At 45.5% G+C, this 144,179-nt stretch overlaps 6 protein-coding genes and 4 long non-coding RNA genes across 17 annotated transcripts; 4 read left to right on the top strand and 6 right to left on the bottom strand.

Annotated features, from left to right (window-relative positions):
• The first annotated feature begins 19,695 nt into the window (after positions 1-19,695).
• LOC125531502 (uncharacterized) lies at positions 19,696-29,770 on the top strand. Of its 4 annotated transcripts, XM_087522136.1 has the most exons (7): positions 20,627-20,766; positions 20,926-21,061; positions 21,160-21,246; positions 21,354-21,422; positions 21,523-21,609; positions 21,715-22,050; positions 22,197-22,392. In XM_087522136.1, the coding sequence occupies exons 2-7, from the start codon at positions 21,013-21,015 to the stop codon at positions 22,250-22,252; spliced, it is 684 nt and encodes a 227-aa protein (XP_087378262.1). In that variant the 5' UTR covers positions 20,627-20,766; positions 20,926-21,012; the 3' UTR covers positions 22,253-22,392. The 4 variants fall into 4 exon arrangements, 3 of the variants coding, with proteins under 3 accessions (XP_087378262.1, XP_087378261.1, XP_087378260.1); XM_087522135.1 differs by lacking the exon at positions 20,627-20,766 and having other exon boundaries at positions 20,864-21,061; XM_087522134.1 differs by lacking the exons at positions 20,627-20,766; positions 20,926-21,061; positions 21,160-21,246; positions 21,354-21,422; positions 21,523-21,609 and adding exons at positions 22,546-22,644; positions 22,790-23,046; positions 23,170-23,245; positions 29,306-29,770 and having other exon boundaries at positions 21,759-22,050.
• LOC147973585 (uncharacterized) lies at positions 24,821-26,124 on the bottom strand. Its single transcript, XM_087522137.1, has 4 exons — positions 25,601-26,124; positions 25,244-25,497; positions 25,065-25,140; positions 24,821-24,938 (listed from the first exon to the last, which is right to left on the bottom strand). The coding sequence occupies exons 1-4, from the start codon at positions 25,805-25,807 to the stop codon at positions 24,834-24,836; spliced, it is 642 nt and encodes a 213-aa protein (XP_087378263.1). The 5' UTR covers positions 25,808-26,124; the 3' UTR covers positions 24,821-24,833.
• Positions 25,333-37,618, top strand: LOC147973586 (uncharacterized). 2 transcript variants are annotated; one of them, XM_087522132.1, is made up of 8 exons: positions 25,333-25,455; positions 26,341-26,404; positions 26,506-26,653; positions 26,757-27,118; positions 31,733-35,115; positions 35,207-35,343; positions 35,425-35,622; positions 35,705-37,618. In XM_087522132.1, exons 5-8 carry the CDS (start codon positions 34,529-34,531, stop codon positions 37,132-37,134), a joined length of 2,352 nt encoding a protein of 783 aa, XP_087378258.1. In that variant the 5' UTR covers positions 25,333-25,455; positions 26,341-26,404; positions 26,506-26,653; positions 26,757-27,118; positions 31,733-34,528; the 3' UTR covers positions 37,135-37,618. The 2 variants fall into 2 exon arrangements, with proteins under 2 accessions (XP_087378258.1, XP_087378259.1); XM_087522133.1 differs by lacking the exon at positions 26,341-26,404.
• On the bottom strand, positions 27,225-27,796 carry LOC147973587 (uncharacterized). The gene is made up of 3 exons (XR_015602959.1): positions 27,650-27,796; positions 27,476-27,550; positions 27,225-27,357 (listed from the first exon to the last, which is right to left on the bottom strand). It is a non-coding gene; the product is annotated as an uncharacterized LOC147973587 (long non-coding RNA).
• Positions 28,032-28,649, bottom strand: LOC147973588 (uncharacterized). The gene is made up of 3 exons (XR_015602960.1): positions 28,459-28,649; positions 28,172-28,342; positions 28,032-28,091 (listed from the first exon to the last, which is right to left on the bottom strand). It is a non-coding gene; the product is annotated as an uncharacterized LOC147973588 (long non-coding RNA).
• A 7,361-nt stretch (positions 37,619-44,979) lies between the features above and the next one.
• Positions 44,980-47,226, bottom strand: LOC147973589 (uncharacterized). Its single transcript, XM_087522139.1, has 2 exons — positions 46,681-47,226; positions 44,980-46,592 (listed from the first exon to the last, which is right to left on the bottom strand). Exons 1-2 carry the CDS (start codon positions 46,900-46,902, stop codon positions 45,777-45,779), a joined length of 1,038 nt encoding a protein of 345 aa, XP_087378265.1. The 5' UTR covers positions 46,903-47,226; the 3' UTR covers positions 44,980-45,776.
• Positions 47,227-59,590: 12,364 nt separating this feature from the next.
• LOC147973590 (protein FAR1-RELATED SEQUENCE 5-like) lies at positions 59,591-62,647 on the bottom strand. Its single transcript, XM_087522138.1, has 3 exons — positions 61,087-62,647; positions 60,296-60,997; positions 59,591-60,136 (listed from the first exon to the last, which is right to left on the bottom strand). Exons 1-3 carry the CDS (start codon positions 61,306-61,308, stop codon positions 59,747-59,749), a joined length of 1,314 nt encoding a protein of 437 aa, XP_087378264.1. The 5' UTR covers positions 61,309-62,647; the 3' UTR covers positions 59,591-59,746.
• A 10,826-nt stretch (positions 62,648-73,473) lies between these two features.
• LOC147973591 (uncharacterized) lies at positions 73,474-85,193 on the bottom strand. The gene is made up of 3 exons (XR_015603667.1): positions 84,818-85,193; positions 74,400-74,467; positions 73,474-73,687 (listed from the first exon to the last, which is right to left on the bottom strand). It is a non-coding gene; the product is annotated as an uncharacterized LOC147973591 (long non-coding RNA).
• On the top strand, positions 74,497-82,583 carry LOC147973592 (uncharacterized). Its single transcript, XM_087522422.1, has 3 exons — positions 74,497-75,150; positions 75,225-75,277; positions 82,079-82,583. The coding sequence occupies exons 1-3, from the start codon at positions 75,058-75,060 to the stop codon at positions 82,581-82,583; spliced, it is 651 nt and encodes a 216-aa protein (XP_087378548.1). The 5' UTR covers positions 74,497-75,057.
• Positions 85,194-105,496: 20,303 nt separating the features above from the next.
• On the top strand, positions 105,497-109,109 carry LOC125511262 (uncharacterized). Of its 4 annotated transcripts, none has more exons than XR_015602962.1 (6): positions 105,497-105,980; positions 106,071-106,125; positions 106,576-106,645; positions 107,183-107,291; positions 108,304-108,379; positions 108,877-109,109. It is a non-coding gene; the product is annotated as an uncharacterized LOC125511262 (long non-coding RNA). The 4 variants fall into 4 exon arrangements; XR_015602963.1 differs by having other exon boundaries at positions 105,498-105,893; XR_015602961.1 differs by having other exon boundaries at positions 105,499-105,897.
• The last annotated feature ends 35,070 nt before the right edge of the window (positions 109,110-144,179 follow it).

Consider the following 144,179-nt stretch of genomic DNA (forward strand, 5'->3'; position numbering starts at 1 on the left):
GGGATCACATCATTAGAGAATTAGTTTCTAAGTACTTATGCCTCTTGCAATATCTATCTTCCCTATTTGGTGTGTACTTGCAAACCCAATGCACTCCACAAAAATTGACATGTTTATAGGAGACATTTTCATCATAACTAGTGCAATCATCATTAGTATCATAGATATTCAAAGAATTCGTACTAACAACATTGCAATCATGCTCATCATTCAAAGATTTAGTGCCAAACATTTTATAGATTTCTTCTTCTAGCACTTGAGCACAATTATCCTTTCCATCATACTCACGAAAGATATTAAAAAGGTGAAGCGTATGAGACAAACTTAATTCCATTTTTTAATTTTCTTTTATAGACTAAACTAGTGATAAAACAAGAAACTATAAGACTTGATTGCAAGATCTAAAGATATACCTTCAAGCACTCACCTCCCCGGCAACGGCGCCAGAAAAGAGCTTGATGTCTACTACACAACCTTCTTCTTGTAGACGTTGTTGGGCTTGCAAGTGCACAGGTTTGTAGGACAGTAGCAAATTTCCCTCAAGTGGATGACCTAAGGTTTATCAATCCGTAGGAGGCGTAGGATGAAGATGGTCTCTCTCAAGCAACCCTGCAACCAAATAACAAAGAGTCTCTTGTGTCCCCAACACATCCAATACAATGGTAAATTGTATAGGTGCACTAGTTCGGCGAAGAGATGGTGATACAAGTGCAAAATAGATAGTAGATATAGGTTTTTGTAAACTGAAAATATAAAAACAGCAAGGTAGCGAGTGGTAAAAGTGAACGTAAACGGTATTGCAATGATAGGAAACAAGGCCTAGGGTTCATACTTTCACTAGTGCAAGTTCTCTCAACAATAATAACATAGATAGATCATATAACGAGCCCTCAACATGCAACAAAGAGTCACTCCGAAGCCACTAATAGCGGAGAACAAACGTAGAGATTATGGTAGGGTACAAAACCACCTCAAAGTTATTCTTTCAAATCAATCCGTTGGGCTATTCCTATAAGTGTCACAAACAACCCTAGAGTTTTTACTAGAATAACACCTTAAGATACAAATCAACCAAAACCCTAATGTCACCTAGATACTCCATTGTCACCTCAAGTATCCGTGGGCATGATTATACGATATGCATCACACAATCTCAGATTTATCCAACCAACATAAAAGTACTTCAAATAGTGCCCCAAAGTTTCTACTGGAGAATCAAGAACGCGTGCCAAACCCTATGCATAGGTTCATGGGCGGAGCCCGCAAGTTGGTCACCAAAACATACATCAAGTGGCACGTGATATCCCATTGTCACCACAGATAAGCACGGCAAGACATACATCAAGTGTTAATAAAAGACTCAATCCGTTAAGATAACTTCAAAGGGGAAACTCAATTCATCACAAGAGAGTAGAGGGGGAGAAGAAACATAAGATCCAACTACAATAGCAAAGCTCGGGATACATCAAGATCGTGCCATAGAGGAACACGAGAGAGAGATCAAACACATAGCTACTGGTACATACCCTCAGCCCCGAGGGAAAACTACTCCCTCCTCGTCATGGAGAGCACCGGGATGATGAAGATGGCCAGCGGTGATGGATCCCCCCTCCGGCAGGGTACCGGAAAGGGGTCCCGATTGGTTTTTGGTGGTTCTGGAGGCTTGCGGCGGCGGAACTCCCAATCTATCTTCTGTTCTAGAAGTTTTAGCGTACGTAGGTATATATGGGTGGAGGGAGAACGTCGGTGGAGCTACGAGGGCCCCACGAGGCAGGGGGCGCGCCCAGGGGGGAGTGTTGGGGAACGTAGTAATTTCAAAAAAATTCCAACGCACACGCCAGATCATGGTGATGCATAGAAACGAGAGGGGAGAGTGTGATCTACGTACCCTTGTAGACCGAGAGCGGAAGCGTTAGCACAACGCGGTTGATGTAGTCGTACGTCTTCACGGCCCGACCGATCAAGCACCGAAACTACGGCACCTCCGAGTTCTAGCACACGTTCAGCTCGATGACGATCCCCGGACTCTGATCCAGCAAAGTGTCGGGGAAGAGTTCCGTCAGCACGACGGCATGGTGACGATCTTGATGAACTACTGTCGCAGGGCTTCGCCTAAGCACCGCTACAATATTATCGAGGACTATGGTGGAAGGGGGCACCGCACACGGTTAAGAATATGATCACGTGGATCAACTTGTGTCTAGGGGTGCCCCCTACCTCCGTATATAAAGGTTCAAAGGGGGGGTGCGGCCGGCCTAGAGGAGGGCGCACCAGGAGGAGTCCTACTCCCACCGGGAGTAGGATTCCCCCCCTTTCCTAGTTGGAATAGGATTCGGGAGGGGGGAAAGAGGAGAGAGAGAAGGAAGGGGGGGCCGCCCCCCTCTCCTTGTCCTATTCGGACTAGGGGGGAGGGGCGCGCGGCCCAGCCCTGGCCACCTCTCCTCTCTTCCACTAAGGCCCACTAAGGCCCATATACCTCCCGGGGGGTTCCGGTAACCTCCCGGTACTCCGGTAAAATCCCGATTTCACCCGGAACACTTCCGATATCCAAATATAGGCTTCCAATATATCAATCTTTATGTCTCGACCATTTCGAGACTCCTCGTCATGTCTGTGATCACATCCGGGACTCCGAACAAACTTCGGTACATCAAAATGCATAAACTCATAATATAACTGTCATCGAAACCTTAAGCGTGCGGACCCTACGGGTTCGAGAACAATGTAGACATGACCGAGACACATCTCCGGTCAATAACCAATAGCGGAACCTGGATGCTCATATTGGCTCCTACATATTCTACGAAGATCTTTTATCGGTCAGACCGCATAACAACATACGTTGTTCCCTTTGTCATCGGTATGTTACTTGCCCGAGATTCGATCGTCGGTATTTCAATACCTAGTTCAATCTCTTTACCGGCAAGTCTCTTTACTCGTTCCGTAATACATCATCTCGCAACTAACTCATTAGTTGTAATGCTTGCAAGGCTTATGTGATGTGCATTACCGAGAGGGCCCAGAGATACCTCTCCGACAATCGGAGTGACAAATCCTAATATCGAAATACGCCAACCCAACATGTACCTTTGGAGACACCTGTAGAGCACCTTTATAATCACCCAGTTACGTTGTGACATTTGGTAGCACACAAAGTGTTCCTCCGGTAAACGGGAGTTGCATAATCTCATAGTCATAGGAACATGTATAAGTCATGAAGAAAGCAATAGCAACATACTAAACGATCGGGTGCTAAGCTAATGGAAGTTGGAATAGGATTCGGGAGGGGGGAAAGAGGAGAGAGAGAAGGAAGGGGGGGGGCCGCCCCCCTCTCCTTGTCCTATTCGGACTAGGGGGGAGGGGCGCGCGGCCCAGCCCTGGCCACCTCTCCTCTCTTCCACTAAGGCCCACTAAGGCCCATATACCTCCCGGGGGGTTCCGGTAACCTCCCGGTACTCCGGTAAAATCCCGATTTCACCCGGAACACTTCCGATATCCAAATATAGGCTTCCAATATATCAATCTTTATGTCTCGACCATTTTGAGACTCCTCGTCATGTCCATGATCACATCTGGGACTCCGAACAAACTTCGGTACATCAAAATGCATAAACTCATAATATAACTGTCATCGAAACCTTAAGCGTGCGGACCCTACGGGTTCGAGAACAATGTAGACATGACCGAGACACATCTCCGGTCAATAACCAATAGCGGAACCTGGATGCTCATATTGGCTCCTACATATTCTACGAAGATCTTTTATCGGTCAGACCGCATAACAACATACGTTGTTCCCTTTGTCATCAGTATGTTACTTTCCCGAGATTCGATCGTCGGTATTTCAATACCTAGTTCAATCTCTTTACCGGCAAGTCTCTTTACTCGTTCCGTAATACATCATCTCGCAACTAACTCATTAGTTGTAATGCTTGCAAGGCTTATGTGATGTGCATTACCGAGAGGGCCCAGAGATACCTCTCCGACAATCGGAGTGACAAATCCTAATCTCGAAATACGCCAACCCAACATGTACCTTTGGAGACACCTGTAGAGCACCTTTATAATCACCCAGTTACGTTGTGACGTTTGGTAGCACACAAAGTGTTCCTCCGGTAAACGGGAGTTGCATAATCTCATAGTCATAGGAACATGTATAAGTCATGAAGAAAGCAATAGCAACATACTAAACGATCGGGTGCTAAGCTAATGGAATGGGTCATGTCAATCATATCATTCACCTAATGATGTGATCCTGTTAATCAAATAACAACTCTTTGTCCATGGTTAGGAAACATAACCATCTTTGATTAACGAGCTAGTCAAGTAGAGGCATACTAGTGACACTCTGTTTGTCTATGTATTCACACATGTATTATGTTTCCGGTTAAAACAATTCTATCATGAATAATAAACATTTATCATGATATAAGGAAATAAATAATAACTTTATTATTGCCTCTAGGGCATATTTCCTTCAGTCTCCCACTTGCACTAGAGTCAGTAATCTAGATTACACAGTAATGATTCTAACACCCATGGAGCCTTGGTGTTGATCATGTTTTGCTCGTGGAAGAGGCTTAGTCAACGGGTCTGCTACATTCAGATCCGTATGTATCTTGCAAATCTCTATGTCTCCCACCTGGACTAGATCCCGGATGGAATTGAAGCGTCTCTTGATGTGCTTGGTTCTCTTGTGAAATCTGGATTCCTTTGCCAAGGCAATTGCACTAGTATTGTCACAAAAGATTTTCATTGGACCCGATGCACTAGGTATGACACCTAGATCGGATATGAACTCCTTCATCCAGACTCCTTCATTTGCTGCTTCCGAAGCAGCTATGTATTCCGCTTCACATGTAGATCCCGCCATGACGCTTTGTTTAGAACTGCACCAACTAACAGCTCCACCGTTTAATGTAAACACGTATCCGGTTTGCGATTTAGAATCGTCCGGATCAGTGTCAAAGCTCACATCAACGTAACCATTTACAATGAGCTCTTTGTCACCTCCATAAACGAGAAACATATCCTTAGTCCTTTTTAGGTATTTCAGGATGTTCTTGACCGCTGTCCAGTGATCCACTCCTGGATTACTTTGGTACCTCCCTGCTAGACTTATAGCAAGGCACACATCAGGTCTGGTACACAGCATTGCATACATGATAGAGCCTATGGCTGAAGCATAGGGAACATCTTTCATTTTCTCCCTATCTTCTGCATTGGTCAGGGATTGAGTCTTACTCAATTTCACACCTTGTAACACAAGCAAGAACCCTTTCTTTGCTTGATCCATTTCGAATTTCTTCAAAACTTTGTCAAGGTATGTGCTTTATGAAAGTCCAATTAAGCGTCTTGATCTATCTCTATAGATCTTAATGCCTAATATGTAAGCAGCTTCACCGAGGTCTTTCATTGAAAAACTCTTATTCAAGTATCCCTTTATGCTATCCAGAAATTCTATATCATTTCCAATTAGTAATATGTCATCCACATATAATATCAGAAATGCTACAGAGCTCCCACTCACTTTCTTGTAAATACAGGCTTCTCCAAAAGTCTGTATAAAACCAAATGCTTTGATCACACTATCAAAGCGTTTATTCCAACTCCGAGAGGCTTGCACCAGCCCATAAATGGATCGCTGGAGTTTGCACACTTTGTTAGCTCCCTTTGGATCGACAAAACCTTCTGGTTGCATCATATACAACTCTTCTTCCAGAAATCCATTCAGGAATGCAGTTTTGACATCCATCTGCCAAATTTCATAATCATAAAATGCGGCAATTGCTAACATGATTCGGACAGACTTAAGCATCGCTATGGGTGAGAAGGTCTCATCGTAGTCAACCCCTTGAACTTGTCGAAAACCTTTTTCGACAAGTCGAGCTTTGTAGACAGTAATATTACCGTCAGCGTCAGTCTTCTTCTTGAAGATCCATTTATTCTCAATTGCTTGCCGATCATTGGGAAAGTCAACCAAAGTCCATACTTTGTTCTCATACATGGATCCCATCTCAGATTTCATGGCTTCAAGCCATTTTGCGGAATCTGGGCTCACCATCGCTTCTTCATAGTTCGTAGGTTCATCATGATCTAGTAGCATGACTTCCAGAACAGGATTACCGTACCACTCTGGCGTGGATCTTACTCTGGTTGATCTACGAGGTTCAGTAGTATCTTGTTCTGAAGTTTCATGATCATTATCATTAGCTTCCTCACTAATTGGTGTAGGTGTCACAGAAACAGGTTTCTGTGATGTACTACTTTCCAATAAGGGAGCAGGTACAATTACCTCGTCAAGTTCTACTTTCCTCCCACTCACTTCTTTCGAGAGAAACTCCTTCTCCAGAAAGTTTCCGAATTTAGCAACAAAAGTCTTGCCTTCGGATCTGTGATAGAAGGTGTATCCAATAGTTTCCTTTGGATATCCTATGAAGACACATTTCTCCGATTTGGGTTCGAGCTTATTAGGTTGAAGCTTTTTCACATAAGCATCGCAGCCCCAAACTTTCAGAAACGACAACTTTGGTTTCTTGCCAAACCACAGTTCATAAGGCGTCGTCTCAACGGATTTTGATGGTGCCCTATTTAACGTGAATGCGGCCGTCTCTAGAGCGTATCCCCAAAACGATAGCGGTAAATCAGTAAGAGTCATCATAGATGGCACCATATCTAGTAAAGTACGATTACGACGTTCGGACACACCATTACGCTGTGGTGTTCCGAGTGGCGTGAGTTGCGAAACTATTCCGCATTGTTTCAAATGTACACCAAACTCATAACTCAAATATTCTCCTCCACGATCAGATCGTAGAAACTTTATTTTCTTGTTACAATGATTTTCCACTTCACTCTGAAATTCTTTGAACTTTTCAAATGTTTCAGACTTGTGTTTCATTAAGTAGATATACCCATATCTGCTTAAATCATCTGTGAAGGTGAGAAAATAACGATATCCGCCACGAGCCTCAACATTCATCGGACCACATACATCTGTATGTATGATTTCCAACAAATCTGTTGCTCTCTCCATAGTACCGGAGAACGGTGTTTTTGTCATCTTACCCATGAGGCACGGTTCGCAAGTACCAAGTGATTCATAATCAAGTGGTTCCAAAAGTCCATCAGTATGGAGTTTCTTCATGCGCTTTATACCGATATGACCCAAACGGCAGTGCCACAAATAAGTTGCACTATCATTATCAACTCTGCATCTTTTGGCTTCAACACTATGAATATGTGTGTCACTACTATCGAGATTTAATAAGAATAGACCACTCTTCAAGGGTGCGCGACCATAAAAGATATTACTCATGTAAATAGAACAACCATTATTCTCTGATTTAAATGAATAACCGTCTCGCATCAAACAAGATCCAGATATAATATTCATGCTCAACGCTGGCACCAAATAACAATTATTTAGGTCTAATACTAATCCCGGTGGTAGATGTAGAGGTAGCGTGCCGACCGCGATCACATCGACTTTGGAACCATTTCCCATGCGCATCGTCATCTCGTCCTTAGCCAATCTTCGCTTAATCCGTAGTCCCTGTTTCGAGTTGGAAATATTAGCAACAGAACCAGTATCAAATACCCAGGTGCTACTGCGAGCATTAGTAAGGTACACATCAATAACATGTACATCACATATACCTTTGTTCACCTTGCCATCCTTCTTATCCGCCAAATACTTGGGGCAGTTGCGCTTCCAGTGACCAGTCTGCTTGCAGTAGAAGCACTCAGTTTCAAGCTTAGGTCCAGACTTGGGTTTCTTCTCTTGAGCAGCAACTTGCTTGCTGTTCTTCTTGAAGTTCCCCTTCTTCTTCCCTTTGCCCTTTTTTCTTGAAACTAGTGGTCTTGTTGACCATCAACACTTGATGCTCCTTCTTGATTTCTACCTCCGCAGCTTTCAGCATTGCGAAGAGCTCGGGAATAGTCTTATTCATCCCTTGCATATTATAGTTCATCACGAAGCTCTTGTAGCTTGGTGGCAGTGATTGGAGAATTCTGTCAAAGACGCAATCATCTGAAAGATTAACTCCCATTTGAATCAAGTGATTATTATACCCAGACATTTTGAGTATATGCTCACTGACAGAACTGTTCTCCTCCATCTTGCAGCTATAGAACTTATTGGAGACTTCATATCTCTCAATCCGGGCATTTTCTTGAAATATTAACTTCAACTCCTGGAACATCTCATATGCTCCATGACGTTCAAAACGTCGTTGAAGTCCCGATTCTAAGCCGTAAAGCATGGCACACTGAACTATCGAGTAATCATCAGCTTTGCTCCGCCAGTCGTTCATAACATCTGGTGTTGCTCCAGCAGCAGGCCTGGCACCCAGCGGTGCTTCCAGGACGTAATTCTTCTGTGCAGCAGTGAGGATAATCCTCAAGTTACGGACCCAGTCCGTGTAATTGCTATCATCATCTTTCAACTTTGCTTTCTCAAGGAACGCATTAAAATTCAACGGAACAACAGCACGGGCCATCTATCTACAATCATACATAAACAAGCAAGATACTATCAGGTACTAAGTTCATGATAAATTTAGGTTCAATTAATCATATTATTTAAAGAACTCCCACTTAGATAGACATCCCTCTAATCCTCTAAGTGATTACGTGATCCAAATCAACTAAACCATGTCCGACCATCACGTGAGATGGAGTAGTTTCATTGGTGAACATCACTATGTTGATCATATCTACTATATGATTCACGCTCGGCCTTTCGGTCTCCGTGTTCCGAGGCCATATCTGTATATGCTTGGCTCGTCAAGTATAACCTGAGTATTCCGCGTGTGCAACTGTTTTGCACCCGTTGTATTTGAACGTAAAGCCTATCACACCCGATCATCACGTGGTGTCTCAGCACGAAGAACTTTCGCAACGGTGCATACTCAGGGTGAACACTTCTTGATAATTAGTGAGAGATCATCTTATAATGCTACCGTCAATCAAAGCAAGATAAGATGCATAAAAGATAAACATCACATGCAATCAATATAAGTGATATGATATGGCCATCATCATCTTGTGCTTGTGATCTCCATCTTCGAAGCACCGTCGTGATCACCATCGTCACCGGCGCGACACCTTGATCTCCATCGTAGCATCGTTGTCGTCTCGCTAATCTTATGCTTCCACGACTATCGCTACCGTTTAGTGATAAAGTAAAGCATTACAGCGCGATTGCATTGCATACAATAAAGCGACAACCATATGGCTCCTGCCAGTTGCCGATAACTCGGTTACAAAACATGATCATCTCATACAATAAAATTTAGCATCATGTCTTGACCATATCACATCACAACATGCCCTGCAAAAACAAGTTAGACGTCCTCTACTTTGTTGTTGCAAGTTTTACGTGGCTGCTACGGGCTTAAGCAAGAACCAATCTTACCTAGGCATCAAAACCACAATGATAGTTTGTCAAGTAGGTGTTGTTTTAACCTTCGCAAGGACCGGGCGTAGCCACACTCGGTTCAACTAAAGTTGGAGAAACTGTCACCCGCTAGCCACCTATGTGCAAAGCACGTCGGGAGAACCGGTCTCACGTAAGCGTACGCGTAATGTCGGTCCGGGCCGCTTCGTCCAACAATACCGCCGAACCAAAGTATGACATGCTGGTAAGCAGTATGACTTATATCACCCACAACTCACTTATGTTCTACTCGTGCATATAACATCAACACATAAAATCTGGCTCTGATACCACTGTTGGGGAACGTAGTAATTTCAAAAAAAAATCTACGCACACGCAAGATCTTGGTGATGCATAGCAACGAGAGGGGAGTGTGTGATCTAGGTACCCTTGTAGACGAGAGCGGAAGCGTTAGCACAACGCGGTTGATGTAGTCGTACGTCTTCACGGCACGACCGATCAAGCACCGAAACTATGGCACCTCCGAGTTCTAGCACACGTTCAGCTCGATGACGATCCCCGGACTCCGATCCAGCAAAGTGTCGGGGAAGAGTTCCGTCAGCACGACGGCGTGGTGACGATCTTGATGAACTACTGTCGCAGGGCTTCGCCTAAGCACCGCTACAATATTATCGAGGACTATGGTGGAAGGGGGCACCGCACACGGTTAAGAATATGATCACGTGGATCAACTTGTGTCTAGGGGTGCCCCTGCCTCCGTATATAAAGATTCAAAGGGGGGGTGCGGCCGGCCTAGAGGAGGGAGCGCCAGGAGGAGTCCTACTCCCACCGGGAGTAGGATTCCCCCCCTTTCCTAGTTGGAATAGGATTCGGGAGGGGGGAAAGAGGAGAGAGAGAAGGAAGGGGGGGCGCCGCCCCCCTCTCCTTGTCCTATTCGGACTAGGGGGGAGGGGCGCGCGGCCCAGCCCTGGCCACCTCTCCTCTCTTCCACTAAGGCCCACTAAGGCCCATATACCTCCCGGGGGGTTCCGGTAACCTCCCGGTACTCCGGTAAAATCCCGATTTCACCCGGAACACTTCCGATATCCAAATATAGGCTTCCAATATATCAATCTTTATGTCTCGACCATTTCGAGACTCCTCGTCATGTCCGTGATCACATTCGGGACTCCGAACAAACTTCGGTACATCAAAATGCATAAACTCATAATATAACTGTCATCGAAACCTTAAGCGTGCGGACCCTACGGGTTCGAGAACAATGTAGACATGACCGAGACACATCACCGGTCAATAACCAATAGCGGAACCTGGATGCTCATATTGGCTCCTACATATTCTACGAAGATCTTTTATCGGTCAGACCGCATAACAACATACGTTGTTCCCTTTGTCATCGGTATGTTACTTGCCCGAGATTCGATCGTCGGTATTTCAATACCTAGTTCAATCTCTTTACCGGCAAGTCTCTTTACTCGTTCCGTAATACATCATCTCGCAACTAACTCATTAGTTGTAATGCTTGCAAGGCTTATGTGATGTGCATTACCGAGAGGGCCCAGAGATACCTCTCCGACAATCGGAGTGATAAATCCTAATCTCGAAATACGCCAACCCAACATGTACCTTTGGAGACACCTGTAGAGCACCTTTATAATCACCCAGTTACGTTGTGACGTTTGGTAGCACACAAAGTGTTCCTCCGGTAAACGGGAGTTGCATAATCTCATAGTCATAGGAACATGTATAAGTCATGAAGAAAGCAATAGCAACATACTAAACGATCGGGTGCTAAGCTAATGGAATGGGTCATGTCAATCAGATCATTCACCTAATGATGTGATCCTGTTAATCAAATAACAACTCTTTGTCCATGGTTAGGAAACATAACCATCTTTGATTAACGAGCTAGTCAAGTAGAGGCATACTAGTGACACTCTGTTTGTCTATGTATTCACACATGTATTATGTTTCCGGTTAATACAATTCTATCATGAATAATAAACATTTATCATGATATAAGGAAATAAATAATAACTTTATTATTGCCTCTAGGGCATATTTCCTTTAGGGAGGGCGCGCCCCCCACCCTCGTGAGCACCTCCCGTATCTTCTGATGTGGGGTCCAAGTCCATCAGGTGGGTTTCCTTCCAAAAATAACTTCTCCAGTTGATTTCGTTCCGTTTTGACTCCGTTTGATATTCCTTTTCCTCGAAACACTGAAATAGGCATAAAACAGCAAATCTGGGCTGGGCCTCCGGTTAATAGGCTAGTCCCAAAAGTAATATAAAAGTGGATAATAAAGCCCAATATTGCCTAAAACAGTAGATAAAGTAGCATGGAGCAATCAAAAATTATAGATACGTTGGAGACGTATCAGGCACCCTAGAACACAACAACAAACATTGTCTTTGGCATGTGCGGTGCCCCCTCCACCATAATCCACCTCGATCATATCGTTGCAGTGCTTAGGCGAAGCCCTGCACCGGTAGCTTCATCATCACCGTCATCACGTCGTCATGCTGATGACGCTCTCCCTTCACACTCAGCTGGATCAAGAGTTCGTGGGACATCACCGAGCTGAACTTGTGCAGATCGCGGAGGTGCCGTACTTTCGGTACTAGGACCGGTCGGATCGTGATGACGTACGACTACATCAACCGCGTTGTCATAACGCTTCCGCTTACAGTCTACGAGGGCACGTGGACAACACTCTCCCACTCGTTGCTATGCACAACATAGATCTTGCGTGTGCGTAGGATTTTTTTTGAAATTACTGCGTTCCCCAACATCTGGTACATTACATAAGCCAAGGACAGGCTTGTCGATAGATCATTATGACATTACTCATCATACCTCTAGGGTTTAGACCACAACATATGATCTCGAGGTAGATCAACTCTGTAATCATATACATCAAATACAATCAAAAGCAGCATGTAGGGTATTATCTCTTCGAGAGAGCCCAAAGCTGGGTAAAAGCACTGTGTCCCTCGTCTCCTGTTACCCATCGATCCTAAGACACACATCTTGGGACCCCCTACCCAAGATCTGCCAGTTTTGACACCGACAGCTGGCACTCGGGAATAATATATGTGGATACTACGTTTGCGAGTTTATTCGCCACTCGACCTCTGAGCGGGGAAGATCTTCACAACAATTTGAAGTACGTAAACAAGGAATTGGCGGGATTCTTTGTTGAGCACGTCATACCTACAGACGGAGAATACCATCGGGAACTGCAATGCGATTTTGGTAGATGTTAGGGATCGTAAAAGATGTTATATTGTATATATGCATTCTCGTGTACTATAGCGTCGAATAGATATACAAAAACTTGTTGCTCGACCAAGCACGGAGAGAGAGAGGCCACTTCTCTCTATATATGTTCATGATGATGTTGTGTAGTGGTTCCTTCGTTGCTATATGAAGTAGCTAGCGTCGAGTTGAGTGAAAAACATATATAAAATAAAAATGATAGCCCTAAATATAAAAGAATTGAATGGTAAACACAAAAAGAAAAGGTGAAACACAAAATAGAACCCGTAAACCCTCCAAAACCCTAAACCCCTCCTTAAAAAAACAAAAACCCCAGCGCCTAGCAGGTACTGACGCATGGCTGCCTTTTAGTCCCGGTTGGTGTTACCAACCGGGACTAAAGGTCCTCCTACCTGGGCGCCCACAGCGGCCACGTGGGGCTCCTTTAGCCCTCTGGAACGAGGACTGATGCCCTATTTTCTACTAGTGTTGCAAGGTACATTTGCTATGCCCTAGAGTTTCTATGAATATGGTTACTTAATATACACTGGAAACCACTATATTAATTTGTTTAGTGTGTATATGATTTAGGAATATCTACCAAGACATTCAACAATATTAATAGATATATGAACACACGCATAGATATGCAAATATATGTGTATACAATATATACTTTATGCATTATTAGAAAATTAATTTGAACAGTTGATTTCAATAAGAAAAATATTGTTTGTTACATCATACAATTTAAATTTTGCAGAATTACTTTTTTTTTAAATGATATACATTACAACTATATAACAATGAATATGTTAACTATTATTTGGAAACATTGTTATGTGGATAAATAATACTCCCTCCATAAAATAATGCATGCCACTTTTTAGGACCTATGCAAAACAAAAAACTTACATTTTGGTACGGAGGGAAATTATACTAATTAAAATTGTAATATCATACACTTAGTTTAAATATGTATAGAAGTTCAGTATGAAAAAAGATTCCTTATAAAGCATTCATGGTTTTATACAATTTTTTGTACCAGTATCAATATAGGTAAAAAAGACTTTGTTTCTGCACGCAAACATAAACTTACATTTGCGATTTTTGTAAGAGTGGTTGTTTGTATTTTTCTAAATCTTCCAACTCTGTTTCTTTTTGCGCTCGTGCACGTACTTGTGGTGAGCTATGTGTGACTTTATCTCAATCATGCACATGGGTACATTGTAGTGGGGTCACTTGGCCTTTAGATGAGCTCATAGAAGTCTTGCCTGCCTCGTTGAACGTTGTCTCCGCCCTGCGGAGAGACTATTGTTAATATAGCATTTGGGAGACACACAACCAGTCGTGTACCTTTTAAAAGAGGCACACATTGCATCAAAAACAAAATGATTTATCAATCAATCCATAACTCAAAAGAACCTTATTCATGATGGGATAACTCAAAAATAACTCGAAAGAGTTGCACACTGACATTGGCTTATCTTCAATCAATTACTTAAAAGAGGCACACTCACATTCAGGAGGATAGACAATCAATCCATAAGAGTAATGAAAGATATTTGATTAGCAAATTAATGATAGATTAATTCATTTATGGGAATAAAGGAGTAATTGTGTAACCATTTAATTTAATTGTTTGAACTTGGAGCCATCACAGAATGTTGGACTTAGAACCTAATCCACTATAAATCAAATTCATCTCATCCTCTAATTATTCATCTATCCATACACAGACAAGCACTCTAACTGTCTAATCAACACCGTCCATCAAATTAGGATGGTAAATAATCTATTGATTCCATCCGAGTCATCAAGACCAACAAGCCAGTCTTGCACGTGAGGATGATTCATTTTCGTACCGCTGAATCTTGAACAGTCTCCACTTATACTCGCTGCTTAGTGCTACCTCTTGAGCACTACGTTGGTTTTTCCCTTGAAGAGGAAAGGGGGATGCACCAAAGTAGCGTAAGTATTTCCCTCAGTTTTTGAGAACCAAGGTATCAATCCAGTAGGAGACTACACGCAAGTCGCCTCGTACCTACACAAACAAATAAGAACCTTGCAACCAACGCGATAAAGGGGTTGTCAATCGCTTCACGGCCACTTGCAAAAGTGAGATCTGATAGAGATAATAAGATAAATATTTTTGGTATTTTTTATGATAAAGATTGAAAGTAAAAATTGCAAAGTAAAATAGATTGGAAACTTATATGATGGAGAATAGACCCAGGGGCCATAGGTTTCACTAGTGGCTTCTCTCAAGATAGCATAAGTAATACGGTGGGTGAACAAATTACTGTCGAGCAATTGATAGAAAAGTGCATAATTATGAGAATATCTAGGCATGATCATGTATATAGGTATCATGTCCGCGACAAGTAGACCGAAATGATCCTGCATCTACTACTATTACTCCACACATCGACCGCTATCCAGCATGCATCTAGAGTATTAAGTTCATAAGAACAGAGTAACGCATTAGGCAAGATGACATGATGTAGAGGGATAAACTCAAGCAATATGATATAAACCCCATCTTTTTATCCTCAATGGCAACAATACAATACGTGTCGTTTCCCCTGCTGTCACTGGGATTGAGCAACGCAAGATTGAACCCAAAGCTAAGCACTTCTCCCATTGCAAGAAAGATCAATCTAGTAGGCCAAACCAAACTGATAATTCGAAGAGACTTGCAAAGATAACAAATCATACATAAAAGAATTTAAAGGAGATTCAAATATTGTTCATAGATAATCTTGATCATAAACCCACAATTCATCGGATCTCAACAAACACACCGCAAAAAGAATTACATCGAATAGATCTCCAAGAAGGTCGAGGAGAACTTTGTATTGAGATCCAAAGAGAGAGAAGAAACCATATAGCTAATAACTATGGACCCGAAGGTCTATGGTAAACTACTCACACATCATCGGAGAGGCTATGGTGTTGATGTAGAAGCCCTCCATGATGGATTCCCCCTCCGGCGGAGCGCCCGGAAAGGCCCCAAGATGGGATCTCACAGGTCAGAAGGTTGCGGCGGTGGAAATAGGGTTTCGTGGTGCTCCTGGATGTTTACGGGGTATATGGATATATATAGGAGTAAGAAGTAGGTCGGTGGAGCTGCAAGGGGCCCACGAGGGTGGGGGCGCGCCTCCCTGCCTCGTGGCCTCCTCACTTCTTTCTTGACGTCCACTCCAAGTCCCCTGGATCACGTTTGTTCCAAAAATAACTCTCCCGAAGGTTTCATTCCGTTTGGATTCCGTTTGATATTCCTTTTCTACGAAACACGGAAATAGGCAAAAAAACAGCAATTTGCACTAGGCCTTTGGTTAATAGGTTAGTCCCAAAAATAATATAAAAGTGCTTAGTAAAGCCCATTAAACATCCAAAACAGATAATATAATAGCATGGAACAATAAAAAATTATAGATACGTTGGAGACGTATGAAGCATCCCCTAGCTTAATTCCTGTTCGTCCTCGAGTAGGTAAATGATAAAAATAGAATTTTTGATGTGGAATGCTACCTAGAATAATTTTCAATGTAATTTCCTTTATTGTGGCATGAATGTTCAGATCCGAAAGATTCAAGATAAAAATTTAATATTGACATAAAAATAATAATACTTCAAGCATACTAACAAAGCAATCATGTCTTCTCAAAATAACATGGCCAAAGAAAGTTATCTCTACAAAATCATATAGTGTAGCTATGCTCTATCTTCATCACACGAAGTATTTAAATCATGCACAACCCTGGTGACAAGCCAAGCAATTGTTTCATACTTTTGATGTTCTCAAACTTTTTCAATCTTCACGCAATACATGAGCGTGAGCCATGGACATAACACTATTTTTCTATTTTAGTCGGTTTTTTATTAAAACGCGAATATTGTTTTGACACTGCAAACATGTTTTCAAATTTTAAAAGAAAGTTTGAAATTTTCAAACATTTTTAAAAATCCTGAACAAATTCTGAAATCTCCAAACAAATTTTGAAAATCTCAAACATTTTCGAAACTTCAAAATTTCCCGAAGAAATATTGAAAATCATAAACAAGTTTGGAATTTTCATTAATTATGTAGTTGCTAATTCTCTTTCTCAATGCATAATTACAAGTTTGGAACTTGGAGAGAAGCTCGATTGGTCAGCGTTGACTAACCGACATGTCGCTTGGTTCGTTGCCACATCGACCCACGGGACCCACCAGGTTAGCCGGTGATGAGTGCATATGTAGAAAAAACCCTGAAACCCGGTGTCGGCTCATTTGCACGCCCTCTGTTCTTCCCCGCACAGAGCTCTGGGAGGGGGCGATATAGAGCCGATCGGCAGTATGCGCGTGATAGCTTGTGGTCATTCTTTCCTGAAATTGGACAATAGAGGTGGTCAACGTGGTGGAGAGGAAGGCTGGGCTAGAATAAGTTGATAAATTGCCTACCGGATACAAGGAATTGAACTTGGACCAAGGCGGAGCTCATCTCGTCGGAGATGGAGAAGAAGGGTGCAGAGCAGGAATCAGAGGCTCGACTAATCCTCGATGTGTCTAAGTACCTGTGTTTTTGAGGCGTGTGCGTGCGTACTTTGCTTCTTGGGGGTATTTGTACCCCCTTCTTCCACCTCTGGACCTAATCTTTCTCAAGCTTTTCCCCACCTTTGCCAAACCCTAAAAGCTCGAGATCTCCGCCGCCTCCACCCATACACTCTGACACTTTGGGCATTGGAGGAGATTCACCCGATCTACATTCTTACCAAACCAACTTATGCTCCACCGACTCGTTCATCTTCACTAACTTGTTATTTTTTTAGCTTGGGCTCCTAGATGATTAGAGGCACATCCGGAAGCTTCCTTGATTGTGATGTGCTCTAGAGACGTCTGTAAGGTGTGGTGGTCGCCTTCAAAACCAACCTCGAGTGATTCGAGGCTCATTCATTGGGGATACTTGGGAAGTATACGTGAGATTTTGGTGGCGTTCCACAAGCTTTGGCTTCGACACCGCTGCTACTTGTTGAGCTTGCGTTGTTTTTTCCTTGAAGAGGAAAGGGTGACGTAGCACAGTAGAGATAAGTATTTACCTCAGTTAAAAACAAGGGTATCAATCCAGTAGGAGAAACGCGCAAGTCCCCAATAGATGCACTTGCACAAATAATCAAACACTTGCACCCAATGCGATAAAGGGATTGTCAATCCCTTCACGGTCACTTGCAAATGTGAGATCTGATAGAGATAGATAATACTAAACAAAAGATAAAATATTTTTGGGTTTTTTGGTTTATAGATCTGAAAATAAAAGATTACAAAATAGTAGATCGGAAACTAGTATGATGGAAAATAGACCAGGGGCCATAGGTTTCACTAGAGGCTTCTCTCTTGAAGGAAAATAATATGGTGGGTGAACAAATTACGGTCGAGCAATTGATAGAAAAGCGCAAAGTTATGATGATATCCAAGGCAATGATTATGCAATATAGGCATCATGTCTGTGTTAAGTAGACCGACTCCTACCTGCATCTACTACTATTACTCCACATATCAACCGCTATCCAGCATGCATCTAGAGTATTAAGTTCATAAAGAATGGAGTAACGCCTTACGTAAGATGACAAGATGTAGAGAATAAACTCAAGCAATATGATGAAAACCCCATATTTTTATCCTCGATGACAACAATTCAATATGTGTCTCGCTACCCCTACTTTGTCACTAGGTGAAATCACGCAAGATTGAACCCAAAGCTGAGCACCTCTCCCATTGCAAGAAAAAACAATCTAGTTGGCCAAACCAAACCGATAATTCGAAGAGAAATACAAAGATAACAATTCATGCATATAAGAATTCAGAGAAGATTCATATAATATGCATAGATAAGCTGATCATAAATCCACAATTCATTGGATCTTGACAAACACAACGCAAAATAAGATTACATTGAATAGATCTCCAAGAACATCGAGGAGAATAAGGTATTGAGAATCAAAGAGAGAGAAGAAGTCATCTAGCTACTAGCTATGGACCCGTAGGTCTGAGGTAAAATACTCACGCTTCATCGAAAGGGCAATAGAGTTGATGTAGATGCCCTCCGTGATCGAATTGCCCTCCGGCAGGATGCCGAAAAAGGCCCCAAGATGGGATCTCACCGGAACAGAAGGTTGCGGCAGGTGGAAAAGTATTTTCGTGGATGCTTCTGAGGGTTTTGGAATATTTTTGAATATATAGAAGGAAGAGCTAGGTCAGGGGGTCACTGAGGGGCCCACAAGGTAGGGGGCCCCCTAGGGCGCACCCTCCACCCTTGCCACCGCCTCATGGCTCTTCTGACTTGTACTCCAGTCCCCTGGGCGTCTTCTGGTCCAAGAAAAATCATCGTGAACTTTTATCCGTTTAGTATTCCTTTTCTGTGAATCTCAAAAACAAGGAAAAAGCAGAAACTGACAATGGGCTCTAGGTTAATAAGTTAGTCCCGAAAATAATATAAAATAACATATTATATTATTTTATTAATAGGTTAACTGCGCTCGTTATGGTGGTTGTGCTTGCTAAGTAGGAGTGGGTCAGGCTGAAACTGTACTCACTATGTGTCTGATGGATCGCGTCGAGACGCCTGTTATGCGTCTGTTTAGTTTGATAGGTAAATTAATTCAGGGGTGGCTCCCCCTACCGCTAAGCCTGTTTACCCAGCCAGTCGTTCAGAACAAAATATGTACGTGCGCACATGTCGACCTACTTTATGTAATGGCCTGCCGTACTTTTGTAATGCAGTATGGTTTGTTTGTTATCCTTGGTCACAGCAGTTTTCAAATTGTCCAGATTTTTATATCAGACGATCTTCTTTAACTTATTGTAAACCCGCTTGCAGGGCGGTAGTTATTTTAGCTTCACATTGTTCATTAAAAAAATGTTGTTTAATTTTGCAGGTACACGATTGCACCGTCGTTCTAGTCCATCCAGGTCGTGGACACGCGGCAATGCTTGCACTGATCTCTGCCCCACTTTTCAGTCATACACGACCGAAGGCACGCGGCGCTGCTCGCCTTTCACCCACGCCCCACGTTGCAACCCTGTCATCCACCCGTAGCTCGCTCCACACAACACAACCCCCCACTCAACCAGCCGCCGGCGAGAAATTTACTAGCCGATCCATCTGGCGGCGAATCCTCCCATCCAGGCGGCGGCGGCGCCACACTGGAGTCACAACACCATGGTATTCCCCCCTCTTTTCCAGATGGGATTATTCAGATCTATTCCCTGCATTTTGCTAGATTTCACATTCAAGTGGATCTAATCGCTGCCCCGCGCCCTGTCGTCCGCAGGACGAACACAGCTCTGAGTCCGGCAGCTGCGGAGCAGACGCGGATGGATCTGGCAGTGGGCAACTGGATGCAGCTCATCCGGTGCCCGCGCAAGGCCCATATGGCTCCTCATCTAGCGCCGGGGAGAGAGAGCCACCTCCGCCAACTTCACGCATATTGGTCAAGCACGCGGTGAGCGTAATCAAGACTTTTGATGAATACAAGAGATGGCTAGTAGAGCAAATTGGGTTTGGAGGGATGCTGAAGCTGCCGGACATCCAGAAACTAAATCTGAAGTGCGGCGCGTGGATAATGAGCAGAGTCAGCGTCAGTCGCAGGGAGATTAAGCTTAGGGATAATAAGGTTATCAAGTTCTACGCCGAGGATCTTTACAAGGTGTTTGGGATCCCATGTGGCCATCGTAATGTGAAAGGCAGAGATGCGAATATCAACCCTGAGGCAGTTCATTTCATAAAGACAACTTTGCAGATGAACAAAACAGGCGTCCACAGCTTGCGGGCAGCCGAAGATTTTCTTCTGCGGGACATCAATGAGAATTCAAGCAAGCTAGAGAAAGATTGTTTCCAGATTGCCTTCGTCATTTTTGTCATGGGACATGTGCTAGTGCCTACAACCAAGCATAACTACACTACTATCGATTTCTGGGGGGCAATAGCAAACACCGAGTCGATAGATCAATTCAATTGGTGTGAGTATGTTCTCCAGCATCTGCTAGCTGCAGTGAAGAAGGTCAAGAGAGATATGATGGCCAATAGTTTGTCCACTAATCTAACCGGTTGCCATTTGTTCTTCCAGGCAAGTTAACTTTTTGATCACAGCTGTCAGTATTGTTTGCAAGACCACATTACCTTTTCCATTCAGCAAGAATGACATGCATTCCCGTATTATTGCATATTTTTTGCTGGACAATCTTGATCTGGGCATCTTTAACAAGGCACACAACGTGCTCCCCAGGATAAGCGACTTTGACCCTGAATCGTTTAGCCGAATGCTGACCATGGCTCTCGATCCTATCAAAGGATCTAATTCACCCGCCACACGATGTGTGTGTGTTGTCGCGCGAGGGGTTTTAATGATTGTCCTGCAGCAGGTAAGCCATTAGCGCAGTTTTTTCAAACATATGTGAGGCATCTTTTTTGCCTGTGTAGTCACCAAATTAATGAGCTAGGTACATATCCCCTTTTACAGCATCCGCTAATTCCAAGGCAGTACGGTTTAACACGCGGGTGGCACATAGGATACATGGTCAAAGGCTTGAATTGTTTGATAATGAAGGTCTGACTATCTTCACCACCTCATGATCAGTTTCTTGCTTGTTTCCCCCATGCCAAAGGCCAATAGGCATGGTTCAATTTTTTCATCATTTTTTTCTTGTTTTGCAGCTACATCACCTGGTCCCAACCCGAAACGCCCCCACAACACGAGGGGTTTTAATGATTGTCCTGCATCAGGTAAGCCCTTAGTGCAGTATTTTTTCAAACAAAAGTGAGGCATCTTTTTCCCCTCTGTACTCACCAGATTACTGAGCTAGGTAAATATCCCCTTTTGCAGCATCCGCTAATTCCAAGTCAGTACGCTTTAGCACGCCGGTTGCACAAAGGATACATGGGCAAAGGCTTGAATTGTCTGATGACGAAGGTCTGACTATCTTAACCACCTCATGCTCAGTTTCTTGATTTTTTCCCCATGCCTAAGGCCCATAGGCATGGTTCCTGTTTTCATCATTTTTTCTCGTTTTCGCAGCTACGTCACCTGGTCTCAAATGGAAACGCCCCCACAACGTCGACGATTGCACATCTGTCAGCAAGAAGTCCTCATCAGGAGCATCGGGCGGTCTATTCAATTTTTTCAAGACTAACCTAATGGCAATAGCTCAACTCTATGCGGATCTCCCAGCCAACACACCCGCTACTGTATTCGGCCAATGTTGCACTAACTTACAGAAGCGGAAGTATGTATTCCAGCATGGTTTTGCAACTGATCCATGGGGAAAGGGAGTTGTGCAACACCCCCGCATGGTCCAACCACGGACCTCCTTGCTGCCCATTTATCGAAGCTGCCTGAACAAGATCTTCAGAGGTGAACGTCTTGGCGACCCTCGCCGTACATCTCCAACCATTTTTATTAACTGTTTTTTGTGTTGCATGCTGTTACAGTGTTCGCCCCTTTTTTTGAGCATAAGCTGATATATCATTGTTTGTTGCCTATCTTGGTAACATCATCAGGAACTACATTATTCACGCCAGCCCTAGGATTATACGCATCTCTGGGTTGGCTATGAGTCAGCAGTTAGTTGGCATGCGGGGTCTCCACCACGAGCTCATGTCTATCATCATGCGAAGGTATACACAGTCAGATCAGGAAGCCAATTCCGAATGCCCATACATGAAATGGAGGCACAACATGGAACCCGACTTCGCGGTAAATCACCCCCCCCCCCCCCCCTTTCGTGTGGTGTCAATTTGTTTAGTTCAGTCATCTCCGTTCCTGATTCCTTTTAAATAGCTATTGACGACTTTTTTTTGCCTTAGCATCCTAATTTCTTCATTTTTTACTCATTTCGGGCCATGACAGACAATTGTCCTAGCGGACCATGAATATGTGACAAACATATCCATCCAGAACCAGCTCGTTGGCAAGGAAATCCCGTACGACATAACTTCCTGCCAGATGGTACAGACCCATGCTCTTATTTTTGCAGATCGGTGTGGCCCGCTGCTCATCTTGTTTTTGCTAGATTTTTTTTACTGCATGCGCTCGCCAACAAACGAATGGTATCAGACCTCATATGTGTTTACTTCTTAATTTTGTTTGGCAGTTTTTCTTACCAGTTCCGCTGGAGGATGGCTGGATAGCACTGATGTGGGACATGATGGAGAGGAAGCTCCACGTCCTTCACCCACTCATCAGAGGTGATGGTCCTAGCGAACCAACGAAAGACAAGCTCGAGTTGGTTGCCTGGAAACTTCACCATGCGCTGTTCGACTGCCTTAACGAGTATTATGCTGGATGGCCTACGCAAGATGGCCAGTGGGTGACCAAGTACCCAGTCATAGCTAAAGAAAATTTTAGCAGGTACTTTCTCACCCTCTCTAATGGTACCCGCCACAAAAAACTACCTCCACGTTTTTGCATCCCAAAGCTTGCTGACTAAGACTTTCCCGATTTGTTGCATGCAATGTCTGAACACCAAACCAGAGATGAAACTGGCGCGTGTGTGCTCCATATCTGCCGGCACTATGATGACGTCAAGATGAAGATTCCCCTTACCAAGGTCATTTATCTATCCACGGCCACCTTGTTATTCCTGGTTTTCTTTCAGACACACATATCCACCCCCCCCCCCCCCCCCCCCCGTCATATTGATTCATGATCTTTTGCTTAGTTTATCCGCCTGATTGATTGATAGAAATCAAATGTTGTCCCTTACCCACAGTACAATGCCGACAAAACAAAAAGGCAAGCTCTACACGAGTGTGTCAAACTACAGGGGAGCTCATCGAAGCTGGCACACGAGGCTCTGTGGACGGTACTAGCACCCACTAACTCATGGCTTAGCGACACGTAGAGCGCACAAAAAATTATCTTCATGGAAATATGGTGCTGATTCGTGGGCGGAAGGATCCCCATCTTCCTTTCAAACATATCAGCGTAATATCTAGCAACATGTACCCCAGACATTTTTTCTTTTCTATCATGTTCTTAGTTTGTTTTCTCCAGTATGACTGTAAGGTTGTCGACCGACATTTGGATCATCAGTTTGCACGTAGTTGGACATGCCAAAATCTGTGTCTTTTTTCTGAGCCGATCGAGCTTTGTTGACCCATAGTTCCTACATGTCTCAGCTACAGTAGGAAGCTGAACCCCCAGGGGGAAATATCATGCGCCCCCACTCTTGGAGTTCTCCCTATGCTCCAAGCAGGAAACATCATTTTGTAAAGTTTCTAAATTTATCAAAAAATGTGATTTTTCATTAAATTTCAGGTCCAAACTCAAGATGTACTTCACTAAACAAAAAATGTAAATTCAGTATTGAATAGTTTCATCCGCTGAACTTCTGGGGACCTAATTCATGCTACATTTTTCACACTCGCCTTGTTGCTCATTGTACATTTAGAGGTCGGACCTGAAACTGTTGGGAGTGTAGCCACATTTCCTTGTAGACATTCATATTTTTCCTGAGATTTTTCTGAAACACTTTATAAATGACTTTTTTGAAGCTGGAGCATGGGGGATCACCCCATTGAGGTTGAGTAGTAGATTTTTCCCATGTTCCGCACCCCAACCCCCCTCGCTCACAAGTCAACAAGTCCCCTTCTAGTGATGTAGCATGTGTCTGAAACCTATGGCCCAAAATGTGAGCAGTTATGAGACTCTTGACGTTGGAGTGCTCCCCCTGAATTTTATCCTTGTGTCTATGCACGAACCGACGCCGCAACTATTGTAGCGGTATCCAGTTTTTGCCTTCAGAGGACGCGGGTAGTTAATTGATCAAAGAAGGATGTGGCGGCTTTCCTGATGATGATCATGGAAGACCACGGCCTTGTTCCGAATAGCGGTTAAACTCCAAGTTCGCCAACACATAGATTGATGTTCACATCGTAGGACCAACCAGGTCCACAGACAATACTATTACGGTCTACTTAGGTCTTACAAACTGGGTAGCACAATCCACAATATTTAAGATTCTGTCTTGACAACGCAACCGGGTTTTTAACACAAACCAAAATGGGGCGCCCGTTCCCCCCTTCAGACTCAGCAGCACCATGGTTGCAGACAAAATAGTTTGCCAGTCTGCAACCATTTTTTTGCAACAAGGCACCACGGAGTCCGAGTCCATCTCTCATTTTTTACTGCTCGGTTCAGTCGATGATCATGTCGTAGAGGAAGTCTGGAATCTCTCCCTTGTTGCCCTTCATGATTACAATCTCATACGCTAGCTTCATCCGCAGACTGTCGAATTGGTCCTGTGTTTTAAACCACATAAAGGAAAGGAGTTTTTCAGTTCCTTTGCTTTGTCATGCTGAACATTTTTAGCTGTTTTCATTTATTCCCTATCATGTAAAAAATGGAATGAGGTCGAAAATACAAACCTGAGTCAGCGTCGACCGGAGGTACAGACCGGTGAAATCAGTGTAGTAGTGTGTGATGTACACTCCGCTGTCTTCCCTATCAGTCAAACAAACATGCAGTTACTACATGTTGTCAACAGACCAAACTTTTTCATGCTTTACTAATGCATAATTTTCATAACAGGGTAGTGGGGGGAAACCTGCTGCAAGGCTCATGCTGCGCCACTAGTGGGTATAAGAACGTCCAGCCATCGGTGTCAACCAACCCGTTGCCGAAGAAGTTGTTGAAAAGAGAACGGAATCTACGTTGGAATTTTTTTGCACGGGCTTCATGCTTGATCTTCATCTCATCCATCACATCTGTCTCCGTAGGGTCAAGGACCATCATGGTTTTCTTGTCCTTGTCCATAAGGTACATCGCCCAACAATCCATAAATTTTGATGGGAACCACAACTGCAATTTCACGTTTTTTTTCACGCGAGCAAAAAAGTCAGAAATGTTGTTTCTGTCTAATATCCACATTACTTTTTGCATTTATATGTATTTGCAACATTACCTTTGTCAACCAATCAATCTTGTACCCCATCATTTCTGAGTTCATCACAGTGTCTATGTAATCCCAGTCAGTTTCACCATCATCTCTGCAAATCTCGTCCTGCATTTTTTTATTTTGCAGCAAGAAGGGCAGATGCATTAGTAGTGTTTTCTCGAGAACGAAAACATAGCAAACCCATATAGCTTGCCCCCATCCGCCTACCCCCATTTGAATAAATGATGGTACTTATAACAAAACACAGGTCGAACAAACCTCTGAACCCATCTTGCCACCCGTCGTATATAGCATCGTCCTTCCCACATAGCATGTGCTGTAAAGACCTGTTGACAAATCCCCCCCCGGGGGTCAGTTCATCCTTGATATCCTGCCCAGATGCGACCGCAAGAATTGGACGGTAGTGTTTAACCCATTTCTTGCAAGGTTTTCAGATTTTTAATCTCTTTCAGATAGAACCATCACTAATCCATATGTGGGAGCAAACTTTTTTCTGGCGTTTATAAAACAATGACTGCAAGCCTTTACCTTTTCAGCATTCCACCTTCACATGCTAGCATGTTACTATTAAATTTGGAGATGGCCGCAGTTGGAGGTTCCCTATGGTTCAGGCCAATTGAGGGGGGGTACTTATCCCCCCAATCTCTCCTAACAGCGACCTGCTCATTTGTGTATCCATCTTCACGTGATACATCATGTGTTTTACCCGTGGTATTCACTGTGTATTTAATCCCAAACCGGTGCAGATAGTTCTGAACTGCTTGCTGGAAACGAGAGGTTGAACCACCAGCTCCAGATGGCAACATATTGGTAGGAGCCTTCCCGTCGCCTCCATCTGCATTTCAGCCCCAAGATTACAGCAAGAAAAGCCAGAGTTGTAAAGGTAGATTAATGATATACGGTATCTTCAGGAGGCAATTACCAGCATCATCACGACGGAATGAAGGTCCAGGACGACAGTTTGTTTGCACGTCCAAGGCTCGCGGACGAGTTGTGACATGCGGTCCAAGCTCTCCTGCATCACTACGCTCGGTTGCATGCTCACGGGCTTCCACACTGGTAGGTGTTTTCTCATGGTTCGCACAGGCATGAAGATACTTGATAATTGCTTGCTGAAAGCGAGACGCTGACCCACCCTCTGGCAATGTCATCCCACTCCCAGGAGGTTGATCATCACCACCATCTACGGAAAGAAAAAGAAACAGGTGCATAAGGACAGCACGCCTGACATGGAACCCGGGTGGGCAGGATTTCTTCTCTCATTCCGCACTAGCATTTTACCTCTGCCATCATGATAAAAGGAAGGTGCAGACCGACATGATGTCTGAACATCTAGTGCGTGCGGATGGGTCGCATGCTGGACTCGAGCAAGAAGTTCCTGTCTACTGGGACGGGCATCTTCTCGGTATTCAGTACCATGCCAACCCAACAAGATTTGACCATTGAGAGGAGGGTCTTCATCTTCATCATCTCCCGGCCTTGCGCTCCCAACCATCATCGTTGCTGGAAAAAAATACTAAAGAGGTTAGCAGGTTTTCACTCTTTTCCGCAATTTATTTCTATTATAGTGTCTCGGTTAGTAACTCGCAACAGGGGAGTACCTGCTATCCATGCTACCCATCTGATGCATGTATTCAGTGCAGCAAGCATGCCCCTTAAGTTATTAAGGCCAACCAAATTGTTTTCCTCATTTAGTTCCTCTTCATGCATCGTGTAATCTATGGGCACCTGTGTTGCCACAGCCAGGAACTCATCGTCCAACTCTAGAAAAAACACCAAAGTGTTAAATGGAAAGCGAATTTTTCCTTTTTTTTTGCTTTTATGCTCAAATAAGAGACTTCTTCTTTCTAGGTCACATGGTACGAAGTTAGGCTTGCACACCTATCCCGTCCTCTTCTTCCTCCATATAATCACTTGGTTCCAGCGATGATACACCCAACAAAGCATCATCAGTTGCTGAAACACAGGAAGGAAGTCTCAACTTTTCTACATACGCCCTTTTTCGTGTGCAATGCTTTCAGCCCCGTACAGGAAAATTAACCATAGAAATCATACCTTCATCCACCGACATTTCCCTGTTGTTGTTGTCAACGTCACCCTGAAGTGTATTTCCTACACGCTCTCCATCATAAGGACCCCCTGAGCTGATGCTATCACCATCGACAGCAGGGGCGACGATGGTCAGTTGTGCATCAGTGCATGGCTGACAGTTTCCGAGTTCCACTAGTTCCTGACTCTCCCTCTCTAGATCCTCCCAATTGATCCCATCATTTTCCTCACGTTGCGGTGTATTGTTGTCGTTTCCATTCATCCGAGGTACTTCTTCTGTTCAACGAGACACATCCGTATTAGCTGAATCTTTGCTCTCGGGAAACCAAATTTTCTCACACACCCAAAACATAAGCAACACAACTGGTATGCGTTCAACAGTAGTTACCTCCAATATATCCTTCAACACCTAGTCCCGAAAGCACTGCTCTGGCCTGGTCAAATATTCCTGTAGCCAACATTTTTGTTAGTTCACTACTAAAGCCAGTACTACCCAAACCGTTGCATCAGTTGGTTCAAGTCGAGTACCTTCAAAGAGTTCTGGATTGTCCATAGCTTGCTCCACTACAGCAAGCGCAGCCGCTGCTAAGCTGCGCACACGATCCTTCCTCTCCTCGTCGTTGCCTTCATGTGGGCAGTCAACTCCAGTACAGCCAGGCCTCGCCTCTCTAGGTTTGATAACTCCATGCGATCTGGCATCTGTCAAAATAGATGCCACTTTGGTTTAAGTACCCACATAATCTTTTTGGTATATATGATACTCATTTCATAGCTTAGGGTAGTGCAAGGTATAAAAGCAGTTTAGAGGTACTCACACTCGAGGTCGGACTTTGCTTGAGCCTCAATCTCAAACAACTCTGCTCTGAGGTGCTCCCCCTGCTCCTTAGCAAAGCACGCCGGTCTTGGTTGACAGCCAAAACACATGTGTTGCTTGTACCCACTTCATTGGTGCTGTTATTCCTCATAAGCAGCCGTTGCCTGAAGCGGTTAAGGCTACGCGGACCTGCAAGTTTAAATGGTGGCGGTCAGCTTCATGTTTTTGCACATCGCAGTGTAACATTTTTCGTTTACAACTCTTTTTTCTTTTTTGTAGCAGACAACTTGCCTGTAGCACGTTCACCCGTCCCACCCCCGGGATCCGGACGCTAGTTGGTTGAGCTTCTATGCTTTCACCTGCAATTGACAGTGCCACTTGTGTTAGTCATATGCATGGGGCCAAAACCCAAACATTTTTGTTTTCACTAGTAATGATAATTGATGGTCGAAAACCTCGGATACGAACCTCTCCTGTCAGCCCTAAGGATTTGCCTTACTAGGCGAATGCTCGGATCGATTGGTTCGACATCACTGTCGCTATCCGATGAGCTTGAACTTTCGTCAGCTACCCCTTTACCTTTAGCTGCCTTTGTGTTTCTCTCCGAGCCACCTGCGTGTCCTTGGTCGCCATGCTCCTCTTGAGGTGGGCTGCAATTTTGTTGGCTGGCAGCGATGAGGGCTTCAGCTGCTCAGAGCGCATCTTGTTGACCTTTTTTGGTTCATTACAGAACAGATCATTCTTAATAGATGCACCAATCTCTTTTTATATATCTTTTTGCAACAACATTAACTAAGAGAGAACAATCTACATGCTTAACAATGTCTCCATTTACCTGCATGGCGTAGGAATCCACCAGGCTCGCCGACTACATCATGCCAGTCTTCATCCAGATGATCGAATTCATCCTGTGGTTTTGTCTGTTCAAGAAGAAAGTAAAGCTTCTCTATGAGATGGCACATGTGGGCTAGATGGCAACCTGACTAAGAAATATCTTTTTGTTACTCATGTGGAAAAGGATTTGTTTCCTTACTGGGAATATGCCTGGGTACTCCCTGATGAGGAAAATCATCGTCCTGCATATCTCTCATGTGTAAACGCTGATCCGTGGGACTGTGTTGTTCTAAGTTATATACCCCGAAGTCAATCCAGTCGAAGAACCATGGCTGTCAGATATGCAAACAAAACAGGAATCAAAATTCAGATGTTAGGATCAAGAAATGTGCGCCACAAATCATGAAAAAGAAAATATTTTTTTATGTAACTGTTACTTAATTACAAGCAGTCCCAAATGGCTGCCTCCTATTATCAGAGTCCTGACTCCAGCGGCTAAATCTTTCAGAAGTTTCTTCACTGCTGCTCTGATGATCTGAAACGCCCATTCTGCTAAATCAAACTCACCAGTGCCACCATTGCATAGCACGCACGCAAACATCTCCCAGGGGATGGATGAGTATGACTGTTTTGGACCAACACAGGTAGCAGCTGCTAACAGTGAGAATGCCATCTCGAAAACCCTGGTCTGATGCTGGTCAAGATCCAATGTTTTCAAGCTGTTAACAAGGTCACTTACAGCCTGGATTGTTAGCCCTCCATCTCTGGCATTTCTCCTACTCTCTAACCCCAGGATTGTTCTGATTCTTAATGTTAGGTTTTGTCTTTCCTTCGGTTTTAATTTAAGCAAGCTTACTGGCCGGCCATGATTTTTTAGAACCAATGTACGGACAATTGACCTGGGAGTAAAATACCTAATTTGACCATCAGGGGAATATGAAACTCATATCCTCCCACCTAAATCTACTCAGCAGCCAAGCGTAAAACCTTCTATCAGCCTCTCCACTCCACGCAGTGGTCAACAAACTAGCCATGCCTGATCTATGAACTTTGGGGTAGCACTGCAAACCCAGGCTTACGATCTGATGGCAGCTCCAAGTGCACCTGACGACTCTACCTCGAAGGACACTAGTCTCCGCAAGACGGCCTGGCGGAACGGCAGGAACAACATATCCAGCAGGCGGTGGCGTCCTCGGTACCAGTACAAGCGTATGCCGACCCATACGCTTTTTGGCATTGTTTGCGACGTACTCGTCCACGAGCACCCGCTTCCTCTTCCGCTTCGTCGTCGTTCGCATCTCCAACTCATCAGCATCCGGATCCTGCATCAGTTTGAAAATCACACTCGCATGCGTCAGCACAATGGTTCCATGAGTATCATTAGCGAGAGACTTTTCTTCTTGCCTTGTCTTCCATCCGCTTCGTCCGGCAGATTCCTTTTCCTTGGTGGGATCCGGTGGCTCCATCTCGACGATCCTACATCGGCCAATGATGGAAAGGCAGTGAGAAAAAGAATCATCCGCAAAAAGTGCTCGCTATAGATAACAAAAAGCGACCCCAAGAAAGCGAGAGCAGCGGATTAATATAAGACCGCACGGAGGAAACATCACCTTATCCAATGTCGGGTCCGGCGGATGAGAACTAGTCTCCGTCCCAAACCCCGGCCACCAGATCTTGTTCTTCTCGCAATAGTGTATTGTTCGTGCAAGCATCGGTGCGCCGGCCATTACAGGCGACCCGTTGTTCTCAACCCAAAATGAAATTGAAATGTTTTATCGTCTATATATGTCTGTGTCGTGGAGAGCAGCTGCTCACTTTTTTTTAAGCGTTCCCTCCCGGATTTAAGACATGGCTCAGCTGAGGCCAACCCTTTTTTCCTAGGGTCTCCTTCCCATGTGCCGGCGAGATATGTTCCATGTGTGCCCACATCCAGAAAGACCAGCTCGGTGCAGCAGCTGCAACTGGGGGGAGCATTTAATAAGCTCCTCCGTCCCGACCGGCAGTTTATCTTATTAATTAACCCGGTCCGTACAGTAACATACTAATTGACCTATTCGGATTTTTTTTAGGGAGGCAATAACTATCATCAGCGTCGGGGCAAAATTATTTAAGTAAATGACTCTTGTACAAGCCCACCAAAAATATTATTGATTATACAACGCCCAGACACAATCATGGAAAGCAGAAAGCAGAAAATATTATTGATTATTGATTAATCAACATCAACTCATAATCCACATGGAAAGCATAGAACACACACACACACACACAATCACATGCGCGACATGGCCACACGACGGCGATGCATGCGAAAGCAGAAAAGTCTAAGCTCACACTTAAACATCCCTAGTACAGTAGACGTGGACACGCCATGGCCTTTTATTCGACTGTACGCCGCCGTTTATTAGTGGGCTGGCTGCTAACCTCCTTCTCATCCTCAGGACCATCCTCTCCGTTGGTGTCAACTACTCCGGACGCAGACAGCACGGCGGAGCCACCATTGCTGAATGTGGACTGCTCAGGAATTGCTGGATCGTAATCACCGAATCCTTCTTCTTCTGCAACTCACTCAGCTTTCTGATCCAGCTCTTGGTTATGAGGAACCGGACGAGGCTCTTCCTGCTGGATCACATCGCCCTAAGAAAAAATCAGACAACACGCGGGGGTTGAATGTCACAACTTTTCGGGGGAAGAAAGTGAAAGAAGACGAACAGCGGGTCATCAGTTGTACTCCAAGCGCTCCTTGTTGATTCGACTCGGTTTGGCGACGACGACTGCATAAGGTGACCAATTCGTCAGGCCCCCCATCGGCGCCAATGCTGATGCAGACAGAGAAGGAAGAGGAGATTTTGCGTGACAGTAAGAAATTTACCTGCTGTCGGGGGACTAATCCACAAACACCTATGGGACCGGCAGACCGAGTCCCTTTTAGTTCGGCGGGGGCGAGGGTCGCACGAAGAGCGGATCGAGGCGAAGCACACGAGCAGTTTACCTAGGTTCGGACCGCACGGATGCGTAAAACCCTACTCCTGCTTTGTGGTTTGTATTGAGTTCTTGCTCGGGAGCGCGGAGTGCTACAGTACACCCCAGCAGCTAACGAGACCGAGCGTGAGTGTTCTCTTTTTTCCCCTCCTCTACGTTGCGCATGGGCCTCCTTTTATATGCTCAAGGGGTCACCGACAGGTGGCAACGTAGACAAGGGTAAAAAATGGAAAGGTGTTGCAGTTGGTACAGCTACCTGCTACAGTGTATCATACCTAACCCTGACGGCAGGGGACAAAGGCATTAAATGCCTGTCTGCGTCGCCTAAATAGTGCAAAAGGGACCGTCAGGGATGCCACCGCTCGCCACGATGGCAATCTTGTTAGCGCCGCTTGCCACCGCGCACCGCTGGCTGCACAGCCTCCCGCCACGTACGCCTGGAAGGGTCCCAGAGCGACACGTTGGTGGATGTGCTGGAGCGCGGACACAGAGTGGTGGCTTGCCGCGGTCGTTGTCTTGTCGCGTCCGGGAGCTTGTCGCTCACCGGGCCTTGCCGGGACGCGTGGCGCGTCGCGGCAAGTTCCTTGAGATGCCTTGGTTGGCCTTCCCGGCAAGCTCCTCTTGCCGGGGTCTTGTCTCCTTGGCTTGGATACTTTGTCCTTGAATGGCTCCAAAGGAACCACGGAGGACCTTGGCGGTCACCCAGCAAGCCTTGCCGCGGGATGCTGCGACTGCCCGTGCACAAGTTCGGGATACTAGGGTACCCCTACTCTAGTACACCGACAGGAGCCCCCGGGCCTGGGCCATACACGGTGCCGAGCGCTGTTGGGTCAGGCCCAAAACAGGGCACGGGCACGCGCGGCCTGGGTTACGCCGTATCTCTCTCCGTATCCACCGCGCCCTTCCCGAGCGGCACGCGTTGAATGCGGCGTCGTGGGATAGATCATGGGTGGTTTCTTTATTCGGAAAGGCGAAACGTCCGCCCCCTTCCTCTTTATAAGCATGGGAAACAGGGGTAGTTCGCCCATTCGCCGGTTGCTACTCCAATCTCGGAAACCTCCGCCGCTCCCTCGTCTCCCCAAAGCTGAAAGAGAGCAGCGCCTCGCCCCCCATCGCCACCAGCACCACCAACGCCGTCGACCTCCTCCACCACTTCCGCCATGGCTCCGAGAGCCGACAAAGGGAAGGTTGTGAAGTCGACCGAGGCGCAGCGGCTTGCGGCACTGCGAAAGGACCGGGCAATCTTCCTCCCCAAGCTCGCCGCGAGGGAGCTGAGGGAGAATTACTACCTCTTCTGGTCGACGGAGACGCGAGCGCATCCGCGTACGAAGGTACTTCCAGCCGCCGCTTGGAAAATGGCTCCAAACGGATATCCTTTCTTCGCCTTGTTCTTCTACTGCGGGCTCTGCCCGCCCTTCTCTGAGTTTTTCTGCGATATTATGAACACCTACGGGTTCCGCCTCCTTGACTTCACCCCCAATGCTGTTCTGACCATGGCAGTTTTCGCACATCTCTGCGAAAACTTTGTCGGAGTCTATCCCAATGTAGCCCTTTTTCGCCACTTCTTTATGCCCCGAGTAGAGAGAGGAGAGCCTTTATCCGGCGGAATCGCCTGGATCTCGAGGGCCGGCAAGAAGGACACTTATCTGGAGGGAGAGTTCCGTGGCAAGTGGGAGGAATGGAGAGCAGACTAGTGCTGGATTGTCGAGGAGAACCCGCAGCCGTTTACCGCCCGGCGCCAAGCCCCAGTAGCACGCGGCAGCGATTGGAGTGACGTGGCCCCGGAAGACGATAGGCTTAAGATTGCCGTCACCCGGATCCAACGCCTCAGGCTTGCCGGGCTCACTATGGGCGCTGTTGGCGCAGATTTTCTTCGCCGCCGCATCGCCCCCCTGCAGGAACGGGGGAGACCCGCCTGGGAATTCAAGAATGCGGTGGATATCATGAGGCTGCGTCCGGGCCTCAACTTCAACTTCACTGTTCTGGAGCTTAACGCGATGCTCCAGGAGCTGTTCAAGTACGACCCTCAACATCCCGAAGTGTTCAGGTTGCCGAAGGGTGTCGTTTCGCTGTGCAACAACTCCGCGCTCGACCGCATCCGTGCAGTGATGCCGCTGTGCGATTCGCATGGAATTGTCCCAACTTGGTAAGAGCCTGCAGACGACGTCGTGCAGGAGTTCTTTGACGGCTTGGTAGAAGTGCCGGTCCGCTCCGATGAAAAGAATAGCCTCACCCGCGACACCACCGATGCGGAGATGACACGCATCGCCACTAGGCTGGAAGAGGCGGCGGCAGCCGCAGCCGCGGGCGAATTTGGATTCACCGTGAAGGAGGCAGAGGCAGCAGAGGCGGCAAGCCGTGCCGAGCGAGAGGAGCTCGTCGGCAAGAAAGAGCTTGCCGGGCATGACGTCGAGTCGAGCGAGCCCGCCGAGGATATGAGCGGCTCGCTGGAGATCAACTCCTCTTCCTCCTCATCTTCAGGCAGCTCGCCGCAAGCAGAGCCTCCATCCCCACCAAGAAGGCGTCTCCTCAAGGCCGGGGACGTAGCGGGGCGGCGGGCGAGTGAACAGTCGCCGTGCCGCGCGACACGCTCCACCGCAGCAAGCACTGTTGTTGCGGGAGCACCTCACGCTGCTGCGGCAACTGAAGCGGGGTCCACCCGGACCACCGCTTCTGCTCCTGCCGCTTCTCACGCCGCGGCGGCAGCCGGAGCGGGGTCGTCTCAGACCACCGCCACTGTTCCCGCCAAGCAGCCAAGGGAAACTACTCCTCCGCCTCCTCGCGCCGGACGTGAGCCGGACTTCGACTTCTCCGCGTTCAGCTCTGACGAGGAAGAAGAAGAGTAAGATTCTCTTGTTGTACTTGTAGTTCTTCAATTCTTGCTGTTTTGTCTTGTATCTCATTTGCTTTACTCTGAACTTATTCCTTTTTAGGATTCTGGCCCAGAGAGCAGCGAAGAGAGCCAAGGTCCCGGTGATTGTCATCGAGGACGAACCCACCGCGACAGCAGGGGTTACGTCCGAGACAACCTTGCCGGACCCGGCAACTGTTCTCCAGAGCAGCCCCCAGCGTAAGTATATGGTTCGCTTTCCGCTGTTAGGCGCGCATGGATACTCTTTCTTTGCTGACATCTGACTGTTGGTTTGTGTAGGAGCAGAGCAGCCCCACCAGGAGCGCCCGGAGGCCGCCCCCGAAATGCCAAGGGAGAGTCCTCCGGCAAGGGAGAGGTCTCCGGCAAGGGAGAGTTCTCCGGCAAGGGAGAAGTCTCCGGCAAGGGAGAGTTCTCCGGCAAGGGACAGCACCAGCGGCCCCCCGGCGGCGGAGACCACGACTGCAGAACCCGGTACAGGTAATCTTCTCTTCAAAGCTTCCCTTGGGTTCTTCTTCTTTTTGGGTATTTGCTTGACTTTTCTCACTTTTCCGGCCATCAGACCCATCTGCTGCGGAGCCGATGGAGACCGAGGTTGCTGCCGACGACGCCGCTGCCACTGAAGAAGCAGCCGGCGATGATGATCCCGCCGGCGACGAGGCCGCCAAAGCTGCCGCCGCAGCAGCTGGCGAGGGGTCTGGCGATCGCACTGACGGCCCTGAGGCCGCAGGAGCGCCAGGCGCTACGTCGACCGCCGACCCGTCCGCCGCTGCCGCAGCGCCAGGCTCCGAAGAGCCCCAGCCAGGCGTCTACTTGAAGGTCGGCGATGGCGTCTTCATCAACCTCCCCTGGGCGTCAAGCTCCAGGGCGCCGGTCGAGGGAGAGAGCTTTGATGGAGAGGTGCTCGCCTCCGCTGGGCTGACGCTAGTTGATGCGCCGAGCAGCAGTAGTGGCGAGCTTGAGGAGGAGCGGCTGCTGCGGAAGCTGTTGTCGCTCTACCGCGCGCGGCAAGCCAAGCTGGAATCCCGCGAGGCGCTTGTCGCGAAGGCAGGAGCGGACATCGAGAAGCGCGCGGAGGAGCTCCGAGGTCTCAACCAGGAAGCTCTCCGGTCCCTGGCAGAGGAGCGGGAGCAACTCGCCGAAGAGCAGAAGGCCTTCCTCCTCGAGAAGGCCGAAGTTGAAGAGCAACAGCGGCTTGCCGCTGAGAAGCTGTCTGCGCAGGAGGGCGAGCTGGTGCAGCGGAAAGTTAACCTCGACAGCCATGAGGAGGAGCTTGCCGCGCGTGAGCAAAAATTCGGCGAAGCCCTTAAGCAAGCAGAGGATGCTGCCGCAGTTGCCGAGGCCGCCAAGAAGGAGCTGGAGACGAAGGTGGCGCAGCTGGAGGCCGATCTCAAGGCGAGTGGTGAAGAGCTTGCCGCGCTCAAGCGTGAGCGGGAGAAGGACGCCCATAGCAACTCAGAGCTGCAGGTTCGTCTCACCGAGAAGGGCAAAGAGCTTAGCGCCGCCAAGGACTCCAACGCAGATCTTGAGTTGAAGCTGACCACTTTGACCAAGACGCTGGACGGCGCCAAGGAGCAGGAGGTGGCCTTGAAGGAGAAAGTGGAGCGCTGGACGGAGGGTCTCGTGAATGCTGCCGCAGATATCGACAGGGAGCTGGCGCAGCTGGGGGTGGAGGATCTCGGGTATCCCTCTGATGAGAACCTCCAACCCAGCGCCAAGCTCACCTTGTTCTTCAAAGGCGTGGCGACGGCCCTCCAGCGGCTCCGGGAGAAGATCCCAAAGCAGCTAGCCGACGAGTCGCGCAAGATCTGCGCGGGAGCTCTTCAGAAGGTGTTGGTGAAGGTGACCTTCCGCAACCCGGGCCTCAACCTCACCAACGTCCTCAAGACCCTACCGCCGGATGCTGATCTGGAGGCGCTCAAGACCCCTGTCGCACCCATTGTGGATAAGGTGAGCGGGATCAAGAGAATTGAGGACGACCGCGTAGACTAGGCCGCCCGTTTTCTTCTTTTCTTGTCGCTGCTGGTCATGTTATGAGAACAATCTGTTAGAGCCGCGACTAGCTACCTTGTAATATAACTCTATTCCGGATAATGATTGCAATGTTATTCCCTTTACTTGATTCCTCCCTTTGTATGTTTTTGCCCTACGCTTTTAGGGAACTTGCCGGTGCAGGCACCTTAGCCGCGAGCGCTGCGTGCGGGACGTCAGCAGCCTGCTGGCGGTGCCGCTACCGACAAGAAACCTTATCGCAACTAGTCGCAGCTCACTTAAGTTGTTGAGCGGACTCGAAACAAAGTAAGGGCGCAACTAGCTATGAGTTGGTTCCTCCGCGCACAGGTTTTCCATACAAAGTGCGGTCGTTCAAGGGAGATAACTTAAAAATTAAAAAATCTGATTGCTCAAACTTTGGCAACTTAACTTTTCTGTTGTTTGCTTCCCGGTAAGGCGAAACTTTCTTGAACGACGCCTGGTCCATACCATTATCTTCTCCTTTCCCCCCGGCAAACTTGTAGGCGAGGGAACCTTCCTTTCCTTGAGAAAAAAGAAAGAGGAGAAAATAAAGATATGGAGCCTTACGGCTCGTTATTGCTTACCGGGGAGTAGGTGCTGCACAAAGTGTCAGATCACATATGCAAAAAATAGAAAGCATGAAATTGACAAGATGTGCGGAGCATATGAGCTTTACTTATGCACGGGGTCTGCGTCCGGCTTTGTACAAAGGATTACATGCAACAGCGGCAAGACTTGTACAAAAGGTGGTTGCCGGAACAGGTTCCGGCAACCGCGCCTTACGGGTAAAACTTACGAAGATGCTCAATGTTCCAGGAATTGCTCACCGGAATGCTATCTTCGGTCTCAAGGCGAACAGCGCCAGGCCTAGTGACTCGTTTCACCCGGTAAGGGCCTTCCCACTTCGACGTCAACTTGTTGGAATTCTTGCCGGACTGAACACACCGAAGAACAAGGTCGCCTTCCTCGAGACTTCTGGCGTTAACTTTGCGGCTATGGTAGCGGCGCAAAGCTTGCTGGTAGCGAGCAGCTCGTACAGCAGCCTGAAGAAGGTCTTCCTCAAGGAGTAGCGCGTCATCTTGTCGCAGCTGCTCTTGCTCAAGCTCATCATAAGCTAGCACTCGAGGGGACCCGTATACGAGTTCCGTGGGGAGAACTGCCTCTGCTCCATAGACTAGAGCGAAAGGTGTCTGGCCAGTGGCTCGATTTGGCGTCGTCCTGATCGACCAAAGAACCACCGGCAGCTCCTCGATCCAGTTTCTTCCGCACTTGTGCAGCCTGTCGAAAGTCCTAGTCTTGAGCCCACACAGCACTTCAGCATTTGCCCTCTCCGCTTGACCGTTGCTTCTCGGGTGAGCAACAGAAGCGAAGTAGACCTTGGCGCCAAGATCTTGGACGTACTGCATGAAGGTGCGGCTCGTGAATTGCGTACCGTTGTCGGTGATTATCCTGTTAGGGATCCCGAAGCGGCAAACAATCAACCTGAAGAACTTGACTGCTGACTGTGCTGTCACCTTCCTCACTGCTTCCACTTCCGGCCACTTTGTGAACTTGTCGATTGCAACGTACAAGTACTCAAAACCCCCGACTGCTCGGGGAAAGGGGCCGAGGATGTCGAGCCCCCAGACCGAAAATGGCCAGGATAAAGGGATCGTCTGGAGAGCTTGAGCTGGTTGGTGTATCTGCTTGGAATGGAACTGGCACGCTTCACACTTGGTTACTTGTGCAGTTGCATCCTGGAGGGCTGTCGGCCAAAAGAAACCTTGCCGGAATGCTTTGCCGGCAAGTGCTCTTGCGCCAATGTGGTGACCACATATGCCTCCATGTATCTCTGTCAACAGCTTTTGTCCGTCTTCCCGGTGAATACACTTCAATTTCACACCGTTGAGTCTTCTTCTGTACAGTGTGTTGTCGACAAACTGGTACATACTTGACTGCCGGGCTACTCTTTCCGCTTCTTCTTGCTCTTCGGGAAGTTCTCCTGTCTAAAGGAAACGGACAATCTGCTGTGTCCATGCTGGAGCTTGTGGCTCGACAACAAGGACTAAAGGCAAATCTGCTGCTGCGGGAACATCCGCTTCTACGGCGAGAACCTGCGGCTCTGCCGGAGCTTGACGTTCCCCGGCAAGCTTGCCGGAGCAAAACTTGTCGGGAGGTTGTGCTTCAACGGAACAAACCCTAGGGCTTGCCGAAGCAGACTGCTCCTCAGCGCTCTTGGCGTTGATCTTGGGGACCTTCTTGGCGGCGGCTTCGGGAAGCTCTGCCGGAAAATAGTCACCAGAAATCAACTTCCTCTTCTTGCTCTGTCCAGTTGATGGCGTTACAGACGGTTGAGTCAGCTTGAGCACAAAGATCCCTGGTTCCACAGGTAACTTAAGTGCGGCGCACTTTGATAGGCCATCGGCAATGGCGTTTTGAGCTCTTGGAACATGCTCCATCTGTAGGCCGTCAAAGTGCTCTTCTAGCTTTCTCACTTCGTCGACGTAGGCTTCCATCAACGGACTTTGATAGCTCTTGTTCACTTGGCGGATGACAAGCTGCGAGTCACCCCTGACAATGAGCTTCTTGATCCCAAGGTCTGCCGCGATCCTGAGACCGGCAAGCAAGCCTTCATACTCTGCAGTATTGTTTGTTGCTTGCTCCTTGGGAAAGTGCATCTGGACTACGTACTTGAGGTGCTCTCCGGTGGGTGCGACAAGCAGCACGCCAGCGCCGGCGCCTTGCAGCGAAAAGGCACCATCAATGTACATCAGCCACTCTTTGCTTGCTTCCTCGACGGGGATGCTCGTTTCTGGAATTTCTTCATCTGGTGTTGGTGTCCATTCTGCTATGAATTCTGCCAATGCTCTGCTTTGGATAGTTGAAGTACTCTCAAACTTGAGGCCAAAGCTTGACAGTTCCAGTGCCCACTCAACAATCCTGCCTGTCGCTTCTGGATTCTGTAGTATCTTCTTCAGCGGAAAACGAGTGACAACTGTGATCTCATGTGCTTGGAAGTAATGGCGCAGCTTTCTCGAGGCCATGAGAAGGCCAAAAAGCAATTTCTGCACGCCAGAGTACCTTGACCTAGCCCCTTGTAGAAGGGAACTGACAAAGTAAACTGGGCGCTGTACCATTCTCTTCTGTATCTCCTCGCGCGTCTGCGCAGATCCATCCTTGTCGGGACCAGAGCTTGTCGGGGAAGCCCCCTGCTTATCGCTGGATGCACCTGCCGTGGTTGCTGGCTCGTCATCTGCCTCCCTCTCTGCTACTAACGCAACACTAACCACTTGATTGGTTGCCGCTATATACAGCAGCAACTTCTCTTGTGGCTTAGGTGCGACAAGTGTTGGAGTGGAGGACAGGTATCTCTTCAAGTCTTGCAGCGCAGCCTCCGCTTCCGGAGTCCATTTCATTGGACCTGCCTTTTCAATATTTTGAAAAACGGCAGGGCGCGCTCAGCAGACCTAGAGATAAACCTGCTGAGAGCAGCCACGCAACCGACAAGTCTTTGTACATCCTTGACGCGCTTTGGTGCTTCAATCTGCTCAATGGCCTTGATCTTGTCGGGATTGGCTTCGATTCCCCGCTGAGACACGAAGAACCCGAGAAGCTTGCCGGAGGGGACTCCAAACACACACTTCTCGGGGTTGAGCTTGAGGCTGATCTTGCGCAGATTTGCAAAGGTCTCGTCTAAATCTTGAATCAGAGTTGCCTTGTCCTTGCTCTTGACCACTATGTCATCCATGTAGGCTTCCACATTTCTGTGTATTTGTGGCTCAAGAGCGACATGGACTACCCTTGCAAATGTTGAACCAGCATTTTTTAATCTGAAAGGCATCCGTATGAAACAGTACATGCCACATGGAGTGATGAATGCGGTCTTCTCCTCATCCTCTTCTGCCATGAAGATCTGATGGTATCCTGAGTATGCGTCAAGAAATGAAAGCAAGTCACATCCGGCCGTGGAGTCAACAATCTGGTCAATGCGCGGCAAAGGAAATGGGTCTTTGGGACAAGCTTTGTTAACATCGGTAAAGTCGATACAAAGTCTTCATTTCCCGTTCGCCTTGCGCACGACTACAGGATTGGCCAACCACGTAGGATGGAGCACTCCTCTGACAAGGCCTGCTGCTTCCAACTTCTTGATATCTTCTGCGATGAATTCTTGGCGCTCCACTGCTTGCTTCCTGACCTTCTGCTTGACGGGCCGCGCATGAGGACAAACGGCAAGATGGTGCTCAATTACTTTCCTGGGTACACCGGGGATGTCAGACGGTTGCCACGCAAACACGTCGACGTTCGCCCGCAGGAAAGCAATGAGCGCGCTTTCCTATTTAGGGTCGAGAGTGGCACTGATGGTGAAGGTACCACCAGTGCCGTCCTCCTTGGCGGACACCTTCTTGGTCTCTGGCGGAGCTGCCATTGTCTTCTTACACTTGCCGGTGGAGCTCGATGGTGCGTCCTCGACGGCAGCGCAGCACTCCGAAGAGGTGCGCTTGCCGGAGTGGGCATCAGAACTCTTGCCGGACTTGGTCTTCTTCTTCCCCCCGGGAGCTTCAACGGCAGGTGACTTGCGATCTGTTGCGGCTGCCGCTTCCCGGTAGATATTGTCGGCGCAGATAAGAGCATCCTTCTTGTCGCCAGAGATAGAGATGACGCTTATCGGGCCTGGCATCTTCAGCATGTTGTATGCGTAGTGAGAGGCTGCCATGAACTTGGCGAGTGCTGGACGGCCGAGTATCCCATTGTAAGGCAATGGAAAATCGGCAACGTCAAAAGTGACCCTCTCAGTCCTGAAGTTCACCTCGTTGCCAAATGTTACTGGCAACGTGACCTTCCCCTTCGGCTTGCTCCTTCCCGGGTTGATTCCTTGAAATGTGCCGGTCTCTTCAAGCTCGTTGTCAGGGATCTGGAGTCTCTGGAGTACAGCGGAGGAGATCAGGTTCAAGCCGGCCCCGCCGTCAACTAGCATCATAGTGACCTTGAGGTTGCGGATAGTTGGTGAAACCAACATCGGCAAGCACCCGACCGCAGTTGTGCGATCAGGGTGGTCCTCAATATCAAAGATGATAGGCGTGCTGGACCATTTCAGAAGCTTGCGTGACTCGACAGGTGGTTCCGCCGCATTGACTTCCCGCACCCACTGCTTGAGTTGGCGGTGCGAAGTATGCAGAGAAGCACCGCCGTCAACGCACAAGACCTCTGTGGCTTTCTGGAACTCCTGCTCACTGGTCTCGACATCATCCATGTCTTCGTCGTTGTCGTCATCTTCATCCTTGTCGCGGCCGCGGGGAGGTCTGTCTCCTTGCCACTGCTTGGCCTTGCCGCGGCGTCCTCCCCGGCCGACGCGCTTCTTGCCGGATTCTCCAGCGCCTCCTTGGGCCCTCTCCTTGTCGCGTTGCTCGCATTCAGCCTTTTGCTGCTGGACAAGCTGCTCGACCTTCCTGCAGCTCTGGAGGTCATGGCCCTTGGTGCGGTGGATCTTGCAGTACTGCTTGTCGGTGCCATCCTGCTTGTCGGCGACCGCCACAGTCTGACAGTTGGTGCATGCGGCGATCTCCTTGCCGGAGCTACCAGCTTTGGCTTTCTTGGCGCCACCTTCGTTGCCGGACTGCTCAATGACTAGCACATCTTTGCCTTTCTTCTTCCTGTTGTTCCGCCGCCGGTTTTTCTTTGCCGGGGCAGCATCCTCGCTGTCAGATCCTCCTGCTCCTGTATTCTCTCCGGGGAGTTTCCTCCCTTCCTCAGCACGTGCACACTTGTCGGCCAGGGCATACAGCTCACTGACGTCTCTGATCTTGCACATCGCCATCTCCTCCCTCATCCTGCGGTTACGCACGTTCTGATGGAACGTGCTGATGACCGCGGCAGGGTGGACATCTGGGATGTTGTGCTGTACACGGCTGAATCTCTGAATGTACTTGCGCAGGGGCTCTCCTTCCTTCTGGGCGAGCAGGTGAAGGCCACTCTCTTGGCCATGAGGTTTGTGGCCGCCTGTAAAGGCGCCGACAAACTGATGGCATAGGTCTGCCCAGGAGGATATGGAGTTGTCCGGCAAATGCATGAGCCAGGACCTGACGTTGGGCTTGAGCACCAGCGGGAAGTAGTTGGCAAGGATCTTGTCGTCCCGCCCCCCGGCAGCTTGCACCGCGATGGTGTAGATGCTGAGGAACTTCGACGGATGCGACTTGCCGTCGTACTTCTCTGGTACGTCTGGCTTGAAATTCTTCTTGCTGGGCCACTGGACTTGCCGCAGCTCACGAGTAAACGCAGGGCAACCTACCGCGTACGGCAAGTCGCCTGGTTCCCCTGGCGCATGCATGTCGACAGAGGGCCCAGCGCGCTGGTCTGATTGACGTCGCGCATCTCTTCGGCGCTCGATGCGAGTACGAGCGTCTTCTTGCTGTCGTTCGTGAAGAACTTGGCGCTGATCGCGACGAGCTCGTGGATCTGATGACGCGGTGGAGTCGCTGTCGAGGTGGATCCGGCGAGTCGGCGATCTTGGCCTTCGGGGCGGAGAGTGCACAGTGGTTGTACCCCCTCCGGTCTTGTCGCCACCGGCTCGTGCCTGGCTGACTTGCCGCGGCTGCAACGTGCTCGGCTGCCGTTGGGTGTCGCCGTTGGTGAAGCCGATGAGACTCTGAATGGTGGCCCTCCAGTCGTCGATCTTGTCTGCCGTTGGAGGGTAGTCCAGGAGCAGTTGAGCTCGTGCCAAAACTTCTGCTGTAGTGGCGGGTGGCGGTGGCGAACGGTGCGAGGAGCGGGATATGCTCGGACTTCTAACTATGTTAGAAGGAGCAGTATCCCGTCCAGGCGACCGTGCCTCGCTCGTGCCAGCATGTTGGCGTGCATGCTGGTCTTGAGCACTCCGAGATCCACCAGCTCGATCTTGGTCCAGCAAACGCATGGTACCGTGAGTACCATGACGCTGCCGGTCCCGCGCCTCCTGAGATGGGCGCGGTGCATGTACGGACGCCGAGGTCTTGGAGTGCGCCCGGTCGTTGTGGGAGCCGGCTACGCCGCCGATGGGCAGCACAGCCTTGTCCTTGGACCTGGCAGCACCTGAGCTCCCTCGTCGACGCCCGTTCTTCCGCCGGCGTCTGCCCCATCAGCCGTTTGCTCCGGCGGTGGTGGGTTCGGCGCGGACGGAGCAGTCGCCTCCGAAGCCTTCTTCTTCGGCGGCATGTCGATGAAGATGATGAAGATCTAGCTCGTGTGAACGCCGGATCTGGTTCACACAACCTCGACACCCCTACCTGGCGCGCCAAGGATGTCGGGGGACTAATCCACGAACACCTATGGTACCGGCGGACCGAGCCCCTATCGGTTCGGCGGGGGTGAGGGTCGCACGAAGAGCGGATCGAGGCGAAGCACACGAGTAGTTTACCCAAGTTCGGACCGCACGGATGCGTAAAACCCTACTCCTGCTTTGTGGTTTGTATTGAGTTCTTGCTCGGGAGCGCGGACTGCTACAGTACACCCCAACAGCTAACGAGACCGAGCATGAGTGTTCTCTTTTTTCCCCTCCTCTACGTTGCGCATGGGCCTCCTTTTATATGCTCAAGGGGTCACCGACAGGTGGCAACGTAGACAAGGGTAAAAAATGGAAAGGTGTTGCGGTTGGTACAGCTACCTGCTACAGTGTATCATACCTAACCCTGACGGTAGGGGACAAAGGCATTAAATGCCTGTCTGCGTCGCCTAAATAGTGCAAAAGGGACCGTCAGGGACGCCACCGCTCGCCACGATGGCAATCTTGTCAGCGCCGCTTGCCACCGCGCACCGCTGGCTGCACAGCCTCCCGCCACGTACGCCTGGAAGGGTCTCAGAGCAACACGTTGGTGGATGTGCTGGAGCGCGGACACAGAGTGGTGGCTTGCCGCGGTCGTTGTCTTGTCGCGTCCGGGAGCTTGTCGCTCACCGGGCCTTGCCGGGACGCGTGGCGCGTCGCGGCAAGTTCCTTGAGATGCCTTGGTTGGCCTTCCCGGCAAGCTCCTCTTGCCGGGGTCTTGTCTCCTTGGCTTGGATACTTTGTCCTTGAATGGCTCCAAAGGAACCACGGAGGACCTTGGCGGTCACCCGGCAAGCCTTGCCGTGGGATGCTGCGACTGCCCGTGCACAAGTTCGGGATACTAGGGTACCCCTACTCTAGTACACCGACACCTGCAGATTGGAGACGATGAACGGCACGAGCTCTTCACTGCCAATGGTTGTGCCGCTCCATGCTGGTTCAGCAGAGGAGAGCCCCATCGTATGCAGCCGGCGGCTTCGAAAATTTTGAAAGTCTGGATGGGAATGGCGCTGTGGGACTCAACTGTGTAGCACCCGAACCCTGCACCTCCTATTTATTCAGCACTTTGAGGTAGGACGCAGTTTCGTGATGCATTAGTTCCTTTTTTTGAATTTTGAATGAGAACAGGACACACATTGTCACCGCGCGCACCCTGCTTGTGTGCATGTCGTCCAGGTGTCAAAAATGTAACATGAAAATGACATCCTTTATGGGAAAAAATGCCAGTAACCTGATCTGGAATGGCTATTCTGCCAGCAGTCACAGTATCCACGATTTTCAAATTTGAATCAACAGAATAGCATGAAGCACAGATGCTGATGGAAAATTTCAGTAATTAGTTTGATCGCTACAGAAAGAAAGATTGTGCTCTCAGATACATCGCCGTACACAGGCTGTCTACACTGCTAAAAGTACAGATGTATTGCTGACCCAGTGTAAACACTCGATGGAAATCATTCAAACAAATCACTGAAACATGAGAAAGTCCGATTCCATACAACTCATGGCTCGGCACCCCAAGCGGCCTCTTGCATGTATTTCGTCGATGCCCTTCTATTCCACAGTTCTTGCATTTGCCAAGTTTCTGTGGCTTCTTCGGCGCATCCCCGCTTTCTGGGCACGTCGTCTTCTTATGACCCTCGCGACGGCATATGCTGCAGAATCTTGTCCTCTTGCTTAACCCCTCGTACGGAGCCTTCTCTCGGCTGCTTGTCGGTCTCCCAGCACCTTTATGCTTGTTTGGAGCTGCTAGTTTCTGCATTGCATTCACACTGACAGAATGACCGGGGCTCCGGCATTGTTCATTGCTCAGCGGGACAAACGCTAGTTCCCCATTTGGTCCTGGTATTGCAGGTGTATGTTCAACGAGCCGATCCTCGAAAGCCAGCCCATCCCTCTTCTCCGCAATCGCTGCCCCACTCTGTAGCACAGCGTCGAGAGCCGCGTTCACATGATCATATGATGCAACACTTGCGTCTCTCATCCTCACGACCTCCATAGCTTTCACATACAGAGTTGCATGCCTGCATGTGAATGACAGGTTTTGCGAACTGTCTTTCTGGTACTGAACCAGGTGCCCAGGCAGTACATCTCTCGCATCCCTCATCCACCGCTTCATGATGTGATGCTTCAGGATCTCCTCCATGTGAAGAATTTCCATCACCTACACGGCAAAGAAGCTAACCTGTCAACAAGCCTGCAATTTCTTGTTACTTTTTTAATAAAATCCTTGCTGGCGACTTTTTGTTTACCCTCAACGAATGGCTGCAAAGCATGCCAGTATGCTCGAACTGGCCGCATTCGCAACTGGAGATAAACATATCATCGTTTATTGTTACCTCGTACGCAACCCTGCTCCACTTCTCCCTTTTCGCTGCATTATTGTGAGTGGTGATGTATCTCCTCATCCTATCGACTTCAGTGACATTGTACGCGGTTCCTTCAACTAGGAGCTCGCCAAACTGCTCGAACATGTTCCTAGTGTATATTTTTCTCGCATGGCGTTCTATCGCGAGGTTACTTCGTCTTACCGCCCCCCTGCATCAATTGAACAAATAAAGAAGGGAAAACATAAGAAGCAGGGCACAGTTTTTTCCAGAGCTCCTCATATGAAACTTTTTCATGCATCGGAATCATTTTTTTGGCATAGCTGGCGGAAGGGCAACTTACTATCATGGTCCTCTTCTCCTCGTAGCTTTCATCGCGCTCTCTGTCAAATTGCAGCCTCATGTACTGCCTGACAAAGACATGCATTGGGCTTGCAGGGGGCATGTATGACTTCTGTTGGGGATATTACTACTGGGCGTAAACCGACCTATCTGGGCCGGGTTAACTTCGTCAGTAGTTAAGTATGTTAAAGCCCAAGAAGACAGAGGAGGGCTCAAGGCCCATGGTCGGTTCAAGGCCTGTAGCCGTAAACCAGCGTTAGTAGTTAACCTGTATTGTAAAGTTAGGAATAAGTAGAGACCAAACCGGACACATCTATGAGCTGGTATTGGGACTCCGTAAGCCGACGGGAGTCACCCGTGTATATAAGGGGATGACCCGGCGGCGGTTCAGGGACAACAGACAACAACTCGAGACATAGGCGAAGCTTGTTTGCTCCCTAGTCATCGAAACCCCATCAATTCCATAACAACTAGACGTAGGCTTTTACCTTCATCGAAGGGGCCGAACTAGTATAAACTCTCTTGCATCCTTGTGTCCGCTTTAACCCCTTCAAGCTAACCCGTCGCGATGGCTCCACGACTAAGTCCTTTCTCTAGGACACCTGCCGTGACAAAACCATGACAGTTGGCGCCCACCGTGGGGCTGTCGCACGATGGTTTCCGGTTCTTGGAGGGCCGCTTTGAAGGACTCGAGGGCTACGCTGTAGGCCGGATGACTAAGAGTCGTCGCGGTAAGCTCTACATCGACGACGAAGGCTGGGGCCCCGAGGCCGGCTCAATTGAGTACGGGTACCGGGTCCCCTTTGGTAGCATTCACATTTTCATTGGCAAGATCGGTGAACCGGGCCCTGAGCCGGACATCTACACCGACCTCGTCGAGACGGCTCAGCGTGCGCGATCCGCCCGGGTTAAACCGGCCATGAAGCGTGCCTTCGTGGGATTCATCCATGGAGGAAGTTATGAGGACGGATCGGAATTTCGTGGCGCGACCGTCGTTTGTTCCGGTGACGAATCTTCGATCGGAGAAACCGAATCTCTTTATCAGCTACAAGATGGCCGGATTGGGAGTTGTTCCGATGGAGATAGTATTCCGGACCCCTCTGATCTGCCCAACCGGGTTGGAATATTCATGGCCGGGACACAAGCAGCGCTTCATTCTTCGACAGCTGCGGCAACGATCTCCGGTTCAGCAGCGGTGACGGCTGCCGGGGCAGGAGGCCCTGGGCGCCCGCCGGCTCAGGTTCTATTAGAACTATTTGATGTGTTGGCTGTGCTTATGGCGGAAGTTAATCCGCCGGATCAGGATGTTCACAACGCGGAGATTGCAAAGGTAAAGGAACAGATCACCCAGGCCAAGGCGGATCTGGCGGCTGAGGACGCTAGGATGGCCGCAGAGCGGGCCGCTTTAGACGCACAGGCCTACAAGCTTATGTTGGACCAGAGCGCGTCGCTTGAAGTCATGAGGAGGAAGCACCGATACCGCTTACCTCCGGTTTTCGAGGCCAGAGACCTTTTCAACACTCTAGGACCAAGAGCCGGCAATCCGCTGGAGGGAAACCGAGCAGAAGCCCCTGGGATCGGTGCACCGGTTCAGCCTCGTCAGATGGACCCGCCTCGTCAAAACACCGTTGTATCTCAGGCTGCTTTAACACCTCCGGGTCACTACTCCAACCCAATGGACAATCTTGTTGCCGCTGCTGCATGGCTGGAGGCCATTCCAATTGAAGGTGACTCGCCGCAGGCAGTAGAGACGCGACGGGTCAAGGAACTTCTGAGGATAGCTTTGGCCCAACGGGAAGCGTACTCGTACAGCTGCGACCGGATCCACTCGACCCCCCGTCCAAGCAGGAGCTATAGCAGACACATGGATGAACCGGCAGTGTCGAGTAATGAACGACGTGGGGCACCCCGTGACAACAACCCGGCGGGTGGTGCTGATGACGCTCAGGGAGTGGTGGACCGGGCCCGCGCGTGAAGGGAGGCCGAGTTAGCCACACAGCATCAGGCTCGGCAGCTCACGCCGGTTCGTCCAATCACCTTGACTGAACCTGGTGTTACTTCTAGTTCTTTGGGGGTGCCTTGCCTTATCCCCGCTTTACGCAATGTGCGCCTGCCCAAGGATTTCAAAGGCCCACGCAAGGTACCAAATTACACAGCGGATCAACCTCCAGAGACATGGGTGGAGAGCTATGAGATGGCCATGGAGATGCTTGATGTGGATGACGTGGCGTGTGCGAAATACTTCACCATGATGCTCGAAGGAACGGCCTGCACTTGGTTAAAAAGCTTGCCGGCTAATTCTATCAGTTCATGGGCCCAATTACGAGCCCGGTTTATCAGCAATTTCAAAGATACCTGTAAACAGCCTATGTCGATAGTGGACTTAGCTGCATGCGTCCAGGAGGAAGGAGAATCAACGACTCATTGGGTGCGCCGGGTTTCACAAGTGTTGCACTCCTCAGACCGCATCAACACCGACACTGCAGTATTAACCCTAGAAGGCAACTGCCAGTTTGGACCCCTGAAGCTGAAGTTGGGGCGGATGAAGCGTCATTGCACCGACATGGGGACCCTCATGGCCGCTTTGGTGAAATATGCTGATTCTGATAGTACCAAGGATCCCGAATCTGATGATGACAAGACAGGGAAAGGGAAGAAGAACAACAGCTCCAAAGGTCAGCAGCATCACTGGGCAGGCAATGGTGGAGGAGGCAAGCGTAAGGCGGATGGTAACATGGATTTTGTGCCTAATACCAACGCACAGGACAATGGCCAGCGATGCAAGGGTAGGCCGAAAAATCGTAATGGAGCGCCCAACCCTAACCCAAACTGCCTAAACTATCTGCTAAGCCAGCCCTGTCCAAGACATGGGACGAAGGAGGCGCCGGCAAACCACCTTTGGAAAGATTGCTTTATTATGCAAGAGTTCAAGAATTCTAATAATTTCCGGTATGATCACGAATCTGGCGGTGGCTCGGGATCCGGGCCGGGTTATGGAGGAGGAAGTTCCGGTTCAGGATTCAATGGTAATCCGGGCGGACATAATGGTCAAAATAGTCAGAACAACCAGGGTGGTTACAACCAACAGCAGCAACAGTCAGGTTACCAGAGCAACCCAAAGCAGTTGAGTAATGGGCAGTACCATGTCTTCACCACTAGCTTGGACAAGCGAGACCGGAAAGTTCAGAGGCGGGTGGTCAACTCTGTTGAACCGGCTATACCCCGTTATCTACGTTGGTCTGAATAGCCAATCATATGGAGCAGAGAAGATCACCCTCCCCAGGTCGATAATCCGGGTCAGTTGGCTCTGGTGGTGGCGCCTCAGGTGGGAGGTTACAAGTTCACCAAGGTGCTCATGGATGGAGGGAGTAGCATTAACATCCCGTACTATGAGACCTTCCGTCGTATGGGACTAACAGATAAGAATCTCAAACCATCTAATACAGTATTCCACGGTGTAGTGCCTGGCAGATCAGCATATCCCGTTGGTAAGATAGCTCTGGAAGTGGCCTTTGGGGATGATCATGATTCCAGGTCGGAGATATTGACGTTTGAAGTGGTGAAAATCCAAAGTCCATATCATGCCCTGTTTGGGCGGCCGGCCTACGCCAAGTTTATGGCTTGGCCCTGTTATGTGTATTTCCAGCTCAAGATGCCGGGTCACAAGGGGACAATAACGGTTCACGGAAGCCGCAAAATCGCTTTGGAATGCGAGGAAGGAGATGCGGCTTATGCAGAGTCGGTTTGTGCCACCGAGGAGTTGAAGTATTATAAAGACAATGTTGATCCGGCGGACATGACTCCGTTGAAGAAGCCAACTACGGAGCATGATCCGGCCCTGAAGTTCAAATCGGCAGCAGAAACTAAGCTTGTTGACTTCGTACCTGGTGATTCGTCCAAGCAGTTCAGCATCAGTGCCAACTTGGATCCGAAATAGGAAAGCGCGCTCATCGAGTCCATCCGTGAGAATCGGGACATTTTTGCATGGAAGCCCTCTGACATGCCAGGTGTACCGAGGCAACTCGCTGAGCACACACTTAATGTGGATCCTAAATATAAACCGGTGAAACAGTTCCTCCGCCGGTTTAACGAGGAAAGACGCAAGGCAATTGGAGAAGAGGTAGCCAAGCTCTTAGCAGCTGGCTTTATTGTTGAAGTTTTTCACCCTGAGTGGCTTGCCAATCCGGTGCTGGTCCTCAAGAAAAACGGCACCTGGCGCATGTGCGTGGATTACACAGATCTTAATAAGGCTTGTCCAGCAGATCCTTTTTCTCTCCCCCGTATTGATCAAATTATTGATGCTACGGCGGGCTGTGAGCGTTTAAGTTTTTTGGATGCGTATTCTGGCTATCATCAGATCAAAATGGCAGTTAAGGACCAGGAGAAGACGGCATTTATAACTCCCTTTGGAGCCTTCTGCTATGTGTCTATGCCCTTCGGGCTCAAGAGTGCCCAAGCGACTTACCAACGGTGTGTACAAAATTGTCTTCACAAGCAGATTGGCCGTAATGTACATGCTTACGTGGATGATATCGTGGTTAAGTCCAGAGAGAAGGAGACTCTGATTGATGATTTGAAGGAAACCTTTGATAACCTGAGGACATACAAGATGATGCTTAATCCGGACAAGTGTGTCTTTGGTGTACCAGCGGGCAAGTTATTAGGCTTCTTGGGGTCCAATAGGGGAATTGAGGCTAATCCGGAGAAGATCACGGCCATCACCTCCCTCGCTAAACCGAAGTGTATCAATGATGTTCAGCGCCTGGCAGGCCGGATTGCTGCGTTAAGCCGGTTTATCAGTCGCCTCGGTGAGAAGGCAATCCCTTTATATCAGATGTTGAAAAAGACGGATCAGTTTGTCTGGAGTTCTGCTGCTGATGAAGCATTTGAGGACTTAAAACAGCAATTGGCCAATCCGCCTGTGCTCGCTGCTCCCATTGACAAGGAGCCGTTGCTGCTATATGTTGTTGCTAATGCTCGGGCGATCAGCGTGGCTATTGTGGTAGAGCGAAAGGAGGCAGGTAAGGAGCATCCGGTTCAACGTCCGGTCTATTATATCAGCGAGGTGCTCATTGAGTCCAAGCAAAGGTTTCCGCATTGGCAGAAGCTGGTGTATGGAGTTTTTATGGCAAGCCGGAAGCTTAAACAATACTTCCAAGGGCATCCAATTACAGTGGTCAGTTCTGCTCCTTTGGGAGATATCATCCAGAACCGGGAAGCAACTGGCCGGATTGCAAAGTGGGCTATAGAGCTGGGGTCGTACGGTTTGAAGTATGTGCCTCGGACAGCAGTTATGTCTCAAGCACTTGTTGATTTCATCAATGATTGGACGGAAATGCAAGCACCTGAAGAAAAGCCGGATCATACGTATTGGACCATCCATTTTGACGGATCCAGGCAATTGGAAGGCTCGGGGGCTGGAGTCGTATTAACCTCCCCACGAGGTGATAAGTTTTGTTATGTTCTCCGCTTAATGTTCCCTTGTACTAACAATGCAGCTGAGTATGAAGCCTTGCTCCATGGTCTCCGGATTGCTAAGGAGATGAATCTAAGTCGAGTTAAGTGCTTCGGTGACTCGGACCTTGTGGCTCAGCAGGTGTCTGGCACTTGGGACTCCAAGGACCCACTCATGGCAGCATATCGTCGTGAGGTGGATATTGTTGCAGGTTATTTCATAGGCTATCAGGTGGACCATGTGGACCGGCGAAAGAATGAAGCGGCGGACGCTTTAAGCCGGCTGGGCTCTCAGCGCAAACCGGTCCCGCCCAATGTTTTTCTGGATGTGCTGCACAACCCGTCGGTGAAGATCCCTGGTGAAGAGGATTTGGGTATTCCTGATCCGGAGGCTCAATTGGTGGCAGCTCTTCATGTTATTCCGGATTGGACGCTTCCTTACCTGGCGTACAAGAACCGGGGTGAGTTGCCAGAGGATGAGATTCTGACCCGGCAGATAATCCGGCGATCCAAGTCCATGGCTATCATCAACGGCGAGTTGCATCATTGCAGTGTATCAGGAGCTTTTCAACGTTGCGTGTCTCCTGAAGAAGGCCGTGAAATTTTGCGTGAGATCCACGAAGGAGATTGTGGTCACCACGCCGGTTCAAAGTCTCTGGTGGCTAAAGCGTTTTGCCATGGCTTCTATTGGTTAACTGCTCATGCTGATGCGGAGGATCTGGTCAGACGATGTGATGGTTGCCAAAGGTTTTCAAGACGTGCTCATGTACCGGCTCAAGAATTGAGAATGATTCCAATTACTTGGCCGTTTGCGACTTGGGGGCTGGATATGGTTGGGCCTTTTAAAAGGTCCAAAGATAAGAAGACCCACCTCCTGGTGGCGGTTGACAAGTTTACAAAGTGGGTGGAGGCAGAACCTGTTAGCAAGTGTGATGCGGCCATGGTGGTTCAGTTCATCAAAAAGGTGATTTTCTGGTTTGGCTTTCCACACAGTATTATCACAGATAATGGTACCAATTTGTCCAAAGGTGCTATGAAGGGGTTCTGCGAACGGGAGCACATCCGGCTTGACGTTTCATCAGTGGCACATCCACAATCCAATGGTCAAGCAGAAAGAGCTAATCAAGAGATCCTGAGAGGCATCAAGCCCCGGCTCATGGTTCCGTTGCAGAGAACGCCGGGTTGTTGGGTAGAAGAATTACCATATGTGCTATGGAGCATCAATACAACACCCAACATATCAACAGGATACACACCGTTCTTCATGGTTTATGGAGCAGAGGCGGTTCTCCCCAGTGATATCCGTCATGATTCACCTCGTGTAACGGCTTATATTGAAGCGGACAACGAGACAGCACGGCAAGATGCTTTGGACCGGTTGGATGAAGAGCGTGACATCGCAGCCGCCCGATCGGCGATTTACCAGCAGGATCTTCGTCGTTATCACAGTCGCCGGGTCAGAACCAGAACCTTTCAGGAGGGAGATTTGGTGCTTCGGCTCATCCAAGATCAGACTGGTATGCATAAGTTATCCCCACCTTGGGAGGGGCCTTTCGTGGTCAGCAAGAATCTGCACAACGGGTCATACTATCTGATCGATATTCGAGAACATAAGGACTCACGTACATTAGAGGAGGAGACCAACAGGCCGTGGAACATAGCTCATCTTCGGCCTTATTATACCTGAGCCATTGGTTCTACTTATGTACATATTACAACGATGTATATATTAACTATAATAAACCAGAACCTCAGCTAAAGCGGGGTATCTGTTCTTTTACATCATGTGTGGTTACACGGAGTTGTTTTAAAGCGGCTTCCGGTTTACCCCTTGAGTTCGCTTTGCTAAAAGCATCGTGTTATATCACTTGGAGGATTGGTCATGTCCGAACCAATACCATGCCTCTTGATAGGCGAGAGCCACAAGATCACTTGGGGACTTGGTCATGTCTGAACCAGTCATGCCTCTTGATCGGCCTAAGGCCACAGAATCACTTGGGGGCTTGGTCGAACCCGAACCATGACCATGCCATTTGGTCGGCAAAAATGCCACGGTTTCATTTGGGGACCTGGCTGACTAGAACCATAGTTACACCTAACGGGAGCTTGGTCGTGTTTGGCCATGGTAACGCCATTTGATCAGCTTAAATAAACCTTTTTTGGCAAACGGTTTTTTCATTGCTTTTGCTTTACACTTTTCTTTGAAGGTTTTTTTTGCTTTTTATTGCCTTTTTTAAACCGACAAAGTTTTTAACCAATCAATTGACGGAACACAGTTCACGTCAATCCGGAGACTATTTGCCCGGTTTGATCCTTGTTGTTAACATCCTCTTATGGAGTAACACGGTGTTTATTATAACCCGGCACGGTTTACATGGTAAACCAGCGTCATATATATATACAGGAGCTGTTATCTTCTCCAACAGTGTGGGTTTGCAAAACTCCGCTTCAAGATTGGCCAAGCCAACTTTACACTCAACGATGGCAGGTATTATGTATCTCAAAAATTTGATCATATACTTAAAATTTTGTTTTGGATGTTTTGATTTCATATATATAGACATCATATTCCGCCTGACGGTACAACCGCGGTGGCACTTGACGAATTTCTCATTTCAGAAAGTGTTTTGAAAAGTTCATTACCACAGGAAGAACAAATTATGCACGAAGGCATATCAACATCAAAGGTATCAGCTAGCCTATTACAAGGTAACATGGTGCCCATAATAATATAATTGTTTTTCACAAAGGAGAGGCAGTTTTAAAACCGGCCTCCGGTTCAAGCTTGGTCACCAGCCTGGCCTGATGGTTGTGGGTCATCCTGCGCTGCTTCAGCCTCCGTTTCTCTACCCAGTGGCTGGAAATCCACAGTTGTCCAGTCGATTCCCATTAATGCTTGAAAAACAGCTTCATCATGGATCAGCAATGACGGGTCAATATCGGGAGCGTAAGTATGCTTACGGATTGGAGGGATCAGATTTTCCGATTCATGGATTGGTGCAGCTATTCGCTTGTTCTGACTGTCATATTGCGCTTGATAATGAGACAAGTCTGCTTCCTCAGCCAACTGACAAGCTAGCGGACGTACCTCCTGGTTTATTGCTCGTAGATCCGCTTCACCAAATTCTGACCCGTCTTCCTTCAAGCTGGGATAGCCCTGAGCCGCTTCAATAGGATCAAAATCCGGCACCCAGGCTTTTGCCCGGATTAAGGCATTGATTGCACCGGTTCGAGTAGCAGATTTCTTCAGCTCTTCAACCCGGGCAGGAAGCACTGACAATTTCATCAGAGTATCTTGGATCAAAGTGGACGCCGATTTGTTATGAGACACGGTACAGATGATCCGCTGGGCACCAGTATACAATTGTTCAACCAATGTATAGGCGGCTTTCAATTTCTTCCGCACATCTGACCCCAAGTGACCAGTGCGTGTCCATGAAATACCATAAAGGGTTAATAAACCGGCGACTCTGTAAGAAGGCAGAGCCAATTCAGAAGGCAAGCTAGCTTACCAAAGATAGCAGTGGTCATGGCATGCACGTGCCGCTTTATGCTGGTCAGTTCGTCCGTCACTGGTTTTAGTGTAGCCTCGGCATCCTCTGCTCGTTTGATCAAAGCGTACTTTTCAGTGGCCCAATCCGCCCGTTTCTTCTTGAATTTCTCCTTAAGTTGTTCCATGGCGCTTAAAGCGCTGGCCAATTCCTCTTTTTCTTTGGAGGTTTCAGCCTGTTGGGTTTTCAGGTTTTCTTGAAGATCGATGACTTGGTTTTCTTTCGTCTTCAGCTCCGCCTGCATGCATACAGATATATGCTTCAACAAATCGGTATAAGGATTCAAGTACCAACCACATAACAAGTTATGCGCTTAGCACTTGGGGGCTAATGCATATTCGATCTTCATCTTTCAATTGTTTACAAAGTCCCAAGATCAATACAAGTATTCAACTTGGCACTTGGGGGCTAATGGCTATTTGATCATATATATTCTGATGCGGCAGTTTCAATTACTTAAAGTACCGGTTTAACTACGCTAAGTTGAACCGGCCCTTGGGGGCTACATCAGCGAATTTCAAAGCATCAAGATTTATATTATTAAGTCCCGGTTTGAAAGAATATTTCAAATCGGCCCTTGGGGGCTAGGAGAGTCAGCAAGAATGGAAGCATACAAGCAGGAAGGAGCATATGGAAGTTACTCATATTTATCTTTCATCATATTAACCAGACCGGCTTCATAGTCACGACTGGTATACAGCCGGTTCAGATAGCCGGAATGGATATCTTGTCAGTGATCTGACGAGCACTGACAAGCAAATTAGAGACCTCTGAATGGCGTTTCCGAACCGGACTATTCGGTAAACCGGCGGAGGTAACTACCTGGCCGCTGTGCCGGTTGTGCGACGAGCTTCATGTTGTTGGGTCTTCATAAGAAATTTAGGATCCAAATAAGCAAGAGGATGAGAAAATTTAACTTTCCGGTTTGCCTGGCGGATTTTTTGTGAAGGCAAAGTTTCTGAATCGGAAGAGAGAATAATTACCTCTGCAACATCCGCGTGGCTGGCTTCGGCATCATCCTGACAAATATCATCATCAATAAGATGCATGAAAAATAAACCAAGTGAGTCAAGCTCTACCTCAAAGTCTGGATTATCCACATCATCATCAGGGGCCGGATTAGAAGATGCAGTGGTTCTTTTCCTGTGGGCAGTCTTCTTCACAGCTTTAGTCTTTTGCCGGGTTGCTCTTTCCGGTTTGTCTGGTTTTTCTGGTTTCTCCTGCGGCAGTTTTTTGCTCCAAAACGGATCATTGCCCTGATTATGCAGACACTGATATTAAACAATGACCAGACATATCAATAACAGATTCAGCAAAGAGAAAAATCAAAGTCTTACAGCTGGCGGTTTGTTGGTGGCACAGAAGGGAAGCAGGCCGGTTCTAGCGCAGACGTGTTCCGGTTCATTCAGCATCTTATTCACAGCCTCTGTGATTTCTTCATCGGAGAGCTGGATTTTTGAATGTCGCAGTGGGTCATCAACACTGTTAGTATACTCGCACATCAAACCGGAGCGCTAACTAAGGGGCAGTATGCTCCATGATATCCAACAGCGAGCGAGATCAACCCCTGTTAAACCGTTGGCCATAAAGGCTCTGAGCTTTGACAGTTGGGGAGCATATTTGCTTCTCTCCTGAGCAGTCAATCTTTGAGGAAAATGGTGTGTATTGCTGAGCCACTCCGGACGAAAGCCAGGCAAGGGATTCTCACCGGCAGGGGAGGTGTCTTTGCAGTAGAACCATGTCTGATTCCACTCCTTGGGGTGACTGTGCAGCTTGGCATGAGGGTATGTGACCTCTTTCCTTTTCTGAATCGCCACGCCACCCAACTCTGTATTAGAGCCATCAGTAAACTCAGTACGGCGGTTTAAATAGAAAAGGTCTCTGAACAATTCCACTGTGGTCTCCTCTTGAAAGAACACCTCACAGAGCACTTGGAAGTGACACATATTTGTAACAGAGTTGGGGCCAGTGTCTTGCGGATGGAGTTGGAAATCGGCTAAAACATCCCGGTAAAATTTAGAACCGGGCGGCTTAAAGCCCCGGGCTAAGTGATCTACGAAAACAACAACCTCTCCTTCTCGAGGTGTGGGAGGGCATTCTTTGCCAGGAGCCCTCCAATGGATGGTATCTTTGCTGCCTAAAGCGCCAATCAGGACTAAATCGTCCAGTTGATCCTCCGTGACGCGAGAAGGAACCCAATTGCACTCATATACTTGCTTGGCCATGATGGAATCTGCAAGGTAGAAGATCCCGGTTCAAAAAATGCATTTGATCAAGGTACGTTGGTATGTGCACTGTTAAACCGGAGACAGAACTCTCTGAACCGGAGTTTCATGAAGCAACCAACGTCTAGTGGTTCAACAAGGGGACTAATGGCATATACCGGTTTGGAAAATTTTCTATAAGGTTAAACCGCCTGATCTAAGCATTGAAAAGCTGAGGTTGCGGATGGACAAGTACGCAGAAACAGGTTTCACAAGATTTATTTACAGCATTGGATCTGAAGCAAGTTCAGAAAAGAGATAAATGCTTAGAGGTTCAAAGGAGCAGTACCAAACCAATGAGCAAAACGTTCATATAGATCTATGGTTTGAGATGCATAAGTGAAGGCGAAGGTCAAACAACTATCGTTGCACAGAGTAAAGATTTGCGGGTTCATCTAAAGATCTATTGTATGAGCAAGATGCAGACGATGAACACTGAAGAACTGCGAAACCCTAGGCCAGATCTACGGGGGAAAGGATAGAAGATTTACCGGAGCTGAGGAAGATGCGGAAGGTTGTCGCGATGTTCTGGTGCGCTCAGGTTGATGCAGCGGCCAAGGATGAGGCAGAGGTCGACGGCGGCGGCGGAGCTCCAAGGCTAGCGACGCGAGGAAGACGAAGAAGGCACGGAAGGAGGAAAGAAATGACCCTTCGGTCCTATTTATAAGGCGAAAGAACATGAGTCAGGCGCGACAATCAAGGGGCCACAAAACGGAGCTGTCGCCTCGATTTCCGCCGATCTATTAAACAAAGAAGCATAATGGATAGCTTCGTTATGACAGGCAACGTCACTCCGGTTTACAGCAATCAGAGAAGATGACATCATGGCGGTTTACCAATTTATAAAAAGATGTTGCAGATGAAGCTTTATTAAAGGATTGACATGAACCCGTTCAAATCAATCTGGGGCCTAATGTTGGGGATATTACTACTGGGCATAAACCGGCCTATCTGGGCCGAGTTAACTTCGTCAGTAGTTAAGTATTTAAAGCCCAAGAAGACAGAGGAGGGCTCAAGGCCCATGGTCGGTTCAAGGCCTGTAGCCGTAAACCGGCGTTAGTAGTTAACCTGTATTGTGAAGTTAGGAATAAGTAGAGACCAAACCGGGCACATCTATGAGCTGGTATTGGGACTCCGTAAGCCGACGGGAGTCACCCGTGTATATAAGGGGACGACCCGGCGGCGGTTCAGGGACAACAGACAACAACTCGAGACATAGGCGAAGCTTGTTTGCTCCCTAGTCATCGAAACCCCATCAATTCCATAACAACTAGACGTAGGCTTTTACCTTCATCGAAGGGGCTGAACTAGTATAAACTCTCTTGCGTCCTTGTGTCCGCTTTAACCCCTTCAAGCTAACCCGTCGCGATGGCTCCACGACTAAGTCCTTTCTCTAGGACATCTGCCGTGACAAAACCACGACAACTTCAGCATGTGGTTTGCGCTCTCACTGCGCTGGGTGCTTGTCATCTTTGCACAGAACACACCCCTGAAATATGGCTTGTCCCATTTCCTCCGGGTTTCATATATTTGGGTCATGTAGGCGTGACTCCTCAAGTTGTACCTATCCAGCAGCGTTGCCCAAGCTGATTCGAACTCTTCTTCCGTTAACATGTGGTTCACTACCTTGTGAAATTCAGCCTGAAAATCGCTCTTCTTCGTGTATAGCGGGCCCAGCGTTTCCTTCGCCTTCTTGAGGACATGCCACTTGCACCAACGGTGGACAGTGTCAGGATAAGTTTTCTTGATCGCGACCTCCATCGCCCTACACTAGTTTGCAGTTATAAAATCAAATTATCAGTCGCCTCTTAAAAAATAGTTAAATGGATTTCCGGAGAATTGAGCTCATTTTCTACTTATAATGTACATATCATGTGCCATACTTCCATCAAAAATATTTTTGATACTCCATTTCATTTTTTTAATAGCATAGCGCTGACCTGTGAGTATAGTTCTGGGGGCAGGCCCGCCCATCATACGAAGAAATTCCGTGAAAACCCACTCGAAGCTCTCTTCTTGCTCATCGCGCATTAACACCCCTGCCAGGATGATGCTCCGGTAATGATTGTCAACTCCGACAAATAAGCCGAATGGCATATCATACAGGTTTGTTCTGTACATCGTGTCGAACATTACAACATCCCCGAAGAATTTGTATTGCATACGGCTGCTGCCATTGGCCCACATTAGATTTTTGACCTTACTTGTCTTGTCAGCCAGCACCACATAGGTGAACCTTGGATCCCTTGAGCGTATGTCAGCAAACACTTCAAGCGTTTTTCGGACATCATCGTCAGCTTGTTCACGGCTAATCTTTCCACATATATTCCTGAGTGTCCTCTTTGTGAATGGCACCTTCTCAACAGACCCGAAGAAACTCCCAATTATGCTGTACACCTTTCCCAAATTGACATTGTTTTTCCTTAGCTGCCTAATCAGATCCTTGGTGTAAACATCTATGTGTTTATGTGACGGCCAGTGCACCTTCTCACCCATAGTCAGCGACAGAGAATGGTTGTGATTTTCCCGGTGCTCGGTGATGTACCAACTGTTGTCTGACGCTCGCAGCAACCTAATCAGTGTTGGACACTCGCATCGGCATGATCTGCTGTTCTTTGCTTCCGGTTTTCCCTGCAGGGAAACAACCAGACAGAAAAAAATTGTCAAGTGCGCGTGCTCCGATGCACCCACAAAATAATCCTACGTGCACGTGTGATGGCACTTATCGAGCATCCACAAACAATTTCCTGCATCGTCTTTGTCCTTTGAGCATTTAGTCTGCTTTTCCCATATCTTATTCCGAAGCCGATCTCCCAGGAATAAAGATTGTAGAAGTCGTATGCCTCACCCAACGAGTCAAAGCTGAGGCCTAATTCAGGCCGCATCACGTTCTTGTCCGGTTGCTCCGCATATTTGCGGATTGTTAACTCCGGAGCAGTCATCCTGGATGAGCATGGCACACGGTCTGGTGGCGCACTCCGAAGACGCAACCTGCATTTTTTTGCAACTTAATTGCATAACTTTTCCCAGACACAACAGTTTACAATTTGTTTGAACACCCCCCAAGCTGTTAATCTGAACGAGCATAGCAGAATTCAGATATAGCACTGCACCAAACACACAAGGAAGCAGATATGTTTGCACATTTGGATTTTTTCATTTCATTCGATGCGTTTTCACTCTCCATGTGTTGGTATTAAGCACGACAAACACACAAGGAAGCAAACCTGTCAACCGCATCAAGCAGAAACTCCATGCCCTCCTCGTCCATCCACGCGCAGGCGAAGCGGATCAAGGGCGTCCCACGCCCTCACTGCCCTCGGCTGTTCTTCCTGATTTGTTTCCTCTTCGAAGCTGCTTCAGGTCGGCGGTCTCCAGAAGGAACAAGGTTAATGGCTGGATATGTCTTTTTTTCCTCGACCGCACATGCATGCTCGTTATGGCCCGCCGACCGGCTCAGATAGCAACACACATCACGGTCTCACTATCTGATCCATGGCCTAGGCGGAAAACAGACGACCTGATCCACGGCCCAGGCGTGAAGTCGCCTTCCTGGGCCACGGCCCAGTCATATACGGCCCAACGGCCGTCAGGCCTCTCCACTCGCGTGCCCACTGTTCGCTACAGTATTTCAACGTATATCTCATTTATCTGCGCTCGCAACCACCAAGCCAGCTGGAGTTTATCGCATCCCGAGACTGGAACAGACGAATGAGATATAGGGAGCAGCTGAGCTCGGGCTCCAAATCGCCCCTCTCATATAAAACATCCAAAACAGATAATATAATAGTATGGAACAATAAAAATTATAGATACGTTGGAGACGTATCAAGCATCCCCAAGCTTAATTCCTGCTCGTCCTGGAGTAGGTAAATGATAAAAGTGGAATTTTTGATGTGGAATGCTATCTAACATATTTATCCATGTAATTTTCTTTATTGTGGCATGAATGTTCAGATTCATAAGATTCAAAACAAAAGTTTAATATTGACATAAAAATGATATACTTCAGGTATACTAATAAAGCAATCATGTCTTCTCAAAATAACATGGCCAAAGAAAGCTATAATGGGGTGCTGGCATATTTGGATGCAGAGGAATGGAAAACTTTTCAAAGCTCAGACACCTTCGGTGCTTTCTTGAAGAACTTTGCTCAGAAAAGATCTGTTGTTTCTCAAGCACAGAATTAAGCATAAATTTGAAGATCAGCTCAACAATTGGATTGAGCAACACTTAAGTTAGATATTTATTTTATCCATCATGAGTTTCTCTAGAGCTGGCATTGGACAATTATGTTTACTCTTTCTTTGGTTTTTTATTTTTCTCTTTCTATATACATTATTTTTAATATATACTGTGGAACGATTGTTCTACTGTTTTCTTTCAAAAAAAAGGAATCTAACTACAACCCCTAAAAATTTCAGGTCCAAACTCTTATTGTACATTAAGAAACAAAAATGTGAAATCTGGCATGAATAGTGTAAAAAGGATAAAATCAACATTGACACTATTCACATTTGGATTTCACTTTTTCTCCTCAATATACATTTCGAGTTTAGACCTAAAATATTTAGGGGTTGTAGTCATATTCCTTGTGAACATTCATAATTTTTTCAGAATTTTGGAAAATATTTAAGATTTATTTTTAAACTTGGAGCACCGGAAGTACCCCAAGAACAGTGTAGCCTAGCCTAGTCACTAGGAATTTATTTAGGTGTCATCCACTCTTTTGCCTAGTGACATGCGGATGAGACCTTGTGATTTCTACTTTGTTTGCAATTAATAAATACATTTGTGTCATCTTTCCAAAAAAAAATATGCCATTATTCAGACTGCGCCCTGCTCAAAATATACTTTTGATACCTCAGTTGACTTGTCAAAAGTGGGTTTGGATACCGACCAAACTATTAACTATAAATCTCACAAATAAGTGTCTATACATATGTATTTTGGATACATTGCACCTAGTTTATGAGAAAAACGAAATCGAAAATCTCACAAGCAACAAAGCATCATCAACCACATGACCCAAGGCCATAACCGCAACAAACACATACCATCGGCTCTGGAGCCATAGCTCCAGCATCCCCCGCCTACACGTGAGCCGAAGCGCCGCATGGCTCGGGCGCCTTGTAGCCCTTGCTACACGAGAAGACCACCCACAGACAATGAATGCTCCACCAAACATCTGTGGCCGCCACCTCGACTTCCAGCCAGGCCGACCCATCAGATCGCCTCGATAGAGCTGACGAACTCGCTACTCTCGTAGCACTAGGTCGCCATCAATGTCGTGCAAAGTCGCGGACCTACCCCATACCGTCTTGCTACATTGCCATCCAAAGCCGCCGCCTCAGCGTAAATCCTCCGTTAGTTGTCGCCTCATCATCATCGCATCAGCATCCCACCGAAAAGATAAAAGCCACAAGTGCCAACAAGATCTCATCTCCAAAAATGTCGCCTCCAAGAAGGATAAACGAGAACACTGCAGCCATCCGATCTAGTAAGCTAGACGAGGTCCCATTGGTTGGATGTGGGTCGGGGCTCCTCTCTTTCCTCTATAAAAGCGCTTCTATTTGTTGTATTTATGGTCCGAACTTTATCTATGTGTTAGTGTGGACTATAACTTATTGTATTTATTAATGAAACTTTACATATACATTGAGGACATGTGATTCGTAATTTCATGGGAACCGAAATAATACAATAATTTAATTAGTCCTATCTACGAGACAACCGACATCGATGCCCGACCGCATGAGCACCTTGTTGATTTCAAACGTCTCGAAAACGACATTGCCAATGATTGCATAGAGCTCCGGAGTTCCACCATCGTCATTGAGCAAGGTTTAATAGGCTTGTAGGTGTGCCTTTTTGGATCACTGGTGGTGTTGATAGCAAGGAAGCCATCGGTGGAGCCGATGCAGCGGTCGTGCTCCATGAAGGGGTAGAGCCTTTGTAAGCAGAGCAACATGAATCCTACCAAGAGCACAATCATAGGTGGCTTGACCGGAGAAGGGAGCAAGCGCCATGAACGACACACCGCTCGAAAGCGAGCGTGGTACGCAGGGTTCGCAAAGCCATCCATGACGATATGTAGGAGCTCATGCGGGAGCCAGACCATGTTGTAAGTGTGGACGCTGTCGAGACCTCTTGTTTCCCTGTAGAGCGACGCGTTGAAAAATTCAAAAATGTACACAAATTCAAACAATGTCTGGAAAATTCATAAAATGTTCATAATTGGAAAAAAATTGTTAATGATTATTCATGTTTTTCTAAAAGTCACTAATTCAGAAAATTCATTAATTTAAATAATATATTTTCGATTTGAAAAATATTGGTGAATTTCAAAATATTCACGAATATGGAAAAATATAAAAATAAATAAATTAGGAATAAGAAAATAAGAAGTGAAAAGAGAAAAGTAAAAGGGAAGAGAAACCAAAAGTAAAAATGGAAACGGATTTTTTTTAGAAAAAACTAATAACTAAAATAGATGGGAAATGCTTTCAGAGTATACCAGCTACAATGTGCTCGTTTGGTCATAATGATGGGACTGCCTATATAACGCTCTCTGTGTCGAGTTGTTGGCCTTTCGCATAGGTGTCATCAAGTGACCTGGCCTATTAGCAAGGAACCGTAGCGACAACATCATATGGGATTCGGTTTCTTCTCAAAAACGAATGTAGGGATTCTATTTTTTTCTAGCTCTTTTAGTTAGTTTTTTAAGCAATCATGAATATGTTTCTGATATTAAGAAATATTTCGAAATTTTCAAACAATATTTGAATTTTCCAAATATATATGAAAATCCCGAACACAGTTTGAGAAATATTGAAACAAAATTTTAAAATCTTGAACATTTTCTGAAAGTTCTAGAACAAATTAATAAATCCATACACTTTTTTAAAACTAGAATTTTTTTTCCGATTCTCTGAACAAAAATTGATTTTTCGGAAGAAATTATGAAAATCATAAACAATTTTGAAAGCACGAACATTTATTGAAATTTTCAGGAATTTTTGAAAAATAATAAAACGAAGTAGAAAAAACAGGAAAAAAAGATGGATAATCACAGGTTCATATCCTCGTTTTTTAAATGGATTTTCAGGTCTACATGATATGCATTTTTTTTTCTTTTTTTTTGCAGGAAAGAAATTGCATTACTCAATCAAAATGTCCTTACAATCATCAGCATCTACCTCCAACAACAAGGCCGGACCCGCCCCTAACCAGGTCATGGTCCTACTTTCATCTCTAGCAAAAACAGCTAACCAATGACTAGCTTTATTCTGGGATCTAGAAATATGAACAATGCAACTATGTCTAAGACCCATCAGGTATTTAATCTCCTGCACAATAGGAGCATACACAGAGTGATCGACGCCCGCACATGTAATCATGGTCACTGCCTCCATAGAATCCATCTCCACAACAATCGGGAGGTCACTTCGTTGAATAGCCAAGGAAAAACCCTCCATGCATGCAGATAGCTCCGCTTCCAATGCATCCCGGCATGAGAACAGCCCCCTGCAAGCTGAAAAATTAATGGCCCCTCAAAATCATTCCAGCTCCGGCTACTTCAGAGGAGATAAAAGAACCATCCGTATTAAGTTTGTTCCATCCCATGTCCGGAGGCCTCCATCTTCTCTCTACAGGCTCATTAGTAGACTTCACATCGGGTCTTTCATAGATGATACTGGTTTTACCTTTTGCCGGATCTACCTGGGGATTTAGTTTGATGCCAACTAGGGAGTCAACATAACTCCGAAGAAATCTCATCGAGGCCTCCATGGGGGGTGCAGGCTTACCATGAACTATTTCATTTCTAACAAACCATGATCGCCAGAAAATCATCATAATCATCATTCGGCTAATCTCATTCAGGGGGGCCAAAACATGAAGCAGCCACTCTTTTCCATTATTTGTCATCCCATCCAGCGCCGGAATTGCCCACACTTCAGACATAGCTAGGTAAAGATCGCGTCCAAACTGGCACCGAACGAAATGATGATAGTTGTCTTCTTCCTCCATCCCACATACCGGGCAATAGCTCATAGTTTCAAGGCCAATTTTGTGCTTTCTCTGCCAGGTCGGGAGTGAGTTAGTGGCGAGCCTCCATGCAAAATTACGAACCAAGGGTGGAGCCCAACTCTTCCAAATAAAGCTCCAGCATTTCCTCTGTCCTGACGGAACTGAGCTCGAAGAGGCCTCAGACCCTCTATGCACTTCGCCAAACGCTAGGTCATAAGTTGACTTAACTGTGAAGACCACATACTTCCCAGGACCCCAAGCAAGAACATCCCCCTCTAGCCTGGGTGAGGCTCTGATCTTCATTATCTCGCGTACATCCGCATCAACAAAGTACGTAGTGAGGAGACCATAGTTCCATGAACCATTCGGATTTAACAGGTCTGAAACATATCGAATACGGCATCTGCCCTGGGGAGAGATGGGTTTATACGAAAACGGTCTCGGGATCCAATTGTCACGCCACACTCGGATGCTTCTTCCGTTTCCCACTCTCCAAACCAATCCCTTTTTCAGTAACTCCAAACCATAACTAATAGCTTGCCATGACGAAGAAGCATTGCCCGAGAAGACTGTGTCCTCGAGCTTCCCCATTGGGTAATATCTTGACTTCAAAACTTGAGCACATAAGCTATCTGGTCTGGTTATCAGTCTCCATGCTTGGCGTGCTAATAAGGCCTGATTGAACATCCGAAAATCTCTAAACCCCACTCCTCCCTTGTCCTTGGCCTGGAGCAGTTTATCCCAGCCCCGCCAATGCACTTTCCTCTTCCCTTCCGCTGATCCCCAATAGAAGTTCCTTACCATACGAGTAAGATCATCGCACACTGAGAAAGGAACCTTCAAAACCCCCAGTACATAAGTTGGTAGCGCCTGAGCAACGGACTTGATCAAAACTTCGCGTCCCGGTTGTGCCAAATGCCCATCTCCCCACTGCAATAAACGTTTGGTGAGACTTGTTTGCAGATTCTGAAAGCAGCCCTTTGACATACGCCCCTCCGGGGTTGGCAGCCCTAAGTACCTTTCCTCAAAATGAGGATTAGTAACCTGTAAAGCTTCACATACCTCCTCCTGAACCCCAACTGGGCATGCATCTCCGAACAGTATTGAGCATTTATCAAAGTTTAAAAGTTGACCTGTTGCCCTGCCGAAAGCATCCAACACCACTCTCACCTTTTCAGCTTGATCTCTAGTCGCCTCAAAAAACAATAGGGTGTCGTCCGCAAACAACAGATGTGATATACCCGGAGCACCTCTATAGATTTTAACTGGGGAGATATCCCCCACCTCCACCTTACTTTTCAGCAAGGTTGATAATCCATCCGCAACGAACAAGAATAAGAATGGGGAGAGGGGATCTCCTTGCCGCAGCTCACGCAACAGCGCAAACGAATAAAAAAGAGTTCCATTAAAATTCACCGAGTATCTCACCGACGTGACACAAGACATTATCCAGTCCACCCATCGTTGACAGAAACCCATCTTTTGCATCACTTGCCTCAAGAAGCCCCAATCAACCCTGTCATATGCTTTGGACAGATCTAGCTTGTAAGCACAAAAACTCTTCGTTGGATCTTTCTCTTGCTTGATATAATGGATGCACTCAAAAGCTACCAACGCATTATCAGTGATCATCCTCCCCGGAATAAGAGCACTCTGTTCTGGCGATATAATATCATCCAAAAGAGGCCGTAACCTGTTCACCAAGCACTTCGAGATCACTTTATAAATGACATTGCACAAGCTGATAGGCCTATAATCTGATAACTTAGAGGGGTTTGCTACCTTAGGAATAAGAACAATAGAAGTAGAGTTTACCCCCTCCGGCATTATACCCGTGTGGAAGAAATCCTTCACTGCCGCCACAACCCCGTCCTTAATGGTACTCCAATTACGCTGAAAAAACCTGGCCGGAAGGCCATCCGGTCCTGGAGCCTTGAGCGGCCCAATTTGGAATAATGCATCAGAAATCTCTTTGTCAGTAAAAGGCGCACAAAGCTTAATATTATCATCATCCGACACCTTGACTTCCAGAAGGCCGAGTATATGTATCAAGGGAGGTGTCAGCCGAAAAAATATTCTAGAAGTACTCATTTGCCATTCTGCCCATAGTTTCAAAATCCGAATGAACCACCCCAATACTATCAGTGAGTTCCCGAATTTTATTTTTCCTTGCCCTCCAGACTGCCTTACTCTGAAAGTATTTGGTATTTCTGTCTCCTTCCTTTAGCCAGGTTATCCTAGATCTTTGGAGCCACATCATCTCTTCCTGATATAATAACTCATTCATCCTATCAGTAACCCTTGTGATATCTTGCCTATCCGCGTTCATGTGCATCAGTTCTTCTAACTGGGAACGTGACTTAGCCAGCTCACGGATAACATTTCCAAATTTCTTACTCCACAAGCACAAATAAGAAAATGTTTTAGTCAAGGCATCTCGTAATTGGGGCAGATTCTGCACACTCCCCACCGCTTCACATGCATATTTTATCACCTCTGGAAGCATCGAGTCTCTTTCCCAGAAAACTTCATACCGTCTCTATTTAGTTCTGGCCGAGCCTGGGTCAGCCGCCCCTTTAATAACTAAAGCAACATGATTAGAGCAAGGAGACGGAACATGTGTTACTGAAGAAAACGCAAATAAGTTCCTCCATGTGTTTGTGGCTACCGCTCTGTCCAGCCTAACTTGCACATTTGCTGCACCTGCTCTTTTATTGTCGTAAGTAAACGGTAGACCCACAAAGCCCAAATCCACTAGGCCACAAATTTCCAACGCATCCCGGAAGGCAACCATTTGAGGTTTTGCCCTCGGTGTCACTGAGAAGTGTTCATAATTCCACATAGCTTCATTAAAATCGCCCACCACAAGCCAGGGTAGGTCATTAGCATTTTTCAATCGCTGCAGCTTCTCCCACATGATATGTCGGTTCTCCACGCGTGGTTCACCATACACGCACGTCAATCTCCATTGAGCTGCACCCTCCTGTACCCGCACTAGGGCATCAATAAATCTCTCCTCCTTGTCCAATATTTCCACCACATACGACTCGTTCCAAAACAAGGCAAGGCCTCCGCTCATCCCATTGCAGTCCACGCCTGTGAACCCCTTTAGTCCTAGTCGTCCTCGGATCCTTCTCATCTTATCAGCTTTCTGTCGAGTTTCACACAAAAAAAAACCAAATTGGGGTAATGCGACTGAGCTATAGTCGCCAATTCACGAACTGTCCGGGGATTCCCCCCTCCCCGACAGTTCCAACTCAAGATATTCATTGGCCTCGGCGGCCCTCCACATCGGAGGCCGCCTCGGACGCCACATCCATATCAACACACTCACCATCAAGACCTTGTTTTCTTCTCTTAACAATTGGAACTTTCCCTGGAGTAGACAGAGGTCCAGTATCATGACTTGCAGAGGTGCTCCCTCCTTCTATCATGAGAATTGTGCTCGATACCTTACCGGCCAGATGCAGACCCGGCTGCCCACGCACACTCACAGTACCATCACTAGTAATAAGTCTCTTCCGGGCTGTTCGAAGATCCTCATCTCCCAAGTTTTGCTCATGGGAGGCATTAGCAAGGTTATCCAAACCCGGTTGCAGTACATCTTCCTCCCTACTATCCGTCCGAAGATCCGACCCGCCTCGACCTCCTCGACCTGCACCTTTCCCTCTCACACCTCCCCTACTAGCTCCCCCCATCCCTCCTCTCCCTCTTCCACGCGCTACACCTCCCCTTCCACGTCCACTTCCTGCCCCTCCCAACGGTGGCTCATTACTCCAATGGAGCCAGTCACCCCACTCGCACTCCATGGGATCATGAACACCATCTCCGCATTCTTCAACCACGTGCCCCATGCATCCACAGAAAAAGCAGAAGTCCGGCAGTTTCTCATAGCTGACCGAGTACCTCTTATATGCATTTTTTTTCTCTTGAGATACTGAGCCTGGACAACATTGTGGTGCATTGCGAGATATGGGATGGCATCTCTCAGTCTGCTGCCATACCATCCCATTTCATTTCATTTCACATAGTATAAGCAGGTTTGTGAATGAGCTACAGTACCCGGCAGGCCGGCGGTACGATGCTTGATCTGAGCTGTCCCTTTTGGATCCGACGGATCATCGGGATCTCTGTCCCATCCCATGTACGTAGTACATATGTAGATGCACATGAAGGCAAGGCAAGGGAAGGGAAGCACACATACACACACATCCAGATGCAGATGCAGCTAGCCTCGCATCGCATGGTCGCATTGTCTCCATGCGATGCAATTGGTTCACGAAGAACATGTCGGTGTACCCTACCCCTACTCCTACCCCTACCCTACCCTACCCTACCCTACCTACGTGAATACTGACTGACTGACTCTGGTACTCGATGTTGTGTGTAGAGTTGTACCTACCAACTACCGTACCGTACCAAGCGAAGCGGCCGAGCGAGCGAGGGGAATGATATTATCATACATACTCCTACAACTAGAGTATGTCGGTAGGTAGATGAGAATGAGATCCACGATGCGTACGTACGAACAACATGCATGCATGCATTGCACTGGAGCTCGTGGTGGCCCGTCCGTCGATCGCTACTAGCTACTTGATGGATGGATGGATGGATCGCTAGCTAGGTGGGTACACCGACAGACGGACCGGTGTCCAGCCCGGCCGCGTACGGCACACAACAGTACGTAATCCTGCACTCCAGGCACACTAGCCCGGCCACCGGCACCTTCAGTTTGTGTTATCAAATTGTTACCTAGTGAAAATAGATGACCCAATTTTGTATTGAAGTTAGTACAAAGTTGGGTCATCTATTTTAGAACGGAGGGAGTAGATCCGAGGATATGCCCAGAGCAGGCAACAGAAGGATACAAACAATTCGAATGCCCACTGCAGCCTTTAGGAAAATTCCAAGTATTCTCACTCTCCATTTTCTGTTGTTGTTTTTAATGTGCCGACAGCAACAACTTTTTCTTCTTCAAACATGCCCATTTGTTTGTGTGTTTCTTGATTGATTTCTATGGTTAATATTATTTTTAATGTTGTTTCCGTGGTTAGTATCGTTGTTGCATATATAGAAAGTAATGAGTTATGATTTTGTGCCATACAAGAGCAAGGAGGCAAAAGCAATCCCCAAAAGCAAGCATAGTCTGAACATTAATTTGGTTCCTGAACAGCTCAACTTCTTTGTGATATCCTAATTGACGTTGTACAGGTTTGCTTCTCCTATGTTATGAGCCAAAGCCAAATGCCATGTGGTCAATGTCGACGATTCCTTTATATAGTTCAAGTAAGTAGCACCTTGCTAGATAGAATAACTTCTACATCGGTGCGCAAGTAGTGCAAAAGCATTTAACACCAACCATTTGGAATTTCAGATACACACTCTTTAAGATCACTACTGTTGAAACTTATGAAATTAAACGATATGGTCACAGATTCAGTTTGTCTCGTGAACGTGAGAAATAAAATAATGCTCCCTCTGCAAGTGATCTAAAATGTCATATGTTAGTTTACAGAGGTAGTAATTGCTATGTATTACCATCGTATTTTCGACTACAATTCTTTGTCCAGGATGTTTAATTTAATATAGGCAGTGCATTTTCTATTCTCGAGTGTACTACACCCGAGTTTACAAAAAAAAACAATATCAAATGTGATCCAAAATTTCGTGAGATGAAACATGATCAAATGTTTAACGTTGTTGCAGAATTTCATCCACAAAAAAACATGATCAAATGTTATTGTTTTCAAAAAGGAAAAAAATCTCAGTTTAAAAAACCATTCAAAGTTTAAAAAATGTTTGTGTTTTAAAAAATGTGCACTACAGTACCTCCTAGGTTTTCAAAAATAGTTCACACTTTCAAAAAATGTTTGAAATCAAAAAATATTTATGTTTCAAATAAATGCTCACTAATTTGAAAAAAATGATTGCATCTTAAATTTGTTTTTCACTACAGTGCCTCTCAGTTCCAAAAAAATGTTCAAAGTTTGAAAAACGTTTGTGTTAATAAAACGTTCACTAGAGTACCTCCTAGGTTTTCAAAAAATGTTCGTATTTTAAAAAAGTATCATTTTAGAATTTGAAAAAATATTTGCATTTTAAAAAGTTGTTCACTGGAGTACCTCCAAATTTTAAAAAATGATAAATGTACGAAAAACGTTTGTGTTTCAAAAAATGTTTGCTGCAGTACCACCTAGGTTTGTAAAAAAAATTTGTGTTTTCAAAATAAATCTTGTTTAGAAAAATATTCGTGTTTTAAAGAAATGCTCGTAAATTCAAAAAAAATCTAGTCTTCCTAATATCTTTTTGAGGAACAAGAGCAGATGTTTTGCATATTAAACACCGCTTAGTTTTAAAAGAATGTTGTCGTTTTCCAAAAATGTTCCAAGTTCAAAAAATGTTTGTGTTTAAAAAATATGTTGCTACAGTACCTCCTTGGTTTTAAAAAATAATTTGTGCTTTCAAAAAATGTTGTCGATTCAAAATGTTCAAAATTTGAAAAATGTTTGAGTTTAAATTTTGTGTTCACAACTTTGCAAAATATTCACTTTTTTCGAACAGAGTGTTTAGCCTTTTTTTTAGGATCTGGCGCTGCTATTAGTTTGTGACGTTGCCTAACGGACACCAGTGGTCGTTAGTTCTACTGGCTATCATCCCACGCTTGCATCTGTAGCTGGCGCTTTCGATCCCTGCAGCACATGCTTTTCATCTGGAGCGAACTCTAATGGGGTGGCCTATTGCGACTAGTGGGTGCGAAAGGACCCTGGAAATGAAAAATCTCCCTCAAGCCGCAGTCAACAATCCCGGCTTTAAGCTGCCACGTCAGCAATCCCTGTTTGGGAACGCACTTAGGCGTTGTTTGGATAGAAGATATATACAGAATCCGTACTCTATAAACTAGGAAAACGGTTCAACCGAACAAAACCTCGTTTGGCTACTATAACAAATCCACGTTTATAGGAAACTTGGAACTGTACAACCCAAGATTTCGGGCTTATAGAAAAACGAGCTTTATCCGTTTTTCCACAAACACGATTGCTATATGCGTGATCGCAACAACTTTTTCCCGCCCGCTCGCTTCTCAACAACTTTTCTGGCGCCAGTTCTGCGTTTTGCTGCTCGCCCTCCCGCCTTTTTCATTGCTTATATACAGGCCCCATCGCTAATAAAACTGGCTGGCCGTCAATTCCATTCACAGGCACTGGCTGGGAGACGCTGGCGCTGGTTCTCAGCGGCTTCTTCATCAGGCGGTTCTCATCATCTTCCCATCTTCAATCAAGTTGCACGCCCCTGGTAAGATCAATCATATCCTGTCAATATAAGTTGTAGTCGATGTACATATTTCATGATATTGTCCGTTGATCAATCGTCCAGATCAACAAATTAGTCCATATAAGTTGTAGATGCACAAATTTCATGGTATTGTTCATCGATCAATCATCTTGATCAACAAATTGGTCCATATGAGTTGTAGATGTACAGATTTCATGGTATTGTTCATCGATCAATCATCCTGATCAACAAATTCGTACGTATAAGTTGTAGATTTACAAATTCATGGTATTGTTCATCGATTCATTTTTTTTTTGGTAATGAAGCTCATTTTGCAGAAAGAAAAAAACTCCGGTAATCTGAGATAGCCAATTCGTAGATGAAACTAGAACCACCAACTTGGCAATTTGTCCCTTCCTCTCTCTAATTGGAAACACACCTTTGTTTGATTATAAAAGAAACCCACTACACTAGTTACTTGCTGCTGTACATGAAAACCAGGTAAATGCCAGATATGAAAAAAGAGTAAATGGCACGCTAACTCTAATTATATATTTATATGGTATTAATAGGCACTAGGCCAATCTGAACTGTGCGATATAAGTATGTATGTTTGTGCTGTAGTCTATATTGTATACACATGTATCATAGTCTAGTATGTAGGCCAATCGTGTACTCGTGGATATAAGGGGCCCTCAAATATAAATTCAACATGCACATGCAGCTTTACCTCTATAAAAACAAATGGTAAGCCAACAGTAGATCACTGAAATACAAGCCATCAGTTCCTTTGTCGACCTGCATTGTGAAAAGAACATAGGAATACACGTAGAAATCAAACAATTAGTAGTAAGTGTTGTCATAGGTAAAACATTAAAGATTAGCTCAGTCCTAGACCCCCATTTGTCTACTGCAATCAGAAGAATACACGCCAAGAGATCACACGAATGCAGTTGAAATATTATTATCATGTTCATTTCTTCCACTTAACAGTGTTCTTCTCAACCAAAAAACTCACTTTGCAATATGGCTTGTTGTAAGTACAACTTTAAATTGGAGGTTTTGAAATGTCAAGAGAAATTAAGTTTGTCAATCACATACTCATTTAAATTTTTTATTTTCTTGTAGATAAATATGGATGATCAGAAGGACCCAAAAAATAGGAAAGAAAACCCAGATAAAAAGAGGCATGTATGGAAATCTTCGGAGGACAAAATACTTCTCACTATACTGAAAGATCAAACTTTACACGGAGGGAAAGAAGGAACAGGTTACACAAAGAAAGCATGGCGTGATATCTTAGAACAATTCAATGATTCAAGAGTAGACAAACTTGAATTACAACAATTGAAAAATCGCCATAAGTACTACAGGAGTTGCTATGCTGCATGGATAGACTTCTTAAACTGACGGGATTTGGTTGGGACGACGATGACAAAATGATAAAAGCTTCAGAAGAAACTTGGGAGGAACTAATTGAGGTAAGTTTGTGCGAGTAGGATTCATATAAAATTGGTATATTATATTTATTAATAAAAAAATTTACAACTTGCAGAAGGATAAGTCACTCCAAGAATATCGAGAAAAGGTGTGGCCTAGTTGGGAAGATCTGCAACAAACGAAAATAATTTGCTACCCATGGTGGTAGCTATGCATGCATGCAACGGCCGACACATGGCCCTGACACACATGCACTTACCTGGTGGCTATTGACACAAAGTACAGTGTGTCATAGATATGTCAGAACGGGTACAGCCTAGGAACCAGGAGTAACAAATTGAGCCCACAAGCCCAGCTAGACGCAAAGCCCAAACCATCTCCCATCCAGGATACTCAAACCCATCATCTTAATAGGCCAGGCCCATTAATCAAACAAGCACCCAACATCTGAGAGGCTGATGCTATAAATAAGCATGTGACCCCAAGACGTAAGCCATACCTAGCACACCATTCCTCAAAATAGGAAAGGAAAAACCTAGCACACCAAGAACACAATGGCTACAAACAGCCAGCTGAAGAGTAGCAACCAAAGCTTCAGCTCCACCACCGCCTTGACAAGCCCGGCATCATTCGCCACACAGAGCTTGCCGGAGCAGTGGAGCGAAGCCCCACCCACGCTGTTGTGCGCGTGTAGTCTGCCGGCTACTGTCTTCACCGCAAACACGCCGAACAACCGTGCTCGTCGCTTCCTCAGATGCGGAAACCCATCGAGGCGAACGGTCAGATGCCAATGCTACAGGGGGGTTCAGGTGCGCATTTATCTTGCTCGCTAAAAAGCTCTCCAATTTTCCCACCTATTACGGCATATAATCCCACTCCAAACACAGGGTTGCTTCCTCTGGATCTGGCAGGATCTACTCGAGAAGTATGCCAGCTCAATGGTGGCTTACAAGAGCAAACAGCAGGCAATACAGCAAAGAGAGGCTGCAGAAGCCGCGGAGCGACGACAGTGCAGAGTAGAGGAAGAGTTGGCCTTGACACAGATCGAGCTCATAGAGGCCAGGAACAAAATAGCGTCACTTGAAGAGTCCAGCGCCACTATGGCACACCGTATAAATGAAGCAAAGAAAAGCATCCGGAAAATAAGGATGTTTTGTGCATTTTTTATGTTCCTAGTTGTAGCTAGGCTAGCCCTATCTCCTATCTGACTTGTAACCCCGAACAGATCATGATGTTTAGCAACTTCTTTGGAATGAAAAGGGCACCGAGGCACTCTTATTTTTAATTTTTGTGTTCGCCCCTTTTTTGTTTGTTTTAGCACTCATGAATGGCAGCAAACCACACGGTGCAGCCTAAACGTCAAAGCGCAAGGATCAACACAAGCTATAACACATGCATGGAATGTCCGGGCAAGGATTGGCGAAGAACGACGTACGGACACACAAATCATATCTTTCTACTAAATCTCTCATTTTCACACGGCTAGACCATTTTTTTTTCAACTTGAAAAACATGAAACACACAGACATTGGAAACGTAAAGGCATGCGACTACACGTCTAGTCACTAGTTTAGCTCAACATAAAACCAACAACAAAGAACTAGCCAAGTTCAAGGTAAATCCGTGCAGGAATCTCATTCCTCATCGGATGACAGGTAGATTATTGGAATCTCTCCGGATCCCGGCGCGTTGGAGGCACACGGTGGTAGGCAGGCCACCGTTGGCTCACCGGAGACGCCGTCGACCTTTCCACCACCGCCCACCATCGGCAGCACCGCCCCATCGAGCTTGGCCCCGCCGGTGAGCATCTCCCTCGCCTGCTTAGGCTCGCCGGTGAGAAGCTCCTCCGCATCTTTAGCCTCGCCCGCCAGTAGCTCTCCAACAGCTTTAGCATCGCCCGCGAGCAGCTCTCCAGCGACTTTAGCCCCGCCCGCGAGCAGCTCTCTCGCTGCTTTAGCCTCGCCGGCCAGCTGTTCCCTTGCCTCGGCGAACACCGCCTCCCACTCCTTCTCTTGCGCTTCCCAACGCTCCTCGTCACTATCGGTGGCCACCCAGCTGGCAGCTGCAGATGAATCCGCCATAGCATCATCCACACCTCCTCCATCCAGCTTCCTCTGAAGCTCGGACCCCCCAACCGCCTCCTCCGACAAGCACACATGGCCGTCAGTGTCATCCGCCGTGAGCGCCATGACAACGCTCAAAACGCTCTTCGACATGGAGGCGAGAGGCTTGGTACGTTGTTGATGGAGGCTAGGGGAGGAGGGGGAGGACCGGAGGAGTGGGGTATTTTTCACGAACAAACCGTTGCTTTTTTAAAGCACACATCGGACCCATCTCGCAAACCAGATGACTAGTAACGGGTAGCACGCGAGACATGGGAAAAAGAAGCCGATCGTACTAACACCCCACTCCCATTGGCTGGGTTACAAAGCTGCACCCATTGGCCGATTTGTTTTTTACAACGCTGCAACAGCTATATAGATGGGACGCACAACCACGTCCCTTTTTTTTTGCTTTTGTTTTGTGAAGTCACTCATGCAGTAGACATGCAGCCTACAGTTTTATTAGGCACGCGTAGCCCATGTAGAGTCCATATACAATTGTTAGTAGCTGCCTAGGGTCAGGTCGATCAATGGGAAGCACGGACAAGCCAGAGATTGAAACGCTCGTTATATAAAAATATAAAGGGGAGACGCATGACACGCAGACCACTGAGGAATCGACACGCACCATTTGGCCATGCAGCTATAGGAAGCTATGTAGAGAAATAAGATAGGCCATCCGGAAACAATGGGCAAAGGCAGATGTTACGATACGAAAATGACAAATACCGCTTTGACAAGTGGCAGCTGCCACGACCCAAACGAATGATACACTGCCCCGTCTCATCTATTACGACGGAGACAGTAGCTTTTAGCAAGGAAAAAAGATAGCACTAACACACCCACCCCCCATTGGCTGATCGTACGGGAGATACGGGAAGAAGAAGCTGATCGTACTAACACCCCCCCATTGGCTGGGTTACAAAGCTGCTCAGCACGATGGGAAAGGAGAATCTAACATTTTCTATGCGGGGTAGAAAGTACGAACCTGCCGAACTGTCCATCGTGCCCCATCCATACAGCTATACCCTAGGCGCCATCCTATGCTGCCAACAACTATACTATAGGCAGGTGCCTCGGAGTATCCATTGTACAAAACCAGGTCGACCAATGGAAAGGAGGCCATCCCAAGAACCAATGGTCGCACGCGAGAGAGACATGACGAGACTAGAGGAACTGAAAACCAACACAAACTGATAAGCAACACAAGAAGAAAGGAATCCCAAGAAAAGTAAATAATAAATCTAGACAATCTTTTATACAGGCTGTCGCGGACACGCACGCAAGCGCTCAGGACATGTTATAACCACCATTCGGAAGCAGGAAGCAAGCAGCCAAGCACACACAACAGCACACACACTCTTACGTGAATCAACCTTTTTCCGTTTGCGAAAAAAATGGGAGTGATACTGAACATCAAGGTCGGCCTAAACGACCTTGCCTTGGTGACCCCGGTGTTCAAGTGCGCATGCGGCATGCCAGCGGCGAAGAGGGTGTCTTGCTCGGGGAAACATGAAGGGAAGTAGTTCTACCGTTGCGACGTTGGCTATGTGGAGAACAGCATAACCGACTTGGACACCGACACGGAGGATCCAAGCTGGGAAAGAGTAATGTTTCATTTTCCCCTAACCCATTCAACAGTTTTTATAGTGGCTTTCTTTTCTATGACATTTTATACTAATTGTTATCCACTGAAAAACATTTTTCCCAGCACTTGGCATGTGATGTGTGGGTGTTGGCGGAGGTTATAGACCAGTTCGCCAAGGATGTTTTTGAAGTGAACAAGCTTTCTGATGCAGACCTCAGGGCATCTCTACTAGGAATCGAAATCGGCAGGTTCACCATGGGAGAAGACTAGGAATGAACGACATCGCACGAATAAATAAGAGTCTTGTGGGAAAGCATTCATTTTCTGTTCCCCTCAGCGGAAACATGTACCATTTTTGCATCTTATTTCATAAGTAGAATTTTTATTCTTCATAAAAATAGAATGTTTTTCTTCACGAGCTTAATTAGCATGGCAATACCAGAATTTCCACATTATCTTTTTCGACATAACCAGTATTATATTTTTTTACACCACATGTACTTTCGAGCGCTTTCAAAAAGCCAAGGATTACACAAAAAGAACAAGTCTCAAACCGATGAGGAATACACGAACACGCAACTTTTTTGCGAAAAAACCAAACAGAACGTTTACACCCAAGTTCACCTGAAGTGCAAAGCATCACAAGCATACATAAAAATTTAAATCGTGCGGTGGACACGCCACTATCATACTATTCCTTCTCTTTACCGGAGCCCACCTGATTTTTCTCGCTGACAGTTGAGAAGTCCCCGTGCACGCCCTGTGAAGGACCAGCACCCTTGGAGACACAATCTCGCTGACAGTTGAGAAGTCTCCGTGCACGCCCTGTCAAGGACCAGCACCCTTGGAGACGCAATCGATCGTCACCGTTGAACCTTAAATCGATCTTAAGTAATTGACACCACATCCAATCTATAAGCCAGAGAAGGTGCACCTGACATTCTCCTAATCGCAAATGCCGCAAAAGCGGCAGCTGGAGAGGATCAGCCCCCCACCGGGGGGGAGGGGGATGACTATCTGGTGGTGCTGGGAGGGGAGTTTGTAAACCCTAGCCCACCAGCCCGCCGTTGTGACATAACTTTTCACAAAGGGGAACCATTTTTAGCGGCACACCATTTTCATGAAGGGGAACGATGCGCGCGGCCTCCAGCCACAGCCGCCATGTACCAAGCCAGATAGAGAACACTAACCATCTCCATCTGAAACAACCATATGTCGGAACCTTTAAATCGATCTAAATGCAGGGTAGAATGCCCCCTCCCCCCCACACACACACCAAAAACAAGCCCATGTCCCAGGCGAATCCGGAATGGTGGTCAGTTACCATATGTCGGAGGCGCCACCCCCACCCCAAACCGTCACATCGGACCATATCTACGTGCCCGCAAAATGAGGATGGCTATTTCGCCTACCCTACCATGGAGTCGGCACGCGTGCGGAATGCTCAGAAATGTAAAACCGGGACGAACGACTAGGAGGAGGGGGAAACGCAACCGAAACCCCCCTCTCTCGCCGATCAACGACAACCACGACGGCCACACGGGCCATGGCAAAATACATCCAAGTAGCATAGAACCCCCCCCCCCTCGCGCATGAACGACACAAACCCCGTCGCCCGACGTGCCGGTTCTAGGATAGAAACCTACTACAATGCAAACCAACAAGAGACAATAACTGAACACAGTATGCCAAGTAGTTTGAAACCCGTTTTAACACGCTAGACTTGGTGTGCAAGAAAGCCGAGGAAGACCAAACAGGGAACCGGGGCGGGAGGGGGGCGGTGATGCGTGATCGCACAACAGCAAAAGAAAGATCACCCCAAAGTGCAACCATGATAGGGGGGGGGGGATTACATAAGAAGCTAAAGTCAAGCATCACGATACAAGAGAATAGTTCAAGGAGCAACACACTGCAAATTAATAGTGTTGGCCACAAATAGAAAAATACCGATAGCAACCCAAAAGTAAACACCAACAGGTCACGCAAGCTAAAGACAGATAGGTAAGCAACAGCATGACATCCGTCGTTTCCACGCGGCAGCAATCACTGGGGCTTGGGAGCGATGGCCCTGCACCTCTTCTTGGCATTGGATGCATCGACACAAGCCTTGCAGTAGCCAATGTTCAGTGGGCTAGTGAGAACCTTGTAAACGAGATCCTTGGTGGTCTGGTACATGCAGAAAGAGTTGGGAGCAGTTGACCCTGACGCGTAATCAACCACGCGAGCGCAAGTAAGTGAGTAGACTCCGCTCGAGTTCCTAAGACACAAACCAAAAAAATCATCAGCCCTGCTAGTAAACATCACTCAAATACTAGGATATAAGAAGATTTTTGTAAAAAACAATGAGGAAAACACACCCTTGGATGTTGATCCCGAGGCAATCATGCGCCAAGGTAGTCCAATGGCCAAAGCCATATAACTTATTATTGTGTATCTGGCAAAGAGCGTCCCTGAGATGTGAGTTTATGGCAAAAGAGGGATTTTTGTGCTTGTCCTCTATGTGCTGGACACTACTACCATACTCCACTGGATCAGCAATGGTAAAATGCGTCTTATAGAAATCCCAAGAATAGCATGCCCAAGAGTTGTTGACTGGCACCACAGCAACAAACTAAAAAAAGATAGAGAGATATATAAGTGTTTTTTTCAAGAGAAAGAACACAATGGCACACACCGTTTCTGCGGAAAAACACACCTCATGGCTTTCGCGGACGTCATACCCAACATTTGCAGTCGAAAGCATCTCAACCAAAGAAGCAACAGAGGTGTTTTTCCCAAGGCAAGCAAGCTGAGTTAAACAAGAAACAAACAAGGTGAGAACAATGAACCAAAAACGTAAGAAGAAACGAAGCAATGGATAGGAAATCTAACAATGTCATCATACCACAAACGAGGCTGATAAGTAATCGCGCGGAGAACGATGAGTTTCCACAAAGAGTGAATGGAAGAGTGTGTGGATTGGGGAGGTTATATAGGGCTAGGGATGGGTAGACTGAATAAACTACCAGCCATATGTGCATCGCTGTCCAGCAACAAATGCATACCAAAAGCCCACAAGCCCAACTACCAGCCCACCGTCATGTTCAAGCCCAAGGGGAACTTTACAGGTCAGCTAGTAGCTAGGTTGTGGCAGGAATATGATAGCCTGGCAATCACAGGGGCAGGCAGGACTCTGCCAAAAAGTGCAATGCACGATGGGGCGAATCGAACGGCAGCTGCTGCATGCGTAGCTGCCACCCCCCGGTGCACAGCTACCACCATGCACATAAATTCGCCTCTCCTGCAACAAATATGTGCTAGTTCAACGGCATCTGGAGTTGGTGTTGTATCTAGCAAAGGGAAAGATGGTTCATGCACAACTAAATCATCTCAAATTGATCTCAATAAGGATGTTGAAGTACATGAAATCGAGTCTGATGAAAATAATGGCTCCCCTGGTGTGTTCACTAAGAAGTCGACAGCCATTGAGCCAGAAAAAAGGAAATTCCCTGGAAGTGGATCAAAAGAAACTACAAGAGGACAAAAACGTACAGCCGATGATGCCATAACAGCAATTGATCGTCTTGCAGATGCATCACTCAGCATTGCTGAAGCAAAGAAAAAAACAGCAGAACAAAATGACACTTACTCGGTTAAATCATGCATGTCAGTATTGAATAGTATGGGTAGCCTCGATGCCAGCACAAAAATGAAAGTAGTAAAAGCATTTACAGATGGTGACAAACGCACCATTTTCATTGAGATGGATGAAGAGACTCGAAAGCTTTGGATTCTTGATCCTTAGTTATTTTGTGATACACCATTATTTGATTTCAGTAATTGTCATTTTATGTATTTAGAGAACAATTTCCATTGCTTTTTCTGTCAGTTTGTGTTGCAACAATCAACTGTACTTTCAGTTTGAGAAAGTTCATTTCCAACTATTTTATATATCTTATGAAATATTATTCTGAGATGATACAATCAATAGTGTACACTGTGCAGGGAACCATGAACAGTTTGTATGTGCCAGATGATGAATTTTCTGATTCCGAGCAAGTTCTTATTAATAACATTTCTGCAGTGTCCGTGTTTCGTGATGTGTTGTTCACAAGGTTATTCAAAACACCTCGTAACACCTCCATATTAACTGGTGCCCAGAAAACAAAAGAGTTGCTAGAGGGACATCCAGTTAGATTTTATGAACAAATTCGTCTTGAGAAGCACATATTCTACTTGCTGCGAGATGCTTTGTGTGAGAGAGGCTTACTGAAGGATACAAAGCGAATGACAGTGGACGAACAACTACTCATGTTTCTACATACCATTGGTCACAATGTTAGGAACCGTGTCATCCAAGATAGATATCAGCATTCTGGTGAACCAATCAGCCAACACTTCAACATTGTTTTAGATGCCATAAATGGGTTGCGTGATGTTTGCATAACAGATCCAAGGAATGAAACCCCAGCAAAAATATTGGGTGATGCAAGGTTCTACCCATATTTCAAGGTATTTTCCTATCGCAAACACATGTTACTTTTAAATATGATTAAATACTATGTCATGGAAACTTAAACTTCATTGTTTGACTAACAAAAATCCCATCAGAACTGCCTAGGAGCAATTGATGGGACACACATTGAGGCAAAAATCAGGCTAGATAAGCAAACTCCTTATAGAAATAGGCATGGTTACCCCTCTCAAAATGTAATGGCAGCAGTGTCATTTGACATGACATTCTCATATGTCGCTGCTGGATGGGAAGGTTCTGCGTCAGATCAAGCAGTTCTAAGATGGGCTGTTACTAGTGGGGGTTTTGTTGTTCCTGAAGGTAAAAGTTCAAACATATGAACTATATATTGATTAATCTTATTACATAAAGATTCTGACCGTGCTATCAAACCTTACGTGCAGGTAAATTTTATCTTGTTGATTCTGGATATGCAAATACTCCAAAATTTATTGCCCCGTACCGTGGAGATCGTTATCATATTGCTTCTTTTCATGGAAGTAATCGACGATATACTAGTGAGAAAGATATGTTCAATCATCTGCACGCACAACTACGAAATGTTGTTGAGCGAACTTTTGGTGTTCTAAAAGCTCGCTTTTCAATTTTAAGTAGGAAAGGAGGAATTCCTTATCCATATAAAACACAAGTCAAAATTGTTATGGCTTGTTGTATTATCCACAACTTCATCCGGAAGGTTAATCATCATGATGAGTTGTTCGAGCTTTATGAGCATGGGGAAGCACAACAACATGTTGACCATGGTGATCAGCAAGTTAGAGGGCAAGCAAGAGAAGATGAACGAGCTGCTGGTGAGAGAGTTCGTGCAGGCATTGCTCGACAGTTATGGAGTAATCATCAACAGCGTTCCGCTCAACAACCAGAAGATGATTGAGCATTACAATATTATTTTTTAAAATTTTATTTATAGATTCATTACAATAATAATTGTTACAATTTTTCATCAATTCATAGGTTCCAAAACTTCCCGTTCTGTATTACAAGATGATAGTAATGCTAAATTATTTTATGTACAACTGTGTGCAATAAATTTGTCATTCGATAAGAAAAATGGCCATTGCAGACTAGAGAATGAAGTTGAAGAACTGAAACTGATATATTTGTGAAAAGAGCCAATGCAGATGAAGGTTATGCATTCAGCAACAAAAAATAAGCACATTCAAGAGATTACGAGAAAACCTTCACATGTGGCATGAGGAATCTGTATGGACCAGCAACCATCATTATCCTCTGCATTGTCAACTTGCCACTCCTTTGTCTCTATGAGCAAAGGCTGTGTGCAACCACTCTCCAAATTATCACTTCGTCGCTATTATGGGAAAGAATTAAATCAACGACTTTACCATGTAGCTAATTGTTAAGCCCTGTAAACTATGAAGTTTTTTTTTCTCTTGGCAAGTAGAATGGCATTTCTTATTAACACAAGTAGAATCATCATATGAATTGTTCAAGCTCCCAGCTCACATAATTCAACCTTGAAATGCAAACAAAGATGAAATGTTTACCTGCTCCGCCGAATCATCGTCCTCACGCTTGACCTCCAGCCCCTACATGGCCGCTATCAGGGTGGGCGGCGTCGAGCACTCTTTTGAGATCTGAACTTCCATGTACGGACGCTGCTGGACGGCCAGCATCAAGGGGCGGCGTACATCTGGGATGAGCTCGAGAAGAACCTCTCCCCGAGCGAAGCCTGTGCAGGGCCGATGAGAGAGGTCGCCCAGGGGCGGCGGACCTACGGGATGAGCTCAAGGAGCAGATCTCGCCGAGCAGAGCCTGTACGGGGACGACCAGAGTCGGCCTAGGCGACCAGGGAAAGCCTCCGCGCGCGGAGTCGTCGAGGCCGTCCCGACGGGAGGAGGGCACCGGTGTCTGGCGGTGAGGACGAACGACGGAAGAGGAATCACAGGCTGGAGCCGTTGGAGTCGAAGCTTTGGGAAGTCGTCGTCAATGGCCAAAATTGGGGAAAGTAAGAGAAAGAAGGCAAGGGGAGGAAGTGAATCGGTATCCTCCTACCCAAACAAGGAAATGTACAAGCCAGTTTTATCCTTTCCAAACCCAAACGTGTTTCTGTGCAAATTAGTTATCCAAAAATTCATTAGCAAAACCAATTTTGCTAAAATCCGGCTACAAACTCGTTTACCATGTATCCGGCCCTATCCAAACAACGCCTTAGAGTTTAAAATAGACCCTGATTTCAGAGATTGGAAGTTGAGGATTCGATTTAGCTTTTTTCTACAAGTTGAAGATTTGTTTCGAACTTTTTCCTATAAAATAGGTCGATCGGTCGGTCAGTTGAGGGACCGACCGACGGACGGGCGCAGGCCATCGCATTGAGTGGAAAGCCTTTTGAGCCTTTGTGTCCATGCAATTGAATGAATCAGGGAGAAGAGGTATATATACCCTACCTACCTGCCTACGTGAATACCTGGCAGTGGTACGTACAGGATGTTGTACCTACCTACCTACCTACCAAGCGGCCGAGCGAGGGGAATGATAGTACCTACTTACTTACTTAGTATTATGTAGGTATAGGTAGGAGTACAACATAGCACATGCACTGGAGCTCGTGGTGGTCCGTCTGTCCGTCGATACTACTTGATGGATCCATCCATCGCTAGGTACGCCGACGGACCGCCGATGCTCGCCGGCCCGCCCGCGTACGGCACACAACAGTAGTAATCCTGTATGTATGTAATTTCTGTCGCACAAAATGTGATTTCTTGGTTTCATAAGTAAAAGCACTTCGCACCTTACAACTTGCACGTAATCCATGATCAAAATGTCAAGTTGCTAACCCATTGACAGTACACCATCTCAAACTCCGTCATCAAGTATTGTAGTGCAATTGCGCAAGTGAAGAGAACGAAGGTGGCCACTTGGCACGGCAATCAAGGAGATCATATGTTTTGCTTCTTGTTGCTCTACATGTTGGTCAATTTATTGATTCACTCAATGTTGCAACTTGGTGATCATCACATTGTATAGCTCCGGATGTGTCGCCACGCTGTACCATACAATGGAGGACAGGCCCATTCACGTTGATGCATTGTTGGATCAAGTTCAAGGGACATAGCGTCTGGATGACCAGCATTTCCGGATACTGACACATTGTTGGGCTCGAATTACGTTGAATTGGGATTGATGATTTTGAAAAACTTTTTGAACATCCGGTTATATTGGATGTAATAATTCAATTTGAGTGCTCTGGACGCTGGACGAATTGTGCTATTGCTCAATCGTCTTATAATTATTTTGAGTGCTCTGGACATATGAAAAAAAATGATGGCGAATGTTTGATGGATACGGTTTAATGGCAATCTCCTGTATCCGTGTCCCCAGGCGTATTGTGAGCCCGATTTGCGGGATGCTATTGGACATTCCCTTACCACTAGCAAATAGGTGATGCATTCGGTAACACAGTGCTGCCTTTGTTGCTGGACATCTTGAAAAAAATAGCGCAATGTCTTTAGGCCTTTGCCCTTCCAGCCAGGATGACTCCCAAAATTTGGCTTTAGTTCCATTGCCAAGCATTACCTTAGTGTCCGTTGTGAAGAGGTCGCGATCACCGTTGTTGCATGGCGTCCCCATACCACACCAAGGCCTAGACAGGTCATAGTAGCCAAGACGTAAACATCTTAATCGAAGCATGGTGGCGAACTTCCCGAAATTAAGAATTCCCAAACCACTATACTCCTTGGGCTTGCAAACTTACTCCCAATTTAATTTTGCAGTTGCCATCATTCGTCTTACCGGTCCCTGCCCAAAGAAGGCATGCCTCAGGCTATTAATATTTTAGCCACTTACACCGGGAGGTCAAGCGGTGTAATATGATAATGGCCACTGTCGTGAGTGTAGTCTTAACCAAAATGATGTGACCTACATGGCAACATGCTCCTCTCCAAGGTGCTAATTTTCCTTCCACTTTTTTCATCCAAGGGTTGCAAGTGGATTCTCCTTAGTCTTTTGACCACACGAGGTGAACCAAGGTACCAGATGGAGAACGATGAGCGGCATGTTAGGAAGGAACGAAGGATGCCATAAAGGTCAATGTTATATTTCTATGACATTACTTGCTATAGGATGATCTTTTATGATCCTCCATAAAGTAAAAACAAAAAACAAAAAGATATGTGTTGAAGATTGACTATAATAGTAAATTTCCCCTATGGAAAACACAATGATTAGTCCTCCATCTGTTGGAGATCATTCGCGAGGGCAATAATCTTTGTTATCGCTGCCTCCTCTTCACCTAGTTGCACTTGTCCATTTTATACATGCGCTCGTGCCTGTCCGTGTATCCTCGCACTACTTGCGGTTGAAGATGTCTAATAGTCATTCTTACGTCATGATGGGAGAGGTGAGAATAGGGAGGGTGACTCGGTATCTCTTTTTGTCGAAACTATTGACACATAAAAGTCGGCATCACATTGAATGGTGGTGGAGAGCCAAACAGTCAACATGAGTCAGTTCAGCAGGGTGCATAGCTAGGGGCATCTGATTTGGCCAAGGGTTGTTGTTGCTCTTCCAAGCGGTGTGTTTGGGAAAAAAGCGACAAGAGCGAAGGCATCCATCCAATTTACATTAATTCATTATAGCAATTTGATGTATGTTCCTCTGTCCACTTACACAAGGCCATGTGGTAGTGGATGGCGAGATCATTTTGTAAAAGAAATGGCTAAAAGAGTTGTCAAGCATTCAATCGATCAAGAATAACAACAATTCGGTCAGGTTGTCTATCTAAACCAAGGTTGTCTATCTAAACCAGGGTGTCATGTAGCAACACAAATCAAATAGTTTCAATGCTTCATATTCTTATCGTTTGAATTGAAGCTTGGTTGGTGATTTCAACCATGCTCATCCTTTATGCTCCTCTACTCAGATGGTACATACCGTCACTTGTGCTAAATCCCAAATCAAACAGACGTTCCTTCAAATAATCAAAACCAGTTAAATTCCTTGGGCAGATATCAGATTAAGGTTCTGGAGGTGTTGTTTTTGTCAATCCAGCATGCCAAATTTCCGCCATGCATCTGCAACATTCAAAATCATCAAGTATTCAGCTTCAACGCAAACCATTATCTTCTGACACATGTGGCTGAATTATGAAGAAACCTACGATTTCGTGCTTAAAACCTAAACCCAGAATTTGATATTTCCTAACTCGTTATCTTTGTAGACAAATCTTCATTGAATCCAGCAAAAAGAGAGAGAGAGAGAGAAACAAGCACACATGATCAAACCCTAAACCGTTTTATCTCTGCTAAAACCCCTCTTTTTTGGCAAAACATCAGATTCAAAAACTATGAATTTCGATTAGCGGGAGTGTAGAAAACAAAACTAATCCCTCCGTCCCATAATGTAAGATGTTTTTTGTCACTAGTGTAGTTTAAAAAAACGTCTTACATTATAGGACGGAGGGAGTAGATTTGAACCGTAGACGGCAAAAAATAGAAAAAAGGCCGAAGACGTGGCGTGTCACAAACTTATGTTATTTGAGTGTAAATTGAGAAGATTTTGAGTAAATCTATCTATGTATTCCGTCCGGGTGAATGGTGTTGGCCCGGTTGGGTTGGGTTGGTCCCAAAACACAACCTGTATCCTAACTAGTTGCCCCCGCAACCTGTATCCTGGCCCTCCATCTAAGGTACTGTCCAATCAACCTTCTCCATCACGTTGTCAGCCATGCACTGTATTCCCTTGGCCCACATGCATGCTGCGGCTACTCCTACTCCATGTGCATGTCGCCTCTTCAAACAAAATTGCAAGATAAACAAATATGTCACTATTAATTTGAAATAAATTGTGCAAATTTAAATTCGTTAATGTATTTGAATTTCTCACGCTCAGCTCTACAAAACAAGTCCAATATCAATATATTGCAAAAAAGTTCCATAAACTTTTCATTAAAGTTAGGCCAAGCTATCTATAAGTTCTTTGGTTCAAGATACATTTTCCAGCAAAGTTCTTTCATATTTCTAACAAAGTGCCGACCCACTATTTAGAAAGTTCTTCAGCCCCTTATTCTGTTTATTTAGCACTTTACAATAAAAATTAAAAGTTCTTTGCTGTTTAAAGCAAAGTTTCAAAAACATATGTTTCAAATGTATCCAAGACTATACTTGTTCTAAAGAGCTTAGCGTCATGAGTTCAAATATGTAAAAATATTCGAAAACAAATTTTCAGTTTTAAAGATACGTACCATCTAAATTGTCAAAAGAAAATGAAAAGTGATGGAGTAAGAGGAGAGAGGAAAGATAATATAGGCCATGCATGTGTCAGAACTTGCATAGGAAGAGAGAGAGAAAAGCCCATGCACATGCAATGGCTCGCATCCCCATGGACCAGCAACGACACTGATTCACGTTGCGCGCTCAACTAGTTAGGATTCGCCTTATTCACCTACCACATTGTCTGCCCTGTTAGCTTAAAACCCTACCATACCTGTATTTTGTGCCATGGCATCTGATTTGTCATGGTCGTCGAAGGCTCTGCAATGGCTGTGGTATTGACGGAGTACCATGAAGGTTTCGCCGCCTTCTCGCATGATGTCCACAACGATGCTCCACCACATCATTCTGTTGTGGCGAGTGCGGTGTTGTGGTGTGGCTGCTATCCGCAGAACTCCGCAAACTCCAGTGAATTGAACTCACCACTGCGATCTTATTGGCACACCATCGTCTTTAGGTTCACTTGGTGCTCTCCGACTGACTTCTGTTAGAAATATAATTATGTTTAAGTTAGAGATTAGGGATTAGCTAGAGCGAGATAGAATAGGGTTAAATCGTGTATGACTTCCCTCTACTCCAAGTCTCTCTCCCCATATTATACTCTATATATACCCCTACGAAGGTCAGATCAATACAACACATAATTCTAGGATTTCATATTGTCTACATGGTATATATTAGAGCGGTTAGTCTCACGACGCCGATCCTATGTTTTCCCACCACTTCCCCGCCCCTGGGGAGATTAATCTCTTCTCCTCGGACCAAAGATCGGATCGGTTCTTTAATTAGATAGATCAATTTCGAAATTTTCTGTAGTGGCCGCAAATAAATTCCTAGATCTCCACGACCTTGTATCCGGTGGAAACCAGCGCAGATTCATCCTTGACGGCGAGCGCTCCAAGCGACGCCGAGCGGTGACAAGAGGGCGGACTGACTCTCGCAAGCTGCTGATCTCTCGACCTCCAGGGGCGGCCTCGCACGCACACGCCCATCAAGCAGCAGACTGATCCAGCGCACGGTCGCTGGACGGGAGCATCGTTCGAGCGAACGAGCACGCGATGCACGCTACACCGACCCGGCGCATCGATCTTCACCGACCTCTGGCTCTGACCAGCACGCCGGGCGATAGGCGGTCCACGCATACCATCGATCGGTTTTCGATCGGCTTCAACACACAGCGATCGCATCGGCAACTCGGACAGGGAGCCGGCACTTGCACCCATCCATCGACAAGTCAGGAACTCGATCGGAGGCCGGGAGCGTGCACAACTACATCGGCAAGCACCTCCATCGACCCATGCAGCCATGCACAAAAACTGCACGTAGAGTACGTACCTGCTATATCAGATTAGGACTCAAGCTTGGTATCGATATATTCCGCTAGCTTCAACGATGCAACTCCGAGGGCCCGGCTGCACGTGTCTACATCATCCCGACGCACGGCGACTCCGTGGGCGCATCGATCAGCTGTCTTCGTTGACTTCCAACACACGAGCAGACACAGTCTGCACCAAGCCGACTCCATCGACCAGACCACTCGCGCGCCGCCATGCCATCTACACCGAGCCGACACATCGACATACACCCAGCGATCTGCATCAACATTCATCGACCCGAGCCGAACTGCATCTGCATCTGCATTAACCTGTACGACTACGTTCAGCCTATGAACCACATACTTCGTCGAGTACATCCACAAGAAGCATCAACCACACGCAGATCGATGGGTGTGGATTGTGGAACATGACTTCATGTCCGGCAACAAGGCATCAACACACGTCGTGAGCAAGGGACGCCTTCAAGCGACACACCACTTCACGCATGTTGCCTCGTTGACGACACTGCATCACCAAGGTCTTCATCATCGACTCGTGGTCTTCATCAACACACCGCTGATGCCGCCTCGTCTACAAGATGGACACCTAGCGTTCACTGACAGACTTTTCTGCAAGACGCGACCTCGACGACGGAATCGACCGTGTCATCCACGATGGCACGACTGCATCGAGACGGCGTCACTACAGTGACGACCCTAACACGGTCACACGGTTCTGGCAAAACCGATGTGTGCTCGATGGGCTTCCTCCGGTCTTGGCAAAATCGTTGGACTCATTGCTGACGGCACCCTCTGACATCCGCAAGGTGCATCGTCCACGTCTGCAGCTCCGTCATAGCGCATTTTTTTCGCCTCTGGCTTTGTTCGGCTTCATCATCCATGACGACTACACCATCAACCACAGTTACATCACCATCATCGGCTACCTCGACATCGACATTAATGGCTTGGTCTACAGCAACTCATCGGTAGCTACTCCAGTCAACAGCGTCCGCATCGTCACTAGCGTCCATGCCACTTCTGCTATGACTGCGGGAGGGAACAGAGGAGAGACAAGGAAGGCACCAGAAAGGGACGCAGTCACCGCACTAGATGTCGACCCATTAGAGACGCAGTTGATGATGACGCGGCAGAGAAGATGACAGAAGCGCAAGACTTCAAATTCAGTCGCAATTGTCCGCTTCACTCCCGCTACGACTGAGGGGGAATGTTATAAGTATAATTATGTTTAAGTTAGAGATTAGGAGTTAGAGATAGAATAGGGTTAAATCGTGTATGACTTCCCTCTATTCCAAGTCTCTCTCCCCATATTATACTCTATATATACCCCTATGAGGGTCAGATCAATACAACACATAATTCTAGGATTTCATATTGTCTACACCTTCATCTTCTTGAAGAATTTCAGGGCTTCGTGCTTTGTTCTGAGAACTTCCAATCACATGTGTTGTCTATGATCGTCAACAATGAGAAGTAAGTAATTGTTAGCTCCTTGAGTCATTGGATGGATTGCTGTGCGTGGGCTCAACCCGCTCCTTCGCGCGGTACGTTGTGGCGCCGTAGCCCTTGGTGCTGCTTTCCCAATGATCACCCCTCGCATAACTGCTCGTTGCCTACAACCATGTTTTTGGCGACGATGAAATCGTGCAGGATGCGGAAGTGAAGATGCCCATAGTGGGACATGCCAACGCCATGCATTATCCCTTGTTTTGCAAGCAGATAGATCTACGTCTGTCAAGTTGAGGTGGGCGAGTAGAGATGGATTTTTCATCCACCTCGTGCACCAGCACAAATCTCTGCCGATTGAATAGGCTCATGATGTCGTCCTCGACCACCATCTTTAGGCCGATTGAATAGGCTGATGATGTTGATCTGGAGCCGAGGTATGAAGTACACCTTAATCAACACCCTGTGGTCGCCATTATTCCACTCTAACAACACAGACCCAAGACCCTGGATCTCAATTGCAGAGCCATCTCATAATTTTGTTGTACCTTTCACGAGCTCACTGAGGCAGGTGAACGTGAATAGCGGCCCGTTCATGTGGTTGTCGGCCTCTGCATTAAGGAACTAGCACTCGTCGAAAGGAAGCCACATTTTTCGTCTAGGAACACACACTCCTCTCTATCGCTTATGATCGTGGCTGGAAGTGCTGCCATTGTAGCCATTTTGGCTGCCAGACTCACTACAAGCTCTGTAATGGCAGAGGTTTTGCCACCAATGGGCCTTGTGCCGTGACATGAACTTACTACCATGGAAGTCGTATTGACCCTCGAATGGGCCAAAACGCTGCCATGGCAGCATGTGCTGCCGGTGCCAGTGCACCCGTCGGCTCCAGTGTTGTGATGATGTTGCCAACCACCACGAGTAGCAGTGCAGGTGCATCCTCCTAACCCTGCACGGCATACAGTGCAACGTGAATTTTGGGAGAAGCAATATAATTGTGCCATTCTGTACACGTGTCCCCGCTTCTCAATTTCAAGCCATGCAGGAGTACTAGCCAGTGCAACTGCAAGGCCAGCATTTACATATTGGTGTTCATCATGCAGTCCAAGATATTGATCTTTTAACTGATGTGGCTTCAAAGGAACAGCGACTTGGAGTGAAATCTTCAAAAAGTACACGGTATCTTATATTGCAAAAACTCTATTCCGTTGTATCTAGTATCGTGGTTATAAATCGAACAAACAAGCAGGGGATAAACTAAAAAAAGGATCAAAATTAGCTAAGAAAAAGCATACGCCCAATTCTGAAGCTCTTTATATGAGAGCAACCATTGCCTCTTCTGGCTGTGGAGCAGTATAAACTGGAATTCCTTTCTAGAAACAACAATGTTAATGGTAACAGAAGATACCACAAATTCTTTCATGCATCTGCTTCACATCGTATGCCCAGCATTTTTCATGCATGCATATTTTTCTTTTCACTTCTACTTGTATTTTGAAAATATTAAATACATATATTATGAAAAAATAGTTATTTTTAAGTGGTCGTTGCACATTTAGAAAATGTGCATGCAGTGTAAAAAATGTTGGCTCAACATTTATAAATTATTTGTACCATTCAAAAAAATGAATGTGACATTTCAAAAATGTTCACGTGTTTCAAAAAAAATGTAAGTGACATTTGACATTTAAAAATTGTTTATAAAAAGTTAAAAAAAATGTCAATGTGTATTTGAATTTTTTTAGACATACTGAAAAAATCAAAACATTGTTTGAAAAAATGTTAATCCTGTATTTGAAATATTTGCAAAAGAATGTTAATGATGTGTAACACCCTCGATGCGGCTATATCTCCCACGTGTCGAAGCACGACTTAGAGGGATAACCGCATTGAAAGCAATGTCGCAAGTGAGGTAATCTTCGCAAACAACCCATGTAATACAATAAGGAGAAAGAGATACATAGTTCGCTTACAATCGCCACTTCACACAATTACATGAATAAAACATTACATCAACCACATACAAACAAGGTCCGACTACGAAACCAAAATAAAAAAAGAACCCCAAATGCGACAAGGTCCCCGATGGACCCCAACTGGGCTCCGCTACTGATCAACTGGAAAGGAAACAAGACTACGAACACGATCTTCATAGAGCTCCTCCTTGAGCTTGGTTGCGTCATCTGCACGGTAACCTCGGCACCTGCAAGCTGGTTTTGGAAGTATCTGTGAGTCACGGGGACTCAGCAATCTCACACCCTCGCAATCAAGACTATTTAAGTTTATGGGTAAGGTAAAGGTATGAGGTGGAGCTGCAGCAAGCGACTAGCATATATGGTGGCTAACATACGCAAATGAGATCGAGAAGAGAAGGCAAAAGCACGGTCGAACAACTATGATCAAGCAGTGATCCTATGACAACCTACGTCAAGCATTACTCCAACACCGTGTTCACTTCCCGGGCCCCGCCGAGAAGAGACCATCATGGTTACACATGCGGTTGATGTATTTTAATTAAGGTCAACTTCAGGTTGTCTACAACCGGACATTAACAAATTCCCATCTGCTCAGAACCGCGGGCACGGCTTTCGAAATTTCAAATCCCCGCAGGGGTGTCCCAACTTAGCCCATCACAAGCTCTCACGGTCAACGAAAGATATTCCTTCTCCCCAGACATTCTGATCAGACTCGGCATCCAGGTTACAAGACATTTCAACAATGGTAAAACAAGTCCAACAACACCGCCCGAATGTGCCGACAAATCCCGATAGGAGCTGCACATATCTCGTTCTCAGGGCACACTCAGATGAGCAGTCCGTACAACTAAAACCAGCCCTCGAGTTTCCCCGAGGTGGCGCTGCAAGGGGCTCTAGTTTGGACCAACACTCAGAGGAGCACTGGCCCGGGGGGGGGGTAAAATAATGATGACCCTCAGGAGCGCGACTCCCAAGGGAAAAGAAAAAGCTAGGTGGCGAATGGTAAAACCAATGTTGGGCATTACTGGAGGAGTTTTATTCAAGGCGAACTGTCAAGTGGTTCCCATTATAACCCAACTGCGTAAGGAACGCAATATCCGGGAACATAACACCGATATGACGGAAACTAGGGCGGCAAGAGTGGAACAAAACACCAGGCATAAGGCCGAGCCTTCCACCCTTTACCAAGTATATAGATGCATTAATTAGATAAGAGATATTGTGATATCCCAACAAGTAAACATATTCCAACAAGGAACAACATCTCCATGTTCCAACAAGGAACAAACTTTAATCTTCACCTGCTACTAACAACGCTATAAGAGGGGCTGAGCAAAGCGATAACATAGCCAAACAACGGTTTGCTAGGACAAGGTGGGTTAGAGGCTTGGTTCAACAATATGGGAGGCATGATAAGCAAGTGGTAGGTATCGCAGCATAGGCGTAGCAAAAGAGCGAGCAACTAGCAAGCAAAGATAGAAGTGATTTCGAGGGTATGGTCATCTTGCCTGAAATCCTGCAAGGAAGAAGAACGAGTCCATGAAGAAGACAAACAGACGTAGACGAACGGGTCCTCACAAACGCGACGTAATCGGAACCAACCCGAAGAAGCAACACCGGAAAGAAGCACAAAACATAGTAAACAACCAACACATAAACAAGGCATGATATGCGGGATGCGGTATCCGATGCAGATGCATGATTTGGAAAGGAATGATTGAACCTGGCCTCAACTTGGAAATCCAAGAGTACCACTGGAAAGAGGAGGTGATTTCGGTTGAAATCGATATAAAGATCACCGGAATTGGATGCACAGTTTGGAAATGGCAAGCAAAACAAATATGGCACCGGTCTGCGATAAACAGCAAGTAGCCATCTAAATGCAACAACATAAATATGCTACATCACTCAAACATGGCAACAAAATACTTGGCAGGGATCCACTCAAGATGCTTGACAAAAGATGAACACTTAGCTACGGCTAATTCATCCATTAACAGGTCCAAACAAGCATGATAAAAGTGCAAATGATAACAGGTTTCAGACTTAGTGAAATTAACACAAGTCTGGAATTTATCATCAGGAAGCACACTTTAGAGCATGAAAACTACATGCTACAGGGACTTAACATGGCAAAGCAAGGCATGGCATGAAACTACTCAAAGCACTTAACAAAAGTCCCTTAGTGACCATGAGTCAAAAGGGATCAGAGAATACAATTGCAAGCATGTGAACATGGCAAAAACATAAACAGATTCAGACTTAGTGAAAAACTGGAGCATGCAAAGCAGATAACGAGTAGGCATGTATACGATCTCGATGCACTCACTACAAAGCATGGCATGACAAACTAATCATACATCCATCAAGAAGACATGGCATAGAAGCTAGACATGGCAAGAACAATAACATAGCATGCATGGATCAATAGCAACATCCTCGGCAAAATCGCTAAACATGTCAACAATCTGCCAGGATCATTTTATAGCAAAAGTAGAGCTCGATTGACTCAAGCTAGGTTACTCCATAATTGCAAACAAAGGCATGGATGGATAGCGCACAACAATATTAACAAAACATCCTTACTGATCATCCTCAAAAGAGGCATGGATCACTAGGAAACAACATGAACATAAGGCATAACAACAAAATCAGGATAAGGACTTTGTGAAATTCGAAGTCCCTGAAATCAGCATTACCGATTACGCTAATTTGCAAGCTTGTGCTAGTCACCACAAATATCACAAAACTACATGCCATACACCCCTGTAAAGATGGCATGGCATATAACAAAACACATGTAGAGCTGAGGATCATATCATGCACACATTAAACATGGCAAAAATGACAAAAAGCTATTTGATGAAACAGATCTGACAAATTCATCACATAGCCCTCTTCCAACAACATTTCCGGCATCAAGATGAGCTCAAATGAAAATGGTGCAATGAGACAAAATGATGTACTCGTCGAGATGAACATTTTGATATGCTACACGCACAAATCGGAATCACGGATGATGAGTTATGATGCTGTGAAGATTGCTAAAAAAATATAACGAAAAAGGGACTTAGAAAATATATCGGGTCAACCTCGAAAACGGATCTGGATCTGGACCGAGGAGTTCGCCGGAGACTTAGCCGGAGCCGGGACCGGACGGGGAGGACGCCGGCAGGCTCGAGGACGGCGGAGGATGACGAGGCTGAAGGGGAACGGGGATGGGGAGGCGCGCCCACAGGGTCGGCGTGGTCAGGCTGGCCGGTTCCGAGTGCGGAGTTCGCCAGAGCTCCACCGGCGAGCGGCGATGACCGGAGCAACGGGGCGGCGCGGACGCAGAGGTGGAGGAGCGGCGACCTCGGGCGGGCGGCGCGCTCGACGCGGGGGGGCAGAGGAGCGGCGTCGTCGGGCGGACGCCGCACTCGGCGCGGAGGCAGAGGAGCGGCATCGTCGGGCGGACGGCGCACTCCGGCGAAGCGGCGGCCGGCGGAGGCGGCGCGCGGGCGGCGCGGCCGGATGGCGAGGCGCGCGAGGCGGCGCGGGTGAGCGGCGACGGAGGGCGAGCCCGCCCCAGGCCGAGGGCGAGCCCGGCGCGGCCCGGTTCGGCCCGGGGCGGGCCGGATCTGGGCCCCGGGAGGATGGCGGCGAAGTGGGCGCAGGGGAGGTGAGGTGGCGGCTCCGGATTGGATGTGGGCGGCGGCGTGGTGACGTAGCAACACTGGATAGGTTGGAGTGATGTGGCCGACGGCGGTGGACATGTCCGGCCGGTGCGAGAGGAAATGTCCGGCGGCGCGGGGAGGAGTTTTTAGGGTTTCATCTGCGCGAATTTCGGAGGGGATCACATATTTATAGGTAGAGGGAGCTAGGAGAGTCCAAATGAGGTGCGGTTTTCGGCCACGCGATCGTGATCGAACGCTCTAGATGATGGAGAGGGTTTTGGTGGGTTTTGGGCCACTTTGGAGGGGTGTTGGGCTGCAACACACACGAGGCCTTTTCGGTCCCTCGGTTAACCGTTGGAGTATCAAGCGAAGTGCAAATGACACGAAACTTGACAGGCGGTCTACCGGTAGTAAACCAAGGCCACATGGCAAGTCTCGGTCCAATCCGAAAACGTTTAACACCCGCACATGAAAAGAGGTAGAAAGGGACACCGGATGACATAGGAGCGCCGGATTGCAAAACGGACAACGGGGAAAATGCTCGGGCGCATGAGACAAACATGTATGCAAATAAAATGCACATGATGACATGATATGCAATGCATGACACGCAAGCAATGACAAGGCAACAACAGTGAATAACTGGAAGACACCTGGCACATCGGTCTCGGGGCGTCACAACACTCCACCACTACGAGAGGATCTCGTCCCGAGATCTAGAATGGCACTGGAGGGAAAACGAAAGAGGAAGAGGAGAGGTAAAACTAAGTTGCTTCTTTGACGAACGAGTGAAACCAAGGAACCTTGAAAAGGTTAAGCCATTTTGAGAAAAGAATACAACAGAGATGAACGAAGTTGAAAACACTCCGTTAGGAAAAAAGAATAAGGAAAAACAAATTCGGACAGCACTCCGATTGAATAGGGATGCAAGATTTGATAGGATGAAAAGGACTTGAGCAAAGGACACAACACTCCGGTTAAATGGATAAACCAAGAAAAGAACACGATCCTGACAAAACAAGAAGATGGGTTGAAGAGAGCAACATCACAATGCCTCCGGAACAAAAGTAAGAATGGAATGGAATGAACGAAGGGAAACAAGATCTTGAGAGAGCGCGCTTACAACAAATGCTAGAACAGAGTTGTTGGAAAACCAACAACGAAAAGAATAAGCTTGATATGGTCTTATGGAATACATCTCAAATTATTAGGTGACAACCTGCCGCTAACAAAACCAAGGTTGGATTGATATCAACAAGGAGACGAGGAACTTATTCACCGGGAGGATAAAAGAAGAACTTGGGTCACTTATAAGCACCATAATTAGCAACAATCCTTAGGGAAGGCTTTAGGTGAAATATAACCCAAGATAACTCCGATGAAGAGATTGATTGATTTAAGATACCTCATTCTTGACAACATGTGAATCATGAAACATGAACTCAGATTATCAAGAATGACATAATACAACCTTCAATGATACGGTAGAAAGAATTGCACTCTGGATTGCAAGATGAAGAATGCTTGAGCTCCTCTGAAAAGAATCTCGATGAACACTTCAAGAAGGAATTAAATCCTTTATGAAGCATCATGTAGAGCCTCCATGAAGAACTCCGTTAAACAAAAGAATGATCAAACGGAAGGAAAAAGAAGTTGAAAACACAAGGTGAATCCTTGCAATGATTTAGATGTATCTCCGTGATGATATAATTGCGAGAGCTTGGAACTCCAGAAAAGAAAGAAGAACAAATGAGATCAAGAATTTGATGAACCTCCGGAATAAGGAATTGAATAAACTCGATGAAACAAGAATAAGAATTACATTATGCGTATCCTTCTCCAATTTAACTGATGACAAGCAACGGATTTGGCATACTACTTATTCTCGTGGAAAGGATTAAGATAGATATAGCGTCAGACTTGGGAAGGTCTTCAATGAATCGCTGGTAGGATTGAAACAACGAATGAATTGATACGTAACGAAGGAAGAGATCTCCTGACGAACCACCGTAAGAATTGAAAATGAATGAAGAAAAGTGATGAATCACCGGGTAAGAATTGTGAAATGAATGACGATACTTCATGGAATTTAGATACAACTGAAATGAAGAGATCACGAGCTGATTAGAAAATATTTGAGCGCTGCACCGGTAAGATTGGAGAATGACAACTGAAACCTAAGAATGAATAAACCTGAACTGATGGACTCCGGATAACAAACTGAGAAGACTCTTGAATTGCTCCGGATAGGTGAAAAGAATTCTCACAACTAAAACAATTATGAGAGGATGGCAACAAACTAGAATGACGAATCTCTTAGAGAACGGAGCAAGATTGAGAGAAAAAATCTTCTTCGGTCTTCAAAATCCGAGAATGACGACGAGAAACACCACCATGAATTGTTGAGATACTCCGGTAAGAAAATTATAAAGGTTGAACCAACGATGAAAAGAATTTGAGAGATCTTGGAGGAAAACACATTTAACTGATGATAAATCATACTTACGTCAAACTTTAAGATGAATTTGAGGGTAGCTCCGGGAAGATTAGAAGAGTCGGGTAAGATCCTGGGAAAAGACCTGTGGGTTAGGGCCCACTCAAAAGACACACCGTAGAACGATTGCTCGAAAGAGAGATAGCACCGGTAGAATTAAAATGGCTTGAATGATATAACAATCTCGAAAGAGTTTGAACGAATGTAGAGTGGAAACACGAATCTTAGAGATACCTTGAGCACCCCGGAACAATTGAATAGCGAGAGATGGATGATTAAGAGGTGCACCGGCATGAGAAAGCATTAGAACGAGGAAAAGGAATATGATCAACACGAAAAGCTTGAATTAAGACCACCGGAGAAGAAAAGCGAATGAAGAATAATGAACTAGTAGAGCATCTTCAAGAGAACCACCGGGTAAGAACGTTGATTGAAAAGAATGGAGAGACTTCTCATCAATAAAAGGATACTTGATTAAGAAATCTGCATCCTTGAAGAAATAAGGGTGGGAGGGCGGGAAAAACAAAGACAGCTTCGGACGGAAGAAATGACCACTGTTGAGAAGAACTGATAATTGATCTTGCGGATGTTGAAAAGATCGGATCCACTTGAAGAGAAAACACGCCGGTTGAGAAGGATTGACATGACAATCTCAATGATCAAGAAGGATTAGTATCCACATAGAAATATGAGAACAACGCTTAGGAAAAGTATGGAATCAACACTCAGACATTGAAGCAACTCGAATACCACAACTCGAAACAAAACCAAAGGATTGGCTCATAGAATAAGCCGGAAATAACCGCGTGATCCTAATTTTTTTTTCGTGAAATATGAGAAGAGAAGAGTCAAAACTCTACGTCAGGATACCTCACCAGAGCGACGAAGGGACTGAGGAGTAAAAAAAGTCCTAACTCACCGATATATATAATCCCTAAAGGACTCAAAACCGTTTTCTAGAATCAACAACGCCAACGATTCGATCAAGCAGGGGGCTCCTAAGGTCGGGAAAGGCTCTGATTACCAACTTGTAACGCCCTCGATGCGGCTATATCTCCCACGTGTTGAAGCACGACTTAGAGGCATAACCGCATTGAAAGCAATGTCGCAAGTGAGGTAATCTTCACAAACAACCCATGTAATACAGTAAGGGGAAAGACATACATAGTTGGCTTAAAATCGCCACTTCACACAATTACATGAATAAAACATTACATCAACCAGATACAAACAAGGTCTGACTACGGAACCAAAATAAAAGAAGAACCCCGAATGCGACAAGGTCCCCGATCGACCCCAACTGGGCTCCGCTACTGATCAACTGGAAACGAAACAAGACTACGAACACGATCTTCATAGAGCTCCTCCTTGAGCTTGGTTGCGTCATCTGCACGGTAACCTCGGCACCTGCAAGCTGGTTTTGGAAGTATCTGTGAGTCACGGGGACTTAGCAATCTCACACCCTCGCAATCAAGACTATTTAAGCTTATGGGTAAGGTAAAGGTATGAGGTGGAGCTGCAGCAAGTGACTAGCATATATGGTGGCTAACATACGCAAATGAGATCGAGAAGAGAAGGCAAAAGCACGGTAGAACAACTATGATCAATAAGTGATCCTATAACAGCCTACGTCAAGCATTACTCCAACACCGTGTTCACTTCCCGGGCCCCGCCGAGAAGAGACCATCACGGTTACACACGCGGTTGATGTATTTTAATTAAGGTCAACTTCAGGTTGTCTACAACCGGACATTAACAAATTCCCATCTGCCCATAACCGCGGGCATGGCTTTCAAAAGTTCAAATCCCTGCAGGGGTGTCCCAACTTAGCCCATCACAAGCTCTCATGGTCAATGAAGGATATTCCTTCTCCCCAGACATTCCGATCAGACTCGGCATCCAGGTTACAAGACATTTCGACAATGGTAAAACAAGTACAACAACACCGCCCGAATGTGCCGACAAATCCCGATAGGAGCTGCACATATCTCGTTCTCAGGGCACACTCAGATGAGCAGTCCGTACAACTAAAACCAGCCCTCGAGTTTCCCCGAGGTGGCGCTGCAAGGGGCTCTAGTTTGGACCAACACTCAGAGGAGCACTGGCCCGGGGGGGGGGGGTAAAATAATGATGACCCTCAGGAGCGCGACTCCCAAGGGAAAAGAAAAGGCTAGGTGGCGAATGGTAAAACCAATGTTGGGCATTGCTGGAGGAGTTTTATTCAAGGCGAACTGTCAAGGGGTTCCCATTATAACCCAACTGCGTAAGGAACACAATATCCGGGAACATAACACCGATATGACGGAAACTAGGGCGGCAAGAGTGGAACAAAACACCAGGCATAAGGCCGAGCCTTCCACCCTTTACCAAGTATATAGATGCATTAATTAGATAAGAAATATTGTGATATCCCAACAAGTAAACATATTCCAACAAGGAACAACATCTCCATGTTCCAACAAGGAACAAACTTCAATCTTCACCTGCTACTAACAACGCTATAAGAGGGGCTGAGCAAAGCGGTAACATAGCCAAACAACGGTTTGCTAGGACAAGGTGGGTTAGAGGCTTGGTTCAACAATATGGGAGGCATGATAAGCAAGTGGTAGGTATCGCAGCATAGGCGTAGCAAAAGAGCGAGCAACTAGCAAGCAAAGATAGAAGTGATTTTGAGGGTATGGTCATCTTGCCTGAAATCCTGCAAGGAAGAAGAACGAGTCCATGAAGAATACAAACAGACGTAGACGAACGGGTCCTCACAAACGCGACGTAATCGGAACCAACCCGAAGAAGCAACACCGGAAAGAAGCACAAAACATAGTAAACAACCAACACATAAACAAGGCATGATATGCGGGATGCGATATGCGATGCAGATGCATGATTTGGAAAGGAATGATTGAACCTGGGCTCAACTTGGAAATCCAAGAGTGCCACTGGAAAGAGGAGGTGATTTCGGTTGAAATCGATATAAAGATCACCGGAATCGGATGCACGGTTTGGAAATGGCAAGCAAAACAAATATGGCACCGGTCTGCGATAAACAGCAAGTAGCCATCTAAATGCAACAAGATAAATATGCTACAACACTCAAACATGGCAACAAAATACATGGCAGAGATCCACTCAAGATGCTTGACGAAGGATGAACACTGAGCTACGGCTAATTCATCCATTAACAGGTACAAACAAGCATGATAAAAGTGCAAATGATAACAGGTTTCAGACTTGGTGAAATTAAGACAAGTCTGGAATTTATCATCAGGAAGCACACTTTAGAGCATGAAAACTACATGCTACAGGAACTTAACATGGCAAAGCAAGGCATGGCATGAAACTACTCAAAGCACTTAACAAAGGTCCCTTAGTGAACATGAGTCAAAAGGGATCAGAGAATACAATTGCAAGCATGTGAACATGGCAAAAACATAAACAGATTCAGACTTAGTGAAAAACTGGAGCATGCAAAATAGATAACGAGTAGACATGTATACGATCTCGATGCACTTACTACAAAGCATGGCATGACAAACTAAGCATACATCCATCAAGAAGACATGGCATAGAAACTAGACATGGCAAGAACAATAACATAGCATGCACGGATCAATAGCAACATCCTTGGCAAAATCGCTAAACATGTCAATAATCTGCCAGGATCATTTTATAGCAAAAGTAGAGCTCGATTGACTCAAGCTAGGGTACTCCATAATTGCAAACAAAGGCATAGATGGATAGAGCACAACAATATTAACAAAACATCCTTACTGATCATCCTCAAAAGAGGCACGGATCACTAGGAAACAACAAGAACATAAAGCATAACAACAAAAATCAGGATAAGGACTTTGTGAAATTCTATGTCCCTGAAATCAGCATTACCGATTACGCTACTTTGCAAGCTTGTGGTAGTCATCAAAAATATCACAAAAATACATGGCATACACCCCTGTAAATATGGCATGGCATATAACAAAACACATGTAGAGCTGAGGATCATATCATGCACACATTAAACATGGCAAAAATGACAAAAAGCTATTTGATGAAACAGATCTGACAAATTCATCACATAGCCCTCTTCCAACAGCATTTCCGGCATCAAGATGAGCTCAAATGAAAATGATGCAATGAGATAAAATGATGTACTCATCGAGATGAACATTTTGATATGCTACACGCACAAATCGGAATCACGGATGATGAGTTATGATGCTGTGAAGATTGCTAAAAAAATATAACGAAAAAGGGACTTAGAAAATATTTCGGCTCAACCTCGAAAACGGATCTGGATCTGGACCGAGGAATTCGCCGAAGACTTCGCCGGAGCCGGGACCGGAGAGAGACGGGGAGGACGCCGGCAGGCTCGAGGACGGCGGAGGATGACGAGGCTGGAGGGGAACGGCGACGGGGAGGCGCGCCCGCGGGGTCGGCATGGTCAAGCTGGCCGGTTCCGAGCGCGGAGTTCGCCGGAGCTCCACCGGCGACCGGCGATGACCGGAGCAACGGGGCGGTGCGAACACAGAGGTGGAGGACAGACGACCTCGGGCGGGCGGCGCGCTCGGCGCGGAGGCAGAGGAGAGGCGTCGTCGGGCGGACGGCGCACTCTGGCGAAGCAGCGGCCGGCGTAGGCGGCGCGCGGGGCGGCGCAGCCGGATGGCGAGGCGCGCGAGGCGGCGCGGGCAAGCGGCGGCGAAGGGCGGGCCCGGCGCCACTACACCACGACATTGCATTCCCTTCAGACGTGTGTTGGGAAAAGTCACTTTCGCCGACCGACTGTTTGCTGGTAAAGCTGTTATTAGATAGTTGGTCGGTATTACTTGCATGTAACCACCAATTGTCGGTCGGTAATACTGAAATCTATAGCATCGAACCATTGGTCGGTAATAGTCGCACTCTTGACACACAGTCGGTCGGCAAATGTTCCCGACCGACGGTGGGTCGGCAGCTGGGCTGCCGAAAATATCAGTTCGCTCGCCTGCGAAAACTTAGCGCGAAGCCCATCCGAATTTTCATGCCGCGCGCCCCCACAGCCCAACCTCCTAATACACCGTCCACTTGAAAAAAAACACCACACTGCTATCTCTCTGCTCTCTCTCTCCCTTATCTCTTTCTCTCCCAATCTGAGCGGCGGCGGCGACGCTCGCATCTGGCGAAGCCCAAGCGCCCGGTGAGGCCACCTCTCCCCTCCGTCCCATGGCACCACCGCCCCAACCCATAGCCAGCTCCCTCTCCCCCCTCGCATGGTAGCAGATCTGAGCGGGACAAGGCCCCTTCGGTTCTGGTGGTTCGGAACGGGGCGGGTGGCCTCTGCTCCCTTATCTTCTGGCGACTAGGAGCGTGGCGGCTGGTGCCCCCAGCCATCCATGGCGGCAACGACATCCATAAGCCCCCCCCTTCTCTGCAGATTTTAACTCCCAGCAATGAACCTTCCATAGCTCTGGTGGTTGGTACGCCCATCTCTCTGCAGATTGTTCTCTTTAAAAAAACCAGTACTGCTTTGATTCATGGAAATAAAGAAGCTTTTGAAGCAGTAAAGTTCAAACCCTAGCCATCGATTACTATTACTGTCTATTTATATTGTGCGATTGTTAGACACTGAATTGGATAATGGTTTTTGCAGGGCTACCTTTAGAATCCGCAGGTAGAAGATTTCTGCAAAGATAAAGCAAAATGAGGTACAAAAAAATTCATTGGAACTTCTCTAAGCTTTGTTTATAAAATGTTGTGTGTCCAATTTTTTCTTTTAGTATATGATGTTGTGATTTAGTAGCGTGGAGGCTGGCACTTTAATTCAAAACTGAGGTGAATACCTAAAATGCTAAATAGAAAAGTAGGAAATAGTGGCTAGCAAACATATATTTATAAAATTGGTGAGCTGAATATCCAGGTAATGCATTGTTTATAACTAATTTGGCTGCTAGATTTATTGAAGTTGTTAGACCGTAGTTTGATGGTTATATATTAGAGCTAAAGAAGAGTATGCACTTTTACTCTTAACAGAGCTTCTCTAAGCTTTTCTAATATGTTATCCTAGTTTATTCCTAGCAGCTCCCAGCCAATGCAGTGTGTGAACAAGTACTAAATGTTTTGTTTAGGCTCTGATTCTTGTGTGATTTTTTCTTCAGAAAACTACACAGTGGGCATTGTTCACCTTCAAGTGATCATCCATTTAATGTGCTTGTTGCAATCACTCATGTGAGTTTCTCCACCACATGTACTAAGGCCCTCCTTATCTGTGGATGTCATGGCTGTATACAATGCCTTTTCACACTTTCAATTTTCCTTAACACCGATCATGCATGTTGATTGCTTAAGTAGATTACTTTGACGGTATTGCAAGTGTTTTCACCTACATATGACATCTGAACTAGCAGTTTTGTCTAGTACAGTCTCTCTTCTAAAACTTTGAAAATTTTCCATTGCAACCATCAAAGTTTGTCCACCCTGCGATTTAACTCCTAGATATTTCTCATGGCAATCATAATCCAATTAATTCTGTTGTTCATGACCACTTCTTATAAAGAAAGAGATGCTAAGTCTGAAAACCTCTCACTTCTAATAAAGAAAGAGATGTCATTTGATTCACAGGAATTTTTCTTTGTTGAATTGGCTATCATATGCTTGGTCTTCCTTGACAAATAACAACTTGGGTTTAACTTGTTTATTTCAGATTTTGATTTCTTATAGTTCATCTTGTATGGAAAATGTGACACCACCTGTAAAACCTCGTAGGTGAACATTTAAAACACTGCTCAGCAAATGAAGGGTGGAAACAGTACTAACCAGGAATGCCACTATTCAGTGATGTGGTAGATGCGAATGACGCCTGGAATTCCGAAAGGTGGATTATTATGCTTTGTTTTGATATTAAGTCGTACCTGTAGGATCAAATATATACACATGGTATAGTTATCCCTACGTATTTCTTGTGTAGCAATAATACATTCTAAGGCAAACAAAAACATGAGATTATACTGATATTATATATGTATATTCATAAAAGGAAAATTTGTGTCTTCGGCCTATTTCTTGTCTCTTTCAGTGAAATTTAGCAGGCAATTTGGTTATCCTTCACTAAAGTTCCTGGACTTTTGCTGGCTATTCCTACTGCTCCTCCTCCTGTGTAGACCATGGGCAATATATATAAATTGTGCCATATATGTCATTCCTGGCCATTTGCTGTTACTATCATGGCATACTAATCTCAGGTGTTAATCTGAAACTACCACAATAATTAGCATGGTTGGTATGTTTGAAAGTTCATCCAAGAAATAAACAAAGAGAAGATTGGGTTACATGTAAACAGGAAACTCTAATATACTTCCCTATTGTCTTCTAGTTACTACTGTCCAAGTGCTGAGGTTGCATTTCTTGCAGCATGTTCCCCTTACTCCTTGAGTAAAAGGGTTTCTTTCTTTAAAAATACGGTTTTTATGCAACCCTTTGCAGGCACTGCCAGGGTTGTCGAGTGGCAAAATGTTATTCCTTAGGTTCATGAAATGGAGAAAAATCATATGAGTTTAAATTTTCTAGATTACTGCATCAATAATTTAAGCAAATAAGTTCTCCTTTATTAGACCCCTCATGTTATGTACTTTTGCTGCCACTAATCGTGAACTATATGCAGCATTGAGCATTCTAATTATTCTTCTGCATTGTTCTCTCGACAACTACTATAGTGCAAGCTGAAGCTATGGCATGTATGATTGATGTAATTCCATCTCAACAAGAACAATTTTATGCATGGTATATTGGTTCCAGCCTACTTGCTGTAATATACTTTGGTGTTGTAGCTTCTTCTCTTCTTACTCATTTTTTGTGTTTCATTTGTTTTAATTCCTATTTCCATTCAGGATGAAAATGTTGGGAATTGTTTGGACACATCTACCTTTTAAGTGTTCTCTCCCTTCCTGCCCAAAACAATGTAAGGTGAGCCAAGACAATACTCATTTGGAAAGAATCACATATATAATTAGCTTTCAGCTTGCTATATCCAGTGTGAACTACTAGAAACATTTGTACATCTACTGAAAGAGTCACAGTTTATATATATCTAGCTTTCAGCTCACTGTATCCACTATTTATAAAGTTGTATGTTGGATGCTGGTACCTATGTACAGTAACTTAAGTATATCCCTAGGACACTATATGATCAATCCCTAGGACACTATATGATCAGCAATCATGCAAAGTAAATGATGCATTTCCTTTCAAATGGAGAGATAAAAAGTGGACGGAGGGCTTCTGGCCACATCCATGGCTACTACTAGAAGTTGATTAGCAGTTTTCACGTCCAGAAATGCTAGTTTTGTAGATTAGGCAAGCGTATTCTTCATTTTCTGCTGTTGTGTGTGCACAGTGCACATGTGAATTCTGCATGCATTCATTTTCATTCTAATAATTGGGACTTGTTTAACTTTCTGTAGGAAGCAAACATAAGGAGTGGACTCGCAATAAACCATGAAGCCAGTGATCCGTGTCAACTGGATGTTTTAGTTTTCATTTTGTACAACTGATATCTCATACTTGCAGACTTTAAGTGTCCTTTGTTGAACCTGATGTATGGTGTCTTGGTGGTTATGTTTAGAACCGACTCAAGTGCATGTATGTGACAATTAGTTAATGGAATAAAAAATTGGTGCACCTGATGTGAACCTGATGTATGTTGTCTTAGTTATTATGCTTAGAACACATGAACTATATGTATGTGGCAAACAGTACGTACCATATGTTAATTAAAGTTGTGTTGGATAAAAAGAATGTTAATAAATTGTTGGCTGCAAATGAAAACACCGTCTGATTGTTGGTCGGCAAAACAAACCTTGCCCGATAATCGGTTGGGAAAGGCTACCACTAGGCCCAACAGAATGTTGGTCGGGAAAGAATTCCCATCCGATAGTTGGTAGGGAAAATCCCATGGCTACCTCAACTGACTGTTGGTCGGGAAAGGCCCATGGTAGGCCCAACAGATTGTTGGTCGGGAAAGATATACCATAGCCATCAAGTAGTTGGTGGGAAAGATATGTCGGTCGGGAAAGGGTTTTCCGGTCTGGACTTTCCCCAACAGACATGATTGGTCGGCAATAGTCTTTCCCGACCGACTGTCTGTTGACGGAAGTTGTTTTCCCAACCAACTTGGTTGTTGGGAATGTAGTGTTGTGGTGTAGTGCGCGGCCCGGTTTGGCCCGGGGCGGGCCGGATCTGGGCCCCGGGAGGATGGCGGCGAAGTGGGCGCAGGGGAGGTGAGGTGGCGGCTCCGGATTGGATGTGGGCGGCGGCGTGGTGACGTAGAAACACCGGATAGGCTGGAGTGATGTGGCCGACGGTGGTGGACATGTCCGGTCGGCGCGGGAGGAAATGTCCGGCGGCGCGGGGAGGAGTTTTTAGGGTTTCATCTGCGCGAATTTAGGAGGGGATCACATATTTATAGGTAGAGGGAGCTAGGAGAGTCCAAATGAGGTGCGGTTTTTGGCCACGGGATCGTGATCAAACGCTCTAGATGATGGAGAGGGTTTAGGTGGGTTTTGGGCCACTTTGGAGAGGGTGTTGGGCTGCAACACACATGAGGCCTTTTCGGTCCCTCGGTTAACCGTTGGAGTATCAAGCGAAGTCCAAATGACACGAAACTTGACAGGCGGTCTACCGGTAGTAAACCAAGGCCGCATGGCAAGTCTCGGTCCAATCCGAAAATGTTTAACACCCGCACACGAAAAGAGGTAGAAAGGGACACCGGGTGACATAGGAGCGCCGGATTGCAAAACAGACAACGGGGAAAATGCTCGGATGCATGAGACGAACATGTATGCAAAGGAAATGCACATGATGACATGATATGCAATGCATGACACGCAAGCAATGACAAGGCAACAACAGCGAATAACTGGAAGACACCTGGCACATCGGTCTCGGGGCGTCACATGATGTATTTGAAAAAAATGTTAATGATGTATTAAAAAAGGTTAATGATGTATGTGAAAAATATAAAAACATGTATAAACAGATTGAAAATTTGTTCCTGATGTATATGAAAAATATACAATGTCTATGAAAAATTAGACATTTCTGAAAAAAGAAGAAGGAAAGAAAACCGATGAAAACCGAAAAACAGGAAAAATTAAACACAAAAGAAAACCCGAAGAAAATAGTTTCAAAAAAGTGAAAACCCATGATTAACTAGTAGAATGCCACGGGCTCTTGAAATAGTTTACAAGAGTTACATGTTAATTTCCACACGTACAAACAAAATATAACAAACACAATTATTTAATAACTGAAGCCCATTTTTGCAATGTAAATTGATAACATAAAGAAAATTAACGACATGTCCATGTAACAAACTGAGCGATGTTCCAACTAAACATCTGTTACAAAACTATTAACATCTAGATGATGCGCTTAAGAAATTCTTTCACAATATCAGGAAAGTTTCCTTTAGCTTCATTCCCACGATGTTTTAGCAAGTATAGTAAAAACTGCTTCTTCAATTCATATCCATCATGCACAAACAATACATGTAGTTAGTATGAAAATTTCACGCCGAAGGTCTTAAAACATGTAACGGACAATACTCACCGCGCAAATCGGCTTGACCAATTCTTTACCGTTCCACCAGAGCATAAAATGAAAAACAAAATAGCCAGACACATTCCTGCAAAATTTTAAATTAATAATATAAAGAATATAGTGATGACAAAAGCAAATGTTTTTGTTATGAATTCATTACCCGTCTATACTCGCTGGAACACCGAACGGAAATAAACATTGCCATTTAGATATATCATAATTCCAACACATGAAAAAATTAACAAAATTTCCAGCTTAGGTAAACCGAGCAAGTTAAATATAAAAAATGGAGTACATATAGCACGAATGATTTAATTACTACATTGATAAATTAGGACACTCGTTTGAACTTACAAGTAGATATTTAAAACACATTACTATGGAATTCACTTGCAAAATTTCACCTTTCATGTTACGAGACCAAAGAAGCATCCCATTTAAATAGACCTTGTGCCTCCGCAAGCACTTGCAGTAATGTCGGCTACTGGTCAGAGTTAAAATAGCTTTTCATTAACAATAATTCTTTTCCATGATACCCTAAGCCTGCTGCGATTCCTTTCCACAACTGAATTTAATCAGACCAATGAACAACACAGTTGGATCAAATAGAGATAGGTTGTGCAAGTGAAGAATGCAACAAATCACTCATCAATCTAAGGTTCAAATAGAAGACAGTTCAGATGCAACCAAATGCCCCAAAATCTTCAATGTACACAAGAATGCCGATAAAAGCTAGTTCATCTTGTTGTTCCCTTCATGCTTCGACAGTTCCTATGATTCATGTCCATCAGTCTGTAGGGCATTCCCACATGCACATGTGAAGTCAAGCACCAATCAAGAAATGAACAAGCTAACAAAAACTATACTAAGTGGAGGCCATCAAAGTTAAGTTGAAAGAAAGGTCCAATAGTTAAGTGATATTCTCATATTACAAGTTTGGCAATGTCAATTTCAATATCTACATCAAACAAAGCCTTTTAAGAAAAAAATCATATCAACGGATTTAAGATGGAAAGAGGATTCTAGATAGTTGGTCTCACTGAAAATAGAGGTGCCGGGTTGTGCTTTACACTGATGCGATAGTAAAACAAAGACATCCAGACAATTTTAATGCAGGGCATGCACTGACACGCCGCTGGTATTGTAGCCCTCCACTCTATGTGTGATTTCAGATTTATATTTGTTTGATAGAAGAAAGGTGGTAGACAATACAACCATCAGGTTGGGCACTGTTTATGCATTGGAAGGTAATTACTAAGGCAAATAAAAGATTCATTAAGGACATGTAAACAAAAAATAAAAATGAACTCCGGCCGTTATCACCCAACTAAAACCATTGGATAATGTACAACTCTATATTTTCAACATACCTTGAGTAACAGTAGAGAGAAGATGGCCGCATGTCAGTTCTGAATGGGAACATCTTAAGAATCGCATGCCCTGTAGAAAGAATAGCAGGATGGGAAGTTTATGGCTCAAATGGATCAAAGAATATTTTTTACAATCATACAACTCTAGGATTCGATTCGGATGAAGTAGAAATATAGATAAACATAATTTTTTTCGAGAACACAAATATAGATAAACATAATCAGTATGAAGGAAACACTGTTATCATTTTTTCACCGACCAATGTACTCACTGAATTCGAGCGACCTGTGAACAGTGCCCAAATCATGATGGTTGTGCAAAATTTCTAGTAACATTACTTCTAACAGTACATGAATTAGTAACGTATAAATATATTTTTTCAGTCAGCTTGGAATCGGCAAACCAAGAGAATGTACAGGTTTTTCTTCTTTAGCTTTTTGGCCCAGCGTTGTCACAGATTTTTGTGATATTCTCTTTTGGGATCCTCGATTACTACCTTCATGTAAAGCATAACCATCTACAATAGATCTCGACTGTTGAATTTCTAGGTAGTAGGTATCGGTTCACATAAGCAGGCAAACACAAAGCTCTAAAAGTAACATATCCTTTCTTAGTAGGACCGGAATTCTATCATTTATCTATTCAATTCTCAAGGAAATATTATCTCCTAAAGCCTAGCTAATTCGTGATGAATTTCAGACTGCAAGTACGCAGTTGCAGACACAAAGGACATATGCAGTTGACCATGAGGCTCTTAAAGGCAATTCATCGAATAACAATACTCACGGTTTGGAGAAATGGGGTGAGGTCTTTAGGCTGGTACAGCTCCGCTTGATGCCCCCATCGTCACATCCTTGCGCTAGTGTGTGGGTCGCTACGGATGTCCCATGCTCAGGCCTTCTCAACCCAACAATGCCTGCCGTACCCGATGACCTTTGTCGTATTTATCAGCGCTCGCTTGCCACAATCAACGAAGCCTGATGATCTCGCTCGATGAAACTTTTGTAACCCCTGCGTTGGACCATAGCCATGGAAGCAAAGCGACGAGGAGTACCCAACAATAAGAGAGAAGCACATGATATGTGTGTGCTTGTAAGGTGAAAATATGCGTCGATGTTTTATGTTCTTAGCTTTGTGTGAAGGACAGTCAATTTCAGGACGACGACATCCATTTTAAAGCAAATGTTAGTTGGTAGAAATAAACATGCAACGACACTTAACTGCTTTACCATTTGTACTTCACAAAAAGTTTTAAGCTTAAACTGACAAAAAAATACCTAGTTTGCAGGATTACAAAAGTTGTAAGTAACTTACCGGTAATGATCTAAAAATTTATCCACCAAAGTCAGTGCCAATTCTTCTAGTGATAACATGAACATTGTGACAAGGTAAACCGAGACATTTGCAATATTAATTTCGGTTTCCTCAGTGTACTGGATTGAGCTATAAACAATCGTGCAATTATCCTCCTCATGTATGGCTAGAGCAGTTTGTGTTTCCGTGTAGAAGTACTAATGTTCAACTATGCACTCTACCAAGCTCCCCCATGGCGTTTCGTGCCCACTGTTTTCACCGACAAGCCAAAGGTTAAATCAGTATTAGTACAAAAATAGATCACATTAATTTTTTTTTGGCATAAGATCACATTAAAATATTGTTGAAGATGGAAGAGCCAATACATTTTGACAGAACAAAAGTGTAATAGAACATTTGATACAAACACTACATTTGATAGAAATACTTAGTAAAACATACAGTAAACCCTTCAACTCAGTGTTCTTCGGATCAAAGTAAAACATACAGTAAAATATACAACAGAAGTGCAATATATAAGCAGTCCGTACCAAAGGAGGTCCCCTCGTCAACTCGGTGTTCTTCAGATCAGCACCAGTTTGGAGTAAACCCTTCAACTGGTTAAAACCACCATAAAAGGCAGCACAATTTACTCTTCAGGTCAGCTCTGCCTATTGCCTCCCTGTGGAATGTGATGTGTGATTTTATATGTTTGACGCGCCTGCATATCCATTGTTCTGCAGCCAAAGGCAAGCAGGCAGCACATCTCTGGGGTTGCTCAATTATTTTTCTTTCGTCAAGGAAATAAATCTGCAACATTTTTGCAAGGAGCATAAATCTTCAATGAGCCTGCATCATCGTTACTCCCCTACATCTCTGCCCCTGTTGGCGGAACAACCATTGCAGTTGGAAGAGAGTGACCTGGTGCTCCACATCCATAATCTTTAGAGACTCAAGCTTCATTTATGGCTCTCATGAGCCTTATTTATATGCAGAAACAAACGTTCTCGGAAATGACCTGAAACTCCACGGAACTTACTTTTGGAAAATAAGAAAAATACTGGCGAAAGAATCAAGGCCAGGGGCCCCACACCCTGTCCACGAGGGTGGGGGGCGCGCCTCCCCCCTGGGCACGCCCCCTGCCTCGTGGGCCCCCTGGTGCTCCACCGACCTCAACTCCAACTCCATATATTCGTGTTCGGGGAGAAAACAAATCAGAGAGAAGAATTCATCGCGTTTTACGATACGGAGCCGCCGCCAAGCCCTAAACTCTCTCGGGAGGGCTGATCTGGGGTCCGTTCGGGGCTCCGGAGAGGGGAATCCGTCGCTATCGTCATCATCAACCATCCTCCATCACCAATTTCATAATGCTCACCGCTATGCGTGAGTAATTCCATTGTAGGCTTGCTGGACGGTGATGGGTTGGATGAGATCTATCATGTAATCGAGTTAGTTTTGTTAGGATTTGATCCCTAGTATCCACTATGTTTTGAGATTGATGTTGCTATGACTTTGCTATGCTTAATGCTTGTCACTAGGGCCCGAGTGCCATGATTTCAGATCTGAACCTATTATGTTTTCATGAATATATGTGAGTTCTTGATCCTATCTTGCAAGTCTATAGTCACCTACTATGTGTTATGATCCGGCAACCCCGAAGTGACAATAATCGAGACCACTCCCGGTGATGACCGTAGTTTGAGGAGTTCATGTATTCACTATGTGCTAATGCTTTGTTCCGGTACTCTATTAAAAGGAGGCATTAATATCCCTTAGTTTTCATTAGGACCCCGCTACCACGGGAGGGTAGGACAAAAGATGTCATCAAGTTCTTTTCCATGAGCACGTATAACTATATTCGGAATACATGCCTACATTAAATTGATGAATTGGAGCTAGTTCTGTGTCACCCTAGGTTATGACTGTTACATGATGAACCGCATCCGACATAATTATCCATCACCGATCCAATGCCTACGAGCTTTTCCTATATTGTTCTTCGCTTATTTATTTTTCCGTTGCTATTGTTACAATCACTACAAAACCCAAAATATTAGTTTTGCTACCGTTACCTTTGCTATCGTTACCACTACTATCATATTACTTTGCTACTAAATAGTTTGCTGCAGATATTAAGTTATCCAGGTGTGGTTGAATTGACAACTCAGCTGCTAATACTTGAGAATATTCTTTGGCTCCCCTTGTGTCGAATCAATAAATTTGGGTTGAATACTCTACCCTCGAAAGCTGTTGCGATCCCCTACACTTGTGGGTTATCAAGACTAATTTCTGGCGCCATTGCTGGGGAGCATAGCTCTATTCTTTGAGTCACTTGGGATTTATATCTGCTGGTCACTATGAGGAACTTGAAAGATGAGAAAACTAAAATTTATCCCTCAACTACGAGGGGAGGTAAGGAACTGCCATCTAGCTCTGCACTTGATTCTCCTTCTGTTTTGAGTAAATTTGCGACACCTAAACCTGCTACTGTTATTAATTCTGATATGTCGCATGTTATTGATGATGCCACTTCTGCTATGTGTGATACTTATGATGAAACTACTTCTATGCTTGATACTACTGTGCCACTTGGTGAATTTCTTGATGAACAACTTGCTAGGGCTAGAGAGAATGAAATTATTGATAATATTGAAGATAGTGATTATGAAGGCTCTACCCCTAATAAATATGAATTGCCAGTTGTTCCTGAGGGCTATGTTATGGATGAAGAAACTAAAAGAGACTTTCTTGCTTGCAATGATAGAAGTGATCTTAAGAAATTAGTAGCTAAGCTTAAACAAAAATCTTTGAATTCTAGAATGAAATATGTGTTGGGGATCGTTGCAGAAATTAAAATTTTCTACGCATCACCAAGATCAATCTATGGAGTCATATAGCAACGAGAGATAGAGAGGAGTGCATCTACATACCCTTGTAGATCGCGAGCAGAAGCGTTCAAGAGAACGGGGTTGATGGAGTCGTACTCGTCGTGATCCAAATCACCGATGATCCTAGCACCGAACGGATGGCACCTCCGCGTTCAACACACTTATGGAGCGGAGATGTCTCCCGCGCCTTGATCCAGCAAGGAGGAGGGAGAGGTTGAGGAAGAGGGCTCCAACAACAGCACGACGGCGTGGTGGTGGTGGAGCAGCAGTACTCCGGCAGGGCTTCACCAAGCTCTTAACGGAGGAGGAGAGGTGTTGGGGAGGGGAGGGGCTGCGCCTTGGATGTCGTGTGCAGCCCTCCCCTCTCCCCTCTATTTATAGGGGAAGGGGGAAGGAGTCCAGCCCCCTCTAGATGAGATCTAGAGGGGGGCGGCCAAGGGGAGGGGGCTTGCCCCCCAAGCAAGGGGGCGCCCCTCTAGGGTTCCCCCCCAACCCTAGGCGCATGGGCCCAAGGGGGGATGCGCCCAGCCCTCCAAGGGCTAGTTCCCTTTCCTCTATGGCCCATGAGGCCCTTCGAGAGAGGTGGCCCCTCCCGGTGGACCCCCGGAACCCCTCCGGTGGCCCCGATACAATACCGATATGCCCCCGAACCTTTCCAGTGACCGTATGACAACTTTCCATATATAAATCTTCACCTCCGGACTATTCCGGAACTCCTCGTGATGTCCAGGATCTCATCCGGGACTCCGAACAACATTCGGTAATCACATACAAGTCTTCCTAATAACCCTAACGTCATCGAACGTTAAGTGTGTAGACCCTACGGGTTCGGGAATCACGCAGACATGACCGAGACAGCTCTCCGGCCAATAACCAACAACGGGATCTGGATACCCATGTTGGCTCCAACATGTTCCACAATGATCTCATCGAATGAACCGTGATGTCGAGGATTCAAGTAATCCCGTATACAATTCCCTTTGTCAATCGGTACGTTACTTGCCCGAGATTCGATCGTCGGTATCCCAATACCTCGTTCAATCTTGTTACCGGCAAGTCACTTTACTCATACCGTAATGCATGATCCCGTGATCAACCACTTGGTCACATTGAGCTCATTATGATGATGCATTACCGAGTGGGCCCAGAGATACCTCTCCGTCATATGGAGTGACAAATCCCAGTCTCGATTCGTGCCAACCCAACAAACACTTTTGGAGATACCTGTAGTGCACCTTTATAGCCACCCAGTTACGTTGTGACGTTTGGCACACCCAAAGCACTCCTATGGTATCCGGGAGTTGCACAATCTCATGGTCTAAGGAAATGATACTTGACATTAGAAAAGCTCTAGCAGACGAACTACACGATCTTGTGCTATGCTTAGGATTGGGTCTTTTCCATCACATCATTCTCCTAATGATGTGATCCCGTTATCAATGACATCCAATGTCCATAGTCAGGAAACCATGACCATCTGTTGATCAACGAGCCAGTCAACTAGAGGCTCACTAGGGACATGTTGTGGTCTATGTATTCACACGTGTATTTCGGATAACACAATTATAGCATGAACAATAGACAATTATCATGAACAAGGAAATATAATAATAACCATTTTATTATTGCCTCTAGGGAATATTTCCAACAATATGATCCCGCTTATGCTACTTCGCCTATCTTTGTTACTGATAAGGATTATGAATTCTCTGTTGATCCGGATATAATTACTTTGGTTGAATCAGATCCTTTCTATGGCTAAGAATCTGAAACTGTTGTGGCACATCTTACTAAATTGAATGATATAGCCACCCTATTCACTAATGATGAGAGAACTCGCTACTTTTATATCCTTAAAATATTTCCGTTCTCATTAAAGGGTGATTCTAAGATATGGTTGAAGGAAATATGCCCTAGAGGCAATAATAAAGTTATTATTTATTTCCTTATATCATGATAAATGTTTATTATTCATGCTATAATTGTATTAACCGGAAACATAATACATGTGTGAATACATAGACAAACAGAGTGTCACTAGTATGCCTCTACTTGACTAGATCGTTAATCAAAGATGGTTATGTTTCCTAACCATGGACAAAGAGTTGTTATTTGATTAACGGGATCACACCATTAGGTGAATGATCTGATTGACATGACCCATTCCATTAGCTTAGCACCCGATCATTTAGTATGTTGCTATTGCTTTCTTCATGACTTATACATGTTCCTATGACTATGAGATTATGCAACTCCCATTTGCTGGGGGAACACTTTGTGTGCTACCAAACGTCACAACGTAACTGGGTGATTATAAAGGTGCTCTACAGGTGTCTCCAAAGGTACATGTTGGGTTGGCGTATTTCGAGATTAGGATTTGTCACTCCGATTGTCGGAGAGGTATCTCTGGGCCCTCTCGGTAATGCACATCACATAAGCCTTGCAAGCATTGCAACTAATGAGTTAGTTGTGAGATGATGTATTACGGAACGAGTAAAGAGACTTGCCGGTAACGAGATTGAACTAGGTATTGAGATACTGACGATCAAATCTCGGGCAAGTAACATACCGATGACAAAGGGAACAACATATGTTGTTATGCGGTCTGACTGATAAAGATCTTCGTAGAATATGTAGGAACCAATATGAGCATCCAGGTTCCGCTATTGGTTATTGACCGGAGACGTGTCTCGGTCATGTCTACATTGTTCTTGAACCGTAGGGTCCGCACGCCTAACGTTACGATGACAGTTTCATTATGAGTTTATGTATTTTGATGTACCGAAGGTTGTTCGGAGTCCTGGATGTTATCATGGACATGACGAGGAGTCTCGAAATGGTCGAGACATAAAGATCGATATATTGGAAGCCTATATTTGGATATCGGAATCGTTCCGGGTGAAATCGGGATTTTACCGGAGTACCGGGGGTTACCGGAACCCCCCCGGGGGTTATTGGGCCTACATGGGCCCTAAGGGAGAAGAGGAAAGGAGGCAAGAACCCCCGGGGGGGTTCCGGTAACCCCCCGGTACTCCGGTAAAATCCCGATTTCACCCGGAACGATTCCGATATCCAAATATAGGCTTCCAATATATCGATCTTTATGTCTCGACCATTTCGAGACTCCTCGTCATGTCCATGATCACATCCGGGACTCCGAACAACCTTTGGTACATCAAAATACATAAACTCATAATGAAACTGTCATCGTAACGTTAGGCGTGCGGACCCTACGGTTCAAGAACAATGTAGACATGACCGAGACACGTCTCCGGTCAATAACCAATAGCGGAACCTGGATGCTCATATTGGTTCCTAGATATTCTACGAAGATCTTTATCGGTCAGACCGCATAACAACATACGTTGTTCCCTTTGTCATCGGTATGTTACTTGCCCGAGATTCGATCGTCGGTATCTCAATACCTAGTTCAATCTCGTTACCGGCAAGTCTCTTTACTCGTTCCGTAATACATCATCTCGCAACTAACTCATTAGTTGCAATGCTTGCAAGGCTTAGGTGATGTGCATTACCGAGAGGGCCCAGAGATACCTCTCCGACAATCGGAGTGACAAATCCTAATCTTGAAATACGCCAACCCAACATGTACCTTTGGAGACACCTGTAGAGCTCCTTTATAATCACCCAGTTACGTTGTGGCGTTTGGTAGCACATAAAGTGTTCCTCTGGTAAACGGGAGTTGCATAATCTCATAGTCATAGGAACATGTATAAGTCATGAAGAAAGCAATAGCAACATACTAAACGATCGAGTGCTAAGCTAATGGAATGGGTCAAGTCAATCACATCATTCTCCTAATGATGTGATCCCGTTAATCAAATAACAACTCTTTGTCTATGGTTAGGAAACATAACCATCTTTGATTAACGAGCTAGTCAATTAGAGGCATACTAGTGACACTCTATTTGTCTATGTATTCACACATGTATTACGTTTCCGGTTAATACAATTCTAGCATGAATAATAAACATTTATCATGAAATAAGGAAATAAATAATAACTTTATTATTGCCTCTAGGGCATATTTCCTTCAGTATCCCACTTGCACTAGAGTCAATAATCTAGTTCACATTGCCATGTGATTTAACACCAATAGTTCACATCATTATGTGACCAACACTCAAAGGGTTTACTAGAGTCAATAATCTAGTTCACATCGCTATGTGATTAACACCCGAAGAGTACTAAGGTGTGATTATGTTTTGCCTGTGAGAGAAGTTTAGTCAACGGGTTTGCCATATTCAGATCCATATGTATTTTGCAAATTTCTATGTCAACAATGCTCTGCACGGAGCTACTCTAGCTAATTGCTCCCACTTTCAATATGCATCTAGATTGAGACTTAGAATCATCTGGACCAGTGTCAAAGTTTGCATCGACGTAACCCTTTACGACGAACCTTTTGTCACCTCCATAATCGAGAAACATATCCTTATTCCACTAAGGATAATTTTGACCGCTGTCCAGTGATCTACTTCCTAGATCACTATTGTATTCCCTCGCTTAACACAGTGTAGGGTATACAACAGATCTGGTACACAGCATGGCATACTTTATAGAATCTATGGATGAGGCATAGGGAATGACTTTCATTCTCTTTCTATCTTCTGCCGTGGTCGGGCTTTGAGTCTTACTCAATTTCACACCTTGCAACACAGGCAAGAACTCTTTCTTTGTCTGTTCCATTTTGAACTACTTCAAAATCTTGTCAAGGTATGTAGTTATTGAAAAAACTTATCAAGCGTCTTGATCTATCTCTATAGATCTTGATGCTCAATATGTAAGCAGCTTCGCCGAGGTCTTTCTTTGAAAAACTTCTTTCAAACACTCCTTTATGCTTTGCAGAATAATTTTACATTATTTCCGATCAATAATATGTCATTCACATATACTTGTCAGAAATGTTGTAGTGCTCCCACTCACTTTCTTGTAAATACAGGCTTCACCACAAGTCTGTATAAAACTATATACTTTGATCATCTCATCAAAGCGCATATTCCAACTCTGAGATGCTTGCACCAGTCCACAGATGGATCGCTGGAGATTGCATATTTTGTTAACATTTTTAGGATTGACAAAACCTTCTGGTTGCATCATATACAACTCTTCTTTAAGAAATCCATTAAGGAACGCAGCTTTGTTTATCCATTTGCCAGATTTCATAAAATGCGGCAATTGCTAACATGATTCGGACATACTTAAGCATAGATACGAGTGAGAAACTCTCATCGTAGTCAACATTGAACTTGTCGAAAAACTTTTTTTGCGACAATTCTAGCTTTGTAGATAGTAACACTACTATCAGCGTCCGTCTTCCTCTTGAAGATCCATTTAATCTCAATGGCTTGCCGATCATTGGGCAAGTCAATCAAAGTCCATACTTTATTCTCGTACATGGATCTCATCTCAGATTTCATGGCCTCAAGCCATTTCGCGGAATCTGGGCTCATCATCGCTTCCTCATAGTTCGTAGGCTCATCATGATCTAGTAGCATGATTTCCAGAACAGGATTACCGTACCACTCTGGTGCGGATCTTACTCTGGTTTACCTACGAGATTCAGTAGTAACTTGATATGAAGTTACATGATCATCATCATTAGCTTCCTCACTAATTGGTGTAGTAGTCACAAGAACAGATTTCTGTGATGAACTACTTTCCAATAAGGAAGCAGGTACAGTTACCTCATCAAGTTCTACTTTCCTCCCACTCACTTCTTTCAAGAGAAACTCCTTCTCTAGAAAGGATCCATTCTTAGCAACGAATGTCTTGCCTTTGGATCTGTGATAGAAGGTGTACCCAACATTTTCTTTTGGGTATCCTATGAAGACGCACTTCTCCGATTTGGGTTTGAGCTTATCAGGTTGAAACTTTTTCACATAAGCATTGCAACCTCAAACTTTAAGAAACGACAGCTTAGGTTTCTTGCCAAACCATAGTTCATACGGTGTCGTCTCAATGGATTTAGATGGTGCCCTATTTAACGTGAATGCAGCTGTCTCTAATGCATAACCCCAAAACGATATTGGTAAATCGGTAAGAAACATCATAGATTGCACTATATCCAATAAAGTATGGTTATGACGTTCGGACACACCATTATGCTGTGGTGTTCCAGGTGGCACGAATTTGTGAAACTATTCCACATTGTTTTAATTGAAGACCAAACTCGTAACTCAAATATTTGTCTCTGCGATCAGATCGTAGAAAACATATTTTTCTTGTTACGATGATTTTCCACTTCACTCTGAAATTCTTTGAACTTTTCAAATGTTTCAGACTTATGTTTCATCAAGTAGATATACCCATATCTGCTCAAATCATATGTGAAGGTCAGAAAATAACGATACCCGCCACGAGCTTCAACACTCATCGGATCGCATACATCAGTATGTATTATTTCCAATAAGTCAGTTGCTCGCTTCATTGTTCCAGAGAACGGAGTTTTTAGTCATCTTGCCCATAAGGCATGGTTCGCAAGCACCAAGTGATTCATAATCAAGTGATTCCAAAATCCCATCAACATGGAGTTTCTTCATGCGCTTTACACCAATATGACCTAAATGGCAGTGCCACAAATAAGTTGCACTATCATTATTAACTTCGCATCTTTTGGTTTCAATATTATGAATATGTGTATCACTACGATCGAGATCCAATGAACCATTTTCATTGGGTGTGTAACCATATAAGGTTTTATTCATGTAAACATAACAACAATTCTCTTACTTAAATGAATAACCGTATTACAATAAACATGATCAAATCATATTCATGCTCAACGCAAACACCAAATAACACTTATTTAGGTTCAACATTAATCCCGAAAGTATAGGGAGTGTGCGATGATGATCATATCAATCTTGGAACCACTTCCAACACACATCGTCACTTCACCCTTAACTAGTCTCTGTTTATTCTGCAAATCCCATTTCGAGTTACTAATCTTAGCAACTGAACTAGTATCAAATACTGAGGGGTTGCTATAAACACTAGTAAAGTACACATCAATAACATGTATATCAAATATACTTATGTTCACTTTGCCATCCTTCTTATCCGCCAATCGCTTGGGGTAGTTCTGCTTCCAGTGACCAGTCCCTTTGCAGTAGAAACACTTAGTCTCAGGCTTAGGACCAGACTTGGGCTTCTTCACTTGAGCAGCAACTTGCTTGCCGTTCTTCTTGAAGTTCCCATTCTTCCCTTTGCCCTTTTTCTTGAAACTAGTGGTCTTGTCAACCATCAACACTTGATGTTTTTCTTGATTTCTACCTTCGTTGATTTCAGCATCACGAAGAGCTTGGGAGTTGTTTCCGTTATCCCTTGCGTATTATAGTTCATCACGAAGTTCTACTAACTTGGTGATGGTGACTAGAGAATTCTGTCAATCACTATCTTATCTGGAAGATTAACTCCCACTTGATTCAAGCGATTGTAGTACCCAGACAATCTGAGCACATGCTCACTAGTTGAGCGATTCTCCTCCATCTTTTAGCTATAGAACTTGTTGGAGACTTCATATCTCTCAACTCGGGTATTTGTTTGAAATATTAACTTCAACTCCTGGAACATCTCATATGGTCCATGACGTTCAAAACGTCTTTGAAGTCCCGATTCTAAGCCATTAAGCATGGTGCACTAAACTATCAAGTAGTCATCATATTGAGCTAGCCAAACGTTCATAACGTCTGCATCTGCTCCTGCAATAGGTCTGTCACCTAGCAGTGCATCAAGGACATAATTCTTCTGTGCAGCAATGAGGATAAACCTCAGATCACGGATCCAATCCGCATCATTGCTACTAACATCTTTCAACACAATTTTCTCTAGGAACATATCAAAATAAACACAGGGAAGCAGCAACGCGAGCTATTGATCTACAACATAATTTGCAAAATACTACCAGGACTAAGTTCATGATAAATTTAAGTTCAATTAATCATATTACTTAAGAACTCCCACTTAGATAGACATCCCTCTAATCATCTAAGTGATCACGTGATCCAAATCAAATAAACCATAACCGATCATCACGTGAAATGGAGTAGTTTTCAATGGTGAACATTGCTATGTTGATCATATCTACTATATGATTCACGCTCGACCTTTCGGTCTCAGTGTTCCGAGGCCATATCTGCATATGCTAGGCTCGTCAAGTTTAACCTGAGTATTCTGCGTGTGCAAAAATGGCTTGCACCCGTTGTAGATGGACGTAGAGCTTATCACACCCTATCATCACGTGGTGTCTGGGCACAACGAACTTTGGCAATGGTGCATACTCAGGGAGAACACTTTTTATCTTGAAATTTAGTGAGAGATCATCTTATAATGCTACCGTCAATCAAAGCAAGCTAAGATGCATAAAAGATAAACATCACATGCAATCAATATAAGTGATATGATATGGCCATCATCATCTTGTGCTTGTGATCTCCAACTCCGAAGCACCGTCATGATCACCATCGTCACCGGCGCGACACCTTGATCTCCATCGTAGCATCGTAGTCGTCTCGCCAATCTTATGCTTCTACGACTATCGCTACCGCTTAGTGATAAAGTAAAGCATTACAGGGCGATTGCATTGCATACAATAAAGCGACAACCATATGGCTCCTGCCAGTTGCCGATAACTTGGTTACAAAACATGATCATCTCATACAATAAAATTTAACATCATGCCTTGACCATATCACATCACAACATGCCCTGCAAAAACAAGTTAGACGTCCTCTACTTTGTTTGTTGCAAGTTTTACGTGGCTGCTACGGGCTTAAGCAAGAACCAATCTTACCTACGCATCAAAACCACAACGATATTTTGTCAAGTTGGTGCTGTTTTAACCTTCGCAAGGACCGGGCGTAGCTACACTCGGTTCAACTAAAGTTGGAGAAACTGACACCCGCCAGCCACCTGTGTGCAAAGCACGGCGGTAGAACCAGTCTCGCGTAAGCGTACGCGTAATGTCGGTCCGGGCCGCTTCATCCAACAATACCGCCGAACCAAAGTATGACATGCTGGTAAGCAGTATGACTTATATCGCCCACAACTCACTTGTGTTCTACTCGTGCATATAACATCAAACCATAAAACCTGGCTCGAATGCCACTGTTGGGGAACGTAGTAATTTCAAAAAAATTCCTACGCACACACAAGATCATGGTGATGCATAGCAACAAGAGGGGAGAGTGTTGTCTACGTACCCTCGTAGACCGAAGCGGAAGCGTTGACGCAACGTAGAGGAAGTAGTCGTACGTCTTCCCAGTCCAACCGATCCAAGCACCGTTACTCCGGCACCTCCGAGTTCTTGGCACACGTTCAGCTCGATGACGCTCCCCGGGTTTTGATCCAGCAAAGCTTCGGGGAGGAGTTCCGTCAGCATGACGGCGTGGTGACGATCTTGATGTTCAACCGTCGCAGGGCTTCGCCTAAGCACCGCTACAATATGGCCGAGGTGGAATATGGTGGAGGGGGGCACCGCACACGGCTAAGGAACGATCACGAAGATCAACTTGTGTGTCCTAGGGTGCCCCCCTGCCCCCGTTTATAAAGGAGCCAAGGGGAGGGGGCGGCCGGCCAAGGAGGGCGCGCCAAGGGGAAGTCCTACTCCAGGACTCCCACCGGGAGTAGGACTCCCTTCTTTCCTAGTTGGAGAAGGAGAAGTGGGAAAGAGGAGGAAGAGGGGAAGGAAAGGGGGGGGCGGTGCCCCCCTCTCCTTGTCCTATTCGGACTAGGGAGGGGAGGGGCGCGCGGCCACCTCTTGCCTCCTTTCCTCTTCTCCCTTAGGGCCCATGTAGGCCCAATAACCCCCGGGGGGGTTCCGGTAACCCCCCGGTACTCCGATAAAATCCCGATTTCACCCGGAACGATTCCGATATCCAAATATAGGCTTCCAATATATTGATCTTTATGTCTCGACCATTTCGAGGCTCCTCGTCATGTCCATGATCACATCCGGGACTCCGAACAACCTTCGGTACATCAAAATACATAAACTCATAATGAAACTGTCATCGTAACGTTAAGCGTGCGGACCCTACGGTTCGAGAACAATGTAGACATGACCGAGACACGTCTGCGGTCAATAACCAATAGCGGAACCTGGATGCTCATATTGGTTCCTACATATTCTACGAAGATCTTTATCGGTTAGACCGCATAACAACATACGTTGTTCCCTTTGTCATCGGTATGTTACTTGCCCGAGATTCGATCGTCGGTATCTCAATACCTAGTTCAATCTCGTTAACGGCAAGTCTCTTTACTCGTTCCGTAATACATCATCTCGCAACTAACTCATTAGTTACAATGCTTTCAAGGCTTAGGTGATGTGCATTACCGAGAGGGCCCAGAGATACCTCTCCGACAATCGGAGTGACAAATCCTAATCTCGAAATACGCCAACCCAACATGTACCTTTGGAGACACCTGTAGAGCTCCTTTATAATCACCCAGTTACGTTGTGACGTTTGGTAGCACACAAAGTGTTCCTCCGGTAAACGGGAGTTGCATAATCTCATAGTCATAGGAACATGTATAAGTCATGAAGAAAGCAATAGCAACATACTAAACGATCGAGTGCTAAGCTAATGGAATGGGTCAAGTCAATCACATCATTCTCCTAATGATGTGATCCCGTTAATCAAATAACAACTCTTTGTCTATGGTTAGGAAACGTAACCATCTTTGATTAACGAGCTAGTCAATTAGAGGCATACTAGTGACACTCTGTTTATCTATGTATTCACACATGTATTATGTTTCCGGTTAATACAATTCTAGCATGAATAATAAACATTTATCATGAAATAAGGAAATAAATAATAACTTTATTATTGCCTCTAGGGCATATTTCCTTCAGGAGGTACCAAAGTAATCCAGGAGTGGATCACTGGACAGCGATCAAGAACATCCTGAAATACCTGAAAAGGACTAAGGATATGTTTCTCGTTTATGGAGGTGACAAAGAGCTCATCGTAAATGGTTACGTTGATGCAAGCTTTGACACTGATCTAGATGATTCTAAATCGCAAACCGGATACGTGTTTACATTAAACAGTGGAGCTGTCAGTTGGTGCAGTTCTAAACAAAGCGTCGTGGCGGGATCTACGTGTGAAGCGGAATACATAGCTGCTTCGGAAGCAACAAATGAAGGAGTTTGGATGAAGGAGTTTATATCCGATCTAGGTGTCATACCTAGTGCAACGGGTCCAATGAAAATCTTTTGTGACAATACTGGTGCAATTGCCTTGGCAAAGGAATCCAGATTTCACAAGAGAACCAAGCACATCAAGAGACGCTTCAATTCCATCCGGGATCTAGTCCAGGTGGGAGACATAGAGATTTGCAAGATACATACGGATCTGAATGTAGCAGACCCGTTGACTAAGCCTCTTCCACGAGCAAAACATGATCAGCACCAAGGCTCCATGGATGTTAGAATCATTACTGTGTAATCTAGATTATTGACTCTAGTGCAAGTGGGAGACTGAAGGAAATATGCCCTAGAGGCAATAATAAAGTTATTATTTATTTCCTTATATCATGATAAATGTTTATTATTCATGCTAGAATTGTATTAACCAGAAACATAATACATGTGTGAATACATAGACAAACAGAGTGTCACTAGTATGCCTCTACTTGACTAGCTCGTTAATCAAAGATGGTTATGTTTCCTAACCATGGACAAAGAGTTGTTATTTGATTAACGGGATCACATCATTAGGTGAATGATATGATTGACATGACCCATTCCATTAGCTTAGCACCCGATCGTTTAGTATGTTGCTATTGCTTTCTTCATGACTTATACATGTTCCTATGACTATGAGATTATGCAACTCCCATTTGCCGGAGGAACACTTTGTGTGCTACCAAACGTCACAACGTAACTGGGTGATTATAAAGGTGCTCTACGGGTGTCTCCCTAGGTACATGTTGGGTTGGCGTATTTCGAGATTAGGATTTGTCACTCCGATTGTCGGAGAGGTATCTCTGGGCCCTCTCGGTAATGCACATCACATAAGCCTTGCAAGCATTGCAACTAATGAGTTAGTTGTGAGATGATGTATTACGGAACGAGTAAAGAGACTTGCCGGTAACGAGATTGAACTAGGTATTGAGATACCGACGATCGAATCTCGGGCAAGTAACATACCGATGACAAAGGGAACAACGTATGTTGTTATGCGGTCTGACCGATAAAGATCTTCGTAGAATATGTAGGAACCAATATGAGCATCCAGGTTCCAATATTGGTTATTGACCGGAGATGTGTCTCGGTCATGTCTACATTGTTCCCGAACCGTAGGGTCCGCACGCTTAACGTTACGATGACAGTTTCGTTATGAGTTTATGTATTTTGATGTACCGAAGGTTGTTCGGAGTCCCGGATGTGATCATGGACATGACGAGGAGTCTCAAAATGGTCGAGACATAAAGATCGATATATTGGAAGCCTATATTTGGATATTGGAATCGTTCCGGGTGAAATCGGGATTTTACCGGAGTACCGGGGGGTTACCGGAACCCCCCCCCCCCCCGGGGGGTGGGGGGTTATTGGGCCTACATGGGCCCTAAGGGAGAAGAGGAAAGGAGGCAAGAGGTGGCCGCGCGGCCCTCCCCTCCCTAGTCCGAATAGGACAAGGAGAGGGGGGCGGCGCCCCCCCTTTCCTTTCCCTCTTCCTCCTCTTTCCCACTTCTCCTTCTCCAACTAGGAAAGAAGGGAGTCCTACTCCCGGTGGGAGTAGGACTCCCCCTTGGCGCGCCCTCCTTGGCCGGCCGCCCCCTCCCCTTGGCTCTTTATATACGGGAGCAGGGAGGCACCCTAGGACACACAAGTTGATCTTCGTGATCGTTCCTTAGCCGTGTGCGGTGCCCCCCTCCACCATATTCCACCTCGGTCATATTGGAGCGGTGCTTAGGCGAAGCCCTGCGACGGTTGAACATCAAGACCGTCACCACGCCGTCGTGCTGATGGAACTCCTCCCAGAAGCTTTGCTGGATCGGAGCCCGGGGAGCGTCATCGAGCTGAACGTGTGCCAAGAACTCGGAGGTGCCGGAATAACGGTGCTTGGATCGGTTGGACCGGGAAGACGTATGACTACTTCCTCTACTTTGCGTCAACGCTTCCGCTTCGGTCTACGAGGGTACGTAGACAACACTCTCCCCTCTCGTTGCTATGCATCACCATGATCTTGCGTGTGCGTAGGAATTTTTTTGAAATTACTATGTTCCCCAACAATGGTTTAATTCTCTTGCTCCTGGTTGTGTGCGTAGTCCCCAGGATATGATTTATTACTTCTCTGCTAAATATTTCCCTGCTCATAAGAAACAAGCTGCCTTAAGGGAAATATATAATTTTGTGCAAATTGAAGAAGAGAGTCTCCCACAAGCTTGGGGGAGGCTTCTCCAATTACTTAACGCTATTCCTGATCATCCTCTCAAGAAAAATGAAATACTTGATATCTTTTATAATGGACTAACCGATGCTTCCAAGGACCACTTGGATAGTTGTGCTGGTTGTGTTTTCAGGGAAAGAACACCAGATGAAGCTGAAATTCTATTGAATAATATGTTGACTAATGAAAATAATTGGACACTTCCTGAGCCAATTCCTGAGCCTATTCCTAAACCCACTCCGAAGAAGAGGGGTGTTCTATTTCTCAGTCCTGAAGATATGCAAGAGGCAAGGAAATCTATGAAAGAAAAAGGTATAAAAGTTGAAGATGTTAAGAATTTACCTCCTATTGAAGAAATACATGGTCTTAATCTACCGCCTATGGAAGAAATACATTGTCTTAATCCATCACATATTGAAGAAACACACGGTCTTGATAACCCGACATAGGTAGTAAAGGTAAATTCTCTCTATAGATTTGATGAAGGTGATATTCCTCGTTATAAGTCTGCTAGCCAATGCTTAGATGAGTTTGATAATTTTATTGTTAAACAAGAAAACTTCAACGCTTATGTTGGTAGAGAATTAAAGCGCAATGCTAATATGCTTGAACACTTGGGTGGTTATATGTCTAGAGTTAAAGGTGAACTTAAACTCATTAGTAAACATGCTTCTATGGTTACCACTCAAGTAGAACAAGTACTTAAAGCTCAAAATGATTTGCTCAATGAATTAAATAGTAAGAATAATGATTTTGCTGTTAGAGTGGCTACTAGAAATAGTAGAATGACTCAGGAACCTTTGTATCCTGAAGGCCACCCTAAGAGAATTGAGCAGGATTCTCAGAGAAATAATGTTGATGCACCTAGTCCTTCTAAGAAGAAGAAAAAGAAAAATGATAGGACTTTTCATGCTTCTAGTGAACCTATTGTTGACACACCTGAGAATCCAAATGATATTTCTATCTTTGATGCTGAAACACAATCTGGTAATGAACATGAACCTAGTGATAATGTTAATGATAATGTTCATGTTGATGCTCAACCTAGTAATGATAATGATGTAGAAATTGAACCTGCTGTTGATCTTGATAACCCAAAATCATAGAATCAACGTTATGATAAGAAAGACTTTGTTGCTAGGAAACACGGTAAAGAAAGAGAACCATGGGTTCAGAAACCCATGCCCTTTCCTCCCAAACCATCCAAAAAAAGGATGATGAGGATTTTGAGCGCTTTGCTGAAATGATTAGACCTATCTTTTTGCGTATGCGTTTGACTGATATGCTGAAAATGAATCCTTATGCTAAGCATATGAAAGAAATTGTTACAAATAAGAGAAATATACTGGAAGCTAAAATTTCCACCATGCTTGCTAATTATACATTTAAAGGTGGAATACCTAAGAAACTAGGAGATCCAGGAATACCAACTATACCATGCTCCATTAAAAGAAACTATGTTAAAACTGCTTTATGTGATCTTGGAGCCGGTGTTAGTGTTATGCCTCTCACTTTATATCGTAGACTTGAATTGAATAAGTTGACACCTACTGAAATATCTTTGCAAATGGCTGATAAATCAACTGTTATACTTGTCGGTATTTGTGAAGATGTGCCAGTTGTGGTTGCAAACGTGACTATTTTAACGGACTTTGTTATTCTTGATATTCCCGAGGACGATAGTATGTCTATTATTCTTGAAGACCCTTCTTGAATACTGCAGGGGCTTTTATTGATTACAACAAAGGCAATGTCACTTTCCATGTTAATGGTAATGAGCATACGGTACATTTTCTGAGGAAACAACCTCAAGTCCACAGTATCAATTCTATTGGAAAAATTCCAACTATCATTATTGGAGGTTTTGAATTTCCTCTTCCTACTGTCAATAAGAAATATGATATTCTTATTGTTGGGGATGTGCATATCCCCGTTGAGGTAACCTAGTGCTATTCGAAAATTCTCCGGTTTCATGCATGTCGGAATGAGTTTGTTAACAAGACCTGATCAACCTTGTTAGTGGATTCCTTTTGATGAGCATGAGATGGATGAAGTTAGAAAGCACAACTTTCTGTACTCTCCTTTTACTTTCTGTTATTTAGAAGAAATAAAGTAAAATTAGTATTTTCTGCCTGTTTTCTGAATTATCCGTGCAATATAAAAATACCCCGAAAATAAAAGTTCTACGAATGCCCGAAAATGAAATATGATTTTTTCTAGAATATTTGAGAATATCTGGCACTAAGAACACATCAGGGGGAGCAAGCACCTGGCCACGAGGGTCCAGGGCACGCCCCCTGCCTCGTGGGCCCATGGTGGCTCCCCTCCACTTATTCCTGCACCCACACACTTCTTCTTCCTCCCAAAAAAATCACCAACCAGCTCAAGCACGAGTTCTAGCTCATTTTGCTGCAATTTTTGATCTCCTTGCTCAAAGCCTCATTCACAAAACTGCTTTGGCAGATTGTTCCTTGGTATGTGACTCCTCCAATGGTCCAATTAGTTTTTGTTCTAGTGCTTTATTCATTGCTTATTTTTGTTGCTTAGGTGACCCTGTTCTTGAGCTTGCGTGTCAAATTTATTTAGTCCCAAGTAGTTCTAATGCATGATATGGTCTCTAGGCACTTGTGGGAGTAGTTGCTACCAATTTTATTGAGTTTGGTTCACTTTTATTTGAAGTTACTAAAAATTTCAGAATTTTTCAGAAAATGATGAAGAGATTTTTGAGGGGCTCATCGAGCCAAAGCTCGAAGGAAAAGCAAAGTGAAGAAAAGGAGAGGCCCAAATATAATCTGCCTCGTACCGCGGAGGTCCGGCCGTGTGAATGGCCTTGTGATGATTTCTTGAGAGTAGCCGGGATTTATGATGATTTTTATGAATTGGCTGAGAATGCAGGCCTCACCGACTTCCTCCATGACCAACGCGAACAGTATCTCTTAATCACCAATACTTTTGTGCAAAACTTCTACTATTATCCTAAGGAATCACCTCCTTCAGTAGAGTTTCATTTATATGATGTGGTTAAGAAGATGTCACTAGATGAATTTTGCAGGGTTTGCAAAATATCTTTCGAGGGTGGCTTAGAGGAACCACAGCGTAAATATGTGGAAGGGTTTATTGATACTATACTATAGGGGAAACTAGGAAGGTTACCGATGCAAGAATCACTAGCATACATTTTCCTGTTTTACGCTACTTTGCATTATTTGCTAGTCGTTGCTTAATTGGTTGCGGAAACTGTGGTGTAGCGACCCGACCCGAATGGATCAAGTCTACTGTGCTCCGGTGTCATCCCTGGATCAGTAATGCTGACACCACATAGTACATCGAAGGATTTATAGCAGAGTGGCAATCACACACACACACTTATTACATCGTTGTCTCAAAGAGAACTGATTACAATAAATATGGCTTAAGGCCATCTAATAATGATAACAGCGGAAGGCTCGGAAGATAAATGGGTCCATCAACTCCAACGGCATCACTAGGTATAGAATCACGACCTAAAAGCACCTTACTCGTCGTCTGAAAAGTCTGCAACATGAAGGTTGCAGCCCGAAAACGGGTCAGCACATGGAATATGCTGGCAAAGTAACACATAGAGAGTAATGGAATGAAACAGCTATACTATATGCATATATGGCTGGTGGAAAGCTCTATGGCTACAGTTTTGCGTAAAGCCAGTTTTTCCCTACTGCAAAGGAATAAATTTATTTAACTAACAAGGTAGTTGTTAAACATCGAGAATGGTTGACAGCATTCCGATCCCAATTAAGTAATTAAAACCCAACAACATTAATTAGAAGTAACGTGATGAGATTCACATGATATTCAAGTACTAGATACTCAAGTTGTCCATAACCGGGGACACGGCTAATCATGATTAGTTTGTACACTCTGCAGAGGTTTGCGCACTTTTCCCCACAAGACTCGATCGCCTCCGTTTGGTTTCTCGCACTACATGGTGTTTGAGAAGACGGATGACCGAGACACAGTCTTTCAGAAGCGCTAGCACCTTACATGTGGGTAGACCGGTACACCTACTTTCCCTACATCTGCTAGTCTACCCGTAAGAGTTCGCACGACTTAGTCAACTATGCCAGAGCCCATAATGGCTTGTGGCTGCACATGGAAGTTACTAGAATGAATGATCTTATGATCCCTTTGAGCCTGGGTGGCGGTCCGAAATAAAAACAGGCAAGTCCTGATAGACATCAGGCGCCTCAATCCACCCAGATGTGTGTTTAAGTTGCCACCTTAGATAAACCCTTAATTAACAATCTCACATCTCTCATGGATTTCACTCACCCAATCCACGTCTACTAGCATAGCATGGCATATTAAGCAAACGTAGAAGTAACTCCCAAAGGTTTGATAATAATACAGGTAATAGGTACTACCTCATCTACTTCCCATCCCACAATTTAATTAGATCCTAATCATGCAATGTGAGAGGATTGATCTAATGCAATAAAACATGGGTTGCAGAAAAGGTATGATCAAAGTGTTACTTGCCTTGCTGATGATCCGTGAGTCCTAGTGTTTCGAAGTAACAAGCGGCGCAATCCGGGTGATCTATCGCAGACAAACAACAAGCACACAATAAGTACTCATCTAATGCACAGGTAAAACTCGAACAAGAGAACGAACCAGAAAGTTCAACTTAAGAACTCCGGTTGCAAAGAAAGAAAGAACCGAACAGACGACGGAAAACAAACGGCGGAAGAAAACAACTCGGTTCTAGCAAGTTGCAACTAGGTCAAATTTTACTGTAGCACAGGCTTGTTCAAGTTGATTAGACGGAACGGGGTTTCGAGACGAAACTCCAGGCGCTTGAATCACCTGATTCCGATAAACGAGTGGGAAGAAAGACTAGAACGAAGATCGGATCTGAGATCGCGATCGCGGAGTAAATCCGACGAAAAGAAAGAGATGAACGGTTAAACGAACGGGCGTCGTTAACCGGGAAAAATCGGTGATCACGTTAGTTGAGACGAACGGTCCGAAAGAAGAACGAAAACAGATCTAGGGTTTTCGGAAAAGAAACCGAAAAGAAAAACCGGAAAGAAAACGGAAAAGAAACGGAACGGTTCTTTTAAGAAAAACCGAACCGGGGAAAAGAAGAGGCGGCGCGGCTACCTCGGGAGGCGGGGCTCCAGGCGGCGGCTTAGGGCGGCGGCGGCGGCTTAGGGCGGCGGCGGCGGCTTAAGGCGGCGGCGGCGGCTTAAGGCTTGGGGTGGTGTGGGGAGAGGGGGGGTGTTGGTATTTATATAGGATGGGGGGGGTCTCTTGCTTGGGGAAGGGGCAAGAGGAGGCGGCGGCGGCTTGGAGTCCCGCTGGGACTTGGCCTGGCGGCGGGGCTGGCGGCTGGCGCGCGCGGCTGGGCCGGCCTTGGCCCAGGCGGCTGGGCCTGCGTCCCCTTTTTTTTAAAATTGGTTACGCGCGCAGAAGAAACAAAAGAAAGAAAATCTAAACGAACTCCAAAATTTCTAAAGTAAATTTTCCCCGACTCCTACAAATGAGCCGAACAAAATGAACTTTCCTGCGGACCTAGATGCAATTTTGGAAACACGCATTTTTCCCTATCCAAATAAAATGCAAATAAAACTCCGGAAAAACCAAAATTTGTTTTATTCATTAGATCTTCATTTTTCCTAACTTTGGGAAAGTCATATTATTCCCTCTCTCATATTTTTGATATTGGAAAAATAATTGAAGATGAAATAAATAAATCAAATGATCCTCTTTTCGAATTTGAGAAAACTCTCAAATATGAAAATAACGAAATCTCCAACTCTCTCCGAAGGTCCTTGAGTTGCGTGAAATTTCTAGGATCGACCAAAATGCAAGAAAATATGCTATGCATGATGATCTAGTGTATAACATTCCAAATTGCAAATTTGGGATGTTACAAACCTACCCCCCTTAAGATGAATCTCGTCCTCGAGATTCGGGTTGGCTGGAAAATAGGTGAGGGTGGTCCTTGAGCAAATCTTCTTCTCTCTCCCAGGTGGCTTCATTCTCTGAGTGGTGGTTCCACTGAACTTTGCAAAACTTGATGACCTTGCTGCGGGTAACTCTGCTGGCATAATCGAGAATCTTAATTGGCTTCTCCTCATACGTCAAGTCGTCCTTCAACTGAATCGCTTCGAGTGGCATGGTATCTCTTAGCGGTACCTCCGCCATCTCGGCATGACATTTCTTCAGCTGAGAAACATGGAATACATCATGAACTCCTGACAGTTCCTCTGGTAATTCCAACTTATAAGCGACTTCTCCCATACGTTGCAAGATCTTATACGGTCCAACGAAACGCGGTGCTAACTTTCCCTTAACTCCAAAGCGCTTAACTCCTCGAAGTTGGGATACTTGAAGATAAACTCTGTCTCCGGTTTTGTAAACTGTCTCCTTGCGTTTAGAATCTGCGTAGCTCTTCTGCCTGGACTAGGCTACCTTGAGCCTATCGTGAATCAACTTAATTTTCCGTTCAGACTCCTTAATCAAATCGGACCAAAGAATTGACGGTCTCCAACTTCGTCCCATGACAACGGTGTCCTGCACCTCCTTCCGTATAAAGCTTCGAAAGGTGCCATCTTCAAACTGGTTTGGTAACTGTTGTTATAAGAAAACTCCGCATACGGCAAGTTATCGTCCCAACTAGATCCATAATCTAGTGCACAAGCTCTCAGCATATCTTCCAAAATCTGATTGACTCTCTCAGTCTGTCCATCTGTCTGCGGATGAAAAGCTGTGCTGAACTCTAGTCTGGTTCCTAAAGTTTCATGCAACTGATTCCAAAACTTTGAGGTAAATTGGGTTCCTCTATCTGATACGATACTCCTCGGAACTCCATGCAAACAAATGATCCTAGTCATGTAGATCTTTGCCAACTTAGCACTGGTGTAAGTGGTCTTAACTGGAATGAAATGGGCTACCTTCGTCAGACGATCCACTACTACCCATATCGAGTCATAGCCTTCTTTCGTCCTGGGCAGTCCTGTGATAAAATCCATGCCTATCTTATCCCACTTCCATTCGGGTATCGGCAATGGTTGTAACAATCCTGCTGGCTTCTGATGCTATGCCTTTACTCTCTGACATACGTCACAAACTGCTACATATGCTGCAATATCCTTCTTCATTCCGGTCCACCAGAATGTTTCCTTCAAATCCAAATACATCTTGGTATTCCCTGGGTGAATCGAATACGGTGAATCATGTGCCTCGTGCAAAATCAACTTCCTGATCTCCGGGTCATTGGGCACATAAACACGGTCCTCAAACCATAAGGTATCGTGCTCATCCTTACGAAATCCCTTTGCTTTTCCCTTGCTCATTCTCTCTTTTATAGAAGCAATCTCCTTGTCAGATTTCTGAGCTTCTCTGATTTTATCCGTCAATGTTGACTGAATCTCCAATGTTGCTACATAGCCTCTCGGAACTATTTCCAAACATAGCTCACGAAGGTTTTCTGCTAACTCCTTTGGTACTTCTCCCGTTACTAGGGTGTTGACATGGCTCTTACGGCTCAATGCGTCAGCTACCACATTAGCCTTTCCGGGATGGTAATGCAATCTCATGTCATAATCCTTGATGAGCTCCAACCATCTCTTTTGTCTGAGGTTCAACTCCTTCTGCGTGAAAATGTACTTCAAACTCTTGTGATCCGTGTACACCTCACAATGATTTCCGATGAGGAAATGTCTCCATGTTTTCAATGCATGCACTACGGCTGCTAACTCCAAATCATGCGTGGCATAATTCAACTCATGAGGCTTCAGTTGCCGTGAAGCATACGAAACAACTCTCCCTTCATGCATAAGCACTGCTCCAAGTCCTCGACGTGAAGCGTCGCAATACACCTCATAATCCTTGGTCTGATCTGGGAAAATCAATACTGGTGAGGTAACCGAGCGTTTCTTCAATTCCTGGAAACTAGCCTCACATTCCTTAGTCCAATTGAACTTAGTATCCTTCTTCAACAATTCAGTCATAGGCTTTGCAATCTTTGAAAAGTTCTCAATGAACCTCCGGTAGTATCCTGCGAGTCCAAGAAAACTCCGGATCTCTCCAACTGTCGTTGGTGATTCCCATTCGGTTACGGTCTCAACCTTAGTGGGGTCAACTGCTATACCTTCTCCGGATATAACATGTCCGAGGAATCCAACTTCCTTCAACCAAAACTCACATTTGTTGAATTTGGCATATAACTGATGTTCCCTTAGTTTCTCCAAAACCAAACGCAAATGTTCCTTATGCTCCTCTTCATTCTTTGAATAAACCAGGATGTCATCAATGAACACTACGACGAACTTATCCAAAAACTCCATAAATACTTTGTTCATCAGGTTCATAAAATAGGCAGGTGCGTTAGTCAATCCAAATGACATAACGGTATACTCATACAGTCCATATCTTGTGGTGAATGCTGTCTTAGGTATGTCCTGCTCTCGAATCTTCAATTGATGGTACCCTGATCGCAAATCGATCTTGGAAAACACTTTAGCTCCTTGCAAACGATCAAACAAATCATTAATCATTGGCAGTGGGTACTTATTCTTGATGGTTACTTCATTCAATCCTCGATAATCAACAACCATCCTTAATGAGCCATCCTTCTTTTCCACTAGAAGTACGGGTGATCCCCAAGGCGAAGAACTTGGGCGAATGTAACCTTTATCTAATAACTCCTTAATCTGATTCTTAATTTCCACCAAATCCTTTGCTGGCATCCGGTACGGTTGCTTCGATATTGGGCCTGTACCTGGCAATAACTCAATAAAAACTCAATGTCTCTATCCGGTGGCATGCCTGGCAATTCCTCAGGAAATACATCAGGAAAATCCTTTACCACTGGTACTTCTTCTTGCACAACTCCTGTTAGGCAGTTTACTTGTGTCCTGTTTGGCACATGCCGGGATACATACTTGATCCTTCTTCCTTCTGGTGTGGTAAGCAAAACTGTCTTACTGGCGCAATCGATGTTTCCTCCATACATCGACAGCCAATCCATACCAAGAATCACATCCAGACCTTGGGACTCCAGAATAATTAAATCCGTTGGGAAAACATACCTTCCTATACTTAATGGCACTTGGAAACATCCTTGTCTGGCCACGTACTCTGCTCCTGGCGAGCTTACTAGCATAGGCGTTTTAAGATTCCTAGTGGGCAGGCTATACTTTTCCACAAATCCCCTTGATATGTATGAATGCGATGCACCAGTATCGAAAAGAACGAGTGCGGTAAATGACTTAACCAAAAACTTACCGATTACTGCATCGGGCTGATCTTCAACCTCCTCCACATTAACGTGGTTCACCTGTCCCCTATTGAAAGGGTTCGGCTTCTTCCCAGAGCTTCCATTGCCATTTCCATTCTGGCCTTCGGGACATTCATTGGCATAATGTCCGGTCTTGGAACACTTGAAACAAGTGACTTGACTCAGATCTCTCTTGGTTGGGGTCGATGGGGTGGTACGGTTCTGGCCGTTACTTCCTCCATTCCCATTACCATTCTTGTGGCCATTATGGTTGTGCGAGCTACCTCCTCCATGGGTATGCTGAAACTGAAATCCCGGTTTAGGGGCAAAACGAGGCTTTTGCTGGGCTCCAGAGTTATACTTCCCCTGTCCATACTTCCTCTTGCGGTTCTCAATCTGCTGTTGCTTCCCTTCAATCATGATGGCACGATCTACCAACTCCTGGTAGTTGTTGACACTTGCTACCATCAACTGCATGCTTAGTTCATCATTCAGTCCTTCCAGAAACTTCTCCTGCTTAGCTGCATCCGTAGCAACGTCATCTGGGGCATAACATGCTAACTTGCTGAAATCGTAAACGTATTGGCCAACTGTCCATCCTCCTTGGCGTAAGTTGCGAAACTCACGCTTCTTCATGGCCATTGCTCCTGTTGAAACATGGGCAGTGCGGAAAGCTTGCTGAAACTGATCCCATGTGACAGTGTCAACTGGGTAAGTGACTGTGAAATTCTCCCACCATGCTGCCGCGGGTCCGTCTAGCTGATGTGCGGCAAACTTCACTTTCTCACCATCTGTGCATCCTGCAGTGGTTAACTCCCTTCCTATCTTGTGGAGCCAATCGTCTGCTACTATTGGCTCGGTGCTACTGGAAAACACTGGCGGGTTCATCCTAAGGAAACGGGCTAGGTGGTCAACAGGTGGTGGTGGTGGGTTGTTGTTGGTGTTGTTCTGCTGGTTCTGGACTAACATCTGCATCAATTGATTCTGCTGCTGGATCAACTGAGTGAGCTCCAGTGGAAATCCATTGTCACATCTCGGAGGCATCTGAGGGTTTAGAAAAGATGAGATGTAAGAATAGAGGGGGTCTAAAGGGAAAACACTACCCATATGCACATGAGGCAAAAGCACACAATTCACTTCATTCAATCAAACAAGAGCTTACAGTCGGTCTAAAACTATCGCAAAAGTGCTCGACTATGATGTTTACATGGGGGAATACTACTACTATCTGGTGGTCATCTAGAAATTTGAACCGGTGGAAGACTCCATGATATCTGCTCCAGCTTCGTCTTCAAAGTCGGGTTCACTTGGATCCGAATCGGTGTCGTTGATGATGATGTAGTTGTCCGGACATGCGACGTACTCGTCTTCCTCCTTGGATGCTAACTTCCTCTTGAGTTCTTCAATCTCCTGCTTAAGATCGCCATTGTGTCTTGCTAGAGCTACGATCTCGTCCATGTAGTCCTTGCGTGTAGACTTCAGTTCTCCTTCTAGCTCGATGATCCTTGCCTTTGCATTCTTCAACTCTATCATATCATTGCACATCTGGTTCTCGTGGCGTCGAATGTGCTGGTTTAACTCCTGGATGAAAGATGCAATGGATCTATCCTTCTTGGTGCTGACTAACTCCCATTGTTCATCTCGGCGTCTGCAAATCTGGTAGATAGTGTCCTTAAGGTCTTCTTGATAAGCTTCTCCAATGCGTCCCATGGTGATATGAGCTGCCATGCTCCTTCCCAGACTCCAGGTTGGTGCATTGAAAACACTATCTATGGGCTTCATAATTGGCGCGAATGTCCTTCCCCGAACGTGATCTTGAATCTTCCAGCGCTCCTCTTCAGGCAGAGTGGCGTTGAAGGTTCCCGTGAAGCTTGGTAATCCAATGTTCAGGTACTTGGTGACTTCCTTCAGGTGAAATCCAAATGGTGTGCCTTCATCCGGTTGAGCGTACTTAATCTTCGCGTTCGTCATCCTAAAAGAGTAGAAAGGATGAGGAGTTAGAAAATGAGAAGAGAATGGTGATCTATGGCTTTAACTTAGTGGTCGTGTCCTACAGTCAGCGTGTGCTCTGATACCATCTCTGTAGCGACCCGACCCGAATGGATCAAGTCTACTGTGCTCCGGTGTCATCCCTGGATCAGTAATGCTGACACCACACAGTACATCGAAGGATTTATAGCAGAGTGGCAATCACACACACACACTTATTACATCGTTGTCTCAAAGAGAACTGATTACAATAAATATGGCTTAAGGCCATCTAATAATGATAACAGCAGAAGGCTCGGAAGATAAATGGGTCCATCAACTCCAACGGCATCACTAAGTATAGAACCACGACCTAAAAGCACCTTACTCGTCGTCTGAAAAGTCTGCAACATGAAGGTTGCAGCCCGAAAACGGGTCAGCACATGGAATATGCTGGCAAAGTAACACATAGAGAGTAATGGAATGAAACAGCTATACTATATGCATATATGGCTGGTGGAAAGCTCTATGGTTACAGTTTTGCGTAAAGCCAGTTTTTCCCTACTGCAAAGGAATAAATTTATTTAACTAACAAGGTAGTTGTTAAACATCGAGAATGGTTGACAGCATTCCGATCCCAATTAAGTAATTAAAACCCAACAACATTAATTAGAAGTAACGTGATGAGATTCACATGATATTCAAGTACTAGATACTCAAGTTGTCCATAACTGGGGACACGACTAATCATGATTAGTTTGTACACTCTGCAGAGGTTTGCGCACTTTTCCCCACAAGACTCGATCGCCTCCGTTTGGTTTCTCGCACTACATGGTGTTTGAGAAGACGGATGACCGAGACACAGTCTTTCAGAAGCGCTAGCACCTTACATGTGGGTAGACCGGTACACCTACTTTCCCCTACATCTGCTAGTCTACCCGTAAGAGTTCGCACGACTTAGTCAACTATGCCAGAGCCCATAATGGCTTGTGGCTGCACACGGAAGTTACTAGCATGAATGATCTTATGATCCCTTTGAGCCTGGGTGGCGGTCCGAAATAAAAACAGGCAAGTCCTGATAGACATCAGGTGCCTCAATCCACCCAGATGTGTGTTTAAGTTGCCACCTTAGATAAACCCTTAATTAACAATCTCACATCTGTCATGGATTTCACTCACCCAATCCACGTCTACTAGCATAGCATGGCATATTAAGCAAACGTAGAAGTAACTCCCAAAGGTTTGATAATAATACAGGTAATAGGTACTACCTCATCTACTTCCCATCCCACAATTTAATTAGATCCTAATCATGCAATGTGAGAGGATTGATCTAATGCAATAAAACATGGGTTGCAGGAAAGGTATGATCAAAGTGTTACTTGCCTTGCTGATGATCCGCGAGTCCTAGGGTTTCGAAGTAACAAGCGGCGCAATCCGGGTGATCTATCGCAGACAAACAACAAGCACACAATAAGTACTCATCTAATGCACAGGTAAAACTCGAACAAGAGAACGAACCAGAAAGTTCAACTTAAGAACTCCGGTTGCAAAGAAAGAAAGAACCGAACAGACGACGGAAAACAAACGGCGGAAGAAAACAACTCGGTTCTAGCAAGTTGCAACTAGGTCAAATTTTACTGTAGCAAAGGCTTGTTCAAGTTGATTAGACGGAACGGGGTTTCGAGACGAAACTCCAGGCGCTTGAATCACCTGATTCCGATAAACGAGCGGGAAGAAAGACTAGAACAAAGATCGGATCTGAGATCGCGATCGCGGAATAAATCCAACGAAAAGAAAGAGATGAACGGTTAAACGAACGGGCATCGTTAACCGGGAAAATCGGTGATCACGTTCGTTGAGAAGAACGGTCGGAAAGAAGAACGAAAACCGATCTAGGGTTTTTGGAAAAGAAACCGAAAAGAAAAACCGGAAAGAAAACGGAAAATAAACGGAACGGTTCTTTTAAGAAAAACCGAACCGGGGAAAAGAAGAGGCGGCGTGGCTACCTCGGGAGGCGGGGCTCCGGGCGGCGGCTTAGGGCGGCGGCGGCGGCGGCTTAAGGCTTGGGGTGGTGTGGGGAGAGGGGGGGTGTTGGTATTTATATAGGATGGGGGGGTCTCTTGCTTGGGGAAGGGGCAAGAGGAGGCGGCGGCGGCTTGGAGTCCCGCTGGGACTTGGCCTGGCGGCGGGGCTGGCGGCTGGCGCGCGCGGCTGGGCCGGCCTTGGCCCAGGCGGCTGGGCCTGCGTCCCCTTTTTTTTAAATTGGTTACGCGCGCAGAAGAAACAAAAGAAAGAAAATCTAAACGAACTCCAAAATTTCTAAAGTAAATTTTCCCCGACTCCTACAAATGAGCCGAACAAAATGAACTTTCCTGCGGACCTAGATGCAATTTTGGAAACACGCATTTTTCCCTATCCAAATAAAATGCAAATAAAACTCCGGAAAAACCAAAATTTGTTTTATTCATTAGATCTTCATTTTTCCTAACTTTGGGAAAGTCATATTATTCCCTCTCTCATATTTTTGATATTGGAAAAATAATTGAAGATGAAATAAATAAATCAAATGATCCTCTTTTCGAATTTGAGAAAACTCTCAAATATGAAAATAACGAAATCTCCAACTCTCTCCGAAGGTCCTTGAGTTGCGTGAAATTTCTAGGATCGACCAAAATGCAAGAAAATATGCTATGCATGATGATCTAGTGTATAACATTCCAAATTGCAAATTTGGGATGTTACATGTGGAAACCTTAGTGTTCCTGATATTATAATTTTGTTCCATGGTTTATTCCATGATGACTCTGTTAGTATGGGCGGTATTATTGTCAAACGGTTAAGTCTGAACCGTACAAATGGCCCCATCTTTGGAGGTATCTATGCTTCACGCCTCACTGCATACTATAACATACCCATTAGGAATTATGAGAAAGAAGAAAAATTGCTACCTAATGTTTATT

The sequence above is a fragment of the Triticum urartu genome, chromosome 5A (assembly GCF_056163025.1).
Source record: "Triticum urartu cultivar PI428250 chromosome 5A, HENAU_Tu73, whole genome shotgun sequence".
NCBI lineage: Eukaryota > Viridiplantae > Streptophyta > Magnoliopsida > Poales > Poaceae > Triticum > Triticum urartu.

Bases quoted from the DNA above. Each gene is read 5' to 3' on its own strand.
- LOC125531502 (XM_087522134.1), top strand. From the start codon at position 21,956: ATGGGGAAAGGGAGTTGTGCAACACCCCCGCATGGTCCAACCACGGAC. The intron at 23,047-23,169 runs GTACTTTCTCAC...ACACCAAACCAG, and splicing joins GCTAAAGAAAATTTTAGCAG to AGATGAAACTGGCGCGTGTG. The intron at 23,246-29,305 runs GTCATTTATCTA...TGCATGGCGTAG, and splicing joins TGAAGATTCCCCTTACCAAG to GAATCCACCAGGCTCGCCGA.
- LOC147973585 (XM_087522137.1), bottom strand. From the start codon at position 25,807: ATGGGGGTAGGCGGATGGGGGCAAGCTATATGGGTTTGCTATGTTTTC. The intron at 25,141-25,243 runs GTTTCCCCCCAC...TTTGACTGATAG, and splicing joins CAGCATGAGCCTTGCAGCAG to GGAAGACAGCGGAGTGTACA. The intron at 24,939-25,064 runs GTTTGTATTTTC...TTTAAAACACAG, and splicing joins TCCGGTCGACGCTGACTCAG to GACCAATTCGACAGTCTGCG.
- LOC147973586 (XM_087522132.1), top strand. From the start codon at position 34,529: ATGACACGCATCGCCACTAGGCTGGAAGAGGCGGCGGCAGCCGCAGCC. The intron at 35,116-35,206 runs GTAAGATTCTCT...ATTCCTTTTTAG, and splicing joins TCTGACGAGGAAGAAGAAGA to GATTCTGGCCCAGAGAGCAG. The intron at 35,344-35,424 runs GTAAGTATATGG...TGGTTTGTGTAG, and splicing joins TCTCCAGAGCAGCCCCCAGC to GAGCAGAGCAGCCCCACCAG.
- LOC147973589 (XM_087522139.1), bottom strand. From the start codon at position 46,902: ATGTTCGAGCAGTTTGGCGAGCTCCTAGTTGAAGGAACCGCGTACAAT. The intron at 46,593-46,680 runs GTAAACAAAAAG...TTTGCCGTGTAG, and splicing joins TTTGCAGCCATTCGTTGAGG to GTGATGGAAATTCTTCACAT.
- LOC147973590 (XM_087522138.1), bottom strand. From the start codon at position 61,308: ATGACTGCTCCGGAGTTAACAATCCGCAAATATGCGGAGCAACCGGAC. The intron at 60,998-61,086 runs GCCATCACACGT...GTTTCCCTGCAG, and splicing joins TTTGTGGATGCTCGATAAGT to GGAAAACCGGAAGCAAAGAA. The intron at 60,137-60,295 runs GCTATTAAAAAA...ACTGCAAACTAG, and splicing joins TACTCACAGGTCAGCGCTAT to TGTAGGGCGATGGAGGTCGC.
- LOC147973592 (XM_087522422.1), top strand. From the start codon at position 75,058: ATGGATAGACTTCTTAAACTGACGGGATTTGGTTGGGACGACGATGAC. The intron at 75,151-75,224 runs GTAAGTTTGTGC...TACAACTTGCAG, and splicing joins CTTGGGAGGAACTAATTGAG to AAGGATAAGTCACTCCAAGA. The intron at 75,278-82,078 runs TCTGCAACAAAC...AAATTCGCCTCT, and splicing joins GTGTGGCCTAGTTGGGAAGA to CCTGCAACAAATATGTGCTA.